The sequence below is a fragment of the Schistocerca piceifrons genome, chromosome 5 (genome assembly GCF_021461385.2).
Source record: "Schistocerca piceifrons isolate TAMUIC-IGC-003096 chromosome 5, iqSchPice1.1, whole genome shotgun sequence".
NCBI lineage: Eukaryota > Metazoa > Arthropoda > Insecta > Orthoptera > Acrididae > Schistocerca > Schistocerca piceifrons.
The window spans coordinates 57,969,256-58,113,434 of NC_060142.1; the positions used below are offsets into that span (position 1 = coordinate 57,969,256).

Below are 144,179 nucleotides of genomic sequence, written 5' to 3' on the forward strand. Positions count from 1 at the left end.
TTCAGTAATAAAGTTTGAAAAAGTGACCTAAAACATCTGAAGATTTTGGAATTCTACTGGGAGAATCATTTTTATGAATTATTGACCCTGAAAGAAAGAACTTTTAGATGAAGAAAAGTTAATTTTGGATCTGAAGTCTCATTGACAGTGTATTGCCGGAATTTGTACAATATTGTTGAGATTATGCTGTTGAGATCGAGTTTACTTTATTTCACGATAGCTAAGTGAAATTGTAAAACGTAAACTTTCACGGCCGGAATTGTCACAGTTAATAAAATATTCCAGTCTGTTATGCCGTGGGCGATGGAATTTCACTTTAAAACCTGAAGTTTAGTCCCCACCCGCAGAGAACATTTTCAGGGGGGATCGTAGCTTTGTTGAACGTCCGATCCGCATACTGGATCGCTACTGACTAGCCAGGGTGTGAATCGGACATTCAACAAAGTTATGATCCCCCTTGAAAATGTCTTCCGCAGACGGGGACGTAACGCCGGCTTTTAAAGTGACATCCCGTTCACGGCATAATAGCTCGCAATATTTTATTAAGTGTGAGCTGAGTGAAAGTGATATTAAAGAGGTTTTTCCAAAGCTAAAAGATGTATACAGTTAACGGTGAAATAAACGTTCAAGTCACAGTTAGTAAATAACTACTTGTGTCTAGGGACAGCAAATCTTGGTTCCCATCGGTCGCGCTCAGCAAACTGCGGCCTGCAGTTCATAGTACTTCCTGTTGGGGGACAGTGAAAGCTTACAATCGTCTTTAGGAAAAGGAGCTTTTGATTCATTCCGCGCGAAATTTAAAATTGGATGTTAATTACCGGAAGTTAATCTCATGTACGTCGTCACAGTCTTCACACCACAATGTATCAATGTTCCTAGGCTGCTTATGCAGTTTTTAGGACCTACAGGTTACGGTAATGAAGGACTTTACAGCAAAAGATTCTCGAGAATATACCCTACAACTAAAAACACTGGAAAGTTCTCTCCAAACTAAGAGCAATTTTTCAAGAGAAAAGTGGGCCAGTTCTAATTACTTAAGTGACTAACAATGTTAAGTTTGAAACTACAGAGGACTACATGGACAGATCGTCTGGATCCTGTGTTTTTCTCTGATAGCCGCACAAACGCCAATGGATACGTTTTTCCTTCACTAACATGAAGCTGAATTTTAACCTTTAAGCAACTTCTCTCGAGAAATTCGCATCCAACTACAGCAGTTTACGAGTGGTTTTGTATTTTCATGTAACATTCCTTCAGTGCATTGAATCTGACACTAACAAAGAAACGTGTAATTATATTTTACAAACACGGTCTATTACTAGAAGACGATCTACGCAATACTAATGTTTTATGCAGTTTTTGTGAGAGTATGCAACATTTTGCAAATTGGGTGCACTCTCTCCATAGTGCCCTCAGTAATAATGACCTAGGAAATTTCCTTGCTTAAAATGTTTAGGACGAATAAACTGCAACTAAGGTGGAAATTGTGTTGCAGGAATTCATGGTTGATTATGAAGACTACTTTAACATTGTACAACGGTGCGAGTTTCGAATAAAAACTGCCTGTGGCGCCTGATTGTGATTACTGTTTCCTCCGATAAATAAAAAGCGAAGAAAATTGTCACTGCATGTGACAATGAGTTAAAAAAGCAAAGTAAACCGTCAAAGCACAGTTTTTTAACGGTAAGGACTTGAGGAAATACGTGATACTATGTATCTTTGCTACAATCTTTAAACTTATAAATGTCTCAGAAACGAGATTTTAAACTACACATACAGCAAATGGGACCTTATATATCAGATTGTTCCAAGAAAAAATACACTGTCCTTATTTCATCATTTACGATTTTAATGAGATTTGGTATAAATTACACATATGAGAAGCCTAATATTTGGTGTGAGAGTAGAAGAATTTCAAGGCAACGACGCTCTTTCCGTAATTACTGGGTCAGTAAGACTAAACTATATTACGAAAATTTTGATTATCATTCCTGTGTCTTGGAAAGTATGTCGACATATGGTTTTATGATCACCATATAATGCAGTGGACAAACTGCAACTATATTTTTCGATATTTCAAATGAGAGCTCTCTTAACTTAAACAAACGTAACATAACCGGAACACGCCAGCAATAGGGCTCACTAATGTCTAAAGGAGAGTCTGGACAGATGGACTGTAAACTTTCGCTGTCTGTCACCAGAAAGCGCTACAAGCTGGAGACCAGAAGTCAGCCGAGCGCAACCGATCGGCACCAAGATCTGCTGTCTCTAGACACAAGTTAAATAATCAGACAAAGATAATCTTTGCAACTGAAATGACACTTAAGGCGAATTCACTCTTGATGGAACATCACCGTCACGTCAAAAGATTCTCCTCAGTAGTTCAAACGATGGCATTCACACATGCCGTCAACGGAACGTCATCAACACGTCACGTCTGTCTTACGTCAGAGTTTCTCAGGAAGAATGTTTCGAGGGGTCTTACTGTAACCTACTTGGTGAGCAAGTAAATAGTGTAAACTAATACGAAAGTATTCCCCATTGACTGCTATTGCGAAAAGTTCTTAATGTGTACTAATTTAAAATATTTTACTTTATGCACTGAACGAATAAATTGCAAAATAAATGATACATATCTTGTTCAAGATGCTTTACTCACGATTTTTCCAGTGAAATAGCGGAAAGAAAAACCGGGAATAAAGCTGATGTGGCATGCAAGAGTTTAAAATAAGATTTGTGATAAATTAACAACGAACAGCAACTCACAAAATATATGTAAACATAGCTCAAGTACACTAAAACGGTCCCATCTAGCCATCCCGAAGCAGGGACGTGTGGTATCACCACTTACTGTCATTAACGTGCAGTGAACCGGCTTTATTGCCGCCCCACGCACTATGTTCAAGGGAGAGGCTTGGTGATGGAATGACTATAGCAGTTTTGTCGTGACACATTTATTCTTTGGAAGACTTACACTACGTTAGAAATGCAATGCATCATTAACGTTCGTCCTTAATGGCGTGTTGCCCTAGCGGTACGGCTCGATCACAGATCCCGGAGGGTGTTCACTCCAGTGATCAGCCGTGGCGCGACCGCGTGGACCGAGCGAGATAATAGGCGCGTCGTCGAATGTCCAGCTCCTGGCGCGAGCGGAGGCGCCGCGATGTCCGCGGAAGGGAGGAAGGCACTGCAAACGGAAGGTGGCACTCCGCGAAACGAGCGACTGCGTTTCAGACTGCGCGTACGCGTTTGCGAGGGAGTCGCGTTGACTCGACGCACGTGGTCAGCGACGGCGAAGTCGGTGGAGTGGAGACGTGTATCGCGTTGCGTTGACCGGCTCGCACTGTCCCCTTGCTTTGTTCCGTGCGTCCGGTGCGCGACGCACTGTTGCCGAAATTCGGCGTAGCGGTATAGCTGCACTCGTGGATGCCGGGAGTCGCTTACTTGTGTCGGCTTCGCGCGTTTGAACGGTTCGGCCATCGCAATCCCATAGGCAAACCATCAGCTTCTGTCAAGATGAATTTGGGAGCCTAAATCTTGAATTTCTCTTCGTAATTTTTATTTGCATCTCACTTAACAGGTTAAAAAACTGTTGCTTAGACATTCTGAAAAGATGTCTTCTCTTCTTCTAGCTCAGTGTAAAGAGTGTGGAAGTCTCCTTCACAGTCTCGACTTTTTAGCATTTTTCAAACCCAGACACTTCTTGCTCTCTGTTCATCATCATCAAGTGCAACAGCGATCATTGCAGACTGCTTTAAACTAAATTTCAGCATTTTATGACTACTTACCATTAACTACGAAATAGTGCATCTGGCGAGTATTTTATGAACCAGCTGTAACGTCACGACGTTGACGTGCCGTGTAGTGTATATGCCACTGTCTAGCATAACATCACCTCGATCTTGTTGCCTTCTGCGCCAGCAGCGCGCTAAGCAGCCAGAAAGTAAATCTGTTGGTTCAGTGCGATCGTGAAAGCTAAAGCGAATAGAAGTTGTTTATTTTGGTTTGTACAACGGTGTTTTACAAACAGGAGCGTCTGTAGCGCAACAAATTGCAGAAACAGTAACAAGAAGGTACCACATCTGCATTTTTTTGGTTTCCGAAGGACCGTGAGAGGTATGTATCGTCAGGATTCGCTTGCAATCTACATGTGTATTAATGATTAATGTTTCGTTTTACGAGCAGAAAATGGCTAGTGAATAGCAGACGAGAAGATCTTATGAAAAAAGACCCTGTTTATCTTTATAATAAGGTTAAGATTTGTTTGTTACACTTCGAACCAGTTCATGAACGCAGACAATAATAAACTCGTGTGAATTGCAGTACCCACACTGCTTGAAATCCCTACTAAGCCACCTCAACAGACGATGAAGAAGAAACTGCCACAAAAGTTCGACAATCCGTCTAAAGCTGTAAAACACTCCTGTGACATAGAAGCAGCCAGTTCAACTCTCCAGGTTTATCTGAATCGTCAACAGTGACCTGCTTTGACGATGAAGTGATTAGATTAATGCAGTTGTTGGTGTATTGCAAAAGCGTTTGAAATGTCAGAACTTATAGATCACTAGACTTCATGCAAAACTATTATGGGACAAGGAAAGTGCCTATCGTTTTAAGTACAAACAGCAATGGGAACTGTTTCAGAAGGATCAAGTGAAAAATGGCAAACAAATTTTGAAGACCATAGGATCCCGATATTTTTTTTTTTTTTTTTTAAAAACAAGATGCCCTTGTCATGTTGTAAGCCAGATTAGCATACCATCGAAGGAGAAACGTGCTGCAAGATGGAAAGACGAAAATAAGCTGTTTGCTCCGAATTTATTATATTACAGCAATTAGGCATACAGGTTTTGTCAAAATGTTTTATGTTTCTATTAGCACATACACTACAGAGGTATGTCGAAGAGATACGAATAAAATATGAGCTAAGTGACAACATATTTCGCCTTTTAAAGCAAAAGGTACAGCATTTCTCCAATACTGATAAACTAGAAAATATGACATTAGGTAAAAAAGTCTCTAATGGCACATTTAACGTATGACAGCAATTCTGGCATTGTTATTGGCTTTCAGGATTTGAGCTTTACACATACAGCATATTTCTCCCACTACTCATTTTAAAAAAACATGTTTTTATTAATAAAAAACGGTGTTGTACTCTGACATTACTCAATTCATTCTATTTTCTTTCTTGTTATTGACGTGTCAATGTCTGCTGCTTCCCCTTCAGGATGTCTAATTGGTACAATACCACTAGTTTCTGTAGCTCAGAATTCGACAAATTCGTTGTCTCATCCGTTTCTGTTCAAAGTCTGCAACGTTTAGACGCTCTCTTACGCCACAAAACTGTTCGTGGTTCGAAGAATGTACAATCAGTATCAATTATCTCTGAACTACTCTCAGGGAAAGAGATGATAGAGGTGGAACCACCTACTATACAAGCTCCTTTTTTTTAAAAAAAAAGTATGAGTGTCATGGCTCAGTTTCTAGTCAGTATATACAGCAAGCAGGTTTATGCAGAATGTGGGAGGAATTTTCCAATTTCATGTATAGTACAATTCGATACATTTACAGAAAAGTGATCCAATATCTGACGAATTTTACAAAACATTGTTTCATTTTCACACGTTAAAAATAAATATATTACTGATTCTCAGTTTCACAACATTAAGCACATAATAAAAAAAAACCGGAAAGAAGAGGCTTACTAGGAATTCTGTGGATAATTGGGTTGACATCATCTCCATCTACAAACTTCAAAAACATTTGTTCCCAATTTTTTAGTGAGATCTTAATGTTGCCCATTGTATTTATATCAGTCATTGTATTTATATCAGTCTGAGACGACTTTATATCATGCAGTTTTTTCCTAATCTGCCTGTCTGAAATGTCTTTTCCAAATCTAGCTCTGTAACGACGTTGTATTCCTTTTATACTATCTGCCTTCTCCTTTCTTGCGGCCAGAGTTTGTGATTTTCTGGTACTAGCAGGATAATTCTTTATAATATTCACGAAGGGTAATTTGGAATCTTCCATTCCGGCACAAAAATAAAGTAAGAAAAACTTTCGGTAACACCAACACATGAAAATAAAACAAATTGAGAACCAAAGACGTCAGATTTCAATTTCTTTGCTGAAAACTTACTCACTAAGGTGGGGATGTCACAGTCTAACATAGAAGTCGCGACATTTCGCCTCGATTTCGTTGCCTAATGCGCCAACAGCGTGCCAAGCGGCCAGTAAGTGAAACTGTTGAGTTCTCCGCGATTGTGATAGCGAAAGCGAGTAGTAGTTCATTATTTTGGTTTGTTCAATGGATTTTACAAACGGGAGCGTCTGTAGGGGAATAAATTGCAGCAACAAGAAGAAGAAGATAGCACATGTGTCTTTTTCTAGGTTTCCTAAGGACCCTGAGATGTATATACTGTCATGTTCTTGAACTGTATCGTCAGGGTTCGCTTACCAACTACATGTGTATGAATGATTAATGTTTCCTTTTAGGAGCAGAAAATGGCTAGTGAACAGCAGACGAGAAGATCTTATGAAAAAGACCCTGTTTACCTTTATAACAATGTTTGTTTTGTTCACTATACTCCTTACAAAACCAGTTTATGAATGCAGACAAACCCTTGTGGAATGCAGTACCCACACTGTTTGACCTACCAACTAAACCACATCAACTGTCGATAATTCGTCTGAAGCTGTAAAACACTCCTATGGCATAGAAGCAGCCAGTTCAACTCTCCATATATTAGCACCTGATTCATCTGAATCGCTAACACAGGCCTACTTTGAGGATGAAGTGGATAGATTAAGTGCAGTTATTCATGTCTTGCAAAAACGTGCGAAGTGTCAGAATGTGCAGATCGCTAAACTTCGTGCAAAACTATTATGGAACAATTAAGTGCCTATCATTTAACATACAGTAAGCAACAGAAATCGTATCAAGAAGGATCAAGTGAAGAAGTACAAACAAATTTTGGAGACTGTAGGATCCCAATACTTAAAAAAAAGATGCTCTTGACTTGTTGTTAAGTCAGATTAGTGTGCCATTGAAGGAAAAACGTGCTGCAAGATGGAAAGACGAAAATAAGCTGTTTGCTTTAAATATATTGTATTAAGCACTCAGGCATACTGGTTTTGTCAGAATGTTCTATGTTTCCATCAGTATGTACTTTACAGAGGTATATCGAAGGCATAAAAATAAAATCTGGGATAAGTGACAAAATATTCCACTTTTTAAAGCAGAAAGTGCATTATTTGGCTTTGAGCACTATGGGACTTAACTTCTGAGGTCATTAGTCCCCTAGAACTTAGAACTAGATAAACCTAACTAACCTAAGGACATGACACACATCCATGGCCGAGGCAGGATTAGAACCTGCGACCGCAGCGGTCGCTCAGGTCCAGACTGTAGCGCCTAGAACCTCTCAGTGCATTATTTCTCCTAGTACTGGTAAACTAGTGAATATGTTATTGGATGAAAGGTCTCTAATGGAAAATTTAACACCTGACAGCACATCTGATAGTGTTGTTGGCTTTGAGGACTTGGAGTTTATGTGCACAGCATATTTCTCCCATTCTTTGGCAGTTGCTTGTCCCACTTAGAATAATATAAAGATGAATGTCGTACTTGTAGCAACATGCTACAATGACTAAAACACAGTAATCCTAGAGGAACGACAAATGGGACGTCGACCCCTTTTGAACAACGTCTGTACTTCGTATGTGTGAATCTGTGTGTTTATATTCCTCTGATATCAACGTGGTAAGCTGCAGTTCTATCCAACGTCACAATTTTTCCTTCACGAGTGTGCTGTAGCTTGCCACTGGATTCACGGTTTTTATGCCTTCTTGCACGTATTTTAGAATGAGTCTCCTGATATTACACAGACTTTTGGAGGCAAAGAAATAATTCAAATATTTCGTAAATCGCATAGGAAATAGCTGCAAAACAAACATTATGCTTACGACGCATCTGACGTTCTCCTATCTCACCGCTTGGGGCGCTAGTGTCGCTTCAGCTGTCAAGCGGTAACAATTTTATAGGAGTGAGTGTCGGGACTGTTATGTTAGACTGTGGGAAGATAGTGAGAAAGTACATCACTGGAAAGTACTCCCAGGTTAGAGATTATGCTTCATAGCTTTTTTTCATACAAAACGTAGAACTTTCGTTGGGAATGTGCTTTTGCTCTCAGTACCTACTCTCTAGAATGTTCTCGTTTTTATTAATCCAACCCCTTAGTGCAGCATCAACTCCTAATTGACAGGTGGCACTTCCCATTATAGCATATGTAGTACGTTGAGGAACTTACATAAAGGGCAATAGCAATTGCGTGTTTCATATCACATCACAAAAATTCCCCAACCTTACGTAATGTTTAACATTTCGAGATTACATTCTATTGATACGTGTAAGAACCATTCCCATGTCAATAATGGTAGCATATGATTGCAGTTGCTAACGAGAGGTCATAAACGTCCAGAGACAGATTACATCCCAATCAGTCATTTTCACTTGCATGGAAGGAGACTATGACTTTCGACATCATTTACAGATTTCAGAACTACAATTGGTTCTTCAGTTTACATGTTTAACTGAAGCGGAGGGTAGGATTTTTGCAAAATTCGTTGGTTTAGACATAAAATTTATTGATTTTGGAATAATGTTAATGAAAAATTCAATGATTTGTTGTATGTCTGCACTAATCTATGTATGTCGCATTATGCTAGCAAACAGTAATATCGCTTCCATCCTACTGGTTATGAGCATGAAAGCCCTTTGCATATAAGTAGCAGTGGACTGCTGCCATGTGGCACTGACAAAGGGAATGTGACCCTATGATTGGGTGGCTAGTCTGACTGCTGACTGGAGCTCATGACTCGTACCTGAGGATTGTGCTTGCAAATGGACAGCATGTCATTATGTACTACTGGGCCAACAGTATGCCTGTTGTTGGTGATAGCAGAGTTTTTGTCCTGAAGATATCTTATACAGCTATTTCTGAGTTCCACTCCCATGAATGCGGTTTTTTAGTTAACTGCCTTTGTACCGTTTATATGGCTGTGATTCGATTGTTAAATAAGCAAAAAAAGATTTAATTCTTAAATGCAGTTGATACTTGGCTATGAACAAGACAGTTTACTGCTTGTTTCACTATCTGCCACCCAAATTTCACATTAATTTTTCTTGGTAAATTTTATAACACAGAATCAGACCCTTACCCAATCCTTTCATTTGAGGCATTGTACATGTTTTCCAAAAGGGCAAGTGAGCTGGAATTTATAATTTCCTGTAAATGTGGTACCAAAATTAGTATCCACTAACACTTCATTTGCTCAGTAACCTAAAAATAAGGGTATCAAAGCAAAAACCAAAATGCTGAACTCCCTTTTACGACTCTCCCTGTCCAGGACAAAATCCAGTTCTCATAGTATTGCAAAGAAAAGTGACAGAGATATTAGTGTAAGTGGTGTTGAGAAACAGGTGAGGTCCCTAAAATTGAACAAATATCTGCAGCCCTATCAGATTCTGTATCGAACTTGTGGCTGAATTAGATCCTCTTTTAATCATAATCTTCTGTCGATTCATCGGACGCTATTTGTAGCAGAATTTAGGAATAAACTATGAGCTCCAATGTAATCAAGTGTTTTGAACAGAATGACCTCTTCCACACCACACAGCATGGATTTCATAAATTCAGGTCATGTGGAAATCCATATAGCACTTTTCTCACATGACACCCTGAAAGTCTTGTATCAAGACTGTTAAGTAGATGCAGAGTTTCTTGATTGCGAAAACGTTTGTCTCAGTTCCACATGTACACTTATTAGCCTAAATATGATCATACAAGGTATCAAATGAAATTTGTGACCAGATTAAGGATTTATTGGTAAAAGGATACAGCATATTATACTGGATGGAGAGTAATAGGGAAGTGTAGAAGTGACTCTAGGGAAATGCGCAAGGATCTTTGCTGTGTGTTATTGATTTTAGAAAATGTTACAGATAACTTCAGATTTATTGGAGATTGTGCATTGATGTACCATGAATTACTGTCTGAAAAAGTCTGCACAAATATTCAGTCGAATCCTGGTAAGATTTAAAAGTTGTGCAAAGATTGGTAACTTGCATTAAATGCTCAGAAATATAAAATTGTGCACTTCACAAAATAAAATGACATAGTAAGCAATGACTGAAGTATTAATAGGTACCCACTGTAATAGGTCGACACACAAATTCGCTATTTTAAAAATTTCTAAGTGCATGAAATGGAATGATTGCATAGGCTCAGTTGTAGGTACAGCAGCAGGTAGACTTCAGTTCATTGGTAGAATACTACAGAAATGCAGTCTACAAAGGAGTTTGCTTACAAAGCATTTGTTCAATTCAGTCCTACAATAGTGGTCAAATGTCTGGGACTCATACCAAATAGGACAATCAGGGGGATACTGAATGTAAACACAGAAAGCAACATGAATGGTTACAGGTTTGTTTGACCTGTGAGAGACTGTCACAAGAAACAGAGGAGAAACTTAACTGGCAGCCACTTTAAGAGTGACATAAAATATCCCTACAAAGCCAATTTACAAAGTTTCAAGAACCAGGCTTATATAATAAATCATACAATATACAACAACCCACTACATATCAATCCCATAGGTATCACAAGGACGAGCCTAGACTAAGTGTAGTGTACACGGAGGCATTTAAACAGTCACTCTCCTGAATCCTATTCAAGGATGCGATGGTAAGAAGCTCCAATTAAGACCATTTCACAATGATCATCATGGCACTGTTATGTCATGGCACCATCACGTCATGGTACAGTCACATCAGGGTCTATCCAACTATCCATGTCATCAAGTCAATTCAAGTCACGTGGTCTCAACTTGCATTAATGTCTCAACTGTTTTTTTTGCTGTATTTGCAATTTTGCCAAAATGATTCTCAACTGTTTTTATGTAAGAAATGCCCATACACAATGTGGTAGCTTATATACATGGATGCTGGAAACAAAACTTGTGCAAAAATAACATTTATTAGACTCGAATGGTGTGTAGCTTACAGGGATAGCTTGTATGTTAGAGAAGGATGACATAAATGTTTAACAATCCAAAAACGACAGGGTCCAAAAATGTCTTTATATGGTACAGAAGAGGAATTTTACACACTCTGTAAGCAGCCTCAGAAGAGGCATCTGCATTTTACAATTTTTTTTTAAAGTTGAAGCACAAACTTTTCATTTATTATGTTAAATTGCACTTAAAATTACTAAAAGTTGCCATCACACCCTATGACAGTTTGTTTAAGATTAAACTTAGTTGGCAGTCCAGCGCAAATTTTTGTGGAAATCTGTTTCACGCAAGATCCACAGAGCTACTTAACATAAGGCTTTTACAAACACATATTTAAACAAACAACTCTTACACGTTACTTGATGTATACTTCACAAAAATGGCATTTTGCCACTGTTACTGTGTAAGATTTAAATCCATTTCTTTATCAAACATTACAAATGGCTGTCAACATACAAATAACGTCCACTTATGGTACTAATCAAACCAATTCTACCGGCAATACTTTACTCTTTTCAAGTTGCAGTCATACTGCAATGCATATCATTGTAAAATGTTAGATAAGGTATATATATCCTGTAAACTGATATGTTCCACGTCATTTCGATAAAAGAATCGTTCAAATAATATATGGAACATGTAACTAACTAACTAGCTGATACAGGTACAGAGGAAAGCTACAATATGTATGGATAAGAACATAAATTAATGAAACAATTGTATCAAGTGAAAAAGTCTCCTCTATTGAAGGAGAAACAGCCCACATTTACATACATATTCAGAAAACCATTCTGAAGTGCATATCAGAGGGTACTTCCCATAGTACCAGTAAAGTTCCATTCTCATTGGCCGTCACAGCACCATGACATCAATGAACTTTCTCGTCAGGATGTATTCACATGGTCCATCACATCAAGTCAATTCAAATCACATGATATCAACTTACAACGATATCCTCAATTATTTTTTGCTGGAACTGCAGCCTTTGCAAGATGATCTTTATCTGTTTTATGTGCAAAGTGCATGTACACAATGCAACACCTTATATATGTGAATGCTGGAAACAGCATTTGTACTAAAATGACTGATAAGGTTTGCAGCTTATGGGGATAGCTTGTTTATTAGAGGAAGATGATAAAAGTGCACAACAATACACAAAAGAGTGTTGGTCCGAAAAATGTCGTTATGTGGTCCAGAAGGGGAATTTCACACACTCTACAAGAGGTTTGAGAAAAAGAAATTGCATTTTGTAAATATTTTTGAAAGTCAGTTCACCAATTTTTAATTTATTACATAAAATTGCGCCCAGAAATACTAAAACAAATACAGTGTTATGAGCTGCCATCACATCCTGTGAAAATTTGCTTTATTCAGTGTTAAATCTAGATGATAATCCAGTGCTGATTTTTGTGCAATAGGTGTGGCCCTCAATACCATTCCCTTGTAGGTTTATAAATTTCCTTTACATCTTATATATGGCTTTTAATTGTTGAAGTGCCTTATTTGTACTGAGATTAGCTATTGAAACCACCAAAATATTGACCACTGGTGCTTGCACAACCGTTTTACACACAATCCATAGATATACTTAACAATAAATGAACTTGACACAAACATATATTTAAACAAACAATCTGCAATGTCTTAGGTTTCAGTCAATTTCTACATGAAACACTACAAAAGCCCAACAACATTAAAATAAATTACACCTAGTCATCAATCTGATTCTACCAGTAGTTCTTTTCTCACTTCAAGTTGCAGTTATATTGCACTCCATTTCATTGTGAAATACTAAATACAATACCAGTATGTACAAAAATCAACTTTGAAAATGTAATAGAGGATAAGTAATTTAGTATGCTTATGTCATGCACTTCAGACTGTTACCTCATGGCTTCAACTAATCTTAAGTCATTTATTATACAGGGTGATTCACAAAGATATGAAAATATTTAAAAATGCTATTCTACAAGTAAGGCTCAAGAAAAAAGTTCACATAACGATGGGTCCGTAACTGTTTAGTTATGCAGTTACAGCTAATAAAAATTTTACTGGAGATTTAGCAACTTTGTTAATATTGTCATATAGAAGAAGTGTAATTAGATGACTGAAGAACACTAATTTCACTTAACAAAGTTTTATTCAGCGAAGTGAAATGCCTCTGGCCAGAACACATACAGTATATGTACAGCTACAGAACATACCAGCAAAATGATGTTTGACATTTGTGGAAGCTTCTAGAATATATTCGAATCGAATATAGAAATTAAAATTGTAGAGTCCAGGTAAGCTTTGAATGCACGACCCTCCATGCAACAGTTTAGCATCATAACCACTACACCACAGTGCTACTCAGCTTCTTCTGTGACAATATGAAACCATCGCAAAATTGTACAAGGAAAAAGTAAAGCATGATCTCCATTTTTTGTTGTTGTTAATGGCCTGATAAATCTAATAAAACATGTCCCAGACTTGTATCTGCAGTAGTTTTCCAGAACATCCAGAGAAGCAAGTCCACTAATGTTTCGAGCATTTTTGAATCATCCGAGTTGGATAATGTATGCGATATTCGTTAACTGCAGGCATAGTGTTACCATCACATTTGCTGTAAATAAGCACCATATGGGCGTATTCCGCTATCATAAATTTAAAAGGTATCATTATTTCATAAATATTCTACGAACTACAGCAGTTACTATGTGGTTTCACTTAAATACACTGTTGTTATTATGTTCCTTCACTGAACAATACAGAAAATTGTCGTGTTTCAAGTTTAGGAAACGACTGAAATAACTCACTAAAGCTTGCCAACAATGATATGAATGTTTCTACATTCTTAATGGAAAGTAAACAAATTTACTTGTATGATAATCTTTGCTTCTCTGAATGTTCTGAAAAACTACTGCAAATACACATGTTTTATTAGATTCACCAGACCAATAACAACAAAATAATTGGAAATTGTACTTTAACTTCATACAATTTTACGATGTCTTCATTTTACCGAAGTTGCTAAATTTCAGGCAAAATATTTTAGTAGCAGTAACTCTGTAACTAAACATTTGTAGACCCATGTTTATATGAACTTTTTTCTTTAGTTTTACTTGAAGAATAAAATATTAAAATATTTGCACATCTTTGTGCATCACATTGTATATTTTAACAAAAGAAATAACAAAACAATTTTTAGCAAATAACAAACAATAAACAACTGATATATACCACGAAAACCACAACGAAACGAAATGTGGAGAGCTGTGCATGGCGGTTTATTAGGAGGAAATGACCTTGGGGATCATGTGATCAGCTGTGGTTGGATGACATCAGCTGTCAAAACTTTCTTCATGAGAAACTTTGTGATGCAGTCATGTGATGTGATGGGACTGATGGCCAATGCGGATACCGCTGTTTGAAATCCATTGCAGAACATTTTGATGGGATGGAACATGATATGATGTGATGGCCAATGTTGGCCTTATTATGTCACTTGTGCAGGATCCATCACAGTGACCAATCGGCTGTTAACATGACTTGATTATCACACGTCCTACCGTAGCCATATAGGAAATCGGGTCAAGTATTATTTAGTTTGTGTATATATGTTTATGATAACAATGTAAAAGTACATCACAAATATTCCTCCCCACTTTCTCAATTGTGAAAATATCTCAGAAATCGACAAAATTTTGAGACAAACTGCATCAGTACACTTTAGAAATTGGAGAAAGAAACGCACTTGTATATAGTTAGTTTTGTGCTCATTACTGCTTTTATTAACATATATTTACAATACAAAAGTGAATGTCAGGTCTTGATTCCCAGTTGTTTCTCCACCAGTTTATAGCCCTATTTGTCGTCACTTATAAATCTAATAAAGCTGAGCGACTACTTCAATACATTTAATTAGCGATCTCCACTCGCATTGTGACTCATATGTAAACAAGTATGAATATCCAATTCTTTGGGGAAAATGAGGCAAACATTCAGCTCAGGTTATAGACCAATTAACACCGCCCACCACGTTATGTCTTGCCCCATCCCGTCAAAATATTCTGCAATGCATTTAAGTGGTGGCATCCACACTGACCGTCCCATCACATCACATCATGCCATCGTCAAAGTTTCTCGTGAAGAACATTTTCACGGCTGATGTGATCCACAACATCATTTCCTCCCGTTACATGGAAAAATGCACTTGTGCAGATCTGCATAGTTTATTTCGTCATGGTTTTTGTGGTTGGTATCGATTGTTTGTTGTTCATTATTTGTTATAAATTGTTTCATTTTGTTATTTGTTTTGTTAAAATATACAATAAATAATTAAAGATTAATTGAAGCAATGAGGTAGCAGTCTTATTGTATGACATGAGTGTACTAAATTACTTGCACTCTACTACGTTTATAACGTGGCTTTTTACATACCGGTGCTGTATTTCATACTTCACAATGAGATGGATCGCAACATGGCTGCAACTCGAAGTGAAAACAGAACAATGGAAAGAATCTGATTGACTAGTAGGCGTAATTTATTTGTATGTTCGCAGACATTTGTAGTGTTTCATAAAGAAATGGACTGAAACCTGCAGGCACTGCAAATTGTCTGTTTAAATATGTGTTTGTGTCTGGCTCATTTATTATTAAGTGGCTCTCTGAATTGTGTGTGAAACAGTTTTGCAAGCATCTGTGTTCAATATTTATGTGGTTTCAATAACTAACTGACACTTGAACTGTTAATGCCCAAATACAAGATGTAAAGGAAACTTATAAATCTTGAAGGAAATGGTATTGAGGGCCATGATTGTTGCACAAACATTAGCACTGGATTGGTAACTAAACTTAACCCTGAACAATCCAATTTTTCGTGGGATGTGATGGCAGCTCAAAACACTGTATTTCTTTTTAGTATTTCTGGCTGCAATTTGACTTAACAAATGAAAAATCTTACACTTCGACTTTCTAAAATATAAGATATAGGCTCCTCATGCTTGAGCTCCTTGTATAATGCATAGAACTCCCCATCTGCATCACTTAGTATTCTGCAGACCCACATTCTTTCTTGTACAGTTTTGCATTCTGTACTGCTTCTCTAATATTCAAGCTATCCTTACAAGTTGCAAACGATTTGAGTCCATAAATGTCATTTTCGCACAAGTGAGCACTCCAGCATCCATGTATGTAAGCTACTGCATTGTGTATGTGCACCTCACGTGTAAAACAGTTGAAATTCGCCTTGTAAAGATCACAATTCCTATTTTTAAAAATGTGAGCACAACCATGTGAGTTGATCATCACAATGTCAACGTCAGTGTTAAACCTCTTTCCGAGAAATCATGAGTTTGATGGGCCACTCCATCCTGTCCTGTGGTAATGCAACTATTTAAATACATTCTGGAATGTTTTGCCATTCCGTTACATCCGATTTAGTTCCTTCAAATGTGAATCGATTTTAACAGAAATGTTGTTGAAAGAGGACTAAATGTCATTCGAAAAGTAAAGAAATGAGTATAGCTACCACAATTTCCTTTCGAGCAATGTTTCTTGCTCTTTATGGATGTACATACAGACATAAGAGAGATGAAACCTTGCAATTGGATACTTATTTATATTCCATATGCTTACTGCATTTCGAAAAGCATTTTTTCTAAATTTTATATGAAATTCTGACTGTTATTTTCAACACCCTGAAGGCAGTCTTTTATCTTGGCAGTTCTGTTTTTTATCATTAGTATTACTTTTAGTGTTGGTTAAACTTGCTGTAAATATAACATTTCCTTTACTTAATTTTGTAATGAGTTTTTGTACTGCTGTGCAGAAAAGTCCGCCTGCTTAGTTTGTTGGTAACGAGCACGCCTCCCATGCAAGTGCGCCTGGGTTCGATTCCTGGCTGGGTTGGAGATTTTTCTCCATTCGGGGACTGGGTGTTGTGTTGTCCTCATCATCATGACATCCTTATCACTGCCGAGCAAGTCGCCCAATGTAGTGTCGACAGAAATAAGTTTTGCACTTGACGGCTGAATTTTCCCAGATGAGGCCTCCCAGCCAACGATGCCATATGCTCATTTCCATTTTTTTGTGCAGAAAAGTCGTTATACAGCGATTTCGATAGTAAGAACACGATACTATTTAAATTGGATATAATTATGCCAAAAGTAGCTTTTAATCTCTGTCGGCACTAACGAAGTTCCCATCACAGGCTGCCATAGAGACTTGAGACTCAATGTCAGTTTTGTTACCCACAACAATAACAGCACCACAAGTGGCCAGAAAGCAATGCTTCTGAACACGATATCAGATGAATGCGAATACTAACGTTCATACTGATCTGTAACATAGTTTTTACAATAGAGAGTATACATAGGGCCACAAAAATCGCCAAGAACCATAAAATGACACCACATTTGACATTAATTCGTTTCCTAAGGACCATGGGAAGTATGAAACGATACAGAGCAGTAAAATTTATTTACGATTCTCTTCTAACATGCAGATATTTACTGAATAATGCCGTTTTCCTTTAAAAACAAAAGATTGCTTGTAAACCGCAGAAGACCTGACCTTTTGAGGAAAGACATACTATATCTATCCAACGAAGCAGAGTTAAGTTCCCTATGCTTTCACCAAATCAATTAATGTGGAACATATTACATTCTATAATTATAGAATATAATACCAACATTGTTAAATCTGCCAAATAATGCACCATACCTATAGCTCAAAGGATAACCACACAGACCTGATAATAAATCGTGAAAAGCAATTGAACTGGTTCCCAACACAGTAGAAATCAGATCAACAATTCTAACTAAATCTGAACCACAAACATCAAGAATCTTTAAAACATTCGCTTTTGAAGCAAAGTTTATTAGGTCTACAAATATATTCGTATATTAGATAGTGGAGTGTAAGAATGAGCGAATCATTAGACTCCATACAATTTTTTAAGTGACAAGGAAAGTGCCTATGATACTAACAACAGAAAACAACAAAATTATGTGCTCCTCAGACACAAAATAACTGTTGCTTTCAGCGGAGTATCCTGCAAATATACACATACTCTAAAGTATTTCTTAATGAATGTACCTTTTCTCATTGAATCAGTGTGATTCAGTTGATTTTACAAGAGTCTCAGGATAATTCATGTCTCCTACTAATGGATGGAATGCAGAAATATAGCAACTGTTTCATTAGTAAAGCAGAAAATAAATAAAAACGAACATTACCATTATGACGCATGTCACTGCCTGCTTTCTTTCTACTTGAAGCGCTAGTGTCACTCCAATGTCAGATGGTAACAATTTTCGCACCGGAGAGTGTTGTGACTCTGTGCATTAGACTGTCGTTTCTATTTTCAATTTATCGTAATATTTACTCTCCATGTACAAACCAAGAAACTGTTATCACTATAGTGAGATTATAACACCTTTACAACATCGACTGTTCTGCAGTAATACATTACATTACAGTATATTTATCGTTTTCCATTGATCACTTGGAGAGGAGTCTCTGGGATGTGGAAAGAGTAAAAGGTTTTTTTTACCTCAGATACATGGATATTGTACAATTCTAATGCAGACAGAGTTATGAGCTATAATCCTTGTGAAGATAATCATCGATGGAGTAGAAAGAGTTGGCCAACATGAAGTTCTTTATTTCACTCTGAAACCGATATTTATCACTTACAAGACCTTTGATATGCTATGGTAAGTTATTGAATATATGAGTACCTACCTATATGACTCCTTTTTGTACTAATGTCCTTTTATAGTCTTTATACAGATTGTTTTTGGTTCTGGAATTATAATCATGTTTTGCACTATTTAGAGTAAAAAGAGACATGTTGGAAATGACAAAGGACATCAATGAGTAAATGTACTGAGAAGTAGTAGTTAGAATACCAAGTTTCTTAAATAGTTCTTTGCACGATGATCTAGGACTGACACAAGGTATAATTCTAATGACTTGTTTCTGAATTTTGAAAAAGTTCTCTTTGTGAGAGGAGTTTCCTTAAAAGATGATTCCATAACTCATTAGTGAATGGAAGTAGGCCGAATAAACTAACTTCTTTATTTTTATATCACCTATTTCTGCTATCATACCTACTGCAAATGTAGCTGAATTAAGTCGTTTCATTAAGTCTAGAGTGTGAGTTTTCCAATTTAGGTTGTGGTCAATTAGTAGCCATAAAAATTTGACACTGTCTACAGCTTTAATTTCATTGTTTGGATACATTATAATTACAGGGTCAATTATTCGTTGTGAGATACTAAACTGTATGTCTCGGGTCTTGTCAAAATTCAGTGGCAATCCACTTGCTGTGAACCACCCACTGATACTTACAAATATATCATTAGCTGATTGCTCAGTCAAATCACGGGTACTGTTTTTTATACCAATACTTGTATCATCTGCAAATTAGACTAAATTTTGTGACACTGCATATGGGTGGTCATTAATATATAATAGGAAAATAAGGGTACTAAAATTGAGCCCTGGGGCACCCCTTGTCTGATGGTTTCGTAATTTGAATGTTATGTGGTAAGCGTGATACAGACACACACTGTTTTCTGTTAAAAAGACAGGATGAGAACCGTGAGCCTGCTACTCCTGTTATCCCATAATATTTTACCCTTTGTATAAGGGTATCATGCTTAACAATATCAAAAGCTTCAGCCAGATCACAGAATATTCCAAATGGTAGTAACTTTCCATTTATTGATTCTAATATATCATCCATTAAACTGAACATAGCTTGATCGGTTGACAATCCTTTCCGAAATCCAAACTGATTGCGAATGAGAATATTTTTCTGTACTAAATGTTTATAAAGTCCATTGTACATGACCCTTTCAAACACTTTTAAAAATATTGCCAATAATGAAATGGGCGGCGGTTTCCCACTGATGATTTGTCTCCTTTTTGTGTTATGGTTTGACAATAGCATATTTAAGCCTATCTGGAAAAGTACCACTGTGGAGGGATTCATTACATAAGTAATTCAGTATTTCACAAAGTTCTGAGGAGCAACATTTAATTATGGTAGTGTTGATTCCATCATAAACACTGGAACATTTGTTTTTAAGAGAGCTAATAATATTAGGAATCTCTTTTGGTGAGGTGGGATATAGTTGAATTTTGTCAAATTTCTGCAGAAATGCATTTTTTAAATATTTTAAGTCGTCTTCTGAGGAACGATGCAAAACTAAGTTGTCTGCTATTGAAAGGAAAAAGTTGTTGAAAGTGTCTGCAGTTTTGGAGGTATCTCTACTCAACTCATTATTTACATTTAACATAATTTCCTGATTTGCCTGATTAGTTTTTCCTGTTTCACATTTTACTATGTTCCATATAGTTTTTATCTTGTTGTTAGAGGCATTTATTTATTTTTTTGAAAATAAATACATTTTGATGTCCTGATTACTTTGTTTAGATTTTTACAATATAATTTGTAATGTGATTTAGCTCTGTAGCCATCGTTTTCCCTTGATATTAAGTACACTCTTCTCTTTGTTTTGCAAGATACTTTTATTCCATTTGTAATCCAAGGTTTTGAAACATTTACTCTATTTGCTTTGATTACTTTCTTAGGGCAGCAGTGTGACCTATGACCGTATTAGAGAAACGGTTATATTTTTCATTTATCCTGGGGAAATTGTATACATCTTTCCAGTCTGTATTCCTCAAACAGTATTTTAAACCTTGAGTTCCTGTTTGATTTATTATTCATATAGTTTCCCACTTCCTGTTTTTTAGTTGAATCAGACCCCACTATATTAAATGTAAGCAACTGGGCATCATGATCTGAAAGGCCATTAAATATTGAATTTATACTATGATTTAGCAGTGTGGTAGTATCTATGAAAATGTTATCAATAGCAGTGCTCATGGTACCCATAACCCTGGCTGGAAACTGAACTAAGGGAATGAGATTATAAGAAATGGCAAGAGACTTTAGTATGGATCTTGAGTGACTATCCTCCAGAAAATTTAAATTAAAATTTACACTTAGTATGAGTTCATTATTTTTAGAAGTTTAGAAATTTAATACTGCATTAAGCTGTTCAGTAAATAGCTAGAAATTACCAGATGGAACCCTGTATATTGTGACTATAATTATTTTTCTGTTGTGTGCTTCTACTTGTGTGGCACATGCTTCAAAATACTTATCACTACATTATTTAAGAATATAAATGTTTTTATAATTGTGACCCTTTCTAATGTAAATGGCAACTCCACCTTTCTCCGTTTCTTTTCTACAATTCTTTGAAGCTAAGGTACATCCTTCCATATTAAGTATTTCAGTTTCACTTCCTAAATGATGTCCAGAAATACAAATATTATCAACAGGATTTGTAGACTGTAGCTCATCTAAACAGATCTGAAATTCATTAATTTTGTTTTTAAACATCTGATATTTTGATTTAATACATTTACTGTTATTTTTTGTCTTCACAAGTATTATGCTTAACATTTTCAGATACATCTTGTTTCAATATTGAGTGTGTAGATGATGAGCTTAACTTAAAAAAGAACTACTTCGATTAGTTGCAGTGTTCCCCCTTAAAGAATTTGCTACCAACCTAGCCGGTATATCCTTCCCTATTCTATCGAGATGCAGACCATGAGGAGTAGAGCCCCACCTACCAATAGTGTCAACAGGAACCAAACCAATCCCTGACCCAGCACCAGCCCGAAACAGTCGATCCAACTCCATATTGACCCTACTCACAGAGCTGTTCAACTGGGGTCGATCGTACCGCTTGAAAACAGGCACAAACTCAAGATTAGCATGGTTCGTTGCTGATGCTATTTGTACCAGGTCACTCTCAGTACTGTAGCCCTCGTCTCTTTCGATAGTGTACTCTGCTCCACCCACTATTACAACATGATCCTCCTTGGTGAAACCTGTACACAAAGATCCTATGCCCTCTATCAGTTAGCTGAGAGATGCACTTGGCTTTAAAACGTTTGTGACCTGGTAGCTGCCACCTAATTTTCCCTGCAGAATTTGGCCCACACCTCTTCCATGACTGATACCTAACAGCAGAATTTTCTTCCTACTTCCTACTTTTTCTGAAGCAACAGACTTCCTAACTGAATTCTGCTGTGCATCAGCTACATCTACATCTACATGAGGCTCTTCATTACTTAACTGTGGCAGCAGGGCAAATATATTTTTGTGCCAACAACGAAACTGTCAGATACTGTCCTCTCTCTGTGGCTCCTGTTCCCTGCTACCGCTTCCCACTTCTCTTCACTCTTCTCCCCCCTTAACCTTATTAGTTCCTCCATAGCTTTATCTAATTCAGCCTGAAGGGCTCTAATCTTCCCATCCTGTTCTGCTATTTTCAAATATACACTCTACAGTTCCTAGGAAGAGTGTCATTTTGTTCCCCAACTTCCATGCCATCAAATTCCAGTGAAACGATGTGTCACAAGAGCTATTTAGCATCCCGGAACTAACTTAGCTGCTCCATACTCTAAGTGACAATGCCTCTGGAATACATTGCGTCACATAAAATGATGCTGTGTTATTATTTTGCAATAAGGAAAAGCTGAAGGCTGTAATGAGAATCTTATCTCAGTGTTTCAAATCTTTCACCTTTTGTAAATATCTCTTTACTTAGTTAAAGACAACGCCCATTTTTTGCCATGGCGCTAACTACTGAGGCGCGCAAACAAACTATTCAACATCTGCGTTGTTGAGTTGAACGAAACAGAACGAGGGAAGATCCACGTAGCGGCAATTGCTAATGCTCTTGGGCCTTGTTGAAGAGAAGTACATGTAAGTGGTAAGCAAAGAGACAGGGACCAGATGACACAAGAAGGAGTCAGTAGGATGCTTCCACAGATCAGTTGACTGGTTGTGCACCGGTGCAAGTTTTCACTGCCGTCATGTAATGATAGCTTTCCCTTTGACTTCTCTGCTCAAAGACGTTATCGGAAAGACGAAAAACTATTTGTTTACGTTGTACCAGCGGAACACGTGTAGGTCTGTGTACAAACGGAAAAAAACATGTTCGATTATGTGTAATACTACATTGACAGGTTTAGGAGAAGGGGAAAAGGAGAAGTATGATCTTAAATATTCTTTATTTTGTACCCTCGACACGTAACTGCACTGTATCTTCGCGAGAAAATACTATTTACTGATTTATGTATTATTTGCCCTGTGCGCTAAGATTTGTGTTAAGTAATTTAGCAGCCTATAAACATGGAAAGATTCAGAGCTGCACATGTTACAGCGTCGAAGGAGCTAAAGAAACGAAAAGGATTTAGAAATAAAGTAAAGTAAGTATACGTTAGTTTACAGTATTGTCCTTACAGCACTTGTGAAATGAATATGTCGCTAATTTATGTTTTTTTCGACAGAAACTTGTTGTCAGCAAGGGCAGGTAATAATGAATTAACGACATGGGGTAAACTCGAGGCTTCCGGAATGGGTGTGCAACCAGTGGATTTAAGTTCCTGGAGATTGGACCCCAAGAGAATTAAGAAGAACAAGAGTGTGGAGGTTCAGTTTATAACGGATGTCACGTCAAAAATTTTGGAGGCAGCCGATACAGTAACACCACAAAAAGGCATGTCTCATAGGGATGATACCATTACTTCAGGAAATGAAAGTGAACCAGAAATTGTCACAGAGATAAAAACTGACTTATTAAACAAGAGTTGTGATTCTTTAGGAAAGAGTGTAAGTCAGAGGAGAGACGTTGAAATACAAGCAACTGCTGCTACTTTATTACTACCGGCCAGTGACATGACTGGGACCAGTCAGGATGAAAGTGAAAAACAAGTAGCAGACAGTGCTTCAAAAACATCCGGGAAAAAATTGCGAAACAGGAAAGAGAAGAAAAGAAACTCGAAAATTACCGAATTTAGTGCCAGTGAACATATAGGCCTAGCTCCTGTCGTCTCATCCCAACTTGAGAAAAGTAATGAGAATGACAGTTACCCCAATGTTTTTGCTTCAAGTCACAATGCTTTTGTGTCTGATTCAGCAGAGCTTATCAGTCTACAAGTGCATAATGTGGATACTGAAGACTGTGTGCCATCATGTGGTACAGGTGTGTGTGATATTGCACCATTAATAGTGAAAAGTGAAGGTCAGAATTCAATGGAAGACATTATAGCAGCAAGGCTAGAAAGTGTTTGCAGAACTGGAAAAGGGGGCAGAGACGATGTTGCCAAAATGACACAAAATATGAAGAAAATTCTTTGTTCCCATGAAGAAGTATGTAATGACTCACGAGTTTACACATGTGCTGAAGGTGGTGGTGTGGTTAGTACTCCAGATGACACAAATTGTAGTTTAAATGTGCCACAAACATTTGTAAGGGAAAAATTTCAATCTTTATCCATTGAAGATACCAGTGATTGTGATGTTTCTGTTTTTAGGGATATCTTTCATACACACAGCAAAACACAATCTATGGTATCTACAGCCAGTGATGTTGACACCTGTGGCACACAAATTGAAATTCGTTTTGTGGAAAATGATAGGTTCCTATTGATAATGAAAAGTGGGGCTTCAGTTTATGTTAGAGGAAAGCTTACGGTTTCTGTAATTGTTGGCTGTGCAGAAATTTTGGGATATAAACTGAAGCCAGGTAATGAACACGAGAAATACACAATCTTTTCACCTCGTGGTGTAAGTCTTTTGTGCATGACCTCATGTGCGTCAAGTAATACATTTGCCAGTGATGACCACCTTTTGACAGTTTGTGCACATAATCAGTTACCTGATAACCTCATTGACTCATTAGAAGAGTCGGACAGTGTACTTTTATTAGAAAAGGCAGAGAGCAGTGTTGTTGATTATCTGAGTTTGCATCTGCCAAATAAATTATTTCCTAATATTTTATCAGTTGCAAAAACAAAGAAGAAGTATTCATTTGCAGAGAAAAAATTGGACTGTGAGTTATTGCTTGAAAACTCTGAAGAAAACGTGAAACTGTTTTGCAAAAGAGATGACTGGGACAGTTTATCAGATGTGATATTATCCCAAAATTCCTCAAAAGGTATGTACATACATGATTAAATCCTTCTTATGCCACATTGTGTAAAAAAAGCTGCACATGTTGGTTTGAACTGGAATTAACTGATACGGTATGTTTTTGCCAGTTTTCTGGTGAACTCATAAGAGAAGTATTACTGTAATTGAAGCTAAAATCATGTCCTCGTATAAGGTTGTAAGCATGCATTGGAAGAGCAGCAAACAGTTTTTGAAGGAATGAGCTGATGTAATTGTGTCAAATCCTGATGTGACTATAGCCACAGAATGTGCAATGTATTTGCAAAATCTGTGGTCATAACCTCAAAAGTTCATGAGATATCCATCATAACATTAAAAAATAATTTTTGGGTCATCATGGATAACCCTTTTCTCAGTACAGCACGTTTTTGGGCTTCAGAAACTCAACATCACACTATTAACTTTCTGTCTATCCTAGACTCTCAGCTACACTAATGATCAGTCAGCCAACAAAATATTCACTAAAAAAAAAAAATGCTATTTCAGTGTTTAAGGAGTTGGGCATTCTGACTACTGCTTCAGAGTATGTGTATTCCCTCATAATGTTTGTTGTAAATAATCTACTGCAGTTCAGAAAGGACAATGATTGTACTTAATTACAGTGCCACAGTACTCAGTGCAAAGGTTGCCTGTAGCACAAAAAGAAGTATACAATGCAGCAACTAAAAAGTTTCTCCATGACAACTCCTATTCTGTAGAATTATTTCTATTATTGTAATATGTAAAAGGTGGTGGGTAGGAATTACTAACCCACATCTGTATATTTAATAATAATAGTAATAAACAAAACGAAAGAACTAATGAATGCTCAGCATGTACCCATATTTACAGCCGGCTGGGGTGGCCGTGCGGTTCTAGACGCTACAGTCTGGAACCGAGCGATCGCTACGGTCGGAGGTTCGAATCCTGCCTCGGGCATGGATGTTTGTGATGTCCTTAGGTTGGTTAGGTTTAATTGGTTCTAAGTTCTAGGCGACTGATGACCTCAGAAGTTAAGTCGCATAGTGCTCAGAGCCATTTGAATCATATTTACAAACTAATCTATGATGTGAATGTAAAATGACTCATTCCACATCATTACGATTTATTCGTGCAAATGATCAATGGAACATACAGCTAAGTAACTAACTGGTTTTACTAACTCACTACCAAGCTATTACCTTGCAACCTGAGTACAGTATTGGGATGCCCTGGGAAGAAGATAAAACATGAGAGGAATGAGGGTAACCTGTCACCTTACAGGCACTGAATCGCCAATAGGCGCATAAGCCAGATTAAAACAGTCCTACAATATCTTCTTTGGAGCCAACAGAATAATTGAATACAATACGTGTATATATTCGTGGAAGGCTACATTGTCCTGCTACTGCAGGTCAGCTGAGGGGGCAAATTGTGTTGGGTGGATTGTGTGAGGGGAAGAAGAGAGGAATGGAAGAAAGGGAGGATGGCAGCTGAGAGGAACAGGCAGCAAGGGAACGTGATTGGAATGTAACACTATTGAACCTGTCCTCGTGCAGGCAAGGTAGTTGCATCTCACATACAGTAAAGTGGTTGAGGAGGGGTGGTAAACAGGAAGAGGGAGAGCAGAAAGAGCATATAGTGGGTGTAGATTGATTGAATGAAGAGCAAGACACAAGGAAATGGAGGGGTGGAGTTGAGTATGAGGAAGTAGTTAACAGAGTTTTAGTCATTAGGAATTTTTGGTCTAAGGATGTGTTGGAAGGTTACTTCTCATCTATGCAGTTCGCAAAAGCTGGTATTGGGGCCCAGACTATAGCTAAGAGTGAAACTGATGTCTCAGTGGCGAAGTAGGTCAGTGAGCTCAGTGTACTTAATCTCGGTGACTGCTTTACAACTTATACTACTTACACCCATTACTAGCTAATGAGAATTATTCTTACAACACATCCTTTGATTCTACGGTCCTCCTGCTTCAGTCTCTACTAGTCACACTCCTGCCTACAGTTTTGATCAGGGCCACTGCCAGTTACAGCAGTGTTTCTCTACTGCCCAAATGTTAGCAATGTGACGATTTCATGTACCAGTGAAATGATACTTTAATGTAACCAGTGAGAGGTGAAATAAGAGGCAGTGCAAGTCTGGCACTGAAATTGATAGTGTTCTCTTCTTTGCTGTTGTCCCAAGTCCCCCCCCCCCCCCCCCCCTCAATATGTCATGAATCACGAGGTTGTGATTAGGTTGGGACTTAATAGCACATCCCAAATAGCTGTGAGTGAAATGACCAGCAGTTAAATTTACAATCTTGGTTGTCACATATATTTGAATGTTTGTTCCAAATGTTGGTTGGCTGATTTCTGGGAGGGGACCAAACAGCGAGGTCATTGGTCCATCAGATTAGGGAAGTATGTTGGCCGTGCCCTTTCAAAGGAACCATCTCGTCATTTGCCTGAAATGATTTATGGAAATCACGGAAAACCTGAATCAGGATGGCCAGACATGGGTTTCAACTGTTGCCCTCCTGAATGCGAGTCCAGTGCGCTAACCATTATGCCACCTTGAGTGGTGTTCTGAATGTTTTACAAGGTTGTGGTATAGAGGCATAGAAGAATGTGACAATATTCCTTAGTATCTTGCTTCAAAACATTTTGTCATTTACTCTCTCGTTGGCTGCATACCATCAGCAGCTGTCACAACCCCTTCCAATTCCTATCATACCTCAAGGTCAGTACTGACAGCATTGCTGCAGGGAACATGATGTCTGCCACTGGCCCTGATATTGACCTTTACCCCACAACCACACTCACCTGTGTCCCCATACTCCCGCTAAACTTTGTTAATATATGTTTTTATATTTTGTTAATCCATGTTTTTATATTTATTTATTGGCTCCGTAGACAAAATGCGTTGTGTGTATCAGGTACTGTACTGTTCATTCCACAGTTTCTGCCACACCACACCCCTCCCACTACCCTTGCTCCCCAATTGAATCCTTCACTTCATAGCATGTCACATAAAACTTCCCATGCCTGTGCCAAGGTGAGCTCACTGGTACCACATATCTGTCCTATTCCTTTGACATCTTTCACACTCAAGAGGTTATTCTCTCTTCCCTCCACCCTTGTCTCCTTCCTTGTGCCTCTCCACATACATACTGTTTCTTTTTAATGTGCATTTGTTCCATGTTGGCTCAGGGTAGGCATGGTTAGTTTAATGGGCTTGCTGGATGCGGGGACGGAGTGTGTGTATTCCAGGTGTCTGCGTGTAATGTTACTCATGTGAAAGAGTGGCAGTTTTCTAATTCTTTGCAAATCCTGTCACTGAGGCAGGACTTGGATGCCAGCCTGGTATTCACATAGTGGGATATGAGAAGCTGCCTAAAAATCACATTCAGGCTGATTGGCACACTGATCCTCATCGTTAATCCACTGGCCGGATTTTATCCAGGGCCTACACACCTCCCCATCCTGGAAGCAGCAGTTTAACGTGCACTGTTATCTGTGTAATCTGTGTAAGTGCCTCTTCATCTACACACGTTCTCTGCAAACCACTGTGTAGTGCATGGCAGAGGTTTTCTTCTCATTCCGACCACATATGGACTGCGTGAAAAATGACCACGTAATTGCATCTCTGTGTACAAAGGTGGTCCAATTTTGTCTTAGCGGTCCCTGCTAGAGTGTTACATACAAATATTTAGTCTAGTCCTAGTTTCTTCATTTACTGTTGGTTCTTGAAGTTTTTGTAATATGGCTTTCACAGACTAGGTGGTGTCTATCTTGAAGTGTTTACAAATTCAGGATTTTGAGCATTTCAGGGACACTTTCCTATGGGCCAATCATTGACATTCATGACACCTTGTTTGTAATGTTCAATATCCTCTGTTAGTCCTATTTGGTACAGGTGTCACAAACATAAGCAATATTCTAGCACAAGCAATCTCACTTATACGTTGACTGCATTTCCCCATTATCCTGCCAATGAACTGAAGTCTACCTCTTGCCTTGCCTAAGATTGAGCCTATATTATTTCATATCCCCCCACAGATTTTTGCACCCAGCAATTTTGTGAGTTGACATTCCAATTGTGGCTAATTGATAATATAGTACTAGATACTTTGTTTTGCGAATTGCCAATCTTAAACCACTTTGAAATCTTATCTATATATAACTGGATATTTGTGCAGTTTTTTCCAGATACTGTCTGCCAGGTGTTAATATACAAGGGTCTCAACACACTTCATTAGGGCATGCCTCAAGCACATTAACAGTGACTCTATATATAAGATAACATGCTGATCCTCCATACCAAGAAACCCTTCATCCAGTTTTATTTGATATTCCACATGATTGTAGACCTGTTTGTATAGGGAAACATTCAGCATGCTGGCTTGCAAGATGGGGCAACCAGGCAGCTGCATATCAGATCTGTGTGGCACATTAATGACCGTGACTGGTGCACCAGACACCCAGAGTGTGGCTTTCAGGCAGTTCCCCATGCTTTCTTTTTAGCCAAATGATGGTGTTGTTCCCAATTCCCTTCTCAGAAAGTACGATACATAAATAGTTAAAAAATTACCACACACAGAACAACGTTTACACAGTTCACAGACAGGTGGCGCACAAGTCTTCCCTCCCATGACTGTGATGATGGAAAGCATGCCTGGCCGCAAAATAATATAAAATAATGTTGCCAAATCTTGAATGCAGCAGACCCTGTTCTACACGAGATTAATGCTAACAGAAAGAAGACCCTGTGTGATTGTACCTTTGTTAATAAGTGTTTTTGTGGCACTGAATCAAATGCTTTTCAGAAATAAAAAAAAGTATTAAATTTTCCTAATTGTCTTTAACCATTGCTTTCAGAATATCATGTGAGAGAACTGCAAGTTAGGTTTTGCATGATTTTTTTTAATCTTTCTTGTTGGTGTGCAGGAAGTACTTCTTTTAAGATATTCCGTTATTTTTGAGCTCAGAATGTGTTCTAGGATTCTGCAACAGAGGGATGTCAGTGGAACTGAACAGTAGGTTTGTGGATCACATCTGCTACTCATCTTGTAGATGGGCATGACTTATGCTTTTTTCCAATCACAGGAAACAAATTTTTGTTTGATGAATACAGTATATTATGAGTAAAAGTTGGGTGAACTTAGTTGCAGTTTCGGCATTGAATTTGACCTTTCTTCGTGTTAGTGATTTCATCTGTTTCTCGGTATTACCGACACTGATATCTATGACATGTTTTTGCAGTGGTGTGAGTATTAAGCTGGGACAGTAGCCATGTATCTTCCTTTGCAAAAATATACACACACAATCAGAATTTCTGAGAATTTGATGAGAGGTCTTTCAATAAGATGGTGATATAATAGTTGTTGAAGGCTTCACAAATTGCCCTTTTCACAGCAGAATATGTTTAATTCTGTGTCTGTTTAGAGCCTAATACTTTGCTTTACAGTCATTCAGTTGTTACTGTTTCTTTAAAGGTTCCTTTACTGTGATCATGTACCATGGAGGATCCCACCCGCCATGAACTGTCGTACGTTATCTATGCTGTATGTGTCAGCTATTCTTCTAAACTTGTGCCACAGTTCCTTTATATGCTCCTGCCCACAGATAAATGTTTTGAGTTCCTCTATAAGATGACATGACTGGATCTTTATCTAGCTTACTGAACATGTAAATCATCCCATTAGTTTTAGCTGGTCTTTAGAGTTTGACAATCGTTGTTGCCTCACTTGCTTCATCATCACTGATAACAGATGCAGTGTGGATGTCCTCAAAGAACTCAGGTCTCTTTGTTGACATTAGATGTAATATATTTCTATCATGAGTGCTCTTCCAAGTTATTGGATGTAAGTAGTTTTCCAAGAAAGCATTGGGCAGTGTTTTGCAGGGTGTCTTGTCAAAACCATCACTTACAAACTTGTAATTATTCCAATCAGGTGTCAGATGATTATTCTCCTCCAGCGAAGGCATTATGTTGGCTAATATACGTACTCCCAACCTGGGGTTTTCTTGTACTGGTGCAACAAATTGATCTGTGACATTGTGTAAGGCGTGTGTTAGGTTGGAAGGTGAGTCTGGTGGTCGATAGAAGGAACCATTTATTAGTCTATGCCCACCCTTGTTACCAAGTCTTGCTCCAACAATCTTACATGCAGGTTCAATTTCTTGTTTGCTGAATTTGAGTTTCATGTCTGTTGTAAAAACTGCACTACCTTGATTTTCAACCAGCCTATTCTTTCAGTATACACTTAAATTTACTTCAAATAGTTTCCTGCTGTCAATTAAGCCAGATTTCTGTACCTAGCATTATATGAGTTCCACTGCTTTCAGGAGCACTTCATAATCCGAAATTTGTTGCAAATGCTTCAGAAATTTCCAGAATGAGATTTTCACTCTGCAGCGGAGTGTGCGCTGATATGAAACTTCCTGGCAGATTAAAACTGTGTGCCCGACCGAGACTCGAACTCGCTCACTAAGATTAACAGTCCCATCTGTGACAGACTTCTTTTTGTCTCACACTAATACTTCAGAGTTTAGTGCTGCTATCATTATCTCTACTGGGCTATCTCTCCAATCTTAAAAAAGAAACAAAATAAATCTTGCGTGCATCCTAAACACAGTCAGCTCCTAGTTAGCAGCCACTAACGTAGTGCATACCCTGGTCTATTTAAGAGGGATGTACAGTTCTCAGATCTGTGAGCTGTGACAGAAATCAAGAAAGTAACAGCCACATGTTATCACAGAACCTTCTGGTTCAAGCATTCCACATGTTTCGGTGTCAGTCCACCATTCAACCTCTCATTATTTGTGTACCTTTCAATGCAATGTGGTCATTGGTCAATACTACTGATCATTCTTGTCACCACAGCCTTCATTCCAAAAACAAAGAAAACTTCACTGGTAAGGGGACAGTTTGAGGCAACCTTTCATGGCTCAACATAACTACGAATAACCTGTGAAGAATATGAAATGGTTTTGATTTTGGGGTTAAAAATGCATTGCCTATTTCCTCATCTAGCACTGGCAATGTAAAACTACCCTTCTATTAGCTGTGCAGAACAGACAATTTGCCAACCTACGGGCAATACAGGATATGTGTCTTGGGTGGCACTGCTTCTGTTCTAGGCTTTATGCCCTCTTTAAGAGTGCACTGTTCCATACTGAATTCATTTGATTTTTGATCTCGCTACTATTTATCACAAATAAATAAAGAAATCTCTGCATGTAATATCGAATATTCATTAGAAATTGCAATAAATAAATAAATATTTGGTTGGGTTGATCATGGCATTCAGCATGCTTAGATAGCTTGCCCCAGATTTCATGTAATGTTTTTGTGCTTATCTTCAGTGAAAAGCTTAAGACTCAGAATCATTGTAGAATTCCACTGCAGTTACTCACAGAAAATATTCATACAACTTGCATCATATTTTTTGGTGAAAATTAATGTTCCACATGTGGTCTGATTTATTTATAGTTCTTTCAGTTTTTATTAAAGAATGCTAATTGTGATGATGCCTGCATATACACCTGCATCTACATAGATACTTCACAAACCACAGTATGGTGTATGGCGGATGGTACCCTGTACCACTACTAGTTATTTCCTTTCCTGTTCCACTCACAAATAGAGTGAGCAAAAAACGACTGTCTATATGCCTCTGTATGAGCCTTAATTTCTCGAATCTTATCTTTGTGTTCCTGACATGCAGGCTAAGTTGGCAGCAGCAGAATCTTTTCGGCACCCAGTTTCAAATGCTGGTCCTCTAAATTTGCTTGAAAGAATGTCGCCTCCCCCCCCCCCCCCCCCCCCCCCCCCCCCCAGGGATTCCCACTTGAGTTCCCGAACCATCTCTGTAACACTTGTGTGTTGTTCAAGCGCACTGGTAACAAATCTGGCAGCCCACCTCTGAAATACCTCAACGTCATCCTCCAATCTGACCAGGTACAGATCCCAAGCACTCAAGCAGTATTCGAGAATAGGTCACACCTGTGTCCTGTATATGGTCTCCTTTATAGATGAACCATGCTTTCCTAAAATTCACCCAATAAACTGAAGTTGACCATTGGTCTTCCCTACCACAGTCCTCACATGCTCATTCCCTTTCCTATTGCTTTGCAGCATTACAGCCATACATCTAAATGACGTGACTGCGTCAAGTAGTAAACTACTAATGCCATGTCTGAATTTTACAGGTTTGTTTCTTCTACTCATCTGCATTAACTTACACTTTTCCACATTTAGAGGTAGCTGCCATTCATCACACCAACTGGAAATCTTGTCTATGTCATCCTGTATCTTCCTACAGGTTCCCAACTTTGACACTTTACCGTACACAACAATGTCATCAGGAAACAACTACAGATTGCTGCCCATCTCATATGCCAAATCTTTTATGTATATAGAGAACAACATCAGTCGTATCGCACTTCCCTGGGGTACACCTGACATACCCTTGCCTCTGTTAAACACTTGCTGTTGAGGACAACACACAGGGTTCTGTTACTTAAGAGTCTTCAAATGACTCTCTTATCTGTGAATTCATTCCATATTCTTGTAACTTCATTGGCAGCCTGTAGTGGGATACCATGTCAAATGATTTCCATAAATATAGAAATATGGAATAGACCTGTTGCGCTTCATCTATAGTTCACTGTATGTCATGTGAGAGAAGAGCAAGCAGAGTTTTGCACAAGCGATGCTTTCTGAAGCCATGTTGGTTCTTGGACATTAGCTTCTCAGTCCCAAGAAAATTTATTATATTTGAACTGAGAATATGTCCAAGAATTCTGCAGCAAACCGAACATAGAGCTATTGGTCTGTAATTTTGTGGGTCTGTTCTTTTATCCTCCTCATATACAGGAGTCACTTGCACTTTTTTCCAGTTGCGTGGCACTTAATGCTGGGTGAGAGATTCACAATAAGTGCAAGATTCGCAATAAGTGCAAGATTCGCAATAAGTGCAGTCCGGACCTGGTGACTTGTTTGCTTTCAAGTTTTTTCTCTGTGCCAGAGGTGCTTATTATCATGTCATCCATACGGGAATCTGTCCTATGGTCAAATGAAAGTATGTTTGTATGATTCTCCTGCATAAATTGTTTCTTAATGCGAAATTAAAAACTTCGGCTTTCATTTTGCTATCTTCAACTGCCATGCCAGACTGGTCAACAAACAGACGTGCTTGGCAAATTTACATAGGACCAGAATTTTCTCTCGTTCTTCGCTAGATCTTTTGCTAAAGTTAACAGCAGTAGTTATTGTTGCTTTAGGCATAGATCTTTTCGCAGATGCATAGATCTCTAAAAATCTTTGCTTTCCATCAATTGTGTGTTCCCTTTTGAACTGAGAGGGCAACAGCCCCTGCTTCCTCAGCATCTTCCGAATTCCATAATTAAACTGTGGTGGGTTTTTGCCATTCTTTATCTATTTACTAGGCACATAACCCTCCAGACAATGATTTACAATTTACTTAAACTTTGCCCATAATCCCTCTATGTCCATCTCACAGGAACTAAGCAATATCTGTTCACTCTCTAAGTGAGATGCTAACAAATGCTTATCTGCTCCATATAGCAAGAACACACTCCTAGCCTTCTTGACTGACTTATTAATGTTCGTAACCATAATTGTTCTGACAACATGACCGCTAATCTCCGTTTCTATACTGACATTGTTGATGAGATCTGGCCTAATTGCAGCTACAAGGTGCAAGACATTTGCATTGCGTGTGGGCTGGTGAGCTAGCTGCCCAAGACAGTTTTCAGAAAACCTGTTCAAATACATTACACATGATTGCCTGTACCCCGCAATGAATCCATTGACTTCCCAGTCTATACTTGGTAGGTTCAAGTTGCCTCCAACTAGCACTGCATGGTCTAGGTATTTATGCACTACTGGCCATAGACTTTCTTTGAATGACTGTCACAGTGGAATCTTGGTTTCACCTGTAACTATTATACATGATCATAAAACTTCACTGTCACACTCCACTTCAACCTCAATAGAAACAATGTTTTTGTCAGTTGCAATCAATACTCCTCCTCCTATGTCCTCTAATCTATTGTTCCAATATACATTCCACAACTGGTGTTTTCAGCCAGCTCTCAATCCCAAGAATAATTTGAGCATGAAAGCTTTTCTGCAAGGTAGTAAATTTGGGAACTTTTTTTACGAATACTTCGAGAGTTTGCTGATAAACTTTTGATGGTTAAAGTGTGTTTACTCTGGATGCCATCTGACTTCCCTTGCTGCACATCGACTGGTGAGTGTTCACCAGAGTACCTCAAACTACCATCAAGCCTAAAAAAAACCTTCATATGCACTCCACAATTACTCTGCCACCCGAGTAGAGCTGCTTCCTTCATGTACTGCAGCCCTGACCAATCAAGGGGTGTCCTACAAAACCCCACGTGATAACACAGGTCTAGAAATCTGCAATCAAGACCGCCACAGAGTCAGTGATGTCTTTAGCTGAGACCCTCCACACAACTCCAAACCAGAGGACCCCAATCAACAGTGGGAACAATGCTGCAAATTGTGAGTTCTGCTTGCACCCTGCCAGCCACCTGTATAAACTGGCCTTAGAACAAATGCGACAAGTGCCACAACTTGCAGTTGACTGCACGCTGCTTGCTCGATAGCCACAGGCGAGGCCACCTCCACATCTCCGATGAGGCCCCCTGGTAGACATACTGAATGCACATTGACATTTTTTCCAGTCCTGAATGCTGTCTGTCTAATTGGCTCCTTAATACGCCCAATGTTGGAGCTCATACTCTGTTGAAGCTGTGGCCACATGTCCACTTGCTACCCTCTACTCACCCTGCAGTGAGGGCGGATCAGCCGTGTTGGGTACACTAGGAGGTGTCTTGGCAACAGAGCCTGTGAGCAAAACAAGTGACACCTGAGGTGTCCCATGCGACACGCCAGATTCTCCACCATTGCTACACCCTGAGGCAGCAGCCTGAAGGTGACTGACCATTGCCAAAAGTGCATTCAGTTGTCTGTGAACTCTGGCCAGGTAATCCTGTGTTTCCATACAGAGTGCACACATCCTAACCATTCTAGCAAGATTGACTGAGGAAGTAAACTATAAAAACAGACAGAATCCCAGGTATACAACTTGCTACCCTCCTGATGTGTCGAAAGTGAACGTGGTGGGTTAATAAGATACGGAGCTGGCTGTTCACTGAGCAACTACTGCAAATTTACCATTACAAAAACGTGAGATTAAATCTCTTAAACAGAACAACATGCATGAAATTTAATAAATATACTATGGGGAAAGGCAGAAAAACACTTAACTTGCTTATCTGTAGATGTATAACAGCTGAGAGCTGCAGCCTGACTGATGATTGTGTTGTTGATTCATTTGAACCTGGTTCCTGTACCAAGTTTTTGTTCTCCCTCTAAAGTTTTAGCTTTCTACTCAACCATTTCTTGGTGCCTGAGCAAGTGTCCTATCAACTTATCCCTTCTTTCAGTTAAGTTTATCCACACAGCCGTGTTCTCTGCAGTTCGATTCATAATCTTTTCATTCTAATCTTCAACTTTCTTCCATAACAACACATTTCAAAATCTTCTATTGTTTTCTTGTTTGTGCTGTTTATAGTTGATGTTTCACTTCCGTATAAGGCTACACTCAAAATATTTTAAGAAAAGACTTCCTAACAGTTAAATTAATACAACTAAAACTAACATCAACCTGAAGGTTGTTTTGAACACCACAGTGCTTCACTGGGCATCATCCTGCTGGAAGTGATAATGCCATTGCCTTCCTCTAACCCTTAATGACTTATGGAGCCAGTTACAGGAGGACCTACGGTTTAAAATGGATACTGAACCATTGGGGTCAACGGAGGCGTCCGATCCCACCCGTCGGCTTTGACCCGTGATGTAAGGGTGTTGTGTTGTGTGATGTCATGATGGCACAGAGTTCAATTTGTGAGTGTGTTGTGTTTGCAGATGTCGTCTTGTTGTCGTTGGTGCTGTCCTCTGGCGGTGTGTGTGTATGGTCCATGTGTTATGTGGTGTATTGGGTTCATTTGGGTGTTGGTGCTTGAAGTGTGCATTTATTGGTTGTGACTGCTATAGAACAATGGAGATTAGTGGCAATGAGTTAAGAATTAAGTTTCCATTGTGTTTATGTTATTGTGGTGTCTTTTGATATTATTGGTTTGCTGTTTGTCACATGTTAAGTCGTTTAATTCAATTTGTGGCTTCTTTTGTGAGGTATGGATATGACTTCTAAGTATAATAGTGTGCGTCTGCAGGCTGAAATGGGAGATGTCATGTCCTTCATTAAGTTTCTGCAACTTCTTGGGCTTGTGATGGAGATAGTGAAATGCGAGGTATGCAAGCTGTTTATGCGAGTTGGGGTTAGTGTGTAGCGTCTTTTTTATGGTAAGTAGTAGTTTTTTTTGTGTCTATTGTTCATGTGTTATGTTCGGTGGGGTTTTTATGTGTTGTTGGGTTGGTGTTATTTACTGCATGTGTTGGTAGTTGATGTTTTGGTATCGGCACTTGTGGTTGATTTATGTATCTTAGGGGAAGTACTCGATTTCAATTTTTTTGGTATCGTCAGTTGTATCTGAGCTGTATAGGTCATGGGCAGTGACTGATTCCAATTTGTCGTCGTAGCTATGTGTGTTTTGGTATCGTGAGCTGTTGTTGATCTGTATAGGTCAAGATACAGGTCAAGAGAAGTGTTAGATTCCAATGAGTCGTTATGTGTTTTAGTATCGTGAGCTTCTGTTGACCTATATAGGCCAAGGGAAGTGTCTGATTCCAATTTGTGTTGGTTTAGGTGTTTGTTTTGTGGTACTGATAGTTGTGGTGTGATTATAATTTTTGGAGTATTTGGTTTCTTAATGTGTGGTATCAACAATTGCGGTTGAGCTATGTAGGTGAAGGAAAGTGACCAATTTCTGCCGATATTGTAAGTGTAGCGGAATTTGGAATTTTGTGGTGCTTTTATGTTGATGTTTTGTGTGGTTTGGGATCGTGGTGTGTGTCTGTATGTGTTTATATTTAATTTCTCCCCACCCAAAAACCCCCAATTTCTCACGCCGGTCCCATTAGTTTGATTATATTTTAGGAGAGAGATGTGTTTGTTGGTTTTGTATATATTTTCGTGTTTGTTGTCGTTTATGTAATGATGTCATAGGTGCTAAATTGGAGTCGTTGAGAATGGTCGTTTCCGCCATATTGGTGACGTCATGGGTCAAAGCAGAGGGGTGGAACCGGACGCTTCTGTAATCCCGAACCACGGTGCACATTGGCATTTTTCACATTAACAAACATTTTCAGAGGTGACCCGCAAAAATCTAGGGACTAAGCAAGGATCAAACACCATACCTTTAGATACTTGCACTTAACTACTGAGCCACCAAAGCACAAACTTAAAAAAAAAAAAAAAAACCCTTTTTCAGAAAATCTTTTCACATTGTTCCCAGTCTACATTTTATACCGTGTTTACTTCTGTCATCATCAATTTTTTAAATTTTGTTGCTCAAATAGAAAAACTCCTTTATTACTTTTAGTGTCTCATTTCCTAATCTAATTCACCCATCATCACTTGACTTAGTATGGCTACATTTCTGTGCTCATGTTGATGTTCACCATGAACTTTTACTTCCTTTGGCTAATTTCTCCTTCGAGTCTTCACTGTGTGAATCATGTAAAGATTGAATATGAGGGATAAGGTATAACCTTGTTCTGCTCCTTTCTTGACTACTACATTCCTTTCATGCCTTTTGTCTCTTATAACTGCAGTCCGGTTTCTGTACAAGTTGTAAATAACCTTTCACTCAATGTTTTCTATCCCTGCTGTCTAAACCGAGGTTGCATTCAATTTCTAATAACTTTGTGCCATTAATGGTATTTCAAACATGGTCACGTAGCCAGTGATAATTATATTTTTATATGTTAAGGCTAACATTCTCTCATCTGAAGAACTACGAGTTAGTGGAATTATCCTGCGAAAGTAACAATAATTTATGTAGTTCATTGGTGACCTCAGGTCATGCACATAAATTCTTTTATGATTTCAACTATGAACAAAGGTCTGAGGTACAGGCAATGTGTACCAGAAGCCCAGTGTCCAATGAACTCTCATATGTACCTATGAAAGTACAAACTTTAGGCGTTCTAAAATGTTAACATTATTGTTGTACAGGCCATAATTAAATTATAACACCATATGATGAATGACATTTAGTTCCTGGCTAAAACAAAAGCACTTAAAATGCAAGACACAACATTTCTTAGGTGGGGGGGGGGGGGGGGAAATGCATACATGTGCAAAGGAATAAAAGACTGTGTACTGGTCAGAAGTGGCAAAGATAATTTATTTTATTTATATATCCATCCATGGAAAATATAAATTGTATGGATGTTATCAACATATAAACACATAAAATACAGACACAAAGATACATAAACGTGCACATTACCCCCATAAATATATACATACATTTCTTATCTTACTGAGTTACCCCCATTTGGACATTGCATTTAACTGTTCTATTGAACATATTGTCAAGTGCCTCTAATTGCAGTAATTAATCATTAGCACAGTTGTCAACAAAATTTACCCATCAGTTTAGGCAATCCTTTACAGTTTAAAAACACTTTTATAACAAATAATTTTTTAGGGTATTGCTGAAGGCATGCGTTTCACTTTTGTCTTTGATCTCTTGTGGTAGTTTATTGTATAGTTTAATTCCATTATATAGCACACAATTTTGTGTTTTTGTTTTGTTTTTTCTATTGAGATGTAAGTAATGGCTGTATCTGGTTCCATGTTTGTGTAGAGACCTGTTCGTTGGGTACTGATCAGTGTCGTTTTATAATATGGATCACTGTTTGCAAAATTTACTCACATGGAACAGTCAAAATTCCGATAGATTTAAACAGCTGAGTGCAGTGAGTTCTCTTGCTGATTTTTGTCATTTGTTCCCCAGAATATTATCCCATCACAGGATGAACATATGCAAAATATGTTGTTCTAGTGCATTAGCTTCTACACACAAAATTTATTATTCTCAGTGCAAAGTATGCTGAAGCTATTCATTTCCTGAGGGCATTAACATGCCCAGTCCATTTTAGTTGTGTGTCAACATGTATCCTTAGAAATTTCGTGTGTGATACACATTCTGTGAGCTCATTGTTCACTTTTAAAGAGTTATTTTTGGTTTTTCTGCTTATGTGGAAACTAATACTGTGTTTGTTTTATATTCAAAGTTAATTTGTTGTTGTCTACCCATCTGATATGTGCCTGAGTGTTTCTTCAGCTTTGTCCTTTAGTACACTTAATGATGTTTCACTGATTAGAATGTTACTGTCATCAGCAAACAATACTGTTTCACCATGTTTGACACACTGGGGAAAATCGTTGATAAATATCACAAATAGTATTGGACCAAGCACACTTCCTTGGGGCTACAATATTAATATACTCAGTAACAGAAAGGTGTAGTTTGTTTGAGAGATTTCTACCCGCAGCACTCTGTTTTTTGGGTATGGATGAAACCACTTATTTGCTACCCCTCTTATTCCTATAGCTTCCAGTTTATTTAATAAAATTGTGTAATCTACTGTGTCAAAGGCTTTATTGAAATCAAGGAAGATGCCTTTTATATGCTGTCATTTATTGAGTGCTTTCAGAACAACACTGGTAAAATGAGCCATTGCTGATTGTGTGCTTTTATGAGGCCGGAACCCAAACTCTTCTTTACACAGAAGATTGCACTTTGTTAGGTATCCCATGAGTCTGATTTTCATTATGGTTTCCGCTACTTTTGAAAATGATAACAGTAAAGAGAAGGACCAATAATTTTCTGTATTTTTGGGGTCTCCTTTCTTATGCAGGGGCAGGACCTTCACATGCTTTATTGCCTCTTGGGAGCAACCTGTGGTGAATGATTCATTCATGATACTGTCTATACAATCCTTCAACAAGCACACAGGCACTTCATCAATATCTTTTATTTTTTTTGTTCTGAACAACATTGCTTATCTCTTCTGAAGTTGTGGCTTGCAGCATCATTGTGTTTGGAACATAGTTCAGTGTTTGTACAGGCTTATTTTGTCAAATTTGTGTTGTAGCTGGGTAGCTATGTTACTGAAATAGTGATTCGCAAAGTTTGCAATTTTTCTTTGGATCATGTGTTGTGGCACCATTGTGTTGTGTCTGTATGTTTACCTGTTCTGTCTTTTTTCTATTTGTCTCCTGTTTGGTGACGTTCCAGGATGCTTTCATTTTGTTTTCTCCCTTTTCTATAATTTTTATCATTTAGAGGCCATTTTACTTTTATTGACACTGTTCTATATATATTTTTTTGTATGGATGATAGTATTTTTGAAATGCAGTATCATTTTGATTGGTTTTTATGCTGCTGAGGTGTTCGAGTGTTACGTAGGATTTTCCTTGTCCTGTTGGTCACCCAGTTACTGTTGTTTCGTGTTTTAGTGACTGATAGTACTTTTGGGAACACTTCTTCAAACCTGAATTTAAATTTTGATAGAAACTGAAAACTTCCTGTCTGTACTAGTTTCCAAGTACACTTCTTCCCATGTTTCAGTGTTCATTTTCATGGTAAATTCAACCCTTTTTTGTTTAGAGAAAATCCTTCTATGTGTGAGTATTTTGTTTCACTTTCCACATCTATGTTTAATTTTAAGAGCTGACTGGCATGATATGAAAGGCCCAGGTTACCTACAACATCCTGTTTGCTTTCTCCAAGTCATTTAGTACACGGTCAGTGATTGATGCAGAATGCTTAGTTACTCTTGTGGCTGTGTTAGTCAATGGTGATATTCCTTAGCTGTACATAATGTTCAAAAATGTGTTGCAGTTTCTGAGAATACCTTTTGCACATATTCTAGTTTTATTTCTCATTGTTCCACCATATGATTTATGTTTAATTTTATAAACCCACTTACAATTAACATTCTGCCGATCTTGAGGCAGATCCACTAAATCCCAGATACCATTTAGTGTTCATGGAGACTTTTCATTTTTCATTGCTTCATACCACTTCTCATTCTCTGGATGCCATTACATCCCTGAAAGTTTGTAGTTCATCACTGACTGCTGCATAAGCCAGTTATTTTGGGAAGGAACTGGAGGGCAAGTTCATCATGCTTTCTTAGATTTATTCCTAACAAAGAAACCTTCTCAGTGGCTTAAGGTCCATGTTCTTGCAAAAATTCCTCTTCATTTTCAACAGATTGTTGAACTTCATTTCCTTCTGTATCCGTCAGGAAGTTGCACTCATGCATAATGTTGTTGGGTCCAAGTTCTGTAGGATATCCTGTGGCATTTCCATTGAAAACCATGTATTGTGAAACAGTTATCTTGTTTGTTACAGGTTAATAATGCCTTTAATTGTTATTGTAACCAACCATTACCATATACTGTCATTTACTTTCAAATTTGGATTGAAACTGTTTGGGAATATGCATAAAGCTTTCAGCACCAAATCTCCTCATATACTTTAATGATTTTTCTTTCTGAATCATTTCTCATAATGCATCTCATCACAATTAGGCTTATGTGGACAGTAATTTAATGTATACACTACCGTGTTGATTCTGTCCAAAGTGTGTGTCTAAGACAAGAATTGAGAAGCATTGGGTGAGCACTTTCGACTATAGATCTGATTTCACATTTAGCTTTACCATTTTGCTCTGGTGTATATGGTGAACAGGTTTCATGGATGATACCAGTCTTCTTGAAATGATTATGAAATTGATCATGAATAAACTCTCTCCCATTATCAGTCATAGTAACTTTAAGCTTATTCCTTGACAGCCTTTCCTCTGACTGTTGAAACTCTAAGGACATGGAAGCCATATCACTTCTAATGTCGAGATAATATACAAACCTATATGAAGTACAGTCATCCTTAAAAATAACAGAATAGTTAGCTCCACCTAATGATGTGTGTGGCATCTGTCCACATATGTAAGCATGAATAAATTCTCCTTTGAGCACAGGAGCAAGTCTGAAAACTTGATCTGGATCCATTCCTATTCAGTTTACCATACTGACATGATTCAAACAAGAACTTACTTAAAGCAACTGATTTTATTTGTGGAATCAAGACACAATCAGTCAGTTTCTTCAAATTTTCAAAATTTACGTGTTTCAACCTTTTGTGCCATAACACTGCAAAGTCAGATGATACACAACTTGCTTGTTCCACATTTTCCATACAAAATAACATTCTGTAACATTGATTTTCAGCTTTTACACCACTTGCCACCAGCCCCTCACTAAATATCTGAATGTTGTTATTGTTAAACATGACTTCTAAACCTTTACTGGCTACTGCTCTCACTGAAAAAAAGATTTTTTTCTTTGTTGTTGTTGTTGTTGTTGTTGTTGTCAAACCAGGAACATACAATGTCTTGTCCAGTTTAAGAGGTTCCCATACAACATTTACTAGTGCATTTAACTTAACTGGTCCAATACCTTTGGCGCAGACAACTGAATTACCTACTATCTGAACAGGAACTTTGAACTTCCCTAGTGGTTAAAGCATTAAAAACATTCCTCGTGCGAGGTAATGTGTTTTGATATAGTGATTTTTATGGATAATTTGGAAGTCACATGATTTTGACTCTGTGGTTTTAAACTGTCTGAGGTGGGCTTTCTTCCTGTTAAGTTTTAATCCATTTACATCAAACTAATGTTCTAATTTATTTAGGGTGTCAACGACTCTCTGGAGAACTTATTCTGTGGTCTCACTTTCAATGAGTAGGTCTACAGATATGTCATCTGCAAATAAACCTGAGTGTGATGTTATATTTAGTGATAAATCATTGACATAAAATAAAAACAGGATATAACCATGATCAGCCTGATCAATTTAATAGGGAACAAGGTTCTCAAGATATATTATTACCGGTGGTTTGTGTGATTGTACCTAAATATGGTTGTGGGTTGTGAGCTGAACTGTGAGCTCCACGATTCTCTCTATTTAACCTTGCTCTAGAACAGGTAGAAGTGAAATATGCAGCCATAAAGATCTTTGACCATATCCAAGATATGAGTAGTGAATCTGAGAGATATGTTCTTTAATAAGTGCAAAGTTGGAATATGAAATAAATATACATACATAATGCACATATAAATGTGTAGCATCTAGCCTTATAAACACTTTTATTTGTTACTTTTGTGAACTAATGGATACATTTTACATCAAAGTCAAACATTAGATAAGCTTCGCAAGACATTGTGTGAAGATGAATTTGTGAAGGCTCAATTCATCATTGTGACTGCTCAGCAGAGTCATTAATATAAGGCTATAATACAGTGTGCTGCCATAGTGCAGTGGTCAGCATATAAATTCCCTGTGCTGAAGGATGTAGGTTCCGATGGATTGGAATTTTTTTAGTTCTAATACTTTTCCATGTGACTTTCATCATTTATTGACTTTCTTATTTGTTTTTATTTTTCTTCCTATCATTCCTTTTTCACTTGGAATCTGCCTTTGTCACTTATAATCTGCAGTCAAGTGCCAACCAGGACTGCTCTTCGGTTGGTAAAGTGACAGCTTGTGTAGCCAAGTTGAGGATAATTGCAGGTAACCAATAGGATAATTTCAGGTAGCCAATGACAGTGAGAAATTACAGGTTGCCTTTGGTGCTGCAATGTAAACTTTTCTGTCATGAGTTTTCTCATAGAGGTTAGCTTTAATCGCCGTGAACAAAGTGATCGTGATTTTAATTCTGTTGCAGACTGTAGCCCCCATCTTCTCGGATACATTGCACATCACAAGGTGTTGTTAGGTTGGGACAGGAGTTTAAATTCAGGGCTACTACACACATCGTCTGCTGCAGTTCAGTCATTGGTCGCTTAGAATCTGTTGCCAACAGAGCATCTCACATTTCTGACGTACCTCACAGTGGCTACTTCCAGCATTGCTTCACATTATGCATAAAAAGCATTTGGTAAGCAACCTGATGTTTTTTTATGTTGCCTGTAGCTGAGCAGTAGCTGGCAGCCAATGTGGCAACTCTGTATCGGCAAGAGACGGATGTCAACTATCAAGTAATTTTAATTGGACTATAATTATCATATCATATACACTAATAACTACTGTGATGAGTGTTCTGAGCTTAAAAATAACCAATTAACATACTGTTTATTATTTTGATCCAAAGTTTATTTTTTAGTGGGTCTTCTTTCTTTGAAGATCTGCTTTGAAACATGACAATTGCTGTTTTAAGTATTTCTGTGTAGTTGTTTTTAATGACTTTTTTTTTCTTTTTGTAGAAACCAACTGCACTGTCATATGTGGTGGAAAAGGGGTTGGAAAATCAACTTTGCTAAGGTTTCTTATAAATAGGACCCTATCTTCATATAAGGAAATCCTTTGTCTTGATTTTGATTTGGGGCAAGCTGAATTTACAGTTCCTGGCTGCATATCTGCTGTAATTATCAAGAAGCCACTACTTGGGCCAAATTTTACACATCTCCTGCAACCGGAGAGGTAAAATTGATAACTGAAGCCAATAAACTGTATACAATGAAACTGTGTTTTTTTCTTGATAAGATAAAAGTGACCCACACAAATTACTGTGTCTAATTTACTTTGTTCTTATGTTTATACAGGATGGTCTTCATAGGAGATGTTAATGTGAGCAATTGTCCCACACTCTACCTTGAAGGTGCAAAGTTCATAATTGATTATTGCAAATCCCAAGCAGAGTTTCAGCACATTCCATGGTTTGTTAATACTATGGGATTTTGCAAAGGTAAATGGCTATTTGCCCTATGTTACATGGATTCTGGTGGTTACTCCATCAGATGTATTGATAGATAGTCCATTTTGCTAGTGTAGAGGTTCAAACTATCCGTATGGAACATTGTCAACAAAAATGGACTGCAATAAAATGTAGACAGATTAAAACCGTACTTACGAAATGGTAACAGATCTAGGCATATGTAGATAATCACAAAGATTCAAACCCGAAGATTTCTTGAAGTGGCATGAGATGAAAGAGGTAGTATAAGTTAAGACTTATTAGAGGTTAATTCGAGTTATGATACATTTTTTGGAGACGGAACAACTCACCTGTAAGAATAAATACAGATTTGGCAAACACTGGTGGTGCAAGACCCATCTTTGTCCTTTCATCCACATGACAGGGGAACACAAGTAGGTGCTGAGGGTCTTGACTTCCAGGAAATGTGCTACAGCTTAACACTGCCATCTGGTAAATAAAATATATTCTTGCAGAATGTAAGACCAAGTAAAATATAACATGAACCTTAGCTGCACCTGTGGATGGACAGGGAAGGGGACCAAGATAGTGATGAGGAATCCATTGCAGGCAGCCACAACATGCCACAAGAAGTTCCAAACTGCCTCATTTCTCTCTTCGTATGTAAATTCAGTTATTTTATCAACAATCTCAAATGCCTGATTTTGATGTACTCTCCCTGCAGTGTCTGTGCTTTAGACATTAATTCCAAGTAATACAGATGTAATGAAATTAATAGTTGCACTGACAAATGAGGAAATTAAGTTGCTGCCCCTGTGGAACAGAGAGATATACTTGCCCATTGCTCATGGGGGAGTTAATACTGTGCAAGTTCTTGTGGTGGCACTAAATCCTTTGAAACTGTATGGCTGGCTTTTGAGCTTTGAGGCACTTAAATAACTGGAATGTAGTAATTATTTGCCCATCAGTTGTGAGTTTAGAATGCAATAGCCTGTTCTTTTTCATAGTTTTAATATCTGAAAATTTTAGATTTGAAGTCCTTGTGAGTCAGAGCAGGATTTAATTATTTTCATTGCTCTTCATTACTGAAAATTATTGTTCACCAGACTATTTTGCACTATTGATTTCAGCATATTCCTGATTAAGAGCATTTTATACCGTAACAAAACTGGAAGTCATTAGAGAAGTTAATCTTCTTTCATGCTTATTGAAGAACTGACTGTCACCAAAAATGAAAATATGCAGTAGCAGTGTGTAATACTTCAGTAATTCGCACAGTTAATTGAACAGATTGATTTCTGTAAAGAAAGTCATTTTTTTTATAATACCGTGAGCTACTAATAATGAAACCTGTATTTACTACCAATTCTGTTCTATATGATAATCAATAGGCAACCTGGATAGCAACAGAAAAAATACATGACAGGATGATCTGATTATAAATATAACTGTAAGTGCTGAATATACATTTGAAAACTTTTGCAATGTAAATCTGACATACTCAAATAAAAGTAGTTATTATAGCTTAAATGACACGATTATTGCTATGGTTCCAATAATAAATCTAAAATTATAAGAAGCTATTATAACTCAAAAGAAACACACTGTATGGGGTAATGGAACTGATGATTTTTCATACAAGTATACAAAATAGTTATATAACAATATTATGAAAAGAGTAAGATTATTACTCACCATATAATGGAGACGTTAAGTCACAGACAGTTACAGCAAAAGGACTGCTATACATTTCAGAAATGCTGGTGTTTATAGGAAGGACATAGATGGCACAGGCTATGAAACAGTCTTTGAAGTGAAGCATGATGTGTTGGGCAGCATGTTCAGCAAGTGGATGGTTCAGCTGCCTCACAGCCACAGTTTGTTGGATGCCATGCATGTGGACAGACAGCTTGTTAGCTGTCAGGTAAATGTAAAAAGTAGTACTGTGTTTGCAGTTTATTTTGTAATTCATGTGGCTGTTTTCATGGGTAGCCCTATCTTTGATAGGATAGGGGTTTCCTGTGTCTGGACTGGATTAGTTCATGGTGGAAGTATATATGGGACAGATTTTGCATCTAGATCTATTACAGGGATATTAGACATGAGGCAGGGGATCAGGGGCAGGAGTGGAGTGGGAATGGATAACAATATTTCATAAGTTTGGTGGGCAGCATAGTACCACTGTGGGAGGGGTGGGAAGGATAGTGGGTAGGATATTCTTCCTTTCAGGGCATGACAAGAGGTAGTCTAAACTCTGGCAGAGAATGTGATTCAGTTGCTCCAGTCTTTGGTAGTACTGGATCATGAGGGAAGTGCCAATTGTGATTGGACAGTAGATGTGTGGGAGGGGTAGATGAATAGTGAGACAAGGCATACGAAATCTGTTTCTGAACAAGCTTGGGGGAATAATGTCCGTCTATGAAGACCTCTGTGAAACATTTGGTATATTGAGAGGCTCTTGCAGAGATCTTCACAGATTGGAATTACCCTCCCAACCTTGTCCAGAAACAGATTTTCCATTCCTTGTTTCACCATTCATCTACCACTTGCTTCACATCTATTGTCCGGCCACAAAGAAGTGCACCCCTTGTGACTCATACTGCCCAGAACTGGAGCAACTGAATCACCCAACACCAGCTTTTCTGGATTTTGCAAGTGGGAACCTTTTCTGGATTGTGCAAGAGGGAACTTGCCCTGCAATATACATACATACATATATACATACATACCCACCCATAACCCCCCTGGCCTCAACGTTTGCTAGTCCCCATCCTCCACTATTCCCTCTCTGCTTCGACTCCACCAAAACACAACTTTATATTCCACCAATGCAAACACTTAGTCCTTTTCCCTTCTTTATTCCTTACTTTTCCACCCCCCCCCCCCCTTTCCCCTGAAGCATCCCAACTGCATCTGGATTGCTACTCCCATCAGGTGCAGTTACGACTCAGTCCGGTCCAGCAGCGAGGGACAGTTGCTGTTGCCTCATCAGGAAAGAGGGAAGGAGAGGGAAAGACAAAAGGATGTGGGTTTTAAGGGAGAGGGTACGGAGTCATTCCAATCCCGGGAGCGGAAAGACTTACCTTAGGGGGAAAAAAGGACGGGTATACACTCGCACACACACATATCCATCCACACATATACAGACACAAGCAGACATATTTAAAGACAAAGAGTTTGGGCAGAGATGTCAGTCGAGGCGGAAGTGCAGAGGCAAAGATGTTGTTGAATGACAGGTGAGATATGAGTAGCGGCAACTTGAAATTAGCGGAGATTGAGGCCTGGTGGGTAACGGGAAGAGAGGATATATTGAAGAGCAAGTTCCCATCTCCGGAGTTCGGATAGGTTGGTTTTGGTGGGAAGTATCCAGATAACCCGGACGGTGTAACACTGTGCCAAGATGTGCTGGCTGTGCACCAAGGCATGTTTAGCCACAGGGTGATCCTCATTACCAACAAACACTGCCTGCCTGTGTCCATTCATGCGAATGGACAGTTTGTTGCTGATCATTCCCACATAGAATGCATCACAGTGTAGGCAGGTCAGTTGGTAAATCACATGGGTGCTTTCACACGTGGCTCTGCCTTTGATCGTGTACACCGTCCGGGTTACAGGACTGGAGCAGGTGGTGGTGGGAGGGTGCATGGGACAGGTTTTACACCGGGGGCGGTTACAAGGATAGGAGCCAGAGGGTAGGGAAGGTGGTTTGGGGATTTCATAGGGATGAACTAACAGGTTACGAAGGTTAGGTGGACGGCGGAAAGACACTCTTGGTGGGGTGGGGAGGATTTCATGAAGGATGGATCTCATTTCAGGGCAGGATTTGAGGAAGTCGTATCCCTGCTGGAGAGCCACATTCAGAGTCTGGTCCAGTCCCGGAAAGTATCCTGTCACAAGTGGGGCACTTTTGGGGTTCTTCTGTGGGAGGTTCTGGGTTTGAGGGGATGAGGAAGTGGCTCTGGTTATTTGCTTCTGTACCAGGTCGGGAGAGTAGTTACGGGATGCGAAAGCTGTTGTCAGGTTGTTGGTATAATGGTTCAGGGATTCCGGACTGGAGCTGATTCGTTTGCCACGAAGACCTAGGCTGTAGGGAAGGGACCGTTTGATGTGGAATGGGTGGCAGCTTTCATAATGGAGGTACTGTTGCTTGTTGGTGGGTTTGATGTGGACGGACGTGTGAAACTGGCCATTGGACAGATGGAGGGCAATGCCAAGGAAAGTGGCATGGGATTTGGAGTAGGACCAGGTGAATCTGATGGAACCAAAGGAGTTGAGGTTGGAGAGGAAATTCTGGAGTTCTTCTTCACTGTGAGTCCAGATCATGAAGATGTCATCAATAAATATGTACCAAACTTTGGGTTGGCAGGCCTGGGTAACCAAGAAGGATTCCTCTAGGCGACCCATGAATAGGTTAGTGTACGAGGCGGCCATCCTGGTACCCGTGGCTGTTCCCTTTAATTGTTAGTATGTCTGGCCTTCAAAAGTGAAGAAGTTGTGGGTCAGGATGAAGCTGGCTAAGGTAATGAGGAAAGAGGTTTTAGGTAGGGTGGCAGGTGATCGGCGTGAAAGGAAATGCTCCATCGCAGCGAGGCCCTGGACGTGTGGATTATTTGTGTATAAGGAAGTGGCATCAATGTTTAGAAGGATGGTTTCTGGGGGTAACAGACTGGGTAAGGATTCCAGGTGTTCGAGAAAGTGGTTGGTGTCTTTGATGAAGGATGGGAGACTGCATGTAATGGGTTGAAGGTTTTGATCTACATAGGCAGAGATACGTTCTGTGGGGGCTTGGTAACCAGCTACGATGGGGCGGCCGGGATGATTGGGTTTGTGAATTTTAGGAAGAAGGTAGAAGGTAGGGGTGTGGGGTGTCGGTGGGGTCAGGAGGTTGATGGAGTCAGGTGAAAGGTTCTGCAGGGGGCCTAAGGTTCTGAGGATTCCTTGAAGCTCTGCCTGGACATCGGGAATGGGGTTACCTTGGCAAACTTTGTATGTGGTGTTGTCTGAAAGCTGACGCAGTCCCTCAGCCACATACTCCCGACAATCAAGTATCACGGTCGTGGAACCCTTGTCCGCCGGAAGAATGACGATGGATCGGTCAGCCTTCAGATCACGGATAGCCTGGGCTTCAGCAGTGGTGATGTTGGGAGTAGGATTAAGGTTTTTTAAGAAGGATTGAGATGCAAGGCTGGAAGTCAGAAATTCCTGGAAGATTTGGAGAGGGTGATTTTGAGGAAGAGGAGGTGGGTCCCGCTGCGACGGAGGACGGAACTGTTCCAGGCAGGGTTCAATTTGGATAGTGTCCTGGGGAGTTGGATCATTAGGAGTAGGATTAGGATCATTTTTCTTCGTGGCAAAGTGATATTTCCAGCAGAGAGTACGAGAGTAGGACAGTAAATCTTTGACGAGGGCTGTTTGGTTGAATCTGGGAGTGGGGCTGAAGGTGAGGCCTTGGGATAGGACAGAGGTTTCGGATTGGGATAGAGGTTTGGAGGAAAGGTTAACTACTGAATTAGGGTGTAGTGGTTCCAGATTGTGTTGATTGAAATTTTGAGGTTTTGGAGGGAGTGGAGCTGGAAGTGGGAGATTGAGTAGATGGGAGAGACTGGGTTTGTGTGCAATGAGAGGAGGTTGAGGTTTGCTGGAAAGGTTGTGAAGGGTGAGTGAGTTGTCTTTCCGGAGGTGGGAAACCAGGAGATTGGATAGTTTTTTGAGGTGGAGGGTGGCATGCTGTTCTAATTTGTGGTTGGCCTGTAGGAGGATGCTCTGAACAGCCGGTGTGGGTGTGGGAGAGGAAAGATTAAGGACTTTTATTAAGGATAGGAGTTGATGGGTGTGTTCATTGGCTAAGTTGATGTGTAGGTGAAGGATTAGGTGGGTGAGGGCAATGGATTGTTCAGTTTGGAACTGGTATAGGGACTGATGGAAAGAAGGGTTGCAGCCAGAGATGGAAACTTTAAGTGTGAGGCCTTTGGGGGTAATGCCAAATGTTAGACAAGCCTGAGAAAATAGAATATGGGAGTGTAATCTGGCTAGGGCAAAGGCATGTTTGCGGAGGGAATGTAAATAAAACTTAATGGGGTCGTTGTGAGGTGTTTTGAGGGTGACATGGTATTAGAAGGTGGAAAGTGTAACATGAGGTTGAAATGAAAATGTGTGCGAGTGTATACCTGTCCTTTTTCCCCCTAAGGTAAGTCTTTCCGCTCCCGGGATTGGAACGACTCCTTACCCTCTCCCTTAAAACCCACTTCCTTTCGTCTTCCTCTCTCCTTCCCTCTTTCCTGATGAGGCAACAGTTTGTTGCGAAAGCTTGAATTTTGTGTGTATGTTTGTGTTTGTTTGTGTGTCTATCGACCTGCCAGCGCTTTCGTTCGGTAAGTCACCTCATCTTTGTTTTATATATATATATATATATATATATATATATATATATATATATATATATATATAATAGAGGGAGACATTCCACGTGGGAAAAATATATCTAAAAAGAAAGATGATGAAACTTGAATGAAAATGTCTGCTTGTGTCTGTGTATGTGTGGATGGATATGTGTGTGTGTGCGAGTGTATACCTGTCCTTTTTTCCCCCTAAGGTAAGTCTTTCCGCTCCCGGGATTGGAATGACTCCTTACCCTCTCCCTTAAAACCCATATCCTTTTGTCTTTCCTTCTCCTTCCCTCTTTCCTGACGAGGCAACCATTGGTTGCGAAAGCTAGAATTTTGTGTGTATGTTTGTGTTTGTTTGTGTGTCTATCGACCTGCCAGCGCTTTTGTTTGGTAAGTTTCATCATCTTTCTTTTTAGATATATATATATATATATATATATATATATATATATATATGTGTGTGTGTGTGTGTGTGTGTGTGTGTGTGCATGCTTGTGTATCTTCTCCAGGTTCCTGAAGGTCAAGGTTCTTGTTAAGCTCCAAATTGTGGATGAACAAGTCATAGGTTTTGCATCAAGACAGTGCACCAGCTTATACTGCATTGCCTGTTAAGAGCTTTCTAGTGAAGTACAACTTCATAGTGTGAGATCGCCCACCTTATTTACCTGACCTAAAACCATTTGACTTTTATCTATTCCCCAAAGTCAAATCTGCATTAAAAGGAACAAGATTTTAGTCTGTTGAAGCAGTGAAAGAAGAAGTGGCATGCATCATCAAGGAGCTCACATAGGAAGACTTCTAGCACTGTTTCCCTTAATGCAAAATTCAGCTGAAGCATTGTAGGGATAGGGGGTGAAGTATATTGAAGGTGACAGTAACTAAATATGTTTGTTTTTTAAATAAAATGTTTTACAGCAATAGTCCCATTATTTTATAACAATATCTCGTATGTGTGTATTTTGGTCCAAGTGAGAAACTGACCTAAACTTTTTGTTTTATATTTAGTGCATTTAAGATGTGCTGTAATGTTAAAGGAATATAATAAACCTCCGTATCAATATCAACGAAGTAGAAATAAGTACATTTTTATATGTGTGACTTTAGTGGTCCAAGGGAGCCTTGAGTTGCTAGTAACTTAACAAAGATGTACTGATGAATGTTTACTCTTATTATCTGATCACCAGAAAGAAAATACAGCCTGTACATTAAACCACAAGTAAGCTGGTATGTTGGCCACTATATATATTTAATACTCTCCTCAAAGAAATACCCGAACGTAGATAAAACTGTAATGTGGTGGCTGGTAAATAAAATGTAAACAATACCCGCACAATAAGATTTTACATGGCAACTGCGACCAAAAATGGAATCCACTACAATAACTAAAAATGAGTATTATAGTTTTTCCACTATTGGCTAAGTGCAGAACATCCTCTTAACACATCCCAAGTGTCTCATGATTGCCTTACCACTGTTGAACGCTACCTTTCCCAGTGGCCTTCAGACTTCAAACCCACTACCTCATTACTAACCCGCAACTACTTCTCATTTGACAGGAAGGTATATAAACAAATCCATGGCACAGCCAAGGACACCCACATGGTACCCTACTGTGCCAAACGTTTTATGAGCTATCTAGAGGAGACCTACCTAGCTTCCCAAAACACCAAACTCCTAGTCTGGTTCAGGTTCATTGATAATATCTTCATGATCTAGACTCAGGGCCAAGACACCATAACTTCGTTCCTTTACAACCTCAACACCTTATCTCCTATCCGCTTCACGTGGCCCTCCTCAACTCAGCGTGCCACCTTCCTAGATGATGACCTGCACCTCTCTGTCAACATTAAACACACCAACCACCAGTACCTGCATTTTGACAGCTGTAATCCCTTTCACACCAAAGAATCCCTTCCATACAGCTTGGCCACCCAGGGACAGCAGATATGCAGTGATAAAAACACCCTTGCCCAATATGCTGAGGGTCTTACCAAGGCCTTCACAGACAGGCACTCTCCCCCAGATGTAGTCTGCAAACAGATATCCCATGCCATTTCCCCTTACAGCACCAATACTCCTACCACCCCCAAGAACCAGCCACAAAGGAAGGGCCCCTTCATCACCCAGTACCACCCTGTACTGGAAAAACTGAACCACATCCTTTGCCAGGGCTTTGACTACCTATCATCGTGCCCGGAAATGAGGGACATCCTACCCCAGATACTTCCCACCCCTCCTAAAGTGGTATTCAGTCACCCCCCAATCTCCACAACATCCTACCCTATGCCACTACCAATCCTCGCCGCTTGCCACAAGGATCTTATCCCTGTGGGAGACTCAGGTGCAAAATCTGCCCAATCCACCCACCCAGCACTTCCTTTTCGGGCGCACAACATGCAGCTGGGCATAACAGACTTGATTTCAATGGCTGCTTCACTACCCAAGCCACCTGGATCATTCCCTCGACGCCCCCAGGGGCTCAGCATTCCTTTGCTGGGTACGGGCTTGGCGACCCCGGGGTTCCTGAGCTGGGGACTGGTAAGCGCCGCCCGTCCCCTGTCACCGTAACCTCTGAGCATACTTCAGCGAACACCGTGCGGCGCGGCGGTGGAACGTTGTGTGTCTCAGGGAATGAGGATTTTGGCTTGACCGCCCGGATCGTGAGGATGGAATAAACCTCTATAAAAAAACCCTCAATCTCAAGGTGTGCTGCGCGCTGATGAGATGCATGGCTGTTGAGGTGGAACAGTCGATAGCGGGCAACCTCTGGGGAACCTGCCGCACCTCAGTTGTATAAGGCTTACGTAGGCACGCAGGGCTCTGTCTAGGTGGACTTCTAGTTCCCTAGCTGCTCGTGGGACCGCAATGGATCCTTCGAAATCCTCTTTTCTTCCTCCCAGCGGAAAGGGTGGGCCGCTGGAAGGTTCTAACACCCAGTCTCTTAAGAGGGCCCGTGCAGTCAGTCCCCCTGACTCCGGCGCTTCTTTAACAAGTCCAGTCTTAGGTAACAGAATGCATTCTTGTAATCCGAATGTGTTTCTCATTGTGAAACGGAAGGAGGGTAGTTTTGAGAAGGTTTCGCCCTTCTATATACAAAAGGGTCTGGAGGGCATCTGTGGCTCCTTAAAATCAGTGAAGCGTTTGCGTAATGGGACCTTGCTCGTGGAAACTTCCACTTCCAAGCAAGCCACTAACCTGCAAGCTGCTAAATGCCTTGGGGAGTATGCCATAGACACTGAACTGCACAGCACCTTGAATTATAGCAAAGGTGTGGTGACGTGCCGGGATCTAGTTGATATTCCCAAGGAAGAACTGCAACGTGAGTGGGCTCCAGAAGGTATCGTTGACGTCCAACACATCATGAAGAGGGTTGATGGCACTCTTGTCAAATCCGACTCCTTTATTCTAACCTTCAGTAGCACGAAACTTCCTGAACATGTTAAAGCTGGCTTCCTTCGCCTTAGTGTGAGGCCTTATTTCCCGGCCCCGATGCGCTGTTTCAAATGCCAGCGTTTTGGGCATACCACCCTCGGCTGTAAAGGCGAAGCGACTTGTGGAAACTGTGGTCAGGCTGCTCATGAAATAGCTGGTTGCTCGTCTCCGGCTAAATGTGTTGATTGCTCTGGGAACCACCCTGTTTGGAGTCGGGACTGCCGTGTATTTTTAGAGGAACGCAAGGTCCAGGAAATAAAAACGACCAAGCGTATCCCCTATGGTGAGGCCAAGACGATTTATAAGTCGATGCAACCTCCCACATTTGCTACATCTTTTGCATCCCTGGTACAGAAGCCTACTCCAAAAGTCGATGCCTCGACGCAGACTGAAGTGGTGAGTGTTGGCACTAACACCTGCAGCTGTCAGTGCACTTGCACCGCAGCCGGTGTTTCAGAGCCAGTAGCCCCTACTCGAACGGCAGACAAAGGTACAGTGGCGAACTTGGTCCGGCCCCTCGCGCCTCCACCAGCTGAGGTTGTCCCCAAGCCCAGTGCGCCAATTACCACTCCCACATCAGCTCCCTCAAAGTCCGCCAAACCACAGAAAGCTACTGTACAGCAGCAACAGCGGGTCAAATCCCGTGGGAAACCATCTGACCATGCGGATGTTGTTTTACGCGAGGCTTCATCTGACTCTTCCCCAGAGTTGATGGAATACGATGCATGTGTGGGGCACTCATCTCGTCCCACGCCTGCCCCTCCACCTGCTGCAGTCTCCCCGCCCCGTCGGAGAGACAGGATGAAGGTGCTACCCCCAACATAGATGGCTCCCATACTCCAGTGGAACTTGCAAGGGTTCAGGACGCATGTGGAGGAACTTCGTCTACTTTCTCAGGGTAGACCACTGTGTCTCTGTCTCCAGGAGACGTATTTCCATCCATCGTACTCGCCTGAGATACGAGGCTATACACTCCACAAAAAGGACGACCTGCGTGGAGAGAGAGCTAGAGGAGGCGTAGGTATTTTCGTCAGGACAGACTACCTCTCCTCGCCTCTCTCACTTACGACGACTCTACAGGCTGTCGCTGTGTCCGTGCACGTGTGTCATCCATTGACTGTATGTTCACTTTACTTGCCCCCACATGATGGCTCTTTATGAAGCGGCCCTCACCGACCTTCTTACACAGCTCCCCCAGCCATTCATTATTTGTGGTGATTTTAATGCCCACAATGTGCTTTGGGGCTCTGCAATTACCTGCCCCAGGGGTAGAGCAATTGAGCGGCTTCTCCTGTCTTCCTGTGCCTACTTGCTCAATGGAGGACAGAGTACTCATTTCTGCACGGCGACTGGGTCGTTCTCTGCCATAGATCTCTTGCTCTGCTCTCCAGCTCTCGCCACCAGTGCTCACTGGGAAGTGGTCGCTGACTTGCACGGCAGTGATCATTTCCCCATCTGGATTCACCTGCCAGATAGCGTGCGCCCCGAACGGAGACCGCCACGATGGGTGCTCAGTGGCGCTGACTGGACACTTTATAGCATCCATTCCACAGTCCACCGGAAAAGGCCACCTGTGCCTTGGTGGAGTGCCGACTGCCGCTCTGCAATCAGGACCAGGCGTGCGGCTCTGCGTCGGTTCAAGTGTCGGCCGACTGCTGAGAATCTTGCAGCCTTTCGGGTGGCGAGGGCAAGATGTCGCCGCATTATTCGTGAGAGCAAGAAGAGGTCGTGGCAAACGTTCCTGAACACCATTAATCGTTCCACCAAAAGTTCCATTGTGTGGGAGACCATCCGGCGAATTTCTGGCAGAGGAGGGAGGTGCCCCATTGCTGCTGTAATGACTAACGGCACTCTCCACACAGATCCGCGAGACATTGCCCAGACTTTGGCGGCGTATTTTGCCACAGTTACTGCAACAACCAGTCAGGATCCAGGTTTCCAGCGCCATAGAGTGGTTGCTGAGAGATGTAAACTGAACTTCCAGTCCACCTCTCCTGAAGTGTACAACTGCCCATTCTCTATGTGGGAGCTGGATTCTGCATTGTCTGGAGCTCGTGACACATCCCCTGGTCACGACAGGATCCATTACAGTATGCTATGGCACCTCACAATGCGCAACAGAGAACTCCTCCTCGCACTTTTTAATGACATTTGGGCATCGGGTCACTTTCCTGACGTGTGGCGTGAGGCAGTTTTAATCCCTTTTTTAAAACCTGGGAAAGACCGCACGAGCCCAAGTAGCTACCATAGTATTGCCCTCACTAGTTGCATAGGGAAGACCTTGGAGCGGATGGTCAACCGCCGCCTTGTCTGGATGTTGGAATCCCGGCAACTCCTTAGTCGCTTTCAGTGTGGGTTCAGGAGGTTTCGTTCCACCTTCGATAACCTTGCCCTCCTGGAAGCGGCTATACAAGAAGCTTTCCTACGCCGTCATCACCTTCTAGGTGTATTTTTCGACATCGAGAAGGCCTACGATACCACTTGGAGGCGTCTCATCCTGGCGCAGCTTCACGAATGGGGTTTTCGTGGTTGTCTTCCTCTTTTTATTCAGTCTTTCCTCTCGCCACGATATTTTAGATACCGAATTGGTGACGTCCTGTCTGATCGCTTTGAGCAGGAGTATGGTGTCCCTCAGGGTAGCGTTTTAAGTGTGACTCTGTTTGCCATCGCTATTAATAGCATTATGTCCATAGTGAAAAGTCCTGTCCATTGTTCTTTGTTTGTGGATGATTTCTCTTTGTTCTGCTCTTCTTCAAGCCTTTGCAACGACAACTCGTCAGTTGCAACTTACGATTAGGCGTTTGGATGACTGGGCGCAGAAGAGAGGATTTAAGTTTTCCACCGAGAAGTCTGTATGTGTTCTTTTTAACCGTTCTCGTTCGATTTTAACCTTTCCTGAGTTGCGCTTGAGGGACACTATTCTTACTTTTAAAGACACGGTGAGATTTCTGGGTCTCCTTTTTGACTCGAGGCTGACGTGGTTACCTCATCTTAAAGACCTGAAACGGCGGTCACTTCAGGCTTTAAGTATTTTAAAATGTCTTAGCCACAGTACATGGGGAGCTGCCAGGACTTGTCTGCTCCAGTTTTACAGGGCGTTTGTGCGAACTCGGCTCGATTATGGGTGCACGGTGTATGGGTCTGCGAGGCCTACTTACTTAAAGATGTTGGACGTTGTGCACCATGAAGGGCTTCGGTTGGCCACTGGGGCATTCCGAACTAGCCCCATACCAAGCCTCTGTGCAGAGGCAGGTGAACCGCCACTTCATATGCGGCGACGGCTACTTATGGTACGCCAGGCGTATAAAACTTTGTCCACACCCTACACACCTGCATACCATACCGTTGCTCAGCCTCCTCTGGCACGGTTATTTCATAACCGGCAACATGCGACGCAGCCCTATGGGATTCGCGCACAGGATTGCCTCGCTGCGATGTCTGTGGCTGGTCTTCGTGTTTTACGTCGCGGTTGGAGCAGATCTCCACCTTGGCTCCTCCGGCGTCCCAAACTTATTTTAGATTTGACTCGTTTTAAGAAAGATGGCACACCAGATTTTACGTTCCAATCTCTGTTTTTTAACATTTTAGATGTGCATCACGGTTTCACTGTCGTTTATACTGATGGCTCGAAACAGAAGACTTTCCTTGGCTGTTCTGTGGTGTTCCCTGATCGTGTCACCCGGATTCGCCTCCCTGCTGAATATACCATTTTCGCAGCGGAGCTCCACGCGATCCTGAAGGCACTGGAGCAGATGCATCGTGTTCGGGGCAATCGATTTCTTCTCTGCTCCAATTCTCTTAGTGCCTTACAATCGCTGCAGAGCCTATACCCGACTGAGGAGATGGTCCAGTTGATACACGACCAACTGTACTTGCTCCAACAGCGGGGTAAAGAGGTATCCTTCTGCTGGGTGCCTGGTCATGTCGGCATATGGGGCAATGAACAGGCTGATCGGGCTGCCAAGGAGGCCTGCAGAGAGCAGGATGTGGTCCAGTGTCCTATCCCCTTGCAGTCAGTCATCGCTGCACTCCACAGGAAGTGCATGGAGTTGTGGGAGGACGAATGGCTGGCGGTGTCGGCCGATAAACTGCGGTCGGTAAAGTCAACCACTCGGCCGTGGCGTTCCTCCTGCCGGTTGCTCAGGCGGGAAGAGGTGGCCCTCACACGTCTGCGGATTGGGCACTGTCCTGTGACGCATAGCTATTTATTACAGCGGGAGGATCCTCCGTTTTGTGACGCTTGTGGTGTGCACATCTCTGTCCGGCACATTTTAGCCGACTGCATTTTATACCGTGATGCAAGGGCAGAAGCACAAGTTGATGGGGATCTGCCTTGTGTTTTAGCTGACGATGAGACGTGTGTGTCTAGGGTTTTTAAGTTCTGTGATGTGTCTGGACTCTGGCCTAAACTTTTAGGCTGGAGGTTTTAGTGTGTTGCAGAGTGGCTGACTCCTCCCCTTTTTCCTTGCGGTCAGCCAGCCACTTCCATCTGCTACATTGTTTTCGCTCCCTCTACCATTTTCTTCCTGTGTTGTCCATGTTTTTCTGCTGACGCCCTGCTTCATCCCACGCTTCGGTGTGGGTGAGCACATTTTTTCAATGATTGTTCCCCGTGTTTTATGTTCCATTTTATGTCAATGTTCTGAGGGTTTTTTTTTCTTGACACCCGTCTCACTATGATACTGCACGGGCGCTGAAGACCTTGCTGTCGTGCGCCCCCAAAACCCCTCTCCTACCTACCTACATTCCCTCGACATCCAGCTTTTCTGAACTGTGCCCGTGGGACTTATCATTACAACACATTCTCTGCTCCCGTAATTATCCCAACCTCAACTTATGGTAGTATATTGTCCCTCCACATTTCACCCAACCGTTTGCACCCACCTGCCCCCCATCCATCATCTCCTCCACATTCCACATTCTCATCTCCCACCCTCTTTATTTGCAGCCTTATGCCAATGCATTTGCCTGTTTTTCCCCACTCTCTCCTTTTTTCCCCCCTACTCCCTGCTGCACAAAGTCCCGGTGCTGCACCTGTTGGCAGTCTAGTCCCTCCCGCAACGTTTATCTCTCTCCCCATCCGTACACAACTATCTCTTATCCTTCCTGCCTCGTCCAGATTGCTGTTTGCATTCCACTTGATAGATGCATTCTGACCCAAGATGCTGGAGTTGGCGGTTGTGTGTTCACGAGGTGTGCTTCCTTGTGTGTGTGTGTGTGTGTGTGTGTGTGTGTGTGTGTGTGTGTGTGTGTCTTGTCTTTTGCTGATGAAGGCTGTCGCGAAAGGTTTGTTTAATTGTCTTTTAAGTGTGCCTGTCTGCAACATGGTGTGTCTTCTTTATGGTAAATAGCAATCTGTCTTTTCCTACAGTGTTGTTATTCCTGCCTGGAGTTTCCCATGTTTGATTTATTATTTTTTCTGTTTATAGGTCTTGGAGTTGAGCTAATGATGAACTTGCTCCATATGTTATCTCCAACTAATGTCGTCCAGCTGCAAAGTCGCTCAAACAAACGAAACTATCCAAAACACCTGGAGGCTGAATATGTTCGAAATTACAAAAGTTCTTTGAAATACACTAATTACATTAATAGAAACCTTTCTTATGATTTGCATCTCATCCCATCAGCTGCAGAGTCTAAATCTGAAGGACAAGAAGCTGAGTGGTAAGTGGCTTTTTAGTAGATCTTAGGATTAGTGGAAACTTGCATTGGGGAATGAAACTGAGAAACTGTGCGGTGTCATGGTTCCTTCCATCCTTTACCTGCACCTAGCTGTGAACTCGTTGCAGCAGATCGCCGGTAGGAAAGCAGAGCAGAAACCTATCGTACTGCAACTCGCACCAGGCTGCATACAACATAACTATTCCAAGAATCGGGAAAAGGCCTTAATTTTGAATGAAAGGTGGAAATACTAACAAAACTCTGGTATATTCTGAACCTTGATAATGTACATGTTCACTGCCAAGCCCATGCTAATCTTAACACAGTCATGCACAAACCCTTTCATTCGCATTAACAAGTTTATGCTAATGTATTTGTCGAAATCTGAACAGCTACTTACCATGGATTGTTCTTAAATGAAAATGTTCACCATACTATTAAGTTTATTGATGTCTAATGCGCTCAAGGTTTTAGTCACTGATCTGCTTAATATGTCATGTGGAATAAATATGCCTTCATTTTAAAACACTTCTGAAACATGTAGCATAACTAAAACCGGCAAATTATAACTTCCTTTGGAGTTCATACTACACACGACTGTATCATTGAAAGGCTGTGCTCTGACTTCTAGACTGCTGTAAGCATTCTATATCTCCAAGAGAAAAGACGCATGAAGAATACTCCATTCTGATAGGTCAGCTTTCTTTAAGGCCAATAGAAAAACATATTCTCCTACATTAGTCTGCACTTTTAATGACTAATCAATCAACAAATAACACACTTTTGAACTGTACTTTTTCCCAAAATAAATATTTAACATTCTGATATTGTGTTCATACTTTACATTATTAACTATTTTCATTTGTATTCTAATTAGCTTTTCTTTTACCATAAACTTACTTAACATATTATGATACAAAATTTCCCATCATCTCCATTCACACTGTCTTAAAACTTTCTCACACTAGTTCGTACAGTGTTCATCAGTAGAACAATGATCTATGTATTTACTTTAGACCTCATTCACGCATCATTCACACTGGTAATAGCATATACAAAAATGTATCAACATAAAAAACATAAATGCCTTCAAGAAATAAATAGAAAAATTCACAAAACATTCTCTTGAGCTGTTTCTTGAATGCCTCTGTGCACTGCTGGACTCTGGTGGTCAAAATTCTTAACTACATTATAGTTCTTTCTGTTTAGTCCTGTCCGCTACCATTCTCTAGCAGTTGAAAATTAGAACTACGTACTATAGTGATTTGAGAATTTCTGTGTAAATTCTAAAACCACTCAGCCTTCTACCGTCTTGAGTACACGATATTCTAGACATGAGTGTGGGATGGTAGAATCTTACCTACCGCATGTCACGTTTGTGTGTGTGGGTTTAAAATCAGTCGCGGGAAGAAAGTTAGACGTGGTGGTCGGACGGCACCGACAAGTAGCTGTCGGGCAATCCATAGATGTTTTAGTGAGTGTGTAAGGCAGAACCATGGAGTTTATATGCAGCTCTGTGCTTATTGTGACATTGACTATTGTTATTAAAACAAGAACAGTTGAAAAAGTATTCTTGTGGACTCTCGACACAACCTTGTTAGAGGCAAGACTCATTTTATGATTCATGTTAAGAAAGGTCATGGTATCCAAGCCAACTTTCTTTTAACTGAAACTCTACTTGTTTCTAATGTCCGACTGTACAAGAGACTTGGAGGAAGTTACATATTCATGTGGAAAGTGAGATTTTTATTGTATATGGAGGTAAAATACGTCGTTAGTTGATGAAAAGTAAAGCTTGTATGTCTACTTATTTCATAAGTAGAAAGACTCTAAAAATTCCTGTATCTGGCGTTATTCGAAGGAGAAGAAGTGAAGAGGGTTTTCAGCAGCTGGCTATTCAGTAAAGAAGAGTGGCTGCAAATGCCAAGTAAGTCATCTCATAAAGAAGTGGAAGGTGGTTTGGGGAATAAGCTAATATAACCCAGATCCAAACTCACACTTTAAGTCATCAGAATGTTAGAATGTGGTGATCTGTGTGAAAGCACTGAGAAAACAGGAATTTTAAGTCAAAAATGAGAGAAGAAGCTGTTATGTGTTGTCAAGGCAACCAAACATAATAAGACAAGGGGATTACTCCGAGACATTGGAATATGTTCAAGTATCCTATGGAGCAAAATTTAAATGGAAAAACATTGAAGAAATCAAAAATTCACAACGATAATAATAGTAAAGAAGATTTCGGCGTATTTGTCTAAGAAGAAGTACGCATAGAATGCTTCAGCTGAGAAAATCCAGTGCAGGGAGTCTACAGCTCGCACATACATTGCGGGGATGCAGACGCAGAAACCAACATATATCCGACGCTGCTGGCACCAGCTGCTGTTCACCAGTGCTGACCTGCCTCCACATCCGCTCACCTACGCAATGAAAAATCTATGCCGGGTGAGGGTGAAACAAAACATGATTACTTTAGTACTAAGTGGTACAAGATACGGTTGAGTGAACTGTTATTGTGTAATTATCATATTTAAAGTTAGTTTTAAATGCTTGTAAGAGCTATGGCATATAAAGGTATGGAAAATATGCAACAGGTTGGAGAAACTCAAGTAGAACACCTTCAAGGTCATTCCAAAATTCTTTTGGATGTACATTTCCTGTTGGATTAAAACGTAAAAACTGCCTGGTAGCGACATATAATATTTCAGATGATTCTGCTACAAAACTATACTAACAACTGTCAGTTCCATGTCTGAGGTTAATTTCACCTTGGCATAATCTACTGCTATGCTCATCCAACTTATTTTCAACCTCTTCTACCTGGTTAGTTAACTGAAGATTAGCAAAGAAGTGCCTCACTGGGCTGAGTTGATAAATTTAATCAAAGCTCAGAGTCTTAAGTTAAGCTTATTAAATTCTCAATTAAATACTCAAATGACAAATTTAGGTTTGTTAAACACTAAAGTCGACTCTCAAAGCAAGGAATTCAATAATATATGCGAAGGCATGGGTGCTCTGAAGACTGAATTCGACGTCATATGTAATAAAGTAGAGAATTTAAAAGTAGATTTAAAGAACGAGTTGGCAAATTCTTTGACCACTCATATAAATCATATGTTTACTAACCTTAGTCAGAAAGCAGAATGACACTTTTCAAGATTTATCGAAAATTTTAGAACCTGACATTGAGAACAAATTTACTAATGTAGAATCAGAACTTATTGAAAAGTTAGGATCTTTTGAAAACATTTACAATATTAAATATAATGATGTAAGACAGGGAATGAATAATTTAAAGAGAAGTGCTAGTCTGCCAGTGTTCAAGAAAAGTTAATATCATATCTATGGGACCCAAAATATTATAATAGTACTTGGGGTACTATAAGGAAATATTTCGATTGGCATTTAACACAAGCAAAGAAGAAGAAGAAGAAGAAGGGGAAATACAATGTAAAGGATGTAAAATTGTATATCCCCCTGGGACGTTAACATTCTAAGTTAACGGACGGAGTAATGACCATCGTATCCCGAGTTGCTTTCGATGGTTCTTCAAATTAGTTTCCTGCACTGAATTCCTTTAAAATCTAGAACTATTCTGTAATCCTATTGCTTAGAAAACTGGATATGACTGTAAAATAGAGAAAAACTTAAGAGAATCACAGAAAATAAGTAGTATCTAGACTAAATAAACTAAATAGAGTAGTATATTTGTGGAAAATATAATAAGATGTGACTAGCTGAACAACTGTTATTCCGTAGTGTATAGATTTTCTGTTTTGTATAGAGTATTTTATACCTTTTATGAGATGTGATATAGATGGGAGGGTTTGTATAAATTTTGAAAGGGGTGGGTATTGTAGATAAAAGCATGATTTACAAGAACAGGTAAATCATGACTAACACAAAACACACATCACACCTTTCAAACAACCCTCACAAACAAGTGTGCCTGATTCTTCATCATTTGCCATTTCCATAGAGTTGCTAGGATTTACTTTGGGGTCCTCAAAGGGTGAAGGTGGGATAAGTCTGTTCTGTAGGAGACGATTTAACACCAAATCACCTCTGGTGTCTCACTCAAGTACCTGAGGGGTAGGGATCCAAGGGATGGGGGATGGGAAGGGTTTCCTGTCTTTGGGGCTATGTTCTTTCTCTTCTTCAATCCTAGCATCCATATTTATTTTTTTGTTTCGTACTTCTCATTTGAGGACCTGTCTATCTTTTGCCTCTTTCCATATTCACAAACTTCTATCGCTGAAGTCCTTCCTTATTTCTGTGGTTACTAAAAACCTAACTCGTATCTTTAGATAACAAGGCCGAGGAATCAGACTACACGAACACACATCCACATATACACAATTATACACTTCTACACAAACATTAAATCACATAAGAGGAAGCCTGTCACGATGTGAGAACTGCCAGGTGTTGTAGGGAAAATGTGTATACATATGGAAATATGTGCACATGTATAGGAAGCTATGACAGTTCTACATTGAATATACGTAAGAAGAGGTGCACATACATAATTAACAACTATAAAGTAGTAATGAGTAATGGATAAATAAGAGAGAGAGGCATGAGCAAAGAAAGAAAACGAAAGTAATGTCAGTGTAATAAGTACACTGATGAATTGAAGGATAGTGGGACGTAAATAGTATACATAGATATAGTATCTATTGAAAATATAGAAGTTTATAAGTAGAGGAGGACTCTAGGGAGTAAATGATGTATTAACAAATGAATGTGAAGTTTAAAATAGATTTATATCTTTACCAGAAGATACTTAATTATGGTATACATAGAAATGCATACTAGGGTAATGAACTGTGAGGCCTACTCAGAAAGGATAAGGGGGGCGTACCCGGCATTCACTAAGTATAAAGGGCAGGTGTACCTACGTGGAGATAGGACGATCTGTGGCCTAAAAAATACTGATGTTTTGTAAGGGACTTACCTACCAAAATGGAAAGAGGAAGTGCTCCCATAAGGTCAACCCACAAGCAATGAATAGGCACTGATCCTAGGAGAAGGGAACAGTATCGTGACAAAAGTCACAAATTTTATTGGGATTATTGTGGGGAGTGTGAATTCTGTGAACAACTAGCATTATTATGTTTCATGGAACGAAATGAGAGACAAAAGAACACTTTCATTTTTTCCAGAGGTCCTCCAAGCTACAAATAATGAAAATAGTACATACTAAGAAGAAGGTGGTACAAAAGATAAGAATAGAAAATAGTTTACTCATGTGTCATAAACACCTGAAGTTTACGATTGGGGGGGGGGGGGGGAAGAGTTCTCACAATTCCTAAATATTAGTAAAGCTGACTCAAACCATGAGCAAATGCTCATGTCTTAGTAACAAAATAAAGTTAGAAAAGAGTAGAGAAACAGTAAGCGAAAGATTATTCAAGAGAGAACAGAGAATTGTTATGGAAAGGAAAGATATGTATATAAACATATGTAAGAAATGTATACTGTTAAGATATGAAATTTTATTGTGAGTGATATTATTTGCATAATGATTATGTATAAAATATCGCATTTTCGATCTGAAGGGGGGGGGGGGGGGATATGTAGTGAATCATGACTTTCTGTGTAAATTCTAGAACCACTCGGCCTTCTACTGTCTCGAACACACAATATTCTGGATATGAGTGCGGGATGGTAGAATCCTACCTATTGCGTGTCACATGTTTGTGCGTGGATGTGGTGGTCGGAATGCTGGGATGGTTCCTTTCAAAGGGCACGTCCAACTTCCTTCCCTGTCCTTCCCTAATCCGCTGAGACCGATGACCTCTCTGTCTGGTCTCCTTCCCCAAACAACCCAATCCAACCCTAAGGAAGAACCATGGAGTTTATATGCAGCTCTGTGCTTATTGTGTCATTGACTATTGTTATTAAAACAAGAACAGTTGAAAAAGTATTCTTGTGGACTATCGACGTAACCTTGTTAGTGGCAAGACTCATTTTATGATTCATGTTAAGAAAGGTCCTGGTATCCAAGCCAACTTTCTTTTCACTGTAACTCTGTTTGTTTCTAACATCCAACTGTTCGAGAGTCTTGCCGGAAGTTACATATTCATGTGGAAAGTGAGATTTTTATTGTGTATGGAGGTCAAATACGTCATTAGTTGATGAAAAGTAAAGCTTGTATGTCTACTTATTTCATAAGTAGAAAGACTCTAAAAATTCCGTACCTAGTGTTATTAGACGGAGAAGAAGTCAAGAGGGTTTTCAGCAGCTGGCTATTCAGTAAAGAAGAGTGGTTGCAAATTCCAGGTAAGTCTTCTCGTAAAAAAGTGGAAGGTGGTTTGGGGAATAAGGCAATATAACCCAGATCCACACTCACATTTTTAGTCGTCATTACTTTAAGGTACTTGACTGAATCCCCTTCAGACCATCTGTCACTGTGCACACATGAGTCATTCTCCCAATACATAGCCTCTAGACAGGAGTGACATATGGCAGTCTGGGCCCTATAATTATAAAGTTTTTTCCAAAAATTTTAGAATTATACAAATTATCAATCCTGGCTTCAAATTTTTAATCTTTCATAAAATTCTCATTCTTATAAACTGAAATTATAAATTTCTTTCTCCAAACTTGGCAGTCTACAACTAACCTAGCCTATTCTTTTAATTCCTTTATGAAAAATCATTTCTTACTTGACAAAATTGATGCAAATTTTCAAGACATGTTTTCAACATTTTAATAACTTTTTCAACATGTGCAAATTCATGCTTCATGAAAGTCTTTTGAAGTTAACTATTTATTCACTTTTTTTATTTAAAGGCACTGTGATTTGTGTCCTTCCATTTAATAATGGTATTTTATTCTACCTTAGCACCAGCACATCACTATAATCTTTTCATCACATACATTTCCCCGGTTTTTGATTATTGCACCATTGCATTGTAGTGTCCATAACATTCCCCCATTCTCCACATATCTGTCCTTCCAGGGTCTACATGCAATGTTGTCCCTGAAACCATACTTCTGTCTAAGGCTACTTTCTTTACGTACATCCTAATACACAATCAATTATTATTACAAGAAATTATTTACAAATTTTATATTTTGTTTAACTTGACTTCAAATGAAAGTAAATTAACAGAGTGTTGCTTCCTTATTTTACTTTAATCAGCATGATCAAATCTACTAGAAATTTTTGGGGAATAAGAATTTATTTATTAGAATATAAGAATTTCATTTCATTTAGAAGACTTAATGATTTTTTTCAAGAAACTAGTTGCTATTGAAAGCAAAACTTAAACTTTTTCTTTACTTTAGCTCAACTTGAGAACATTTAATTGCGAAAAACAATTTCACGCAAATCAATTATTTACAGACTTTTATGATACATAGCTACCACTTTTATGCATTGTCTCTTTGCAACACTTCTTCTTTTTTTTTCCCACTATTGAACAGAAATAAGTTTTTTTGTTTACGATATATATATAATCTTCACATTCATTCACATTCCTTTCATAATAAATGTCCTTCAGTTTTATCCAGGTATATTTTTTGTTATATTTGTTAAACTTCCTTTAACTAGGAGGCCCCTGTATATCCAATTACATCATTACAAAATGCCTTTTCCTGAACATTACACTTTAATACTCATCATCAAAATCTCCTTTATTAGCTGTACTTGTCATATCCATTCCCTACATTTCACTTAGCCTCCAATTTATTTTTACATTTTCCAACAGGATATTCCTTCTTATCTGCCATTATTTTAACTAGTACATCAATACTTTGTACACTCCCACGTACCAGGGAATAAGTCAATCCTTCCTCTCAACTTTCAGCAGAATGACACACCCTTTTTCTCCTTTCCCTTTACGTCATCACCTTCGCACCTTAATTATTTTCTTACATCAATATACTTATGTTGTCACTTCACCCCATTACAATTTGACCCCCATTTTTCTCACCATAAAACTTATTTTGTCATAAGAAACCATTACGCCCCTCTGAGGCTGTCAAATACTTTACCTTCACTGATAGAGAAGAAAATTAAAGATGATAGATTCAGCTCAGAATGATAGAAGGGAAGATTGACAATACAAAAAGAAACTGAAAAAGCATTTTCAGTAACTCGAGCACCTGGTGTTCGTCAAACATCGAGCATTGCATGGGTTGCAATGCCCTCTGAGGCCTCCAAGCTTATCTCACATCTAACTCTGGCACCTCTTTTGCTTTTTGTTCTATTTTTTCTTGTACCACCTTCATTTTCTCAGGGTCCATCCCCACATCATCCCCATACTCACTTAGTCCTCCAAATCTTCCATCCTTCTACAATACCTAATTGGTATACTGGTTACTTCTTCATTGGTCATATTATTTTTTTCAAAAAAATGGTACAACCACATCTTTCCCATTTATTTCAGAAATTACCACATAGCCTCTCCCAAGACTTTAGACATAATAAACCCTATTTTTTGTCTGTCTGACCACAAGCTAGGTAGAACACCTTGAAAGTCATTCCAAAATTCTTTTGGATGTACATTTCCTGTTAATCAAAACGTAAAAACTGCCTGTTAGCGACATATGATATTTCAGATGATTCGGCTACAAAACTACACTAACTACTGTTAGTTCCATGTCTGAGGTTAATTTCACCTTGGCATAATCTACTGCTATGCTCATCCAACTTATTTTCAACCTCTTCTACCTGGTTAGTTAGCTGAAGAATATTTTCTTCAGACACACCCACTCGGTCAGACACACTTTTTACTTCATTCATACATTTGGCATATTCAGAACTGATTTTACTGTTTAACAATTTGTGATCATGTACACATATAGACTCTACCACTGCTATTTTGACCTCTACTTCCTGCACAGTTTCTTTTATCAAATCTACCCTTTGTTTGTTTCCAATAGCAATTCACTTTTTACAGTTTTAATGCATTGTTGGCAGTTATTCTCAGCTTGAGAAATTTTGGCATCCACTTTACTTTCTAATGGCTTCAAATCATTTTTCTACGTTTCTTTTAAAACAGCAGTCTGCTTTTCGAGCATTTCATCAAGTTTACTAATTTTGTGACCAATTGTTTCAGCCAAATTAGTATGTTGTTTGTTTCCATCTTTTATGGAACCCATTAATGCCGCAAACATTTCTTCCACACCTCCAGGCTCTATTTTCTGCATCACTGTTTCCTGTTTACCTCATTCCACCAGTACTATACCAAATTTGGTATCCACATTTGATTCAGTAACGCTACCAACATCGTCAACACACAATTGGTTGTTACTGATCTCATGCTTAATGTCACTTTCAGGATATACACCATCCACACTATTTACATTAACTGACATCCCGGAAACAGATTCTACTCCACTGTCCGTAAATAACACAGAAATATTGTCAAAAACCTCCTCTTTTACTTTAAAATCTATTTCTTTTCTCTGTTCGGGTGTGCTGGTTTGTGAAGCACTTACAGTGAATGTGAGTTCTTCCTCTTTTGTCTTATTTACAAAATCTTTATCACTTTCCATGTTACTCAGTCTTTGCACGCGCGCGCCCTCACACACACACACACACACACACACACACACACAACAACAAATGTAACATACTTAACTTATCTTTTGTTGAATGCTGCAGCCACAGTGTGCTGAAACCTTTCATCCTTTACTTGCAACTACCTGTCAACTCATTACAGCAGGTCTCTGGTTGGAAAGTTGAGCAGAAACCTACTGTACTGCAACTCGCACCAGGCTGCGTGCAACATAACTATTCCAAGAATCAGAAAAAGGTCTTAATTTTGAATGAAAGGTGGAAATACTGGCGAAATGCTGGTATATTCTGAACCTTGATAAAGTACATGTTCATTATCAAGCCCATGCTAATCTTAACACAGTCATGCACAAACACTTTTGTTCATGTTAGCATGTTTATGGTAACGTATTTCCCAAAATCCGAACAGCTACTAAAAATGGATTTTGTTCTCAAATGAAAATGCTCACCATACTATTAAGTTTATTGGTATCTAATGCACTCAAGTTTTTAGTCACCAACCTGCTCAATATGCCACACGGAATTACTGTCTTTTCTCACACACAAAATTACTTAAAAATCAGTACTTTCTAAAAAGCCACACTGGAATAAATATGCCTTCACTTTAAAACGCTTTTGAAACATGTAGCATAACTAAAACTGGCAAATTATAACTTCCTTTTTGGAGTTCATACTACACTTGACCGTACCATTGAAAGGCTGTAAACATTCTATATGTTCCAGGGAAAAGATGTGTGAAGAATACTCCATTCGGATTGATCAGTTTTCTTTAAGGCCAATAGAAATAAAAAAAAAACTGTTTCCAGTATTAGTTCGCATTTTTCATGACTAACTGATCTACAAATAACACACTTTTGAACTGTACTTTTTCTGAAATAAATATTTAACATTCTGATATTTTATTTACACTTTACATTATTAAATATTTTCATTTGTATTTGAATTAGCTTTCCTTTTACCATAAACTTACTTAACATACTATGATACAAAATTCCCCGTCTTCTGCATTCACACTGTCTTAAAACTTTCTCACACTAGTTTGTACAGTGTTCATATTTAGTTTAGACCACATTCACGCATCATTCACACTGCTAATAGCATATACAAAACTGTATATACATAATTAAACAAATCAGCCTTCAAGAAATAAACAGAACAATTCACAAAAACATTCTCTTGGTCTGTTTCTTGAGTGCCTCTGTGCACTACTGGACTCTGGTGGTCAAAATTCTTAACTATATTAGAGTTCTTTCTGTTTAGTCCTGTCCACTACTGTCCTCTAGCAGATGTACTTGACTGAACCTGCTTCAGACCATCTGTCACTGTGCACGCATGAGTCATTCTCCGGAAACATGGGCTCTAAATAGGAGTGATATAAGCCTCAACTGCACTAACAACACATACTTAATTTCTGACATTCATGGTACACTTCAAAACTAAATATTTTTAAAAACTTGTACAAAAATTTTCAATTGTCCCAATTGCAAAACATATACAACATTAAATTTGATAACTAGTTTCGATTGTTCATACAATATTCCAGGTCTGAAAGCACAAGCAGGAACAGAAAATTTCTATAAATTGATGTAATCAGTCTTCAAGAATATATTTCAAGGTACAGTAATGTAAAAAAGTAATGACATAACAATCAAGGTAAAGATTAGTCAAAAAACAGTGCCAACATATACAGTAAGACTGACAGCACTTTACCTAACAGTAATAACTACAGAATTAAAACTAAACACACCTCCAATGCCAAATTTAACCTAAACATGACGTATTAAATAACTCATGAGTGTATAAAATTAAATGTTATGACTGTGGTCAGTGTTACATTGCCAGACGGGCCATTCTTTTTATACTTGTTTCAGGAAACATACAAATTAATTGCCCTTTGGTGTGCACATCACTGAGAGGGCTATGTGGTAGAGGGTATTGGATGTGGTATGATGTTGCGCAATGGGCCCAAACGAATGACACTGGATTTGTTGGAATAATTAGAAACTTATAGTTGTAAGGAAAAAACCCTTGATCTTATATTACTTCTTTAATATTTTTGATGATCTTCTTTAATTGTATTTAGCTGATGTTTGCTGGAGAGTTGTTTGTTGTGTGTTGTCCTGACAATTGCAGTCTGCATTTCTGTCTTGCTGCTTCCATCTGCTCAAGCACATTTGACATCGGTCTTCACTGTAGTCATGTGCTGGCAAATAGTGGTTCATCTACATTGGCAGTCTTTCAACCTTTATTGTTATTTTGGTTGCTTGTCATTAATGTCTGGTAGTTTTATGGCAGTCCTTGGCTTTCAACATTACTTAAATATATTTGTCTTTTTCCTGTAACTGTTCTCTTTCAAGTGATCGTCACTTTCTCACTATAGTTTTGCCATTAGATTGTCAGATACATTTGTTTCTCTTACCCTTGTCTTTAATCCTTTCTTTTACTTTTTAATACTATAATAATATTTCTTATTTGTAGTATGGTTTGTAGCTGTGCATACTTGTGCACTACCTACTGCTTTTATCTGCCAGTTATTAATTGGCCTTTACAAGCACACACAGCTGTTAGCCCTCTGCATCCACAGCAGTCTGTGAGTTTATGTGCATACCATTGAACAACTGTTCACAGTGCTTTTCAAATAGAGGACACTTTTCAAATGGAGGACTATGGAATGTTCAGCTGTCATGACACAGCTTGTGTTGGACTGAAGTATGTGGTGATGAGAGGATGTACGGGTCGCTAATATCGCCTATTCCATCAAAGGCAGGTCTACCTGTGAAACCAGTCATGTGGTCTACAAGCTAAGCTGCAACCATTGTGCTGCATTCTATGTAGGCATGACAACCAACAAGCTGTCTGTCCACATGAATGGCCACTGACAAACTGCGGCCAAGAAACAAGTGGACCTCTCTATTGCTTAACACGCAACCAAACATGATATCCTTCATTTCAGTGACTGCTTCACAGCCTGTGCCATATGGATCCTTCCCACCAATACCAGCTTTTCTGAATTGCGCAGGTTGGAACTTTCCCTGCAATACATCCTACTTTCCTGTAACCCTCCTGGCCTCAACCTTCATTAGTCGCAGTCGTCACCCATCCAGCCCCTTCCCTGCTCCCACTCCAGCACTACACAGCCGTCATTCCACCACCACACCCAGTCCTTTTTTTATTTATTTTTCTCTATTTCTCTCCTTTTCCGCTACTTCCCTCCTCCCCCTCCCCATCTCTCTCGTGCCCGCTGCCAACCTGCAGCTCTTCACTGTCCGCTATCCCCACCATACTATCCCTCCCCCTTCCTGCCCCAGGCTCCTCCTTTCCTCCACCCAGTCGCCACTCCCATTGTGCATTGGTGCTGCTGCCTGAGGCTGCAGTCATGTCTGTGAGTTTCATTTGCGTGAGTGTGTGTGTGTGCGCGAACGTGTGTCTGTTGTTGACAAAGGCCAATGGCCGAAAGACTTAAGTGTGAAAATCTTTTGTTGTGCCTATCTGTGACTCAGCATCTCCGCTATATGGTGCGTACCAACTTTAAATATCAAAACTGTTTAAGACAGTTCATCCAAAGCAGTTTTCTGTTTCTGCTTGTTCTTTCAGATATGAGGATAGTTGTATGAACAACCAAAACTAGTTTTCAAATTTAATGTGCATCTTCATATTTTTGTGTCACAAAGACTGATCCATAAAATTTCTGGCATGCAGCCACATAATCTCTACTTCTTCTAATATTTTGGCTGAATACTGTCCAGCCGTCTTCCGAGTTAGTCGAGGTAACTAGTTCAAATTTAATGTTCTATATTATTTGCAGTATAGATAATTTTAAAAAAATCTGTATTTTCTTTATTTTGTTTTTATCCATTGTTCGTCGAAGTTTGTGTTGAAACCATTCTCTGCTTTATCCTTTCTCCCACGGGTACTGGAAGCCAAGACTCCCTTCAGTCTCTCTATTGGGCAGAAGTAGTAGGAAGCTGGTATTCTGTATTAGTGCATGAAGTATTTTCATCAACTCACTAAGAACACTTTCTCTGTAAGTCAAAGATCTGGCTTAATCTTATTTCTGAAGACATATTGAATGTTTCACAAAGGAGTAGTCATATATTGACATTTGAGGTGTGAGCCGTGTAGCTGAGTGTAAACAGAATGGAAATTTAAATTACGTGTGGCTCTTCTCAAGAGAAAAGAATGTAAAAAGAGCATGGAAATTGTTGAAACTTCATTTTTTTCTCTGCTAAGCAGGAAATAATGAATGATTGGTTAACCAATGCACACACGTTTTGGTTGTGATGGGGTCATGGACAATTTTTACACACAAAATGCCATATTTTGTGAGTCTGTGTGTTAGTGTATTTTCACACAACAAAGCTTTCCTGTAGATTCAGCACTCCCTGGATTTATTTTTGTCTTCAGTTTTGGTACTAGCTTTCCAAAATTCAGTAAATTGCCAATAAAATATTAGGTAATCATTATACACAGCATTGCTTCTCATTCTGGGACCCTTGCCTGGTAGAATTAATAGAGTAGACAAAGAAGATCCAAAGAAGAGCAATATGTTTCATCATGAGGTCATCAAAGAGGTGCTTACACAGCACTAGTTGCAGGTACTAAAGCATTATGTGTGCAAAGATTTTGAGGTCAATATTAGACAATAGAGGACCCTAAACTGAATATGTTGAAATATGGAACTACTGGTAGAAAATTAAATATTTAGTTTCTTTATTGACATAAACAATTTGCACCTTATAGCAGCAGTTGAAGTACACAGCAAATTTTCAGAGTGACAGGCACCAGTCTCAATGTGTGTGTTACAGCTGCACTCTCTCAAATATCCTGGCTGTCTGTTGTACAGTGAGGTAGGCAGCTAGAGTTCTACCAATCACACCCTCTTCAGTTTCCACTAGTGTTTCATACACCATCAACTTCGTGTGACCCCATTTTACACATCATTTATGAAATCCCTCACTTTTTGTCAGACATCGAACAACAAACAATAGCAGGGACTAAATCTGTGGTGGGGTGTTGCATAAGATTGCTTATGCATATGCAGTGTTGTTTTGATCCATGGAAATCATGTCCAGACTGTTTTTGCAGTTAGGGCTGAGGAGCTGTCTGTACTAGACCACAATCTGTTATGTTTGCAATGAATAGACATGTGGCAGCTGTTTGTATCAGACAGCCTACCAGCTTATCACTTAAAGGCATTATGCATCCGAGTTAAATATAGAACTGGGAATGAAGGTGGTACTGACTACACATAATTAATTTGGAGGTGGCATTCCAAGTGCACACAGAAGTCTGTGTGTTCCTAGCTAATGCAGACATGCACTGGTAATGCAGACACATACTGGCATATCAGTTGCCTACTGTTACAGATAGCAAAGCTGACATCAAGCCATCTCATTTGAAGGTCAAGTCATACACTCAGCGATTGTAAGAATGTATATAGAAATGTAACATTTTTTGATAGTATAATCCATTAAGGAATCAGTTAATAGTATTCCATTCAGAAATGTTGTGTAAGTAATGGGAACTGTTATTTGCACATACTCTAGGTTGTGTGATAAAATTCTGTGCTCACATTCTGCTTCAATCAATAACTGTTCCTCTTTATTATTGAGCATGGCTGACCAGTGGTTTATCTGAAGATACCCAAGTGTGGTGACTCCGTTGTGAGTGCTTGAGTGCCTCGTGAAGGAGTTAGCATATTTCATCAAAATATAAGAGGTATTAGAGATAAATTTAGTTAACTGCTTATAGATGTTCACTCTGGCAGCATTGGTATCAGAGCACGACTTAAATAGTGTGACAGTTCAGAGGCTTCCTTTACCAGGATATAGATTATCTGGCTGTTTTTCAAGGGGTTGTTTGCAGACTGGGAGAGCAGCCATCTACATAAAAAGCTGTATTCCGTTTGAGTCCGTACATATATCAAAGCTCTGCACTGAATATGTATTTGAATGTTGTGCAGGGGCAGTTGAAGTTAGTGAAACTATACTCATGATTGTTGTTATTTATAGGTCCCCTAATTCTGACATCAGAGCATTTCTGCAGGAGAACAGTAGCACAACCTTAGACAATATTTTCATTTGTTCTTCATTACTAGATCCACATTCTGTTAGTAAAAGGGTGAATGGCCTTTCAGACCATGATGCGCAAATGCGGGGGGAAGTAGTGGAAAAGGAGAGAAATAAAAAAACTGGGTGTGGTGGTGGAATGACAGTTGTGTGGTGCTAGAATGAGAACAGGGAAGGGGCTGGATGGGTGAGGACAGTAACTAACGAAGGTTGACGCCTGGTGGGTTACAGGAATGTTAGATGTATTGCAGGTAAACTGCGCAATTCAGAAAAGCTGGTGCTGGTTGGAAGGATCCATATTGCACAGGCTGTGAAGCAGTCATTGAAATTAAGGAGATCATGTTTGGCAGAGTGTCGGGTGGCCCAGTTGTATCTTGGCCACAGTTTGTTGGTGGCCATTCATGCAGACAGACAGCTTTTTGGTAGTCATGCCTACATAGAATGCAGCACAGAGAATTTCTGCTCTTGTAGACCAACACCTTCGACCTATTACCCTTACCACTATTGAACACTACCTTTCCCAATGCCTGATGGATTCCAAACCAACAACCTCCTTCCTAGTCGCTACGAACACACACTCACTCACCCACAATTACTTCTCCTTGGAAGGCATTACCTACAAACAAATCTGGGGTATGGCTATGGGCGCACCCGCATGGCATCATCCTATGCCAACCTATTCATGCACCATCTAGAGAAATCCTTCCTAAAAACACAGAATCCTAAATCCCTCACCTGGTTCAGATTCACTGATGAGATCTTTGCTATCTGAATTGAAGGTGAGGACACCCTATCCTCATTCCTCCAGAACCTCAACAATTTCTCCCCCATTTGCTTTACCTGATCCTACTCAACAAAAAAAGCCACCTTCTTAGATGTAGACCTCTGCCTCAAAGATGCTATATCAGTACCTCCATCCATACCAAACCTACTAACCACGAGCAATACCTTCACTTCGATAACTGCCACTCATTCCATACCCAGAAGTCCCTTCCGTACAGCCTAGATCTGCAGTGACGAGCAGTCTCTCTTGAAATATACCGAGGGTCTCACTGAAGCCTTCACTGACCATAATTATCCTCCTAACCTTGTACAAAAACAAATCTCTCATGCCTTGTCTTTCCAGTCCCCCACCACCTCCCAAAATCCCACTGTCCGGCCACAGAGGCGCATCCCCTCGTAACTCTGTACCACCCAGGACTGGAGCAACTGAATTACATTCTCCACCAGGGTTTAGATTACCTCTTGTCACGCCTTGAAATGAGAAATGCCCTGCCCACTATCCTTCCCAACCCTCCCACAGTGTTATTCCGCCATCCACTGAACCTACACAATATACTTGTCCATCCTTAACACAACCCCTGCTCCCAATCCTTTACCTCATGGCTTATACGCCTGTAATAGTCCTAGATACAAGACCTGTCCCATACATCCTCCCACCACCACCTACTCCAGTCCAGTCACTAACATCACCTATCCCATCAAAGGCAGGGCTACGTGTGAAACCAGTCATGTGGTCTACAAGCTAAGCTGCAGCCACTGTGTTACATTCTATGTAGGTATGACAACCAACAAGCTATCTGTCCACATGAATGGCCACTGACGAAAACTGTGGCCAAGAAACAAGTGGACCTCCCTATTGCTGAACACACTGCCAAACATGATTTCCTTCATTTCAATGACTGCTTCACAGCCTGTGCCGTATGGATCCTTCCCGCCACCACCAGCTTTTGTGAATTACACAGGTTTGAACTTTCCTTGCAATACATCCTACGTTTCCGTAACCCTCCTGGCCTCAACCTTCGTTAGTCACTGTCCTCGCCAATCCAGCCCCTTCCCTGCTCCCATTCCAGCACTACACAGCCATCATTCCACCACCACACGCAGTCTTTTTATTTCTCTCCTTTTCTGCTACTTCGCCCCCCCCCTCCCCCCCATCCCCAACTCTCCCATAAGCTCCATGAAACCTGCAGCACTTCACTGTTCGCCACCGCCACCGTACTGTCCCTCCCCCACCCTGCCCTAGCCTCCTTCTTACCCCCATCCAGTTGCTAGTCCCATCATGCACTGGTGCTGCTGCTTGCAGTGTGGTTTCAGCTGCCTGAGACTGCAGTCATATGTGTGAGTTGCATTTGTGTGTGTGTGTGGGGGGGGGGGGGGGCGGCTATTGTTGAGCAAGGCCAGTGGCCGAAAGCTTTAATTGTGAGAGTTTTTTTTTGTGCCTATCTGCAACTCAGTATGTCTGCTATATGCTAGAGTAAATAGCAACTTTCCTTCTCATAATATTTTTATGTTCCATCCTGGATTTTCCATTGTTTTAAAGTAAGTGATAGTTCGATATAAAAAGTAGTCTACTTTGCTTATTTTCATTCGCTTATGATGTATGATGTTATATTTTGGGGTAACACTTCCCTTTGTCAAAGGGTATTTTTAGATCAGAAAAAGGCAGTTTGGGCTATAAGTGATGTAAGTTCATGAACCTGTTGTCGACCCCTGTTCATTACTCTGGGTACTTTGACATTGGCCTCCCAATATGCATATATATTCTGCAAAATATTGCTTGTTAACAATATCAGCTTATTCCCAAGAATTAGCAGCTTTCACTCAGTTAATACTACACAGAAAATCCACTGTGCATTTGCATTGCATCTCCTTGACTCTTGTAGAGATAGGTGTGCTGTATTCTGCTGCATCCATTTTCAGTAAGCTGCCACAAGGATTCAAAAGTAATCCACGTGCTTTAAAATCCAAACAGGAGAGTTTGCTCATGGGTCACTCCTTCTATCCTGTCGAGGAGTTACTAGAAAAATTAAGCTAATTTCCTTGTTACATTGTTGACTTTATATAAACTTATAGCTTGTTGTATTTTTAGGATTCATAAACATTTTATTTTATCTATTATTACTTTTCTGTTACAATTTCATGTATTGACTTGTTCCGTGACTGTTGAGATTTGTTCCTCGAGTTGTTCCTACAGGAGAACGCATTGATAGTAATCTTTGCCAGAGATACGATGGTGACATAGGTGTATCTCTTTCTCTCATTGAACAGTCCTCAGCTTTTGAATAGTTTTCATATTAAAAGTTCATTTCTCACTGCTGTAAACCAAACTGATAATTCAAACTAATTGTAGATTTTCTATTTCAGACACAAGAAAATCACTGCTGTGAAAACTCTGCTTAGCTTACTGAAAGCCTTTTGTGATACTTTTATTTTTATGTATATTTATTTCCTGTTTGTCTAGTTGTTGTTTTGCAAGTGTAATAAATGCAAAAGCTCAGTAACTGATTTTATGACTTCACTGTTAATTTAAACAATGTTCCATTAAATTGCTGGTTGTTCATTAGTTCTGTCTTAGGTTAATTGATTTTAGTCACACTGTAGATCGTGCTGTGTTGGGTGCTTCCATTAGATATTAAAGTTTATGTGTGCTCGATACTAACAATATAAATAGTGCATGACCATTAATATCTATTTCTGCTACCAGCAGGTCTTTTTTGTTTGTTGTTGTGGAGGTTAAAGTGCCCCTCAATTGGAATTGGTAGTATTCATTATAGGCTACCAGCAGCATGCTTAAGGCCATCTTAAAAAGCTGAGTTTTTCAGCCTCCAGTCTTATCTGGTTGTGATTTCCAAGCAGATCACCGCTGGATAGTGGTTTAAAATGAAAGGCAAATAAGGACAGTAAAATACTAGGAAACTAAATTACAAACTCAAACTAACTTCTGTATGCAACTTTTATTTTGATGAGTGACTTGTTACCATCTATTGTATTCAAGTGCTTGTAATTGTGTATAGAAATTAGTTTAATTTTGTAGTACACTTTTCCTAGTTTTTTACTATTATCTTTTTTCTGTATTTTTAAACAGAGCATCTGATGAGTGGTTGCTCAATTGATACAAGCTTGACGGTGAAAAATATTATTAAAAAACTGATTACCAGTTATGACAGAGATGATAATTTAACATCCAAAATCACAATTAGTCTAATGCTATGCCACATATTCCAACACACAAAAAATAGTAATTTTTGTTTGTGAGATGTAATATGAGTGCTGCGAAATTAGTGTAGACTTTTTCAGGTATTATCCGGGCTGTGCTTGTTGTGTTGAGCATGTGAATAGTATGCTCATTTTGAAACATTTTTTAAGATAATTGAGAGGTAATGTGTTTGTGTTGGAAATAAATTGTATCACCAAGATGTGATAAACAGCTCTTTTGCTCCAAAACCTAACATATAACCGATAGGAAAAACTAATTACATGCCATCAAAACATTATATTTATGTCAAATAATGTATTATTTTGATTTTTAAAATATTGGTTTCAGGGGTCTAGATTCTCGGACAATGCGAGAGATTGTTATCATGTCCTATTTGAGTGGAATAACTGTGCCCCCAAACTACTCTTTAACAGAGCTAGTGCCTTATGTGTGAGTATTTTAAAGAAATTGATTTATTTTATGAATAAGGGATACCATTTTTTTAAAGAAACTGGAAGAGCTGTACCTTTTGCAAGTGTCTTATATGGACATTGATGTTACTATAATATTTTATCCAATGCCCTGAAAAGTGTTTGAAAATATAGCTCATTCATTTCAGGAGGCAGCATATGGTATGAACCTAGTGTAAACAGAAATTATAATTAAATAATCTTTGCTGATTACAAAGAAAAGCTTGGATAATATTTGTGGCATGTAAGTAAATAATGTGTCAAGCTCCCAAACACTGATTTGGAGATAATCAGTGAAATGTTTATAGTACTTATAAAAAGCAGCATAAAAGTTGGGGAACTTTTATACAAACATGAAAACTGTACAGGTTTTACTCTGAATAAGTGGCTTTAAGAACAAAATAATACAAAATCTGATTGTGATGTTCTGTCCGCAATGGCTTTAACATAAATAACAACACAATTGCAATCATGCCCATTTTCACTCATTTTACAAGGTTCTCCTAACGCCACTTCTCTTTCAATGTCATTTTAGCTAAATCCCTTCTCTTTTCTTCAGATGACCTAAATTCATATGCTTGTGTTTCCAGCTGGACCTGTTGAAGATCAGAAGGCTTCACATTCCTCCTCAAGATATGAAGTTCTCTGAACCCTTCAGTTGCATTAACAGTTGATCAAACTTGCAGTACCTCTACCTATTCAGCAGTCAGTCTATCCACTGTACATTTGAAATATGCATGTTGGTGAAATTCTTATGTTTTTCAGCACTTGACTTAAAAGCCTTAAAAATCTGTTTCCAGCGTAACAGTCGCTATGAGTGGTGTTGTATGCATAGTTTCAGTTATGAGGCAAACTAAATATTTTGGAACTTCACACACAGTTAGCCTCTTTCATTTCTCAATGTGGGCAAAATCACAATCGCAAGACATTAAAAAGTGTCCTTTCACCAAATGTTGTGTTCTGTTTCCATAAAATAACCCTTTGCTGCCAGGTAAACCCACAGAAACATAATCATCTTATTTTTGTTTTGCATAACTTCGCATAACTCAGGCTTGGAGGCAGTGCCTGTAAGTTCATAAAAATATTGGGCATGCAGGATTCTAAATAATTTGTGTAAAATGGTTTAAAGTTCAATTAATCAGGCTTCATTGCCTCCAAAACAAGTTATAAATGGCTATCAAGTCCATATTTACTGCCGAAACTACACTCCTGGAAATGGAAAAAAGAACACATTGACACCGGTGTGTCAGACCCACCATACTTGCTCCGGACACTGCGAGAGGGCTGTACAAGCAATGATCACACGCACGGCACAGCGGACACACCAGGAACCGCGGTGTTGGCCGTCGAATGGCGCTAGCTGCGCAGCATTTGTGCACCGCCGCCGTCAGTGTCAGCCAGTTTGCCGTGGCATACGGAGCTCCATCGCAGTCTTTAACACTGGTAGCATGCCGCGACAGCGTGGACGTGAACCGTATGTGCAGTTGACGGACTTTGAGCGAGGGCGTATAGTGGGCATGCGGGAGGCCGGATGGACGTACCGCCGAATTGCTCAACACGTGGGGCGTGAGGTCTCCACAGTACATCGATGTTGTCGCCAGTGGTCGGCGGAAGGTGCATGTGCCCGTCGACCTGGGACCGGACCGCAGCGACGCATGGATGCACGCCAAGGCCGTAGGATCCTACGCAGTGCCGTAGGGGACCGCACCGCCACTTCCCAGCAAATTAGGGACACTGTTGCTCCTGGGGTATCGGCGAGGACCATTCGCAACCGTCTCCATGAAGCTGGGCTACGGTCCCGCACACCGTTAGGCCGCCTTACGCTCACGCCCCAACATCGTGCAGCCCGCCTCCAGTGGTGTCGCGACAGGCGTGAATGGAGGGACGAATGGAGACGTGTCGTCTTCAGCGATGAGAGTCGCTTCTGCCTTGGTGCCAATGATGGTCGTATGCGTGTTTGGCGCCGTGCAGGTGAGCGCCACAATCAGGACTGCATACGACCGAGGCACACAGGGCCAACACCCGGCATCATGGTGTGGGGAGCGATCTCCTACACTGGCCGTACACCACTGGTGATCGTCGAGGGGACACTGAATAGTGCACGGTACATCCAAACCGTCATCGAACCCATCGTTCTACCATTCCTAGACCGGCAAGGGAACTTGCTGTTCCAACAGGACAATGCACGTCCGCATGTATCCCGTGCCACCCAACGTGCTCTAGAAGGTGTAAGTCAACTACCCTGGCCAGCAAGATCTCCGGATCTGTCCCCCATTGAGCATGTTTGGGACTGGATGAAGCGTCGTCTCACGCGGTCTGCACGTCCAGCACGAACGCTGGTCCAACTGAGGCGCCAGGTGGAAATGGCATGGCAAGCCGTTCCACAGGACTACATCCAGCATCTCTACGATCGTCTCCATGGGAGAATAGCAGCCTGCATTGCTGCGAAAGGTGGATATACACTGTACTAGTGCCGACATTGTGCATGCTCTGTTGCCTGTGTCTATGTGCCTGTGGTTCTGTCAGTGTGATCATGTGATGTATCTGACCCCAGGAATGTGTCAATAAAGTTTCCCCTTCCTGGGACAATGAATTCACGGTGTTCTTATTTCAATTTCCAGGAGTGTATTATTTTCACCACTATTTTTCATACATAAGAAGCTAGAAGTTGACTGCTCCAACCTGAACAGTATTCACATCCTGCACAGTTACTGACCCACAGTTATTCTCAAGTTACTACAGCAAGTCGTTCATTGATCTTCTTAAAAAGATGTCCTGAAGTATTCAAGAAACATGCCACGTGGAGTTGAAATATGACCAGAAGTTCACACACAAATAACTGCCAAGCTCAGAATTCTCAAACTTTCACTGAAACATTCAAAACTGTAGTTACTTCACAACTAGGATAAAAGAACTGACAGAACACACCATTTTCTTCATCTTAACAAAAATTTGTGTGGCATGGTTCCACATTGAGCTGCAAAGTATGACTGTCTCTGAGCGACCTTGGAGACAGAACTCCAGCACAAAGCACCAGCACTAAGCACAGGAAATGCTTAATTCCCATAGGCTGATGATCTACGCATCCAACCAGAAGAGCTCCAGCTCTCCAGTACTCACAGTAATCCCTATAGCATCCAGTGTAATTATAGAAAGCAATGTGTAAAAGAAAGCCTGTATTTATGAAACCAAATTTAATTTAAATAAAACGATTGATTTATCCCCTTCACTGTGACATTGGGAAAGCAGTTGCAAAACCCATGTGCGGTGCCAGAATCAGGCTTTCCTGCAGTCTGAATTCTGTCTCTTTATAAGTCAGAAATAAGAAATTAAATGCATAAGTATGTACATATAACTCGTATAACTCGCACATCTTTATTTTTATAGTTTTACAAATACAATTACTTAACGTTTTCCACAAGTTGGAAAGGTTTGCTGGGGGGGGGGGAATTTGCAAAAGTCATGCCTGTTTGATGGTAATTGTAATAACTACAGCCTGGCACAACGAGGCACCACTGTGTGGCTGATGTGTGAAATAAATTGCTTTTTAATTGAGGCAAGTTTGCAGTTTGCAGCAAAGGGAGTGCAATGGGCTGTGGGTTGGAAAGACCATGCCTGTAAACACCCTGTCAGGAAAGCAACAATGTGTGGCAGGAAAGCAACATTGTATGGTACAGTACAACAGTGCAATTTTAAGATAAGGGTGATATAAATGGACCTAACAGAGAACGGTACTTGTCAGGGCAAAGCTATATAAGAAACTGATTTAAAGTGTGGGTAGTATATTTATATGGGTGCAGCAGAGAAAACATCAACATGAAACTTTTCTTGTGTCTGCTTTTGTATAAAAGAATGCTTGATTGACATACGTCACAGGATTCATGATTGCACAAGAATTTCCCCACGCAAAAAATTTTGCACAGTTTTGTAATAAAACGTCCACACTTTATGGATGTCCTCTCTCTCTCTCTCTCTCTCTCTCTCTCTCTCTCTCTCTCTCTCGCTCCCCCCCCCCCCCCCAAAAAAAAAACATAACTAACTAAGAATTTTTAGGTGATTACTGTTATCAAACTATTTTAACAAAAGTAAAAAAAAATTCTAGAAAAACTATGAACTGACTCCTAGGTTATAGTTTTATACAAGATTATAAATGAATACATTACAACCCCTAGCTCTACTGTTGTACTACCAGGAAAGTTATTATGGCTTCTAGGTAAAACTTAATACCTCCAAAAGTGATGCCGATAATGAACTGAGATTTTTACGGTGTAATTGTAATACCAGTACAAATCTATGTATGGAGTATGAAAAAGACTTCTTTAGATTTATTGTGAGTAGGCAAAACAAATCAATCAAATCATAGGTTAGCTTACTGCCCCAGCTCTCAGCATCAGGTGCGTGCATGTATGTGAGGGAAAAAATGGCTCCCCCCCTCCAGGTACATGGCAAAATAAACTCTTAAGAGTGAATAATTCACTGCTAGGAATCAGGATTCAGAATAATCTACTGGGTGACATGTTGTAGTTGACGTTTATTATGGAATCACACCTCAGTTGTCACTTGACAAATGATGAGTAGTGAGACTGTCTTCACAGAGTCTCAATACTCTTCTTTAAATGTGTTAATGTCTGAATTCTACTTATTGTCAAACCAGGAACCTCACAAAATTTTCCTTTACATTCTTGTATTACAGATCCCTCACCATCAGCCAATGTGGAGCACATATTTACTTCTTTTGTCTGTGGTATTACCAGTTGTTCAGCACCTTCCTATGTAGACAGCTGAGCAGTTTCATAAGCACCATTATTTACTTTGGGTCTCTGCCTTATCATTTTGCAGACACATATGTGAGACATTGCATAGGAATTTTGCTTCACTGTATCTTTTAGCGAGTAGAAATCATTCAAGAACTTACGTGTCTGGCCATGTGAAAGCTGTTTACATTTACAGGAACCCGAAAGAGGAAAAAAGTAAATTATTAAATGCATGTGCATGTGCACACACACACACACACACACACACACACACACACACACACACACACACACACACACAATATTTGAACATCAATGTTGTTGTGCTAGAATGAATATTATCTTTCAAATGCTGTAAACACTTTCCCATTGTTGTGGCACTTGTATCAGAATATGTGTTGTTGGCCTTGGCAGTTCCAGCAGTTCACCAATAATTCTAATTTACATTTTTTGGCAGTTGACCTATTTCTACTTACATGCGACATTTTTGTATGAACATAGTACGTTATAATTTTAGAAAAAGGAAAGTTCAACACAGGAGATTGTTAAATCAGAGGAGTCACAACACTTATTACTGCTGATAGAAGTACATGAAAATAGAGCACAGCTTTTCTAGCTTTAGGCACAATAGGTGCATTCCTTAGGAAGGAAAGCTGAATTTGATGGGGGAGATTGTATTCAGGGTAGGTGGAGAGTAATATCACTAAAAATACAGATTAAAAGGACAGTATTGCACCTTCTTTTTAGATTGGATTGGTAAGAGGAAATGAAAAGTGGAATTAATAATGGAATTAAAGCATAGTGAATCAAAAGAAAGAAGGGATAAAATGGAAAAGGAAGAGAGAGAGTGAGAGAGAGAGAGAGAGAGAGAGAGAGAGAGAGAGAGAGAGAGAGAGAGATGGGTGGGGCGGAGTGGTTCTCATGGCGAATGGGAGGGTAAATAAGTAAATACTAAAAAAGGAGATATAATTGTAACAAATGCCAATATAGAGAAGAAATGGGTCAGTGTAAGCTAATGAAGACTCAACCACATGAGTTGTTTACTAGGTTATATGTCTACACTAAATGACCTTGGATGACCACAGTAAACTGGCACAGCACATTGATAGGCACAATCAAACTGTCTACCGTGGAAATGACTGACTTTCATTTCAATGTAGTAAGGGGAACTGAGTTGAAAAAGGTTGAGAAACAGTGCTCTGCAGTACATCTCAATAAACAAGAGTGCCAAAATACAATAAACAAGAGTGACAAAGTACTACATGAGTCATTTACTCCTCCCACACTGCACAGTTTCACCGAACTCCAGAAGATAAAGCAATTTGTTTACCCTACATTTTTCTGTTTCTCTTTTTTCTCCATTTTCTTTTTTTCATTTTATTTCTGTTTATTATTCTTTAATGAATTTTTCTTGGTAGATTGTTTTCCTCTTCTAATCTAGTTTTACATTTTACTCTACCCGTAACTTCTGTCATGTCTTAACAATAGCTGGCACACTATTTATTAATGCTCTATGATCGACACATTCCCTGTTTGACGCCTGCATACACAAGGCAAGCTACCTGTTGTGTATATATATAGGGGGACATCTTCAGTGTTTCATCACTACAGGAGAAGTTGATACGTCTGCAACTCATTGAAATGTTGCAGCTTCTCAGCACTGCCGGCTAACTGAAAACACGAGAATAGGAGAGGACATACATTTATTATTGTTCAGGTCAAAAACATGTCCTGACAATTAGAAATGAAAAAAAGGAGGAATGCAAGATGTAGAATTGATGTCAGAAAATGACAGAATGTGTTGGTGGAGACAGACTGGAGTGGTGACAGGCAAACAGAAAAAGAAATGCTCCAGGAAAATACCCATGTAAAGGAATGATGTAAATACATGCATAGTCTCTAGTATATATTTGTGTGCTTTCTGCGTTTTCGTTGTAATAATGTCAGTTCTGTATTATTATTGATCTGTGAGCCACCGGATTGTAAGCATAAATTACGTTAAAGATTAAATAAACAGCTATTATTACTAAAGATCAGCAAGTATTTGTAAGACTGTACAGGTAACACATATAAATGTGCTTAAAATAAAAGTGGCAGAAATGAAATCCTTTTCTAAATATGTTGTTATGATCATCAGTATGAAGACTGGTTTTGCTGCAGCTCTCCATGCTAGCCTATTCTGCCGCAAGCCTCTTCATCTCTGCATAACTGCTGCACCATACATCCATTTTAACGTGATTGCTAAACTCAACCCTTGGTCTCCCTCTACAAAGTTTATCCCCCACACTTACTTCCATTACCAAACTGACAATTCCTTGGTCCTTCAGGATGTATCCTATCCACAGATTCCTGCTTTTAGTCAGGTTGTGCTATTAAGTCCTTCCAGTACTTCATTAGATCCATCTAATCTCCAGCATTCTTCTACATCTACATATATACTGCATAAGCCACCATAAGGCACATGGCAGAGGGTACCTCATACCACTTACAAATGGAGCAATGGGAAAATTGTTGTCTATGTGCCTCCATACAAGCCCTAACTTCTCTCATCTTATCTTTGTGATCCTTAAGCAAAATGTACGTTGGTGGCGGTAGAATCATTCTGTGTCAGCCTCAAATACATTTTCTGCTTTTCTCAATAGTGCCTCACAAGAAAAACATTGTCTTCCCTCCAGAGATTCCTATTTTAGTTCACAAAGCATCTCTAGCAGCACACCTTTGAAATGCTTCAATGTCTTCTGTTAACCTGTCTGGTGGGAATCCCACATACTTGAGCACTACTCTAGACTGGGTCGCAATAGTGTTCTATACGCAGTCTCCTGTGTAGGTGAGCTACACTTTCTTAAAATTCTCACCATTCACTTTCTCTGCTGCCATGCTTGTTCCATTTCATATTGCTTTGCAACATTATGCCTAGGTATTTAATCAACATGACTGTGCAACAGCATACTACTAATGCTGTATTCAAATGTTACAGTATTGTCTTTCCTACTCATCTGCTTTAACTTACTTTTTTTCATTACTCCCAGTATACATACAGAAATGGAAGAAGTGATGAACAAAGTTCTGAAAAGTATCATTGACTGGTTTTTGGAATGGTCTCATCCCGAATTTCACAAAGACACATATATTCAGTTCTGCACCTCTAGGGGTATTGCACCAGTGATAAGTGTAACTTTGAAATTCTTAGGTGTCCATGTTAATGAAAATTTAAATTGGAAAAAACACATTTTGGAGCTCCTAAAACAACTTAGTTCAGCCACATTTGCACTTAGAATCATAACAAATTTTGGAGAGAGAGAAATCAGTAAGTTGACATATTTTGCTTATTTTAATTCAGTAATGTCATATGGAATAATGTTCTGGGGTAACTCATCTTTAAGAAAGAAGGTCTTCATTGCCCAAAGACATGCTGTAAGAATAATATGTGGTGCTCACCCGCAATCATCTTGTAGACATCTGTTTAAGGAGTTAGGCATTCTGACTACTGCTTCACAGTATATTTATTCCCTCATGAAGTTTGTTGTAAATAATCCACTACAGTTCAAAAGGAACAGTAATGTACATAATTAGATTACTAGAAGAAAAAATGACATTCAATACTCAACATTAAGGTTGTTTTTAAAAAAGAAAGGGGTGCACAATGCTGCAACAAAAATTTTTGACCACTTATCCAGTGATATAAAATGTCTAACAGACAGAAAGGTAATTTTTGAAAATAAATTGATAAAGTTTCTCCTTGTCAACTCCATCTATTCTGTAGAAGAACTTCTGTGTTTGTAGTGTGTAAAAGGTAGTGGGTAGGAATTGCTGACTCAATCTGTACTTCTTGTTTTCATGTCGGGGAGGGGGAGGGGGAATTAATAATAATAATAATAATAATGTGGTAATGTTTTGAGTCCAGATAGATGTACAAATTAATTTCCAATATGAATCTAAAATGACTCGTTCCACACCATGACAATTTATTGTGCAAAATGATCCATGGAACATGAAAGTAACTAACTAACTAACTAACTAGCTAGCTACCATTCATCACATCAGCTAGAAATTGTATCCAGTAAGTCACCTTGTCTCCCCCTACACTCACTTAACGATGACATCTTCCTCTACACCACAGCATCATCAACAAACAGCTGCAGATTGCTGCTCGCTTTGTCTGTTAGATCATTTATGTATAGAGAGAATATGAGCAGTCGTACTACCACACTTTTCTTGGGCACTCCTGATATACCCTTGTCTCTGGTGAACATTTGTCGCCAAGGCGAATGTACCAGGTTCTATTACTTCTTAAGTCTTTGAGCCATTCACATATCAGGGAGCCTAATTCTTCATTAACAATCTGCAGTGGGGCATCATAACAAATGATTTCTGGAAATCTAGGACTGTGGAATCTACCTGTTGCCATCTATCGTGATTCGCAGAATATCATGAGAGAAAAGGGCAAGCTGCGTGTTATACAAGCAATGCTTTCTAAATCCATGCTGATTTGTGAATAGAAACTTTTCTTTCTCTAGAAAATTTATTATATGCAAGCTGAGAATATGTCCAAGAATTCTGCAGCAAACCTATATTAAGGAAATTAGTCTGTAATTATGTGGGTCCGTTATTTTGCCATTCTTGTATAGGGGAGTTACCCGGGCAAGAGATTTGCAGTAGATGCAACCTAAGTAAGGAGCCAGTACCATAGAGTATACTCTCTGTAAAACCAAATTGGGATTCCATCCAGACTTGGCAGCTTAATTGTTTTCAAGTCTTTCAGTTGCTTCTCAATGTAAGGGATGCTTATTTCTATGTTATCTGTATTGGAGTCCGTGCGACAGTAAACAATGGTATTTTTGTATGATGCTTATATGTAAATGTTTTCTTAAATGCGAAATTTAAAACTTCAGGTTGCCTTTTGCTTTCTTCTATTACCACATCAGACTGGTTGTCAAGTGACTGGACAGAGTCCTTTGATTGCTGAGGTATGAGTGTGGAAGTTGTATGTTTTGCCCATTGATCTTCTTACAGGTGTACAAATTTGTACTAACTTTTGCCTGTTGACATTTATGTGCTCTTTTTTTGAAATGAAAATGCAACAATCTCCACTTCTTCAATTTTTCTGAATTTTATTATTAAACCACAATCGGTCTTTACTAGTAGACATTGCCATTATGATGATATCATGATCACTAGTCCCTGTCTCTATACTGACACTTTTGGCAAGGTCAGGCCTGTTTGCAGTTACAAGATCTAAAATATTTCCATTGTGTGTGAGCTGTTGAACTAGCTGCTCAAGACAGTTTTCGGAAAACATATTCAAAAGTACTTCATAAGGCTGGCTGTCTGCAACACCTGCAGTGAATCCATAGATATCCCAGTCTATGCTTGGATAGATTAAATTCACCTCCAATTTAATATTACACAATCTGGGTAGCTCTACACTACTGTACATAGACTTTATACAGTTGGGTGACTGGTAAAAACATCCAATAATTAACTTTAGTTCACCTAGGCCTGTTAATCAATCCATATGATTTCACAGTCAGATTAAATTTTGACCTTGATAGACACAATATTTTTGGTGACTACACTGAACACTGTCCCTCCTATGTCATTTAAAAAACACACACACACACACACACACACACACACACACACACACACACACACTGCCTTGCTAAATATTTTGGAGCCTCTTACTTCAGGTTTCAGACTGCATTTGTTCCAAGAATAACTTGAATGTGACTATTTTCCTAGATGTAAAGTAACCGAGCAAGGTGGCGCAGTGGTTAGCACACTGGTCTCGCATCCGGGAGGACGACGGTTCAATCCCACGTCCGGCCATCCTAATTTGGGTTTTCCGTGATTTCCCTAAATCACTTCAGGCAAATGCTGGGATGGTTCCTTTGACAGGGCATGACCGACTTCCTTCTCCATTCTTCCCTAACCCGATGAGACTGATGACATCACTGTTTGGTCTCTTCTCCCCAAATCAACTCAACCCCAACCCTAGATGTAAAGTAAATTCAGGAACTTTGATATGAATGCACAACAATTTACAAGGTGCGTTCCATAAGTAATGCAACCAAATTCATAAAAAATCATTTATTTAATATATTCAAAAATTTTCAAAATAGCACCATCTTGCATCGATACACTTCTGGAGGCGGTGTTGCCATGCCTGGAAGGCATCCTGGAATGCCTTTTCCGGAATGTCCTTTAGAGCTTATGTAACATGCGCCTGGATGCTTTCAGTCGTGTCCCAATGCTTTCCTTTCATGACTCCTTCTAACCGAGGAAACAAAAAAATGTCAGCGGGAACCAGGTCAGTACCGTAGGGAGGCTGGGGAATCAATGGTGTCTTGGTCCTGGCCAGGAAGTCGTTGACAGTGAAGGTGCTGTGACTCAGCGCATTGTCTTGGTGAACTTTCCACTTGTCCTTGATGTCACTTCAGCAGTGCGAGACCCTCATTTTCAGTCTTTTGAGCACTTCCAAGTAGAAAGCTGTGTTCAATGTAGTTCCAGTAGGTACGAATTCATGGTGGGCAATGCCTCTGACGTCAAAGAAGACAATGAGCATGGTTTTGATCCTGCACTTGCTCATGCGTGCCTTCTTGGGACGGGGTGACGATGGGGTGTTCCACTCTCAACTCTGCCTTTTTGTCTCAGGGTCGTACTAAAAAATCCACGACTCTTCACCAGTCATACCTGAGTTTAAAAAGTGCGGATTATTTTCAGACATTTCCAACATTTCTCGGCACCGAACCACTCGCATGTGCTCGTGTTCATTGGTCAACACTTTTGGGATGAGTCTGGCACACACCTTTCTCATGTTCGAATCTTCAGTCACAATGCAGAAAACAGTTGTTTTTGACATGTTTAGAGTTTGTGCTATCAATTGAAGGCTCAGCCGTCTGTCAGAGTTCAAACAGTCGCCCACACGCATCACATTTTCGTCGACTCATGTGGTTGATGGTCGTCAACTGCAAGGTTCGTTGGTGATCTCCTCTCAGCCCTTTATGAGCCACTTGTGCCATCAGAAAACTTGTGATTTGGACAAGCAATCATTCTCAAAGGCATGCTGAAATAATGGAAACATTTTGGTGGGGGACTTCCCAAGTTTAACGCAAAATTTGATAGCATACTGTTGCTCTACAGGGGTTGACGGAAATGCATGTCCTGACACTCCGGCAGCTCGCAGCTGAATGAGACAGAATGTTTTGAAGCTAACACCCCCATCCACTTAGCCCAGCCAGTTACAACGCTGCGGTGTACTGTTGCATCAGAAAAAAACTGGTCGCATTACTTACGGAACGCATTCTGTACTGTCAAAATTTTGACAGTCGAAGGGTCTTCACTTCATATGGGATATGATTTCACTCTTGACTTGACTGCTGTGAAGGCATTAGTAAGATCTTCAGCATACTAGGTCAGCAGTCTTCACAGACACGCATTGCCTGGGAGAGAGGCAGCAACCACACAGGATAGGAATGTAGCACTGTTGAGCTCATATGCCACAGGCAGGAAGAGTTGCATGTGGCACACAGTGAGGAAATATATATATATATATATATATATATATATATATATATATATATATATATATATATATATATATATATGTGTGTGTGTGTGTGTGTGTGTGTGTATAAGGAAGTGGCATCAATGGTTACAAGGATGGTTTCTGGGGGTAACGGATTGGGTAAGGATTCCAGATGTTCAAGAAAGTGGTTGGTGTCTTTGTAGAAGGATGGCAGATGCACGTAATGGGTTGAAGGTGTTGATCTACGTAGGCAGAGATACGTTCTGTGGGGCTTGGTAACCAGCTACAATGGGGCGGCCGGGATGATTGGGTTTGTGAATTTTAGGAAGAAGGTAGAAGGTAGGGGTGCGGGGTGTCGGTGGGGTCAGGAGGTTGATGGAGTCAGGTGAAAGGTTTTGTAGGGGGGCCTAAGGTTCTGAGGATTCCTCGAAGCTCCGCCTGGACATCAGGAATGGGATTACCTTGGCAAACTTTGTATGTGGTGTTGTCAGAAAGCTGACGCAGTCCCGCAGCCACATACTCCCGACGATCAAGTACCATGGTCGTGGAACCCTTGTCCGCCGGAAGAATGACGATGGACCGGTCAGCCTTCAGATCACGGATAGCCTGGGCTTCAGCAGTGGTGATGTTGGGAGTAGAATTAAGGTTTTTTAAGAAGGATTGAGAGGCAAGGCTAGAAGTCAGAAATTCCTGGAAGGTTTGGAGAGGGTGATTTTGAGGAAGAGGAGGTGGGTCCCGCTGTGACGGAGGACGGAACTGTTCCAGGCAGGGTTCAATTTGGATAGTGTCTTGGGGAGTTGGATCATTAGGGGTAGGATTTGGATCATTTTTCTTCGTGGCAAAGTGATACTTCCAGCACAGAGTACGAGTGTAGGACAGTAAATCTTTGACGATGGCTGTTTGGTTGGATCTGGGAGTGGGGCTGAAGGTGAGGCCTTTGGATAGGACAGAGGTTTCGGACTGGGAGAGAGGTTTGGAGGAAAGGTTAACTACTGAATTAGGGTGTTGTGGTGCCAGATTGTGTTGATTGGAATTTTGAGGTTTTGGAGGGAGTGGAGCTGGAAGTGGGAGACTGAGTAGATGGGAGAGACTGGGTTTGTGTGCAATGAGAGGTGGTTGAGGTTTGCTGGAAAGGTTGTGAAGAGTGAGTGAGTTGCCTTTCCGGAGGTGGGAAACCAGGAGATTGGATAGTTTTTTGAAGTGAAGGGTGGCATGCTGTTCTAATTTGCGGTTGGCCTGTAGGAGGATGCTCTGAATAGCCGGTGTGGATGTGGGAGAGGATAGATTGAGGACTTTTATTAAGGCTATATATATCATACACACACACACACACACACACACACACACACACACACCTCTGCATGTAACATTATTACAGCTGCCTATATTGTGCTCAGCTCAACTGAGGTCATGGGTTGTACCAGATGGAGTGGGTTAGTGGAGGGAGAGAGAGAAACAGCAAGGACACAGGAAAGTAATGTGGCACGTGAGGTGGAGGTGAGGACTTGCGAGGGGGAGACAGAACAGAGGAAGATGAAGTTGACAAACAGGAAGGTGTGGGAGTGCAATGAGTAAAGAGAGGGGAGGGGGGGGGGGCATGGGTACATGGGTAAAAGTGGTGTGGGGCAGCAGCTAGCAGAGACAGAGAAAGAGGACCATGGAATCGAAGGGCCTGTTGTAAGGAAAATAACCATTTTTTGTAATAGAGAGAAACTGATAGGAAATATATATCTAAAAACAAAAATGATGTGACTTACCAAATGAAAGTGCTGGCAGGTCGACAGACACACAAACATACACATACAAAATTCAAGCTTTCGCAACAAACTGTTGCCTCATCAGGAAAGAGGGAAGGAGAGGGAAAGACAAAAGGATGTGGGTTGTAAGGGAGAGGGTAAGGAGTCATTCCAATCCCGGGAGCGGAAAGACTTACCTTAGGGGGAAAAACAGGACGGGTATACACTCGCACACACACACATATCCATCCACACATATACAGACACAAGCAGACATATTTAAAGACAAAGAGTTTGGGCAGAGATGTCAATCGAGGCAGAAGTGCAGAGGCAAAGATGTTGTTGAATGACAGGTGAGGTATGAGTGGCGGCAACTTGAAATTAGCGGAGATTGAGGCCTGGTGGATAACGGGAAGAGAGGATATAGTGAAGAGCAAGTTCCCATCTCCGGAGTTCGCATAGGTTGGTGTTAGTGGGAAGTATCCAGATAACCCGGACGGTGTAACACTGTGCCAACATGTGCTGGCCGTGCACCAAGGCATGTTTAGCCACAGGGTGATCCTCATTACCAACAAACACTGTCTGCCTGTGTCCATTCATGCGAATGGACAGTTTGTTGCTGGTTATTCCCACATAGAATGCGTCACAATGTAGGCAGGTCAGTTGGTAGATCACGTGGGTGCTTTCACACGTGCCTCTGCCTTTGATCGTGTACACCTTCCGGGTTACAGGACTGGAGTAGGTGGTGGTGGGAGGGTGCATGGGACAGGTTTTACACCGGGGGCGGTTACAAGGGTAGGAGCCAGAGGGTAGGGAAGGTGGTTTGGGGATTTCATAGGGATGAACTAACAGGTTACGAAGGTTAGGTGGACGGCGGAAAGACACTCTTGGTGGAGTGGGGAGGATTTCGTGAAGGATGTATCTCATTTCAGGGCAGGATTTGAGGAAGTCGTATCCCTGCTGGAGAGCCACATTCAGAATCTGATCCAGTCCCGGAAAGTATCCTGTCACAAGTGGGGCACTTTTGTGGTTCTTCTGTGGGAGGTTCTGGGTTTGAGAGGATGAGGAAGTGGCTCTAGTTATTTGCTTCTGTACCAGGTCGGGAGGGTAGTTGCGGGATGCGAAAGCTGTTGTCAGGTTGTTGGTGTAATGCTTCAGGGATTCCGGACTGGAGCTGATTCGTTTGCCACGAAGACCTAGGCTGTAGGAAAGGGACCGTTTGATGTGGAATGGGTGGCAGCTGTCATAATGGAGGTACTGTTGCTTGTTGGTGGGTTTGATGTGGATGGACGTGTGAAGCTGGCCATTGGACAGGTGGAGGTCAACATCAAGGAAAGTGGCATGGGATTCGGAGTAGGACCAGGTGAATCTGATGGAACCAAAGGAGTTGAGGTTGGAGAGGAAATTCTGGAGTTCTTCTTCACTGTGAGTCCAGATCATGAAGATGTCATCAATAAATCTGTACCAAACTTTGGGTTGGCAGGCCTGGGTAACCAAGAAGGATTCCTCTAGGCGACCCATGAATAGGTTAGTGTACGAGGCGGCCATCCTGGTACCCATGGCTGTTCCCTTTAATTGTTGGTATGTCTGGCCTTCAAAAGTGAAGAAGTTGTGGGTCAGGATGAAGCTGGCTGAGGTAATGAGGAAAGAGGTTTTAGGTAGGGTGGCAGGTGATCGGCGTGAAAGGAAGTGCTCCATCGCAGCGAGGCCCTGGACGTGCGGAATATTTGTGTATAAGGAAGTGGCATCAATGGTTACAAGGATGGTTTCTGGGGGTAACGGATTGGGTAAGGATTCCAGGCGTTCGGGAAAGTGGTTGGTGTCTTTGATGAAGGATGGGAGACTGCACGTAATGGGTTGAAGGTGTTGATCTATGTAGGCAGAGATATGTTCTGTGGGGGCTTCGTAACCAGCTACAATGGGGCGGCCGGGATGATTGGGTTTGTGAATTTTAGGAAGAAGGTAGAAGGTAGGGGTGTGGGGTGTCGGTGGGGTCAAGAGGTTGATGGAGTCAGGTGAAAGGTTTTGTAGGGGGCCTAAGGTTCTGAGGATTCCTTGAAGCTCCGCCTGGACATCAGGAATGGGATTACCTTGGCAAACTTTGTATGTGGTGTTGTCTGAAAGCTGACGCAGTCCCTCAGCCACATACTCCCGACGATCAAGTACCACAGTCGTGGAACCCTTGTCCGCCGGAAGAATGACGATGGACCGGTCAGCCTTCAGATCACAGATAGCCTGGGCTTCAGCAGTGGTGATGTTGGGAGTAGAATTAAGGTTTTTTAAGAAGGATTGAGAGGCAAGGCTAGAAGTCAGAAATTCCTGGAAGGTTTGGAGAGGGTGATTTTGAGGAAGAGGAGGTGGGTCCCGCTGTGATGGAGGACGGAACTGTTCCAGGCAGGGTTCAATTTGGATAGTGTCTTGGGGAGTTGGATCATTAGAGGTAGGATTTGGATCATTTTTCATCGTGGCAAAGTGATACTTCCAGCACAGAGTACAAGTGTAGGACAGTAAATCTTTGACGAGGGCTGTTTGGTTGAATCTGGGAGTGGGGCTGAAGGTGAGGCCTTTGGATAGGATAGAGGTTTCGGACTGGGAGAGACGTTTGGAGGAAAGGTTAACTACTGAATTAGGGTGTTGTGGTGCCAGATTGTGTTGATTGGAATTTTGAGGTTTTGGAGGGAGTGGAGCTGGAAGGGGGAGACTGAGTAGATGGGAGAGACTGGGTTTGTTTGCAATGAGAGGTGATTGAGGTTTGTTGGAAAGGTTGTGAAGAGTGAGTGAGTTGTCTTTCCGGAGGTGGGAAACCAGGAGATTGGATAGTTTTTTGAGGTGAAGGGTGGCATGCTGTTCTAATTTGCGGTTGGCCTGTAGGAGGATGCTCTGAATAGCCGGTGTGGATGTGGGAGCGGAAAGATTGAGGACTTTTATTAAGGATAGGAGTTGACGGGTGTGTTCATTGGCTGAGTTGATGTGTAGGTGAAGGATTAGGTGGGTAAGGGAATGGATTGTTCAGTTTGGAACTGGTATAGGGACTGATGGAAAGAAGGGTTGCAGCCAGAGATGGGAACTTTAAGTGTGAGGCCTTTGGGGGTTATGCCAAATGTCAGACAAGCCTGAGAAAATAGAATATGGGAGCGTAATCTGGCTAGGGTGAAGGCATGTTTGCGGAGGGAATGTAAATAAAACTTAATGGGGTCGTTGTGGGGGTGTTGTGAGGGTGACATGGTATTAGAAGGTGGAAAGTGTAACATGAGGTTGAAATGAAAATGTAAGATAAAAATATATGGGGAGAGATAAGGGTGAACTAGAAAGTAACTGGAGATCTGGTATGAAAAAAGGCGAAAAGGTGTTGGTTAAGTTGACCCTGTGGTGAACTTGGGTTGGTAGACAGCGATGTGCATGAATGTTAGGTGGTTGTGTTGCCGCTAAAACACGTTAAAGAACGGAGAAATTCGGGAAAATTTCGAAAAAAACGTGTAAATGTATTACAAGGAGTGGTGTTGTGGTGAAAGATTACGAAAATGGGGCTAACAATTGTAAGAAATAATGACGTTAAAACCTGTGGGGAGCGGCTAAAAATGATCAGTGATGTGCGAAAAACGGAAGTGGAAATAAAGTGAAAGTTATTAGAACTAGCCGAAATGGTTGTTTAATACGTGAAAGCAGCTGTTATTGAACTAGAAACGGTGGATTTTATAGCAGCGGTAGTGTTGAAAGCGGAAAATAAAAATTTTTTGTTTTGGTTATGGTTTGGAAGTGGGTTACGTATTATTGAGTATATATAGGCGGGATAAAATTATATTATGGTAAAAAGGGGAAGGTGAATACAAAGTGAGACTACTGGTAAAAACAGAAAGAGAAAATAAAGAGAAAATAAGACGACAGGAAAGATTTCGAAATGCAACAGCGACAATAACAAACGTAATGGTTGGGTTCAAATTAATGATATGGTTATAATAGAGGGAAACATTCCACGTAGGAAAAATATATCTAAAAACAAAGATGATGTGACTTACCAAATGAAAGTGCTGGCAGGTTGACAGACACACAAACAAACACAAACATACACACAAAATTCAAGCTTTCGCAACAAACTGTTGCCTCATCAGGAAAGAGGGAAGGAGAGGGAAAGACGAAAGGAAGTGTGTTTTAAGGGAGAGGGTAAGGAGTCATTCCAATCCCGGGAGCGGAAAGACTTACCTTAGGGGGAAAAAAGGAACGGGTATACCCTCGCACACACACACATATCCATCCACACATATACAGACACAAGCAGACATATTTAAAGACAAAGAGTTTGGGCAGAGATGTCAGTCGAGGCAGAAGTGCAGAGGCAAAGATGTTGTTGAATGACAGGTGAGGTATGAGTGGCGACAACTTGAAATTAGCGGAGATTGAGGCCTGGTGGATAACGGGAAGAGAGGATATATTGAAGAGCAAGTTCCCATCTCCGGAGTTCGCATAGGTTGGTGTTAGTGGGAAGTATCCAGATAACCCGGACGGTGTAACACTGTGCCAACATGTGCTGGCCGTGCACCAAGGCATGTTTAGCCACAGGGTGATCCTCATTACCAACAAACACTGCCTGCCTGTGTCCATTCATGCGAATGGACAGTTTGTTGCTGGTCATTCCCACATAGAATGCGTCACAGTGTAGGCAGGTCAGTTGGTAGATCACGTGGGTGCTTTCACACGTGGCTCTGCCTTTGATCGTGTACACCTTCCGGGTTACAGGGCTGGAGTAGGTGGTGGTGGGAGGGTGCATGGGACAGGTTTTACACCGGGGGCGGTTACAAGGGTAGGAGCCAGAGGGTAGGGAAGGTGGTTTGGGGATTTCATAGGAATGAACTAGGAGGTTACAAAGGTTAGGTGGACGGCAGAAAGTCACTCTTGGTGGGGTGGGGAGGATTTCATGAAGGATGGATCTCATTTCAGGGCAGGATTTGAGGAAGTCGTATCCCTGCTGGAGAGCCACATTCAGAATCTGATCCAGTCCCGGAAAGTATCCTGTCACCTAACCTTCGTAACCTGTTAGTTCATCCCTATGAAATCCCCAAACCACCTTCCCTACCCTCTGGCTCCTACCCTTGTAACCGCCCCCGGTGTAAAACCTGTCCCATGCACCCTCCCACCACCACCTACTCCAGCCCTGTAACCCGGAAGGTGTACACGATCAAAGGCAGAGCCACGTGTGAAAGCACCCACGTGATCTACCAACTGACCTGCCTACACTGTGACGCATTCTATGTGGGAATGACCAGCAACAAACTGTCCATTCGCATGAATGGACACAGGCAGACAGTGTTTGTTGGTAATGAGGATCACCCTGTGGCTAAACATGCCTTGGTGCACGGCCAGCACATGTTGGCACAGTGTTACACCGTCCGGGTTATCTGGATACTTCCCACTAACACCAACCTATGCGAACTCCGGAGATGGGAACTTGCTCTTCAATATATCCTCTCTTCCCGTTATCCACCAGGCCTCAATCTCCGCTAATTTCAAGTTGCCGCCACTCATACCTCACCTGCCATTCAACAACATCTTTGCCTCTGCACTTCTGCCTCGACTGACATCTCTGCCCAAACTCTTTGTCTTTAAATATGTCTGCTTGTGTCTGTATATGTGTGGATGGATATGTGTGTGTGTGCGAGTGTATACCCGTTCCTTTTTTCCCCCTAAGGTAAGTCTTTCCGCTCCCGGGATTGGAATGACTCCTTACCCTCTCCCTTAAAACCCACTTCCTTTTGTCTTTCCCACTCCTTCCCTCTTTCCTGATGAGGCAACAGTTTGTTGCGAAAGCTTGAATTTTGTGTGTATGTTTGTGTGTCTGTCGACCTGCCAGCACTTTCATTTGGTAAGTCACATCATCTTTGTTTTTAGATATATGTTTCCTACGTGGAATGTTTCCCTCTATTATAACCATATATATATATATATATATATATATATATATATATATATATATATACACACACACACACACACACACACACACACACACACACACACACACACTTGTATTCCATTAAGGACTTTCTAATACTACATTTAGCACTATATTTAGGTGCAAGTGGCAATTATGTTTCAAGATAGTTATATCTAATTAATATGAACCAGTGCTTTGCAGTTAAGATAAGATCAGGCCATAAGTAATAGTTTGATAACAGAACTTTAGAACCAGAATATTGTAGACATAAATCAAATCTTAAAGTACATTGAAGAGTGTTATATAATGATCTATTTTGCTGAAATACCATGGAGAATTAGTGCAGCAGAATCACATACTAGTTCTGAAACCGGAGGATTCTTTTTCTAGAATTAGAAAAGAAATGCTGAAAATCTCAACAAAGAGAATGCTGCGTTTCATGACATACTTCCAGAAAGACAAAATCCTATAGAACAGAACCTCTAACAGAAAATTCAAACACTAAGAAGTTAATTCCGAGCTGGTGTAAAGTTGATAGTTAACCACATCAAAACCAAAAGATAGAAAACTATATTCCATGATAAGCATCATTGTTACAAGATTCTGAATTCCTTTTCTTTTTTCATGTTACCTAACTGTTACCTTGTAATTATACAATGTGTGAATTTTCATTTACATAACATTTTCAGTAGCACCATTATTGTTTTTATAGCAATATCTTTATTTTTTCAGGTGCAGCTTTAAAGATCTGAAACTGTGTGTTAGTCATGAAACAATAAACCCAAACTCAGTATTAAGTGTTATGAATGGCAGTTTTGTTGCGCTCTGTATATGTGAGAAAGGGGAAATGCTCCAGCCAAGTGATCCAAATCTTCCGTGTATACTGCTGCATGCTCCTGTTTGTCAGTGCTTGGGTTTTGGTGAGTTTTGTCCTCCTTATGCTTGTTTTTAATACTGGATACAACCTCATATTTACTGAGAAAGTAAATTTAGCATCTTTTACATTTCTCATATTAACAAAGCAAAGCAGATTTTGGGTTTCGTATATCAAAACAAGTTTTTAATGACAACTACATTTTCTATTTTATTATATGCACTTTCTTTGCAACAAATTATTTAATATTTTCATCTTAATTCATTAACTTTACAATATTTTTGAGGAATTTCCCTTCTGATACAAATATGTGATCTTTTTCATAAGTGTTGTACCTTATACTTTTTTCTTAAAATTTCCTATTTGTATTGTGTTTTGCTAAATATCCATGGGCATTCACTAACTATTCATTAAATGTATCTGTCCATAGTTACTATTTTACCATTAACATTGCTTTTATTTTAGGATGGGGATGGAAGGGGGGAGAGGAGGGAGAGGGAAGAAAGAGAGAGAGAGAGAGAGAGAGAGAGAGAGAGAGAGAGAGAGAGAGAAATATGTGCTTTTACATTGCTTAGAACAGTAAAGTACCCAGCATGTGTATTTTTGTCTCTAATTACATAAAATAACGTCAAAGAAAGGGAAAACCACTTATTAGTTTCCAAAAATGTTAACGCTCTAGTAAAAACCATATGACAATACCCAATGCCCTATGAGGGAGTTAATTTTCTATACAGAAATGTAATGTCAGAAGTACAATTTTAAAATAGGCTCTCCCAAAAAAATATTCACTATTCAAGTTTTTATAGCTGAACTGCCATGATTTTTGTATAATAATTATAGTGAATGCCAAGAGCAGAAGGATGTGTGCAATTGTCCCTTATGTTCTATTCAAACTGATCTCGTGTATGATACGTAATGACCGTGAAGCTGGCAGAAAGTGAAACTAACACTTCTACTCTTTACTTTGAAGAAGAGTTCCTACTTCTTTATTACGATGAGTACATTATACCACTTGTTACTGGCACATTGGGTGAAAATCTAATAAAACAATAGGAGTCCACCTTTTGGTTATCCTGACCACAATCACTAAGATCAGTGCAGGCAAAAAAGGAAACAAATGAGAACAGAATCAAGTCAAGTAATTTAAAAATTTTCAGTGCATATTTTCAGCAGACAAAATCAGGAGAGCTTTCATAAACGGGACTGCAATTTTGCCACTTTTGACAGGAGAAGATATGCAGTCCAGAAGAGTGATCAAAAGTAAGCTTTATCTTCCAATTTAATTCGCTCTTCACTGAAAACAAAAAGCTCATTAACAGTACAATGTTTCCATATTTAGTGAATTGAAGTGGCTTCATCACTACTTCAAACAATATTTTGTTACAGAATATCACTTATTTTCATGGACCAGTACATCTTGTAGAATGTGTCAGAAATAAGATGCAATCAGGTCATCATGGGCTGTTAGTAGAGAATGTTCCCAAGTGTGAATAATTACATTGGTAATCTCTTTGTGATAAACAACTACTCTGCTCAAACAATGAAGCTATATGTCTTACATTTCTTCCCCCCCCCCCCCCTCCCCCCCTCCCTGAGAGAGAGAGAGAGAGAGAGAGAGAGAGAGAGAGAGAGAGAAGGACAACGATGTCCTTGAATACATGCTGCAGCACATAAAATGGAGGATATGTGGATATTTATCTCAATTGAGAGATTGTTGGAAGTCATTAAGTCTCAAATAATGCATGAATACAGTCCGGGCATTGCTTGGCCTCGATTACCCTCCCTCAAGACAAACACAAAGTTTCTGATTGTAATACTTGTCTTATTATGTTGAACTTTTAACATAAGATTATACCTCTTGATGAGTAGATTATAACATCATTTAAAATTTTCAAATTCAGTCAGTAATTTCACGATGTATTGAAAATCAAAGTTTTGTTGTCGCTGGAAGCCTTTATATAATAGGCACCCTACTACTGACACCAGATTCCATGGTAACAATTTAGTAGTATGAAAACTTGTAAAATATCTCTGAACAACCTTCAGAATGTTGTCAGTGGATTTCAGGTTCATCCTGTATACTCACCTGTGTACTAATGCAAGTTGGATAATTGCCTTGTTTCACAAGTGCTCTTTAAGTGAAAATGAGTCAAAAGCTTTTTCCAAATCTATGAACTCCAGACCATTTAGTAACTCATATTCATTGCTCTATTCAATGATTACATTTATGAACTGCAAATGATCGAATATGATATACCTATCCACTTCTAAAGCCAGTTGGTGCCTTTAAGTGATTAATCTTTTTCTCTCCTGTATGGCTGGTGATAATGTTAACAAATGAAATGTGACATCAGTGTTAAGTTTCTGATTTACCTTCTTTATGCTGTTATTGTTTTATATATTTTTTCTAATTATATTGTCATTGTATCTTCTCACAATTACGAATACTTTTGTTTGCTTGAGCACATTTGTTAATGTTCCTGTTATTATTTATGCAAAACTAATACCTTTAGCTCAATTTATCCTTTCCTAAATCAATTTTCTGTTTGTTTCCTTCTGAAAAAATGTGCTAAGTAACTTGTCATTTTTGCCCAAACTCTAGCAATGTATAAACTTTGCTGTTCCCAATATCTTACTGAAAGGCCCTGCTGTAGGACTGTTCTTTGCATTTTGTTGTACTTCTGCATAACATCTCCCATTATTATCTTGTAGTAGGACATATCAGTTTGAGAAGTACTTTTGTGTCATTAATTTTTTAAATATATATTTTTTAAGGTATTATTCGTGGAGTGGATATGCAAGAAAGACAACTCTACGTGATTTCACCGCTACCTGAAAGTGAGATCCAGAAAGTCAACTGCCTGGTAATGGGAACAGTACAGTTACCTTCAAGTGTCCTGCTTAGGGAAGCCACTTGTGGCATTGTTGGTCATATCCCATACACTGTCATTGGACCAGGCCAACCCACAGGCAGGCTTTCACAAAAATCATCTTACCATTTGCTATTGTCATCTGCAGTTGAACTGTAATGTTATGGAAATAAAACTGCAAAGGTGTAAAATGGTTCAGATACTGTGGCAGCTTTAATACATCTTCTAATCATTGTTTTGTATTTTTGTAACAAGACCTGAATATTGCACATACTAGACTTTCATGTTTTTCCTAATTTTGCAGTGACATTAAGTTAGTGTTTTACTCAGCTTGTCAGACAAATTGCTGTTGCAAAATACTTACCATGTGCCACTGTTTATGGCACAAACCTTCTGCGATACAAATTGTTTTATCATAAGGTAAAAGGGGCAAATTAAAAAAATGGCATTTGAGTAATGTTTGTTAATGTTATCTACCTGCAAACCATATACATTTGTTTCCAAATAGTTTTAGCTTAAAATGTACATAGTGATATTTCAGACTCTGAAAGTATACTGATTTTAACATTTTTTATCACACTATAGTGATACCTCTAATTCCTTTGAGTTTGTATAAACTGGCTGTGTTTCAGACTGCCTCCTGCTTTGCATGTAACACAATGCAAAGAAAGTAGTAGTAATGGACATTCATTTCGAGGGAAACATTCCACATGGGAAAAATATATCTAAAAACAAAGATGATGTGACTTACCAAACAAAAGTGCTGGCACGTCGATAGACACACAAACAAACACAAACATACACACAAAATTCAAGCTTTCGCAACAAACTGTTGCCTCATCAGGAAAGAGGGAAGGAGAGAGAAAGACGAAAGGAAGTGGGTTTTAAGGGTGAGGGTAAGGAGTCATTCCAATCCCGGGAGCGGAAAGACTTACCTTAGGGGGAAAAAAGGACAGGTATACACTCGCACACACACACATACACATATCCATCCACACATACAGACACAAGCAGACATATTTAAAGACAAAGAGTTTGGGCAGAGATGTCAGTCGAGGCAGAAGTGTAGAGGCAAAGATGTTGTTGAAGACAGGTGAGGTATGAGTGGCGGCAACTTGAAATTAGCGGAGATTGAGGCCTGGCGGATAACGGGAAGAGAGGATATACTGAAGGGCAAGTTCCCATCTCCGGAGTTCGGATAGGTTGGTGTTGGTGGGAAGTATCCAGATAACCCGGACGGTGTAACACTGTGCCAAGATGTGCTGGCTGTGCACCAAGGCATGTTTAGCCACAGGGTGATCCTCATTACCAACAAACACTGTCTGCCTGTGTCGATTCATGCAAATGGACAGTTTGTTGCTGGTCATTCCCACATAGAATGCATCACAGTGTAGGCAGGTTAGTTGGTAAATCACGTGGGTGCTTTCACACGTGGCTCTGCCTTTGATCGTGTACACCTTCCGGGTTACAGGACTGGAGTAGGTGGTGGTGGGAGGGTGCATGGGACAGGTTTTGCATCGGGGGCAGTTACAAGGGTAGGAGCCAGAGGGTAGGGAAGGTGGTTTGGGGATTTCATAGGGATGAACTAACAGGTTACTAAGGTTAGGTGGACGGCGGAAAGACACTCTTGGCGGAGTGGGGAGGATTTCATGAAGGATGGATCTCATTTCAGGGCAGGATTTGAGGAAGTCGTATCCCTGCTGGAGAGCCACATTCAGAGTCTGGTCCAGTCCCGGAAAGTATCCTGTCACAAGTGGGGCACTTTTGTGGTTCTTCTGTGGGGGATTCTGGGTTTGAGGGGATGAGGAAGTGGCTCTGGTTATTTGCTTCTGTACCAGGTCGGGAGGGTAGTTGCGGGATGCAAAAGCTGTTGTCAGGTTGTTGGTGTAATGATTCAGGGATTCCGGACTGGAGCAGATTCGTTTGCCACGAAGACCTAGGCTGTAGGAAAGGGACTGTTTGATGTGGAATGGGTGGCAGCTGTCATAATGGAGGTACTGTTGCTTGTTGGTGGGTTTGATGTGGACGGACGTGTGAAGTTGGCCATTGGACAGGTGGACGTCAACGTCAAGGAAAGTGGCATGGGATTTGGAGTACGACCAGGTGAATCTGATGGAACCAAAGGAGTTGAGGTTGGAGAGGAAATTCTGGAGTTCTTCTTCACTGTGAGTCCAGATCATGAAGATGTCATCAATAAATCTGTACCAAACTTTGGGCTGGCAGGCCTGGGTAACCAAGAAGGCTTCCTCTAAGCGACCCATGAATAGGTTGGCGTACGAGGGGGCCATTCTGGTACCCATGGCTGTTCCCTTTAATTGTTGGTATGTCTGGCCTTCAAAAGTGAAGAAGTTGTGGGTCAGTTGTACCTGTTGCTAAGGCTAAGGAGCCAGTTGTGCGGCTGGTTCCCTCTTTCATGAGATGTATGCACAAGGAAGTAATACATTGTCTGACTTTTCCCAGAAAGTGTTCTCTTGGAATTTCAATAGCAAACTTTTCCATGATGCAGAACGCCTCTCATGTAACAGCTGCACTGGAGTTTGTTGAGCATTCCCTTAACACTCTCGCACTGACTAAACGATCACTTGACACAACATGCAACTCTACATTGGATCTTTTTGCTCGTTTCCATCAGTCCTACCTGGTGAGGATTGCATATTGATGACCAATACCTGAGACTTGGTCGAACAAGTTCCTTATGAGCTACTTCCTTTATGGATCAGTTACATTTCCGTAAGTTTCTTCCTCTGAACCTCAGTCTGGCATCTGCTTTTCCTACTATTTGTTTTATGTGGTTATTCCACTAAGAGTCACTCTGGTAGTCACTACTAGATATTTTACAGTAAGTACTGTGTCTAGCAATTTGTCAACAATAGTGTTCTTGTCCTGTGTATGTGCAATATGTTACATTTATTTATATTCAGGATCAACTGCTGGAGTACGCAACATTTATGAATTCCCCGCAGGTCATTCTTCTGGTGTTGCTACTTTCTGATAGACAACCACATCATCTATGAATAATCTAACCACATCATCTGTGAATAGCCGTAAAGAGCTTCCAACACTTTCTACTCGATCATTTATTTATATATGTTGTAAATGGTAATGGTCCTATCACACTTTCTTCTGGTATTCCAGAAATTATCTTTACATCTGTCAATTTTGTTCTTTTAAGAGTGACGTGTTGAGTTCTACCTGCAAGGAAGTTTTGCATCCCGTAGCAAATCTAGTGTGATTCTCAATGAGCTCATATTGTTTTCATTAACTGCCAGTGCAGGACAGTGTCAAATGAATTCTTGAAGTCAAGGAACACAGCATCAACCTGAGTACTGTTATCTGCAGGAAGAAAAGAGTGAGCTGAATTTTGCAATATCTCTGTTTGTTGAATCCACATTGATAGTCCTAGGGGAGATTTTAATTTTCCTAAAAGTCCTAATTCTTGAGAGTAAAATGTTTCATAATTCTACAACCAATTGACATCAACAATATAGGCCTGTAATTACGTACTTGTGCCCTATGATCCTTCTTGTAAACAGTAATGATCTTTGGTTTTTTCTAGTCACTTAAGTACCCTTTGTTGCTCCAGCACTTTATGACAGACTGCAGCTAGAAGAGGAGCAACTTCTTTTGGACAATCTTTTTAGGGCCTTATAGGTATCCCATCTCCTTCACGTACCTTCACTACTAAGCAATTATAGTTGATTTCCTGTCCTGTGATTAGTTATCTAGGTATCTGCCATTTAAACATTTGTACAATGATAGAAAGGAGGGACCATGTTACGATCTTTCACGGCGAAACAATTTTGAAAGGCTGAATTCAGTATTTCGGCCTTCTCTCTGTTATCTTGTGATTTTGAATCGCTTACTGATTTTACATAAGGCCAATACCTCTTAGGAGTTTTACTCTGTTGTTTTTGTTGTTGTTGTGGTCTTCAGTCCTGAGACTGGTTTGATGCAGCTCTCCATGCTACTCTATCCTGTGCAAGCACCTTCATCTCCCAGTACCTACTGCAACCTACATCCTTCTGAATCTGCTTAGTGTATTCATCTCTTGGTCTCCCCCTACGATTTTTACCCTCCACGCTGCCCTCCAATACTAAGTTGGTGATCCCTTGATGCCTCAGAACATGTCCTACCAACCGATCCCTTCTTCTGGTCAAGTTGTGCCATAAACTTCTCTTCTCCCCAATCCTATTCAATACTTCCTCATTAGTTGTGTGATCTACCCATCTAATCTTCAGCATTCTTCTGTAGCACCACATTTCGAAAGCTTCTATTCTCTTCTTGTCCAAACTATTTATCGTCCATGTTTCACTTCCATACATGGCTACACTCCATACGAATACTTTCAGAAATGACTTCCTGACACTTAAATCAATACTGGATGTTAACAAATTTCTCTTCTTCAGAAACGCTTTCCTTGCCATTGCCAGCCTACATTTTATATCCTCTCTACTTCGACCATCATCAGTTATTTTGCTCCCCAAATAGCAAAACTCCTTTACTACTTTAAGTGCCTCATTTCCTAATCTAATTCCCTCAGCATCACCCGACTTAATTAGACTACATTCCATTATCCTTGTTTTGCTTTTGTTGATGTTCATCTGATATCCTCCTTTCAAGACACTGTCCATTCCGTTCAACTGCTCTTCCAAGTCCTTTGCTGTCTCTGACAGAATTACAATGTCATCGGCGAACCTCAAAGTTTTTATTTCTTCTCCATGAATTTTAATACCTACTCCGAATTTTTCTTTTGTTTCCTTTACTGCTTGCTCAATATACAGATTGAACAACATCGGGGACAGGCTACAACCCTGTCTTACTCCCTTCCCAACCACTGCTTCCCTTTCATGTCCCTCGACTCTTATAACTGCCATCTGGTTTCTGTACAAATTGTAAATAGCCTCTCGCTCCCTGTATTTTACCCCTGCCACCTTTAGAATTTGAAAGAGTATTCCAGTCAACATTGTCAAAAGCTTTCTCTAAGTCTACAAATGCTAGAAACATAGGTTTGCCTTTCCTTAATCTTTCTTCTAAGATAAGTCGTAATGTCAGTATTGCCTCACGTGTTACTCACGTGTTACTCACGTTTTACTCTAATTGGTTGAAAAACTTTTACTTTCAAAGTCACTGAACTCTTCTCTCATTGCTATCTTTAAGCTTGTTTTCATTTCATTCACCTTTTGTTTGTCAGCTAGATTTTTACTTCTGTTGAATCTGTGATGGCGTTCTCTTTGTTTACGTAAGAGTTTTCTCATAAGGCTATTTAACCATGATAGGTTTTTCCCATCCCTTAAGGCCTTGCTTGGAACATATTTGTTTAAGACATATTGAATGATGCATTTGAATTTTTTTTCCATTTGTGCTCCACATCTTTGTCCTCATCACTGAATATTTGATGCTGACTACTCAGATAATCTGCAATTTTATCTTGTCACTCTTGCTGAGCAAAACTACCTTCCAATCTTTCTTAACATTCCTTATAAAACCTATAGTCATAGTTGCTGCCACAGCCTTATGGTCACTGATTCCTTCCTCTACATTAAATGGTTCGATGAGTTCAGATCTGTTTGTTGCTAGGAGGTGGTAAGACATTACCTTCATGAGTTGGTTCTCTGTCTGCTCAAAGTCATTTTCAGGCAAGTCGTTCAGAATAGTGTCAAATGCATCCCCATGTCTGGCACCAGTTTAGATAGCGTGACATTCCCAGTTTACTGCTGGCAAGTTGAAGTCACCCCCTGTTACAGCAACATGATTATGAAAATTATTAACAACATTCTGCAAATTCTGTCTGAAGCACTCTACCATGACGACATTAAATGATTCGATAAGTTCAGATCTGTTTGTTGCTAGGAGGTCTAAGACATTACCTTCATGAGTTGGTTCTCTGTCTGCTCAAAGTCATTTTCAGACAAGACATTCAGAATAGTGTCAAATGCATCCCCATGTCTGGCACCAGTTTTGATAGCGTGACTTTCCCAGTCTACTCCTGGCAAGTTGAAGTCACCCCCTGTTACAGCAACATGATTATGAAAATTACTAACAACATTCTGCAAGTTCTGTCTGAAGCACTCTACCACGACGACTCCTGACCCAAGTGGTTTATAAAATCATCCAATTACCATTTTTGACCAACCTTTGATGTTTATCTTCCACCTAGGTTAATTCACATTTGGAATCCGTGATAAACTCACTAGATATTATCTAGTTCTTTACTGCAATAAATAAAAGGTGAGTAACCTATCCTTATGATAAATATTCTAATTTAAACTTAGGATTTAGTTGCTATTCACTTCTGGTTTCTACCAATTTTCTGTTCCTAATACATTAAATGGTTCGATGAGTTCAGATCTGTTTGTTGCTAGGAGGTGGTAAGACATTACCTTCATGAGTTGGTTCTCTGTCTGCTCAAAGTCATTTTCAGGCAAGTCGTTCAGAATAGTGTCAAATGCATCCCCATGTCTGGCACCAGTTTAGATAGCGTGACATTCCCAGTTTACTGCTGGCAAGTTGAAGTCACCCCCTGTTACAGCAACATGATTATGAAAATTATTAACAACATTCTGCAAATTCTGTCTGAAGCACTCTACCACGACGACATTAAATGATTCGATAAGTTCAGATCTGTTTGTTGCTAGGAGGTCTAAGACATTACCTTCATGAGTTGGTTCTCTGTCTGCTCAAAGTCATTTTCAGACAAGACATTCAGAATAGTGTCAAATGCATCCCCATGTCTGGCACCAGTTTTGATAGCGTGACTTTCCCAGTCTACTCCTGGCAAGTTGAAGTCACCCCCTGTTACAGCAACATGATTATGAAAATTACTAACAACATTCTGCAAGTTCTGTCTGAAGCACTCTACCACGACGACTCCTGACCCAAGTGGTTTATAAATTCATCCAATTACCATTTTTGACCAACCTTTGATGCTTATCTTCCACCTAGGTTAATTCACATTTGGAATCCGTGATAAACTCACTAGATATTATCTAGTTCTTTACTGCAATAAATAAAAGGTGAGTAACCTATCCTTATGATAAATATTCTAATTTAAACTTAGGATTTAGTTGCTATTCACTTCTGGTTTCTACCAATTTTCTGTTCCTAATACATTAAATGGTTCGATGAGTTCAGATCTGTTTGTTGCTAGGAGGTGGTAAGACATTACCTTCATGAGTTGGTTCTCTGTCTGCTCAAAGTCATTTTCAGGCAAGTCGTTCAGAATAGTGTCAAATGCATCCCCATGTCTGGCACCAGTTTAGATAGCGTGACATTCCCAGTTTACTGCTGGCAAGTTGAAGTCACCCCCTGTTACAGCAACATGATTATGAAAATTATTAACAACATTCTGCAAATTCTGTCTGAAGCACTCTACCACGACGACATTAAATGATTCGATAAGTTCAGATCTGTTTGTTGCTAGGAGGTCTAAGACATTACCTTCATGAGTTGGTTCTCTGTCTGCTCAAAGTCATTTTCAGACAAGACATTCAGAATAGTGTCAAATGCATCCCCATGTCTGGCACCAGTTTTGATAGCGTGACTTTCCCAGTCTACTCCTGGCAAGTTGAAGTCACCCCCTGTTACAGCAACATGATTATGAAAATTACTAACAACATTCTGCAAGTTCTGTCTGAAGCACTCTACCACGACGACTCCTGACCCAAGTGGTTTATAAAATCATCCAATTACCATTTTTGACCAACCTTTGATGCTTATCTTCCACCTAGGTTAATTCACATTTGGAATCCGTGATAAACTCACTAGATATTATCTAGTTCTTTACTGCAATAAATAAAAGGTGAGTAACCTATCCTTATGATAAATATTCTAATTTAAACTTAGGATTTAGTTGCTATTCACTTCTGGTTTCTACCAATTTTCTGTTCCTAATACTGTCTGGACATTACAATCTTCAATAAGTGATATTAATTCTGGGAGCTTTCCTGGGATGCTCCTACAGTTTACTAATATCATGTTAAGCTTTTCTACATCCAGTTTGTGAGAATGAGCATCCTCTGGGAACATTGTGGCTGTTGTAACTTCAATTTTGGCTGGCAATTCATCTCTGATCCCAAGGTGAGTTTGTCTAACCTAAAAAACTCAATGTGTACACCACACTTACTCCACTACCCTAGCAGTGGATTCCTGTGTGTAGTGGACACCTGACCAATTAAGGAGAACCATACAATTCTCCACCCGATATCAGATGTTGAGAAATTCACATCCAATACCATCACAAGAGTTGTCTAAACTACTGGTTTAGAACTCCCACTGCGCTCCAAACCAGAGGTTTATGATCGACTCTGGGTACAATGCTACAAGTAGTAAGCTTAGCCTGCACCCCATGTGGTGATGCTAGTTGCCTCCAGCAAATCAGCCATCTGCCGAAGGGAACCGAGGATGGCCTTAGAACCCGAGTGACAGGCATCATTCATGCCAGCATATGCCACTATTTGCAGATAGCCGCCAGCTGGGCTTCCTCCATGTCACAGATGAGGCAACCACCCCTCCCAAACATACCAAGTGCACATTAGCATTCTTTTCTACCCTGCATGCTATTTCTGAGGAGCTCCACTACCTGCTTAACATTGGGGCTCCCGACGACTAGCATACCCACACTCTTCACTTGACTGGATAGGAAAATTGGCTGCTGACCCTATAGGAGAGGTTCCCCTACTGGCTTAGAAGTGTTATCAGCACGGGGTAGCCCCTTGTACCTGCCAATAAGGTGTAAGGAGCCAGTGTGTGGCCCATCCCCTCTTTCACCTTCTACCCAGTGACATGCGAACCCACCATTGTTCGCCACTCACTTGAATGAGGATGGATCAGTCTGGTGTTGTGTTTCAGAAGATGCAGCAACAAGGAGAGATCACCAGCAGATTCCAACAGCACTTAAGATGTTGCAGGTCTCATCTGATGTTGCCGCAGCTTTGAGCAGCAGCCAGAATCCTGTTGACCATGGCCAACGCAGCTTCCAGCTGTTTACGGACAAAAGCCATTCCCCTTGTGTCTGGCCACAACAAGCACGGACCATAACCATATTCTACAGTGTATAAACTGATATAAGATCTCAACAAATGCAAAAAAGGCAGTCAGGTGTAATTTAGAAAGTACAAACAGACCCCCACAAAAGTGAAAATTACCCTACTATGCTACTGATGTTGGAATGTAAGCAAAATATAACAAGGAGAATAAAGAAACAATAAAATCTGCTGTACAGGGTTCCCACTATAGCCAGAGACAGCAAGGACTGCACGTGTCTAAAGCAAAAGTAAATTTCTCTACTGAAAATGGTTGTATCGACTTTTACTAGAAACTCTGCTTACACAAAAGCTTCAACAGGAAATAAATACACAGACTCCAGTGCACTGATCTAAGCTACATGCTTTGTACTAACATGAGATTTAAATGTACTTAAATTAAATCTCAGAAAATTAGATGAGGAAGGTGCCTCACATAAGGGTATGCTCTAAGATTTACAGAAAAACGAAAACTTAAGAGTGGTCTGGTAAACACTTTACACAGTAACATACACAAACAAAAACTAAATACTTTGTATCAGACAACTGCTACTGGTATTGGCACGTTCTGTCTGCTCATGTCTGCCACTGTAGAGGTTTACCACTACAACCATTCAAAGCACAGAATCCTGCTAGAGAAAGCAATCACTGAGAAAGTCAGTTGGGACTTCAACTCAGTAATTTATGCTGGATTCAGCTATTTTTATTTCATAATGGATTTGCACTTGGTGCTGTCTCCAACTCATGATGCAACGTATGGGCATGATTAGATCCACTGCAGTATGTTGCAACACTTCATAAAGAATACCTAGTTATCCTCATCCACCTTTTTAACAGAATATGGAAAGCAGAAAAATTGCCTGATTGATAGATAAAACAGTTCTGCCCTCCCTTCTGACATGACAGAAAGACTGAATGATTATCACAATATTGCACTCCTAATCCATGTGAGAAGAATTTTGTTGGCCTTATGCTCAACAGTCACATTTGTTGTACTTACAGAGATTAGGGTTTCAGTGGTCATTATTCCAAACTTGAACACCTACTGCTTGATACATCTATACTACAAGCTTATCGATGCAGGAATCACTTATTTAACTTATTTCTTATCTTGAGAAGGTATAAAATATTGACCAGGGATGTAAATCCTTAAGACAAAGTGAGTAGGTCCTTGTGTACTCCTCTCCTTTCTTTAAAATAATTGTTTTAGGCAGATCAGTGACATACTGACAGAATGTTATGAAGAAGTTCAACTCAGTTAAATGTTTTAAGTTCAACCATATTGACAATTGTCAACGGCTGTGTGGCTGTGGATACACCAGTTCCCCTGTCAGATCACCGAGGTTAAGCATCATTGGGCGTGGTTGGCACTTTGGTAGGTGACCATTCAGGCTGGCATTTGCTGTTGACCTACTGGGGTGTGCTAAGCCTCATGATGCCAATTGAGGGGCTACTTGATGGATTAGTAGTGGCTCCAGGTCATGAAAAGTGATAATAGCTGGGAGAACCATGTGCTGAACCCACAATCAGCCGTGTCCGTATTCGAGGACATCAGCTGGCTGAGGATGACACAGTGTTCAGTCAGTATTGTCAGGCCTGTCGACTCCTGTCCGGACAAAGTTTATATTGGCAATTGTACTCAATGGTATAACGCACACATCAAGAGGTCTGGTACACAATGTTTTATTTGTGTATTACTTTTCCACCATTTGTACTTTTTCTAGCCTTTCAACACCACAACATCAATTGCAACTGGTTAAAAAGAGTTGGTTTAATGCTTTCATCTTAGAAATCTGTATCTGTAATTGTACTGTTTCCAATGATTTGTGGCCTGTTTTTGTTTCCTCAACCATTATTTCCTGGTTACAGCACATATATGACTTGAAGCATGGTTACTAAAATGATTGTTGTTGTTGTTCTTCAGTCCAGAGACTGGTTTGATGCAGCTCTCCATGCTACTCTATCCTGTGCAAGCTTCTTCATCTCCCTATTGCAACCTACATCCTTCTGAATCTACTTAGTGTATTTATCTCTTGGTCTCCCTCTACGATTTTTACCCTCCAAGCTGCCCTCCAATACTAAATTGGTGATCCCTTGATGACTCAGAACATGTCCTACCAACCCATCCCTCCTTCTAGTCAAGTTGTGCCACAAATTCCTCTTCTCCCCAATTCTATTCAGTACCTCCTCATTAATTGCGTGATCTATCCATGTAATGTTCAGCATTCTTCTGTGGCAGCACATTTTGAAAGCCTCTATTCTCTTCTTGTCTAAACTATTTATCATCCATGTTTCACTTCCATACACTCCATACAAATACTTTCAGAAACGACTCCCTGGTACTTAAATCTATACTCGATGTTAAAAAATTTCTCTTCTTCAGAAACACTTTCCTTGCCATTGCCAGTCTTCATGTTATATCCTCTCTACTTCCGCCACCATCAGTTATTTTGCTCCCCAAATAGCAAAACTCATCTACTACTTTCAGTGTCTCATTTCCTAATGTAATTCCCTCAGCATCACCTGATTTAATTTGACTACATTCCATTATCCTTGTTTTGCTTTTTTTTATGTTCATAGTACATCCTCCTTTCAAGACACTGTCCATTCCGTTCAACTGCTCTTCCAGGTCCTTTGCTGTCTCTGACAGAATTACAATGTCGTCGGCAAACCTCAAAGTTTTAATTTCCTCTCCATGGATTTTAATTCCTATTCCAAATTTTCCTTTTGTTTCCTTTACTGCTTGCTCAATATACAGATTGAATAACATTGGTGATAGGCTACAACACTGTCTCAATCCCTTCCCAACCTTTTCTTCCCCTTTCATTCTCCTCAACTCTTATAATTGCCATCTGGTTTCCCCAAGGTCAGCTTCTATCAGTTTTTCCGTTCTTTTGTAAAGAATTCATGTTAGTATTTTGCTGCTGTGACTTATTAAACTGATAGTTTGGTAATTTTCACATCTGTTAACACCTGCTTTCTTTGGGATTGGGATTATTACATTCTTCTTGATGTCTGAGGGTATTTTGTCTGTCTCGTATATCTTGCTCACCAGATGGAAGAGTTTTGTCAGAGCTGGCTCTCCCATGGCTATCAGTAGTTCTAATGGAGTGTTGTCTACTCTCAGGGCCTCGTTTCGACTCAGGTCTTTCAGTGCTGTGTCAAACTCGTCACACCGTATCATATCTCCCATTTCATCTTCATTTACGCCCTCTTCCATTTCCACAATATTGCCCTCCAGTACATTGCCCTTATATAGACCCTCTGTGTACTCCCTCCATTTTTCTGCTTTCCCTTCTTTGCTTAAAACTGGTTTCCCATCTGAGCTCTTGATATTCATACAAGTGGTTTGCGTTTCTCCAAAGGTTTCTTTAATTTTCCTGTAGGCAGTATCTATCTTACCTCTAGTGATATATGCCTCTACATTCTTACATTTTTCCTCCAGCCATCCCTGCTTAGCCATTTTGCACTTCCTGTCAATCTCATTTTTGAGACCTTTGTATTCCTTTTTGCCTGCTTCATTTACTGCGTTTTTGTGTTTCCTACTTTCATCAATTAAATTCAGTATCTCTTCTGTTACCCAAGGATTTCTATTAGCCCTCATCTTTTTACTTATTTGATCCTCTGCTGCCTTCACTATTTCATCTCTCAAAGCTACCCATTCTTCTACTGTATTTCTTTTCCTTGTTCTTGTCAATCATTCCCTAATGCTCGCTCTGAAGCTTTCTATGGCCTCTGGTTTTTTCAGTTTATCCAGGTCCACTCTCCTTGAATTACTACCTTTTTGCAGTTTCTTCAGTTTTAGTCTACAGTTCATAACCAATAAATTGTGGTCAGAGTCCACATCTGCCCCTGGAAATGTCTTACAATTTAAAACCTGGCCCTAAATCTCTGCCTTACCATTATATACTCTATCTGAAACCTTCCAGTGTCTCCAGGGCCTCTTCCACATATACAACCTTCTTTCATGATTAAATATGATTGTTAAAACTCATTAACAACAGTGCATGATAATAAAGAAAACACAACAGCTCCAATTTTGTAGATCCTCTGTGTGAAATTTTTCCAGCTGTGAACGTATAATATGCATATAATTATATGAGAGTTATTTCAAAAGTCCTGCACAATGTCCATGCACAATCATTGCAGTGGCATGATCAAGTTGCAATTCATGTTGTATATGTGTTTGTTTGTTCGCAAGCTGTTTTGTGAGTAATTAAGTTTTATTAAAATAGAATCTGAAACCGAGTCAAGCCGGATTACACAAAGTGACCAGGATTCCTACATCAAAATCAAATCACTTTATGGAAAGAACTCAACAGAAATTTACAAAGCTATGAGAGAGGTGTATGGGAACAGTGTAGTGGATCATAGCACAGTATCGTGGTGGTCTGTTCTTTTGTGTGAAGGTGGAGTTGCCACTGAGGACAGCCCAAGAAGTGGAAGGATGTCAAATGCAACAGACGGCACCTCTCAAGTTATTATTAATGATATTTTGAGAGATGATTGACAAAAATAAGTGAGGAAAATGCACATGAGGCCACAATGTCTGTCACTTAAATTTACAGGATCATAACTGAAAAGTTACAGATGAGAAAAGTTGCTGCCATGTGGGTTCCACAAGATCTGAGTGAAGAGCAGAAAACAGCTCACAAAAGAATTTCAGAATTGCTTCAGTGTTATCAAGCAGAAGGAGAAAGTTTCTGAAAAGGATTGTGGCATTTGATAAAATGTGGATACAAGATTTTGAGCCAGAACTGAAGTCCCAGTCATCACAATAGGAAAGTTCCAGCTCTGTACACCTGGAAAAAACTCCGCCGCCAACAATCAAAGGTGAAACTGATGATGATCTTCGTGTACGACATGAATGGACTCATAGCTACAGAGGGAGTGCCCCAGGGGAGTTTCTAACAGCTGTGTACTACAAGCTGTTTTTGCAAAATGTTTTGTGCCTGAAAATTCATCACTTTGTGTCCTAATTTTGCATTATCATGTAAGACCACATATTGTCCTACCAGTGGGAGAAACAATCAACAGATATGGAAGGGGAATACTTTCCCACCTACCATACACAACTGATGAAAGCTCCAATGAGGTGATCTGAGTAATCAAGACAGCAGCTCCATAATGAGGACGAGATTAGCGTTTAACATCCTGTTGACAATGAGGTCATTACAGACGGGGCACAAGCTCGGATTCGGGAGGAATGGGAGAAGGAAACCAGCCGTGCCCTTTCAAAGGAAACATTCTGCCATTTGCGTGAAACAGTTTAGGGAAATCACGGAAAACGTAAATCAGGATGGCTGGAGACGGGGTCTCAACCGTCTTCCTCCTGTCCATTCCCAAGTAAAAATTTAATAAGCAATATTTGTCACACCAAATGAAAGGAGACTGCACCAAGAAGCACAAGCCCTGACACTAAAGGAAGCTTTCCAGTATACGTAAAGTGGTAACATCGAGTGGAAACCTATAAGAGAAATCGAACATTAAAGTGTTTTCGTGTTGAAGGAGCCAGCTGATGGAAATATCCCAAACGGCTGTTATAGAAGGTCAGCCTCGACTTAGAACAGTATATAAGCAAGAGATTCTGAGAGAGGAGGCAGAGAGACAGCAGTGGTGGCCACTTTGAGGAGACACCATGTAGCTATGCCAGGCAGCAGCAGCAGAAGAATGCAGAAGTAATATTCTCAGCGAGAAGTCGGTGATCAGATCTGGTGACACGCACATCAACTGCAAGATAAGTAATCATTATCTATTCTGAGGAATAGCTTTGAACATAGACGAGCTGTCTTTGTGTCAAGGAAGAGATAGCATTTGTAGTTTTGTAATTAACAAGAACAATTTACGGAATAGTAATTGTCTCTTGTAAGCTTAGGCGAGTGGCCTGTTGATAAGAATGAATTGAGTCTGACATTTATTAAAGAAGGGGTTAGGAACTGGCACCTCTTTTATAAATTGTAAAAGAAATACTTATTACTTAAATAAATACTGAAATCTTCAGCGTACCCATCCTGCCATTAATCCTAAAAGATTACCACTGCAACCAACAACCACAGTTCTACCTCAGAGAGCTTTCTCCCTCTCATCTCTGACAACAAAGGTGAACATCGAAACAGCTCTCAGATTGTCGTCAACATTCTAATTGCACTGCAAAACTGTGCTGGGCCGCAACATAAAATATATGGTGTCGGGTGTGTGGAGTGGTTTGGCAGATAATTGATAGTTGATTAATTGGTTGGTGGGTAAGAACTGATGAATGAAGAATTAAATGGATAGCTGAACATAAGAAGCAGGAAAATGGGCAATTGCAATAGTGTCCTAGAATCTTACCGCAAGAAGAAGAAGAAGCCATTTACGAACAGCAGAGCCCAAGATTCCAGAGAACCCAAGATTCCAGAGAGCCCAGCAGACGATATGAGCAGCGACGACCAAATGCAACAGATCAACAGAGGAACAAGAAGATCCAGCGAACGCGACGAATTAATAATAAGGTCCTTTGAACTTGTAACAGGATGACGTCCTCCAGTATCGATAATATAGGTAAAAGTGCTAAGGATGCAGTAGTATTGATTCCAAAAACGTTCGATGGGCACAAGACTGAATTGCAAGAGTTCATAGAAGATGTGAATGCTGCTTTTGAAGAAGTTAAAATTGAGGATGCAAAATTACTATTTCAATATGTAAAATCTAAAATCACTGGTTATGCAAGATCAAAGTTAATAGAAGAACTATTGATTTTTATGCGAGTGATATGTTTAAAGCAACTCAGCATGCAGGAATATTAATTTCCTCGTGGCGTAATAGGATAGACGAAGTGTCAAAATCTTTCAGGGTTGCTGTAACTAGGGTAATGGATAGAGAACAGCAAAAAGGGGCTGTAGAATTAGTATATGCACCAGGGTGTGCAAGTTTTATACAATTGTGCGCAGTAGAGGAGAAAATGTGAAGTCAGGGGAAGCAGTAGAAATAGCTCAACAAGAAGAAAGTGCTATTATGTCAATGAAGGAAAATAATCAACTGTCAAAGGGAATGGGTTGGCACGGCAGCAGAAAGAAACTGCTAAGACTAATGAAATGTTACCAATGTGGAAAATTAGGACATGTATACAAACATTGTCATCGTAATACGCTTGTCAGATGGGTACCACCACCCAAAAAAGCGGAAGAAGCGCGTTGCAACATATGAGAAGATAATTATATGCCAAAAATGTAGAAGGAGAAGACACAGGGCGAAAGACTGTCAAACTCCCAGTGTTAAATACGGGGCATACAATGTTTAAAGGTGGAGAAAATCGCAGAAGACAAACAGGAGAATGCCTGGGGAACGAAGAAGGTGGCATGCAAAGCAGTCGCATGTAACCACCATTAGATGGCTCGAAGTGCGGACAGTAGACTGTGACACAGAAAATGAAATAATCATGATACACTGCAAAGAATTCGGTACGAGGTTAAAGTTTTTAATCGACACAGGTGCTCATATAAGCCTGCTCAAGGAAGGAGCAATAACCATGGAAATACCTGTGAACTATAGAGAAATAAGAAGATTAAAAGGGGTTACTGAAGGTACAATGAACACAATGGGCATAGTGCAATTGAATTTAAGACTAAACGGAAAAGTGTTGGGTAAGCAGACATTCCATGTATTACGCAAGGGAACAGATGTTCCATATGATGGACTATTAGGAAGAGATTTTCTACATCGGCAGAGAGCTGTTATTGATTACCACAGGAGACAACTCAGAGTAAATGGACATAACATTCCGTTAGTAACAGAACCAGAAGGACAGCGATCACAGGCAGAGCCAGGGGCACGTTACCAGGAAAGTATGGAGCTGACAACAGAATTACGTAAGTTTAAGGGAGCATTAGCTGTGGACCAACAGGAAGAGGTAAACAGTACAGCACGTTAAGGTCACAGCGTAGAAGGATACCAGATCTGAAGCGCCCGCAACACAAACAATCAGACCTAGGGAAGAAAGAGTAATGATAATTAGATTACCTGAACACAAAAAAATTCCTGAGGGAGGCGATGTAATAGTACCGAAACAAGAAGTACTTAAGGGTGTGTACATTCCAGAAGGAATAGTGAAAAATATTCAAGGGAAATGTGTTATTATGTTAAATACCAATGAAGTAAAATGTGATATCAGTTCAGTATGCTTAAGCACAGAACCATTATATAGGGAAGCAACAGTAAGGAGGATAAATGAACTGCCAGAACAGGCAATGGATTACAAGAATCACACAGCGCAGGTTATAGACACATTACTAGTGGATCATTTAAACGAGGAAGAGAAATGTGAAGCGAAAAAACTGAGTAGTGAGTACTGTGATATTTTCCATTTAAAAGGAGATACATTATCATTTACAGAGACAGTAAAACATAGACTTCTGATACGGCCAGAGCATGCAGGAAAAGTAATCATTGTCAGACCATATAGGATACTAGGACCCCAGAAAGAAGCATTCCAAGAGCAAGTAGAAAAAATGTTAGCAGACGACATTATTGGAGAAAGCCAAAGTCCATGGAATGCACCCATTCTATTAATCCCTAAGAAAGTAGATGCCAGTGGACAGTTAAAATATACACTCCTGGAAATTGAAATAAGAACACCGTGAATTCATTGTCCCAGGAAGGGGAAACTTTATTGACACATTCCTGGGGTCAGATACATCACATGATCACACTGACAGAACCACAGGCACATAGACACAGGCAACAGAGCATGCACAATGTCGGCACTAGTACAGTGTATATCCACCTTTCGCAGCAATGCAGGCTGCTATTCTCCCATGGAGACGATCGTAGAGATGCTGGATGTAGTCCTGTGGAACGGCTTGCCATGCCATTTCCACCTGGCGCCTCAGTTGGACCAGCGTTCGTGCTGGACGTGCAGACCACGTGAGACGACGCTTCATCCAGTCCCAAACATGCTCAATGGGGGACAGATCCGGAGATCTTGCTGGCCAGGGTAGTTGACTTACACCTTCTAGAGCACGTTGGGTGGCACGGGATACATGCGGACGTGCATTGTCCTGTTGGAACAGCAAGTTCCCTTGCCGGTCTAGGAATGGTAGAACGATGGGTTCGATGACGGTTTGGATGTACCGTGCACTATTCAGTGTCCCCTCGACGATCACCAGTGGTGTACGGCCAGTGTAGGAGATCGCTCCCCACACCATGATGCCGGGTGTTGGCCCTGTGTGCCTCGGTCGTATGCAGTCCTGATTGTGGCGCTCACCTGCACAGCGCCAAACACGCATACGACCATCATTGGCACCAAGGCAGAAGCGACTCTCATCGCTGAAGATGACACGTCTCCATTCGTCCCTCCATTCACGCCTGTCGCGACACCACTGGAGGCAGGCTGCACGATGTTGGGGCGTGAGCGGAAGACGGCCTAACGGTGTGCGGGACCGTAGCCCAGCTTCATGGAGACGGTTGCGAATGGTCCTCGCCGATACCCCAGGAGCAACAGTGTCCCTAATTTGCTGGGAAGTGGCGGTGCGGTCCCCTACGGCACTGCGTAGGATCCTACGGTCTTGGCGTGCATCCGTGCGTCGCTGCGGGCCGGTCCCAGGTCGACAGGCACGTACACCTTCCGCCGACCACTGGCGACAACATCGATGTACTGTGGAGACCTCACGCCCCACGTGTTGAGCAATTTGGCGGTACGTCCACCCAGCCTCCCGCATGCCCACTATACGCCCTCGCTCAAAGTCCGTCAACTGCACATACGGTTCACGTCCACGCTGTCATGGCATGCTACCAGTGTTAAAGACTGCGATGGAGCTCCGTATGCCACGGCAAACTGGCTGACACTGACGGTGGCGGTGCACAAATGCTGCGCAGCTAGCGCCATTCGACGGCCAACACCGCAGTTCCTGGTGTGTCCGCTGTGCCGTGCGTGTGATCATTGCTTGTACAGCCCTCTCGCAGTGTCCGGAGCAAGTATGGTGGGTCTGACACACCGGTGTCAATGTGTTCTTTTTTCCATTTCCAGGAGTGTAGATTGGTGACGGATTAGTGTAAAGTAAACAAGATTTCAGTAGGGGAAGCCTTCCTGATCCCGAATGAATCGGAAATATTAGACCAGCTAGGAAAATCAAAATACTTTTCGACATTGGATTTAGGCAGTGGACATCACCAGATATTACTGGGACCCAAGGGCATGTAGAAAGCAGCGTTTACCCTAATTATCAACATTATGAGTATAAGAGGATGCCTATGGGCTTAAAAGGAGCATGTAGTATGTTTAAGAGATTAATGAATTTAGTGTTATCAGGGTTACAAGGAACCAAGTGTTTAGTGTATTTAGACAACGTAATATGCTATGGGAGTTCGTTAAAAGAACATAATGAAAAATTAAGGGAGATTTTTAATAGATTAAGAGAACTCAAACTGAAGTTGCAGCCAGACAAGTGTGAATTTTTACGAACCAAAGTCATATTTTTGGGGCATAAGATAACAGATAAAGGAGTACAGCCAGATGAGCAAAATGTAGAAAAGGTAAAGAAATTGCCAGTACCAAAGACAAAGAAGGAATTAAAAGGATATCTAGGTCTGGTAGGATACTATCGCAAATTTCTAAAGGATTTCAATGAAATTGCAGCACCTTTACTTAAATTGTTAAAGGATGACAAACAGTATGAATGGGGAACGGCACAGCAAGAAGCATTTGAAAAATTAAAAGAAAGATTAATCAATCCTCCAGTCTACAGTACCTTGATTTCGAGAAACCTTTTATTATTATGACAGACGCAAGTGGAATAGCACTTGGTGCAATACTGTCACAAGGGAAAATTGGAAAGGACCTACCAATCGCATACGCCTCCAGAACATTAAATAAACCAGAAAGAAATTATTCAGCCACTGAGCAGGAATGTTTAGCATTAATATGGGCAATGAAACAGTTTCGACCAAATGTTTATGGATGAGAATTCAAAATAAAAACAGATCACAAGGCTTTAACGTGCATTTTTAGTGAGAAAGATCCATCATCCAGGTTATTAAAATGGAGATTAAAATTAGAATAATATACATACGATATTGTATATTAGCCAGGAAGATTAAATGCCAATGTAGATGCCTTAAGCAGAATGAGGCACAGCAATGAAGATGCACAGGTAATCGAAAACCAAGAGCCAGTTAGAAGAATAATTGATGACTCTGAAATAAATGGAGACACCACAGAACTAAGTGAGGAACAAAAGGCCGACATTATGAAAGAAATACGTGACTATCTATTAGGTGGACATCAAGGAATACATAGGACACTGGATCGTTTGAAGAGATACAGCTCATGTAAAGGAATGGAAAAAGATGTTGAAGAGTATATTAGAACATGTGATAAATGCCAGTGGAATAAATTTATGTACGGAAAAACAGAAATGCCATTAGTTACTATGGACATGGCAGAAACAGCGTTTGATAAATGTTAATATGGATGTAATTGATCCCTTAGATATAACTACAGAAGGGAACAGATATATTTTGACATTTCAGGACGATTTAAACAAGTTTACAGTAGCAATTCCAACAGAGAGACAAGATGTGGACACAATAGCCAAGAAGTTCATAGAAGAAGTTATTTTGAAGTTTGGGATTCCTTCAGTATTATTGACAGATCAAGAATCAAATTTTCTAAGTCAAGTGTTCAAGATAATATGCAAATTATTAAGGATAAAGGAGATAACCATATTACTAAATAAGCTAGATGGGTAACTTTGAAAATGTTAGGTGACACATTTCACGCTGAAAAAAGAGTAGGATGAAAAATGATACAGCAGTGCAAAAGAGACTGGAACAGTTAAACATTAGTCAAGTAGAGTGTAATATATTGACTAACAGGTTTATGCACTATATAGAGCAATTGAAAGAAACCAAGTTCCTCATAAATCAATTAACTAAACCACTGAGAAGGCAAAAGAGGGGAGTTCGAAATTTTGTAGGGGAAATAAGTAAAATTTTATTTGTAACCTTAGAGAAGGCAGATGCTGCATATTACAAAGCACACTTCGGTAATATGGAAATGAGATCTGAACAATTGTTAAAATTATCTAAAGAGCAAGTAGCAGTAGTCAGAGCCACATTGTCAGGCTTGAATAAAACAGTAGATACAATCACGATCAATGAGCAATTGCTCAAAAACGGAATGAATAAATTAGGAAATTTTATTAAATATTCTCTGAGGACCACAGATTATGGCCTCAAGAAAATGGCTGCATTCATGACACTCAATGAACAACTCTTACAATTACAAATGGTATCTACTGAAATAAGGAGGGAATATGAAGGATTCGTAAGTGCAATAATTTATGCACCAAAGGGTATTCTTGAACCTCAAATTGTTAAATCAGTACAGATTGTCTCGTATCTAAGAGAGATCCAAAATGACTTAAGAGAAGTCAAATTCCCAATCCCCTTAATGGATGAATATGGATATATGTTTCTGAAAATTATGGATCTCGATGTATTTGTAACTAATGAAATATTGCGATATGTTATAAGTACGCCACTTACTGAAAACAAAGATTTTAATCTGTACAAAATGTTACCAGTACCAATTAAATTAACTTCAGGTGTAGACCAATATGCATATATACAACCAGAAAAGGAATACTTACTAGTAGATAGCTCTAAGAAACTATACGCTAAGTGATCATGGGACGAACTAAATTGTAAAGATGTAGGTGCACAAAGAAAGATATGTAAGCAAATGTTTGGATTAATTTCCATGTACAATCAAGAAGATTGTAAGGTAAAATTGTTACAAGACAGTCATATACCAACTAATAGTGCCAAGAAAATGATTTCATTAGAAAGAAGTTTATGGACTAGTTTAAGTACCAATGAATGATTCTATGTAATTGTTAAGGAGGAAGCCATGACAGTAGTGTGCAGCCCATATCTGGCAAAAGGTATTAAATTAACTGGAATAGGTATATTAACATTTAACCCTTTTAGTGCCAGACGTTTTCTCAAAAGATCATGTTAAAAGTGCCATGCAATTTTACAGTAAAATGCAGACCTCTGCCATACTTGCAATAAAATCTAAACTAATGCATAAAGGATTGTAGTTTTTTTTTAATTTTTAGGGAATGCTGCTGGCTACAGTAATATGTGCAATACACATTGTGAAAGAACATATTTTCAGAGAAAAAAAATTATTTTCATGATGGGGTTTATCGAAAAAAATTAAAACTTTGATTTCAGTGTACTCTGAGACCCATCAAATGATGATATACTCAAAAATTTCAGGTATATATAGAATCTCTGTAGTTTCCTTAACAAAAACACCATAAAGGAATACAAAAATTTTTTATTTCACTAAGGAAAAAATCAAAAAGAACATAACATTACAAAAAAAATTGTTTTGCTCTGAACGTGTTCTCAGTTCTTCAGTCATAAATCATTGACAAATGTGAGGTTGCAGTTATGACAACTACTTGCACATATGCTGACCAACACATGAAGGATGCAGTCCTTTCTTGCAACAAACACACACTGTTCGTGAACGCCGCTTCTTATCCTTCGTACAACAAACACTACAGTAGCGTTCCTTTCTCCCTGGAAGAGCCTCTACACCACATACTGTTGGAGCAGGTACATTTATATCTATTGCACTTGTGGTTGCAGTCCTTGCCTGAAACCACTGTTTAGAAAGTTTGCAAATGACTATGCTGTTAAACTTCAGCCGTGTCAGTGGTTTGTCACTGGGGTTTAGGCTTTCCTTATACAAAACATATGCATTCAGCAACATCCTGGCAATTATGCTGAATACTACCTTCTTCCACATCTTGGCAGTCCTCCTCTCATCTAAATAGCAGTATGTCATCATATCAGATGAGTCAATGCCACCCATATACTTATCATATTCAAAAATAACATCCGGTTTCTTGACCGACTGTCTATTGCGAATTGTCTTTTCTGATGATGTAGCAGAGGATGATGTACTCACAAGGAGGACTGGATTTCTCTGTGATTTCTTCTGTCTGAAGCCACAGAGAAGTATAAAAGATTTCTTGAAAAACTTTAGCTGACCTACAGCATAATTCGACAGAAGACCACGTGGCAGGAATTTTCTGTTTCTTCTAATTGTTCCCGTTAGATAAGTGCCAACTGAATACAGCTTTTCTGCCAGAGGAATAGATGTAAAAAAGTTATCGCAAAACACATGGTAACCTTTTTGCATGTAGCTCCCAAGAGCTAGTAATTTCATGACGACTACATATCCCAGGCCATTCTCTTTTATTTCGTTTTTGTCATCATCACCTCTTGCACCACGGTATGCATAAAACCCTTGGCAGTAATTTACGACTGAATCACACAGCATCCAAAATTTGACTCCCCATCTGTGATGTTTATTGGGAAGGTACTGGATTAGCTGTGAGTGCGCCTTTGTCCCAACAAGACTTTCATCGACACTCAGTTGCTGGTGTGGAGTGTAGTAGCGACGGAAAGCATTGTTGGCAATATCCACCAATACTTGAAACTTGGCTGTTGGATCATATAATGGATGACCAGGAGGGTGAAGTTTCGAATTGTCTACAAAATAGAAAAACCGCAGCAACAACTGAAACCTGTTGCGTGAAAACATTTGTGAAAACACGGTGTCAACAGGTTTGCATCAGTTGACCAATAACTAAAAATCGTCGGTTTTTTTATCAGTCCCATATTCAAAATTACTGCTGTAAAAGCCCTCATTTCTGCTACAGTTGTTGGTTGCCACTGTTTGATTCTCGAATTTGGCGATAAATGCGTTGACTGAATCACCTGGCGAGCGTATCTGTTAGTCTGTCACCATAATCGTAAAAAGCTGCAGTGAGAAGAACAAATTGAAAAAATCAATTGGTGTGGCGTTTGCTGGTATATGTTTAGGGCCTGGTACTTCTGCATACACAAAGCTTGGAGGAAGTGGATTATCTGATGCCTCATCCATTACTTCAACAAAAGTATTTGCACTGCAATTTAGTTGTGTCTGGTGGTCGTCGTCATTTGCTGACGCACAATCGTCACTTGAAGAAGAAAACAACGAGTCCTCTTCTCCACCTGACATCTCATAATCCGATTCACTTTCTGCAAATCCTGCAAATTCATCTTCACTTCCACTACTTATCATATTATTGTCTAAATCACTTGCATCGAACCGCAACTTCTTACTTGACGACGCCATGCTGCCGCGAAATAGTCGGTAAATAAACACCACCGGAGAAGTTTATTTTACTCAAAATATCGCATTGACAATCGAAAAAAAGATCGATATGCTGTGCCTTCGACCTTCCTTCTGCGTCTTGGCTAGGAAATACTAACAACTTTGCCTTCAAGCGCAGAAAAAATGAATGAGAAGGGCATCACGATCAGATCGTTACTGGCATTTTTCGCTAAAAATCTGGATCACGATCAGATCGTATTTGGCACTAAAAGGGTTAAGAAAAATTGTAAAGGTTATGGATCACATGTGTATATTCAAGCAGACAAAGTAATTACAGACAAACTATACTAGAAGGGTCGTAATCCCAAATGTGAATATGAATCTAGATTGTTCTATGGAAATGGAAACAACAATTAATGAATCAAAAATTCAATTTGACTTACCACTAAAACACATCACTTCCAATTTAGATGGTTTAAGAGTAGTGGGTAAGAAATTGGAAGATATTGATAAATTAATAGCTAAAGAACAACTGGAACTAGAATGAGAAAAGAAAGTACACAATTATTGCATTGTTACTTACTTAAGCATATGTTTAATCATAGGTATTATAACATTTGTATGCTGTGCAAAAGGTCAATGTTGCATGTATTTATACAAAAGGTGTTTTGATGATCCAAAGGATGGAAATTGCTGTCAATCTATTTGTATCAAGATGACAGTAGGTCAAACTTCTAAAGTAAATAGAATTCCTTTAAGATAAGGTGAAAGAGAAGAAGAGTTGGTGGTACATCAAAGAAATCCCAGAAACACAGATGACCGAGTAATAATTATCAATAGACGATAAGATGCTTTCTTTCAGGTATGAATTAAGAACTATGTAAAAGGGAAATGTGAAACCCTTGTGTTAAACTAAATGTAAAATTGTCTAATATAACGATTTCAAGTGTATAAAGATAAGATGTTTGTAATTATATGACAAATTTTCTTGCAAATGGATAAATGTTTAAATGTATTACAGGCACTCTGAATAGAGCACATTAATGTAATGTTGGGGGGAGGTGTCCAGTCCCAAGAAAAAATTTAATAAGCAATACTTCTCAGATCAAATTTATAGGAGGCACAAAAGGCAGTAAAGGAAGCTTTCCAGTATACGTAAAGTGGTAACATCGAGTGGAAATCTATAAGAGAAATCGAACATTAAAATGTTTTCATCTTGAAGAAGCCAACTGTTGGAAATATCCTGAATGGCTATTATAGAAGGTCAGCCTTTAGAATGGTATATAAGCAAGAGATTCTGAGAGAGGAGGCAGAGAGAGAGCAATGGTGGCCACTTTCAGGAGACGTCGTGTAGCTACGCCAGGCGGTAGCAGCAGCAGAAGAGTGCAGAAGTAATATTCTCAGCGAGAAGTCGGTGATCAGATCTGGTGACACGCACATCAGCTGCAAGATAAGTAATCATTATCTATTCTGAGGAATAGCTTTGAACATAGACGAGCTGTCTTTGTGTCAAGGAAGAGATAGCATTTGTAGTTTTGTAATTAACAAGAACAATTTACGGAATAGTAATTGTCTCTTGTAAGCTTAGGCGAGTGGCCTGTTGATAAGAATGAATTGAGTCTGACATTTATAAAAGAAGGGTTTGGGAACTGGCACCTCTTTTATAAATTGTCAAAGAAATACTTGTTACTTAAATAAATACTGAAATCTTCAGCATATCCATCCTGCCATTAATCCTAAAAGATTACCACTGCAACCAACAACCACAGTTCTACCTCAGAGAGCTTTCTCCCTCTCATCTCCGACAACAAAGGTGAACATCCAAACAGCTCTCAGATTGTCATCAACATTCTAATTGCACTGCAAAACTGTGCTTGGACGCGACACTCCCGAATGCGAGTCCACTGTGCTAACCATTGCGCCACCTCGCTCGGTGCCTTATCCGAAAAGCTGTCATAATGGAGATTATATTGAGGGCCTATGAAGGCATTTTGTAAAATAAATTATTTTCTTCTGTCCTATCTTAAAGCGTGCAGAACTTTTGAAACAATCCTCTTAGTTAGTGGAGTCTTCAGACTACCTCTTCTGAGATTTCAGAATTCATCTGGTCATTAAAAGGTAGTAATTCTATTGCCTGCAATGCTGTTTTTATTAGAACATCAAAATCTTGTGTTAGCTTGTAAGGATCATCCTCAAATTACCTTTGTAATCAAGAATGACTTGAGGCATATTTCCTGATGGATTTAACCCTTTCACTGCTCCAGACGTAAATATACTATTTGCTATAAAAAATACTTACAGCGGTTCCCTGCTACAGTCGTATAGTTACGTATAACGCCAACAATCGGGCCAGTGAGTCGGAGGTAACGGTTCGCAAGTATGCAGTTTAATTGTTGGAATACTAGGAAATACCTGAACAACTATTGAGTGCTGAATTCTCTTTCTGCTGAGTTCATTCGTATCACTATATTACCTAGTTTGTGTGTGGCCGTTTCCGCGTTACCGAATAAAATGATGCGACGTTACCGTCCGTTTACAGATGATGAGCTGCTGAGTATTCTAAACCAAAGTGATGATGAGGACATCATCATGCCCAGCTGGCAGATAAATCTGTCACCACAAATATAAAAATTTTTTGTGAACCAACAGATGTTGAACCAGTAAATGCAGATCCAGATTTTGATGTTATCGTCGATTCTTTGTCCGATTCTGAAGAAGAACCTGAGCGTATGCCTGAAACATCTCCTAAGAGACACAAAACAGTTGATTTTAGATGGAAAGACTCTGATTTGGACCCTAAAGTGTATAATTTCGATAACAGTGGTTCTGGTTGCAAAATCGTGCATTTAGATGATTTATGTACTGTAGATGACTGCTTCCAAGTTTTTTTTAGCCAAGAAATTGTGAGCTTCATAGCTGAGCAATGTAATTTATATTATGAACACTTTTCCAATGATACCAGTGAAAAATCAAGACTGCGACATTGGAAAAACACAAACAGTGACGAAGTTTACTGTTTCCTTGCTGTAAATTTTCTGATGGCTCAAGTGAGAAAAAATGAAATAAACAATTATTGGACCAATGATCAGTTACAGTCTACTCCAGTGTTTGAGCAAATCATGCCGAGAGATAGATATCTTCTGTTACTTAGAATGTTAGATTTGGCTGATAACAGTAAGGACCCTGGAGATGACAAAATCTGGAAATTACGTCGAATTGTGGATCACTTAAGAAAAGTATTTCCAGGTGCTTTCTGTCCTTTTAAAAATTTGTGCATTGACGAAAGTTTAGTTCTCTTCAAAGGTTGTGTCTTCTTCAAGCAGTACATTCCTTCCAAACGCCACAGATTTGGTGTAAAATTTTTTGTGTTATGTGATTGTGAAAATTGTTATATACTTGACTTTAATATTTATGTGGGTGCAGCAACAGACGTAAAAAAAGAAACTGACTTTGGTGTAAATGTTGGAATACCTGGAAGCATTGTTCTCACTTTACTTGAACGTTACCTTGGTAAAGGTCACATTATATGTTGACAATTGGTACACTAGCCCAACATTATTTTCTTATTTGCATGACAGAGTGACTAATGCCTGTGGAACTGTGAGAACAAACCGCAAAGGCATGCCTGCTTTATCAAAAATAACTTAGAAAAGGCGAGATCAAGTTTATGTCAACAGATAAACTTCTCGCTCTGAAGTGGCAGGACAAGCGGGAAGTGAGGATGCTTTTCACTCTTCATACAAGCGAAATTACAGTGACTGACAAAATTGACAGAACCACGAACGAACCAAAAACAAAGCCAGCTTGCATCGTCAGCTACACTGAAAATATAGGAGCCGTCGACAGGAGCGACATGATGCTAAGTTCAGTAGAATGTGTACAAAAAACTGTAAAATGGTATAAAAAAGTATTTTTTCATCTGGTGGATCTGTCTCTGCTCAATGCACATGCATTATATAAAACTCAAACATGACGAAATATTTCAGTATCTGATTTTCAACAGAAACTTATCAAGGAGATCCTAGAGATTCACCACCAACCGCAAACGGGGACGTCGTGGAAAGAGATCGGCTGATGGTGACAATCCCTTACGCCTAACCGAGCGCCACTTTATCTCGCTAATCCCAGGAACTTCAAAGAAGAAGGCCGCCCAGAGAAGGTGTATTGTATGTGCAAAACATGATAAATGAAGTGACACAAGATACATTTGTGTAAAATGTAATGTGCCTTTATGTTTGAATTTTTGTTTCGAGAGGTATCACACTTTGAAGTATTACTAATGTAATATGTTTTGTATTTTTTTTTCTCTTAATAAAGTACCTTTTTTAAACAAAATAAGACTTTCTGAACAAAGATTTAAAAAAAGGAAATGATTTACACCAACAATACTGGATTTTGTGTCTCATTTTTATCTCAATAATAACGGTAGACTGCTACAGTCGTATATATACACACAGGGTGAAAATGACGCACACAGGGCAGGAGCTGCTGAGAGTAAATGCGCAGTGAAAGGGTTAAATATGCTGCAGTAACTCTCATCTACAAAATTGGAGATAGGCCTCTAATGACAGACCCATATCACCCCTTCCAGTTTCTGCAGATGTGTTTGAGAAAGTGCCCTATGATAGAATATTTATCCACTGAACTGAGCAGAGCTTGTTAACTGATATGCAGTTTGTTTTTTATGAAGAATTCCTCACTCAGAAATCAATGCTATGAGACCTCACAAATGATGTGCTAGCACAGTTAAAAAAGAAAAATAATTAAGGCTTTCCCGGCGATCTAATAATATTTTTGGTTTATTCTGCACCATTGCCAAAGCCTTTGATGGTGTGAATCATAGAATTCAACTTAATAAACCGATGTGTTCTGCCATTAATGGCATCCCCCTTGCATGGATGGACTCTTACCCACTTAACAGAAAGCAGAGGGACTCCTTAACAGACAGTATCTCAGGCATGAAAATAACTTCATTAGGAAGGAGCATAGCATATGGAATGCCACAGGGTTTGGCACTGGGCCCAATCTTGTTTTTAATCAATATAAATGATCTCTCAATGACTATGAAGGCCAGTTCAAAAATTGTGATTTTTGCTGATGACACAAGGATACAAATCAAGGGTCCAAATTCAACACCAGCTGACTTAGCTCATGTGATAGCTGAGTGCACCTATGATGAATGGTTCACAGCTAACAGTTTAAATCTTTATCTCACAAAGAATCATATTATGCAATTTCAAACTATCAGTAACGACCTGTTAGCACTAGAAATAGATGTTGATGGGCATACCTAACTGAAACATATTTTGTAAAACTCCTTGTGGCCCAGATGGATAACAAGTTACAATGGGCTAACACATAAATAAACTAATCAAGAAGTGGAGTTCAGTTTGTTACGACCTTCGAAAAGAGGCAGGTCGTGGTGTTTTTGTAGGGGGTCTGTTAGATAATCTAGAAAGTACCTAATAACAAACGTAGAAAGTCTAAAATTTTATAACACAATAAATGCTATAGGAAAATGCACTTACCTTATGGTGAGTGCTTGTAAGAAAAATTCATTCACCTCTCTTTAAGAACAGAGATCTGTCAGTGACATATTCACTTAAGTACACAAAGTTGTGTACGGAGTCTTTTCTTGATAGAGAGCACTGCTAAAGCTATTACCTGTTCTTCCCTCATGATATTTTGTAAAACAGTTTGTATTCTTGCTGCTAGTGATGAGGTATTACTCACTTTCAGGAGTTTCATTATTTTGCTATAAAGCTGCTGCAAACGTTTTTTGAGCATTGATTGCAGAAGTAGGGCAGCACCTGTGCGAGTTCTAAACTCATTCCCCTTGTATGGTACTTGAAGATCTGTTCTCTGCTTACTGTAAACCAGGAAGGGATATATTTCACAAGACATATGCTGCAATTTGTGCAATTTTTGCATACAAAACAAATTTTTCAGAATTAAATAAATCTGCAGTGATGAAATGCCCTGTGAAGACTAAGCGTTCAGCGACCTGAGCAATAATTCTACATCTACATCTACATCTATACTCCGCGAGCCACCTTACGGTGTGTGGCGGAGGGTACTTATTGTACTACTATCTGATCCCCCCTTCCCTGTTCCATTCACGAATTGTGCGTGGGAAGAACGACTGCTTGTAAGTCTCCGTATTTGCTCTAATTTCTCGGATCTTTTCGTTGTGATCATTACGCGAGATATATGTGGGCGGTAGTAATATGTTGCCCATCTCTTCCCGGAATGTGCTCTCTCGTAATTTCGATAATAAACCTCTCCGTATTGCGTAACGCCTTTCTTGAAGTGTCCGCCACTGGAGCTTGTTCAGCATCTCCGTAACGCTCTCGCGCTGACTAAATGTCCCCATGACGAATCGCGCTGCTTTTCGCTGGATCATGTCTATCTCTTCTATTAATCCAACCTGGTAAGGGTCCCATACTGATGAGCAATACTCAAGAATCGGACGAACAAGCGTTTTGTAAGCTACTTCTTTCGTCGATGAGTCACATTTTCTTAGAATTCTTCCTATGAATCTCAACCTGGCGCCTGCTTTTCCCACTATTTGTTTTATGTGATCATTCCACTTCAGATCGCTCCGGATAGTAACTCCTAAGTATTTTACGGTCGTTACCGCTTCCAATGATTTACCACCTATGGCATAATCGTACTGGAATGGATTTCTGCCCCTATGTATGCGCATTATACTACATTTAGGGAAAGCTGCCAGCTGTCGCACCATGCATTAATCCTCTGCAGGTCTTCCTGGAGTACGTACGAGTCTTCTGATGTTGCTACTTTCTTGTAGACAACCGTGTCGTCTGCAAATAGCCTCACGGAGCTACCGATGTTGTCAACTAAGTCATTTATGTATATTGTAAACAATAAAGGTCCTATCACGCTTCCTTGCGGTACTCCCGAAATTACCTCTACATCTGCAGATTTTGAACCGTTAAGAATGACATGTTGTGTTCTTTCTTCTAGGAAATCCTGAATCCAATCACAAACCTGGTCCGATATTCCGTAAGCTCGTATTTTTTTCACTAAACGTAAGTGCGGAACCGTATCAAATGCCTTCCTGAAGTCCAGGAATACGGCATCAATCTGCTCGCCATTGTCTATGGCACTGTGAATTTCTTGGGCAAATAGGGCGAGCTGAGTTTCACATGATCTCTGTTTGCGGAATCCATGTTGGTTATGATGAAGGAGATTTGTATTATCTAAGAACGTCATAATACGAGAACACAAAACATGTTCCATTATTCTACAACAGATTGACGTAAGCGAAATAGGCCTATAATTATTCGCATCTGATTTATGACCCTTCTTGAAAATGGGAACGACCTGCGCTTTCTTCCAGTCGCTAGGTACTTTACGTTCTTCCAGCGATCTACGATAAATTGCTGATAGAAAGGGGGCAAGTTCTTTAGCATAATCACTGTAGAATCTTAAGGGTATCTCGTCTGGTCCGGATGCTTTTCCACTACTAAGTGATAGCAGTTGTTTTTCAATTCCGATATCGTTTATTTCAATATTTTCCATTTTGGCGTCCGTGCGACGGCTGAAGTCAGGGACCGTGTTACGATTTTCCGCAGTGAAACAGTTTCGGAACACTGAATTCAGTATTTCTGCCCTTTCTTCGGTCGTCCTCTGTTTCGGTGCCATCGTGGTCAACGAGTGACTGAATAGGGGATTTAGATCCGCTTACCGATTTTACATATGACCAAAACTTTTTAGGGTTCTTGTTTAGATTGTTTGCTAATGTTTTATGTTCGAATTCGTTGAATGCTTCTCTCATTGCTCTCTTTACGCTCTTTTTCGCTTCGTTCAGCTTTTCCTTATCAGCTATGATTCGACTACTCTTAAACCTATGATGAAGCTTTCTTTGTTTCTGTAGTACCTTTCGTACATGATTGTTATACCACGGTGGATCTTTCCCCTCGCTTTGGACCTTAGTCGGTACGAACTTATCTAAGGCGTACTGGACGATGTTTCTGAATTTTTTCCATTTTTGTTCCACATCCTCTTCCTCAGAAATGAACGTTTGATGGTGGTCACTCAGATATTCTGCGATTTGTGCCCTATCACTCTTGTTAAGCAAATATATTTTCCTTCCTTTCTTGGCATTTCTTATTACACTTGTAGTCATTGATGCAACCACTGACTTATGATCACTGATACCCTCTTCTACATTCACGGAGTCGAAAAGTTCCGGTCTGTTTGTTGCTATGAGGTCTAAAACGTTAGCTTCACGAGTTGGTTCTCTAACTATCTGCTCGAAGTAATTCTCGGACAAGGCAGTCAGGATAATGTCACAAGAGTCTCTGTCCCTGGCTCCAGTTCTGATTGTGTGACTATCCCTGGTAGATTGAAGTCTCCCCCTACTACAATAGTATGATCACGAAACTTCTTCACGACGTTCTGCAGGTTCTCTCTGAGGCGCTCAACTACTACGGTTGCTGATGCAGGTGGTCTATAGAAGCATCCGACAATCGTATCTGACCCACCTTTGATACTTAACTTAACCCAGATTATTTCACATTCGCATTCGCTAATAACTTCACTGGATATTATTGAATTCTTTACTGCTATAAATACTCCTCCACCATTGGCGTTTATCCTATCCTTGCGGTATATATTCCATTCTGTGTCTAGGATTTTGTTACTGTTCACTTCTGGTTTTAACCAACTTTCCGTTCCTAATACTATATGCGCACTATTTCCTTCAATAAGAGATACTAATTCAGGAACCTTGCCCTGGATACTCCTGCAGTTTACCAATATTACGTTAACTTTTCCTGTTTTTGGTCTCTGAGGATGGACGTTCTTTATCAACGATGATAATGTCCTCTCTGGTAAGCTGTCAGGTATTTTATCATTTCGCCCAAGGGGGGGTTCCTCTAACCTAAAAAACCCCCGTGTGCACGCCACACGTACTCTGCTACCCTAGTAGCTGCTTCCGGTGTGTAGTGCACGCCTGACCTGTCTAGGGGGGGCCCTACAGTTCTCCACCCAATAACGGAGGTCGATGAATTTGCAACCATTATAGTCGCAGAGTCGTCTGAGCCTCTGGTTTAGACCCTCCACACGGCTCCAAACCAGAGGACCGCGATCGACTCTGGGCACTATGCTGCAGATATTAAGCTCAGCTTGCACTCCGCGTGTGATGCTGGTTGTCTTCACCAAATCAGCCAGCCGCTGGAAGGAACCAAGGATGGCCTCAGAACCCAAGCGGCAGGCGTCATTCGTTCCGACATGTGCTACTATCTGCAGCCGGTCACACCCAGTGCGTTCAATAGCTGCCGGAAGGGCCTCCTCCACATTACGGACGAGACCCCCCGGCAAGCACACTGAGTGCACACTGGCATTCTTCCCCGACCTACCCGCTATTTTCCTGAGGGGCTCCATAACCCGCCTAACGTTGGAGCTCCCTATAACTAATAGGCCCGCCCTCTGTGACTGTCGGGACCTTGCCGGAGAATCGGCCACTGGCCCAACAGGCGAGGCATCCTGTGGTGGCTCGGAAACGATGTCATCACCACTAGGAAGCACCCCGTACCTGTTGGAAAGGGGTAAGGCAGCTGCCACGCGGCCAGATCCCACCTTCGCCTTTCGGCCAGGCACGCGCGAGCCCACCACTGTCCGCCATTCACCCTGGAGTGATGGCTGACCGGTAAGATGCTCACTGCCGGAAGACGCAGCGACATCAGGGGTTCCATGTGATTCCAAGGCCACCGAAGTAGGCATAGGTCTCACCACAGTTGCCCCAACGCCACTACGAGCCGACGCCTGCGCCTCGAGCTCGTTGAGCCTAACAGACAGAGCCTCCACCTGCCCCCGAAGAGTGGCCAATTCTCTTTGCGTCCGCTCACAACAACCACAGTCCCTACACATGACTATGTTTACCCTACTCTATACGGTGACAAATTCCCAAGATAATCTTCTGATGAGCTACTCTGATAATCAAGAAACACTCACTGAAATACGAGACGCGAAAACTATGCTAGGTTTTCCCAGAAAAACTATTTAAAAGCTAAGCGCAGCAAATAAGTACAAAAACGCTTTATACAAACAGTACTCGCTGCTGCTGGTGCTCTCGCTCTGGCTGTCACAAGACAACTGCTGATTCAAGTGACTAGTGGCTAACGGCCGCGAAACAAACAAAAGACGGTTTTAGGGCGCTTTCTGTTCTAAACGATCAAGAAAACACTAAGAAATCTAACACGAAAACTACGTAAAGTTTTATCAAGAACTGTTAGTTACTATGCAGAGCAGATAAACACAAATAGAATCCCTTCCTTAGTGGAAGGTCGTAAACAAAATGCAAAATAAACGCTTTATACAAACAGTACTCGCTGCTGCTGGTGCTCTCGCTCTGGCTGTCACAAGACAACTCCAGCAAACGTTTCTTTTGCAGTAACAGATTTTGGAATTTCATTTCTCCTTCTCTCCATATAATGGAGATGTTGAGTCACAAGCAGGCACAATAAAAAAAGACTGTCAGAAAATGAGCTTTCAGCCACCAAGGCCTTTGTTGGAGGTAGAACATACACCCAAGGAAATGCAGCTCACACACAAATGACTGCAATTCTGGCTGCTGAGGCCACACTGGCATTGGAAGTGATGTATCAATTGTGGGGGAGAGTATTTGAAATGAGAGCATGAACAGTAAGTTAAAGGTAAGTGTAGAAAAATTTTGTGGACAAAGTTCCGGAAATTTTTGAACAGACCTCGTATAGCGGAGAGCCAAGTTGCAATAGGCACAACAAAAGGACTGTCAGAAAGTAAGCTTTCGGCCAACACCGTCTCCATCAGCAACAGACAGAATGCACACACACACACACACACACACACACACACACACACACACACACACACACACACACACACACACACACACACACGTGTGCACACAAATGCAACCCTCACACACACGACCACATGCGGTTGTGTGTGTGTGAGTTAAGTTTGCGTGTGCATGTGCATATGCCATTGTCAGTGAAGGCCTTGTTGGCCGAAAGCTCATTTTCTGATAGTCTTTTTGTTATCTGTGACTCAGCATCTCCACTATACAGAGAGTAGCAACTATCTTTTTCACAAAATTGTTACATTCCATCCTGTATTTTCCATTGTTGAAGTTTCCCATTCTCTGTATCTTCACAGGATGCAGCAGCTATCTGCACATGAAAATGGTGTTGATGCTCCTTCGGATATCCTTTACGGCACTTTTGAAATTTTGTACCCTCTGTATAATCAGTGGGTTAACCGCTCTTTTTGGGAATTGATTGTATAATATATCAGTGGGTGGCATAATAAGATTAAATATAACAACCTAAGTGTCTTCTACAATAAATGTCTGAGATGGTGAAAACTTCTAGTGTCAAAGCTGTTTCATGCACATCATCATCATCTTTTGCAAACAGCAAACATGGAAAACAGTACAATTTCTTTATGATATCACAACCACATATTCAATCTAATTTCCAGTCCGTAAATCCTTATGATCTCTTTTATTTTATTTTTATTATTTGTTTCTCAACTAATTTGATTTTCAGCATGGGTCTTCCTAGGTGCATAAAACAGAGCTTATCTTCAAGATACAGAGGAGAGAAATTACTTTCCCTAAGCCTCTGCACTGAATTATCACATATATTGACTTCACACTGTAGACAATGCACAACTGAGAACTCATGTCTTCAGACTCAAACTACATATCAAATCCTCCCACGTGACACACAGAAAAGCTGGTCGCACTACCGGTAACATAATTGCAACAAATAAGAGAAACTTTATGCCTATCGTTGCTGACTAGACTTTTGTTTTCATTTTCAGAAATAAAATACTCGCTGGGAGCAATGACACAACATGTACGATAAATTATGAAATAGTGTAGATATGAATTAGTTTTGAAATTAGCTATTTACATTTCCTGTTGGTGAATCGACTGTAGAGGAAGAGGAACTGGACTTTGATGAGGTTCAACAGGAGGGGAAGTGGGGGCTCTGACACTCACACACATCAGAGCATTGCTCCAGTACTCACAATAGGAGAAACCTCCTATCTCCACTCCCTTCCTTGTCCCTTGCCTATATACCCACTGTCAGTGAGTAGAATGTGGTCTTTGGGAATGCATAACATGATTTTGCACAATGTTGAGCTGAGCATGTAAGAGCTGAGCTCGTTCGAGCTGACCACCTGTTGCAAACATGACTGTAGACAGCAATGGGATTCATACATATTGTGAAACAAGTATCTCTTACTAACGCAGGAGAACAGATGAGTTTAATTTTAAAATCTTTCTGTGCTCTACAGTTCTCTCAGATGTGAATATTTCTGTGGGGGGTTCAGTGTGCCACAGGACGCGAAGTGCCACTGCTTTTAGAAGCACTTCTCATTGTGTTGACCAAAAGATGAGTCTTGGTTTTTTTGTTTTTCATATTTTCACTCCCTGTTGTGTTAAGGAATTGTCATCTGGGATAGTACAGCTAAAGCAAATAAATTGTTTATTCAGCGGGAGTGAACAATAAGAATAAAGTATAAAGAAGACAACTGTACATCTTGCAGAAGCTATTTTGAGGATCTTGGAATTCTTACATTAATTGCTAATGGATTTACTCCTTAATGGTTTTTGTTGCTGACAATAAAAATGATTTTCAGCTGAATTGTGATTTACACATTCACAACACAAGACCCAAAAAAAAAAAAAATTATGTAGACTTTGCACCCATGCCTTAGGGTTCAGAATGGAGTTGTGTACCCTGGTGGGAAGATATTAAGCAAGCTTTCATCTAACGTAAAGCAGGAAACTGGGAATCCCTACCAATTCAAAAGTAAATTAAGAAGTTTCTCATTCATCAGTTTTCTGTAATGAATATCTAGATTCATGGATTAAACTGTTTTGTTAATGACACGGTAAATAGCAGTGTTCATTGTAAACCTGCATCACAAGTAGTAATGTGCTATAAATATGACTCAGTATTTGGTACATATATTCTTTGAAAAATGCAGTTGTATCAAGCAACTACTAACAGCAGCTAAATGGTGGCTATATAGTATAACCGAATAAGCAGCAGCTCTTTTCAAAGCAGCAACTTCCTTTCAGTAGCATAAGTGTGAAGAACAGCATTACCGTATTTACTCGAATCTAAGCCGCACTTTTTTCCCTGTTTTTGTAATCCAAAAAACCGCCTGCGGCTTAGAATCAAGTGCAAAGCAAGCGGAAGTTCTGAAAAATGTTGGTAGGTGCCGCCACTAACTTCTGCCGTCGAATACATGTAGCGCTACACAGGCATGCTTTGTAGGCACAAAGATAAATACTGGCGCCAAAACCTCTGCGTCAGTAAATAAATTTAAAAAAAAAGGTGGTAAACGACCTTTTTTTTCTCCGCTCCGAGGTTCGACCACTACATTTTCGTACATTATCCAACGGAGTAAATACAAACTCCGTATTGTTCATCTTCAGATGTTGCAGAAATTCAATGTACTACGAAAATCCGACTGGCAAGACTGTTTGGGATGTTTGTCAATATGGCCAACTCTACGTTCTGAATTTTTTCCTACCTGTGAGAAGAGATGGTTGCTAATAGGAACCTGATGAAATATGAATCACATGCAGTATTCTCTTCACCATAAGAATAATACGAATATAAACATTTTGCCATGTATTCTTTCGTGTTTGCTGCTATCTCATTTAAATCCTGTCTGCCTAATAAACTACGAAACTAGAGTGAGACAACAGCAAATGCGGAAGAATATACGTATCGTGTCATGTTTATATTTGTATTATTCTTTTGCCTAGTAGTGATACAGTCAGAAATGAAGCACGGCAATTGACTAGATTTTTAAATCTAAGATTACTCTAATTTCTGTGTAGAATTTTCAAACGGAGAAAAATTTTCACTTAACTCTCGTTCAGAACATGTTCTATCATACGCGGTCTATTATTTGGTTCTTGTTGATCATTATCAAAGAAAGCAGCAGTGTAAGTAACAACAGATAGCAGTCTCTTGCCATTGTTTCGCTAATGAGACGATTCCTCTCTTTTTTTTTCTTAATTGTAAGCGGCTTTAGCGTGCACAAAAGCAAGCCATGCCGTGAGCGGCGACAGGCCGTAAACACGCACTATCAGAATGCGACAAACAATGCATGACACAGTACAGTAATGCATTTTCAGCTTAGAGTGACGTAAACACCTATTACAAAGAAAACGGCACTTATCAGATCAAAGCAAAATAAGCAATCGATTCAAACCAGACGAAGCACGTGAAAAAGGAAGGGTACGCTTATAAATACGAACGGAGCGCCTGATGCATAGCAATGGCTGCCTGGTAAAGCTTAACTGCTAAGCTTACGACTCGAACCAAACTACTGTAGGTGTATCGTCATTCATTCGAACTAAATTGTGTCTCATATTACAATGAACCAACTTTGTTTCAATTTGGAGGTGTGGCCTAAAACTTTTCTCTCCCCTTGAATTTCGAGTCTCAAATTTCAGGTGCGGCTTAGATTCGGGAATTTTTTTTTTTCCTTTATTTCGGGTCTCATTTTTCAGGTGCGGTTTAGATTCGAGTGCGGCTTAGATTCGAGTAAATACGGTAAGCAGTATGCAGATTAAGTTCTACAATTTCTTGTCTGTTGTTAATGTATACCTTGACTCTGTCTATGAAGGTTCTTCTTGATGGAATCTACGGAAACGATGAATTAAACATACTGCTGCAGGAACTATACATCCCACAACTCTCACCTGTACTTTTCTAAATGTAGTGGCATTGACAATTAAGACTGTAGGATCAATATGATATTGTGCCACGGAACAATAGTAACAAGTTGTCTGTCTGAATCACACTCTCAACCAAAATTCACTTACAAGAAACACACACACACACACACACCTCTGTGCTTCCACTGTGCCAGCTGGGCACACAGTATTGTGATTGCACTTTGGCAGCTGGAGTAGATTGGAGTGAGAGAGGGGTTAT

The 144,179-nt window shown here is 40.1% G+C and overlaps 1 protein-coding gene across 1 annotated transcript; it reads left to right on the forward strand.

Annotated features, from left to right (window-relative positions):
- The first annotated feature begins 23,040 nt into the window (after positions 1–23,040).
- Positions 23,041–105,477, forward strand: LOC124797983 (polynucleotide 5'-hydroxyl-kinase NOL9). Its single transcript, XM_047261162.1, has 8 exons — positions 23,041–23,367; positions 23,449–25,097; positions 45,357–45,573; positions 45,696–45,838; positions 61,056–61,290; positions 81,212–81,313; positions 102,013–102,200; positions 104,930–105,477. Exons 1-8 carry the CDS (start codon positions 23,291–23,293, stop codon positions 105,181–105,183), a joined length of 2,865 nt encoding a protein of 954 aa, XP_047117118.1. The 5' UTR covers positions 23,041–23,290; the 3' UTR covers positions 105,184–105,477.
- The last annotated feature ends 38,702 nt before the right edge of the window (positions 105,478–144,179 follow it).

Bases quoted from the DNA above. Each gene is read 5' to 3' on its own strand.
- LOC124797983 (XM_047261162.1), top strand. From the start codon at position 23,291: ATGGAAAGATTCAGAGCTGCACATGTTACAGCGTCGAAGGAGCTAAAG. The intron at 45,574-45,695 runs GTAAAATTGATA...ATGTTTATACAG, and splicing joins CATCTCCTGCAACCGGAGAG to GATGGTCTTCATAGGAGATG. The intron at 61,291-81,211 runs GTAAGTGGCTTT...TATTGGTTTCAG, and splicing joins GAAGGACAAGAAGCTGAGTG to GGGTCTAGATTCTCGGACAA.